The sequence below is a fragment of the Acipenser ruthenus genome, chromosome 2 (genome assembly GCF_902713425.1).
Source record: "Acipenser ruthenus chromosome 2, fAciRut3.2 maternal haplotype, whole genome shotgun sequence".
Taxonomy (NCBI): Eukaryota; Metazoa; Chordata; class Actinopteri; order Acipenseriformes; family Acipenseridae; genus Acipenser; species Acipenser ruthenus.
Genome location: NC_081190.1, coordinates 43,478,905 through 43,623,083, shown reverse-complemented (window position 1 = coordinate 43,623,083; position 144,179 = coordinate 43,478,905). Strand labels below are relative to the sequence as shown.

Genomic DNA, 144,179 nt, shown 5'->3' with positions numbered 1-144,179 from the left:
ATTTACATTCAAATGAGAGAAAGAAAGCCCCTCGGAATCATCACATTCAAACAAGATTCGACAATGTTTCACTAAATGACTGCAGGCTGGACATGGCTTAGGCCCAGTCCGGGGTGATTCACCTCTGCATCTGTCACAGTCACACACCACAAGAGAATCACTTCTCACTTCATGAACCAAGGCTAATTCTGTGCCTCTCACAAGCATTCTGGACCTGTACATGTTTTTATCACGCATCTCCTTCTGCTCGCACAGAGATACCTTAGGGGGTATACCATCCATCCAGAACACAGTAGGAGGCCAGAACTCACTATTGTTCATGTCAGCAGGCACCCAGCATTTGTTTTCCTCCGCATCATCAGTGGACAAACTTAATACAACTGAATCTGACTCAATCGAGGAACCGTGAACTCTAGCCACTGAGACCCTCCATGCGAAGGGATCCAATGTCTTATTACATATAACAGTTGGTTCGGGGTCGCCCGTGACAATGTGAACGAAAAGACACAAATTCGCCAGTTTTCTCATTGGAAATAGGTAAATTTCAAAATATCACTGTCCTGGTCACAAAAGCAAAGTTTGTGGGGAATAATAGCCATTTTCTATACTTTTGAGGCATAAGCAATTAGGAAATAACACTTACTACCCAGGAACAAAAATTGTGTTACATAGTGCTATCGCTGGTAACATCACACAACCCCTTTGTATTAATAAATCCTGCTTGCCTGTGCTGGCATTTCAACTCCACCTCCCATGTATTGCCTAAGCAGCAGCTACCCACACATGTGACACGAGCACCCTGTCACAGTGACCAATATATTTTGTGATCAGTGAATTACCCTAACCAGCCAGTCGAACTACTACTGAACCCCAAAGAGTCCAAACCTATGTACTGTGCGGCAAAATATCCCTGATAATATCTTTATCCTGGTCTCAGAACAATTTTATACAGTTCTTTTAATCCTAATACACATACTGTATGTCATTTAAATCTTCTCGCGCCCAGCTTGGATTGCTTCGCTGTTGAGAACCACTAGGTAAATGTGATGGGTTAGCTACTGCAACACTTCAGATTAGCTCCTCATATATAGTATATTTTGAGTTGATGTGATCACAAGTTTTGGACGATTCTGATCAATGTGCATTAAAGACTGCTAAATGACATGCTTGGTTTCTTCTCACCCAAACTAAGCTGTATTAATAACAGTCAAAGTTGTTATAACAGTGGAAAACACTAGTGGAGGCTTTGAGTACGTTGTTGATGCTCATAACATCGATATATATTGTAACTCCTGAAAGACTTTTGCACAGCAGTGTCTATATAGGGAATTTGGCTCTTTTGAGCAAATTATTATTGTGTGTTTGTTTTTATTTATTTTCAAGAAGCAATAGCAAATAACTTCATACTGTGCTATATTGGAGAGGGACATGTGTACAACACATCTGCAGTGAAATTAGTCCAATGGAATTTTTTTGTATTACTCTAGGTGCAAATCTGCATAAATAGCATATAATGACTATAGGGCTAATGTTGGGCTTACTGTAAGTAAAAAAGAGCTACACTATAATGATCTAATACTTTGATATATGAGAGAGGGGCATGTGTACATCACATCTGCAGTGAAATTAGGGAGGTCCGATGGAAGGTTTGTTTTTATATATATATATATATATACAGTATATATATACACACACACACACACACACACACACACACACACACACACACAGTGGTACACAGTAAGCAGCAAAAATGTCTGTTCTCAATAATTTAAACAACATAGAATCGTCCTTTGACTGTGTTGCAATAACCTATTAGTAAGATTTCTTTCATACTTATTCAATATTATGTTTTTCATTCTTTTTGAAAATGTATGAAAGTGTATTTCATCGCTCGTTGTATTCCAGTGCAGTTCTAAATCTCTCTGAGTGAAGAATTTCACTGCTTGAAACAGAGAAACTATCTATACAAGTTAAGCTATCAGACACTTATTGCGAGATAAGTGTCTGATAGCTTGACCGGCATTTCAAAACTGGCTGATATCTTGACAGCAGTGAAACGTCTGACATTTTCTCATGATTTTAATCTAATAAAGTATATGTTTTAACTTATCAGGCTTAGTGTTGCACCATTTCTTGTTTGGAGTGCTCACAGAAATACAGTAAATATTAGTATTAAGGAATAAATCATTATTTCTTTACCTTTTCTCATCCACACGTTGCTTCTGTGAATAATGGATACGTCTGTTCTTGTACTCGATGCCGAGCATTTTAGAGGGATTGTGGGAAGTTTGCCTATCTGCTGGCTTGTAGACTAAACCGACCAATCGTAGCTCTGTATTTCTTTGTAAAGTTGACAAAGAGAAAATGAAAATTTCCAGGAATAATTATGAGAAGTAATATCGGCAGAATATTGGCCCTGCTTTGGCCGATGCTGATATTTTTTCGAAGGGCAAATATCGGCCGGCCAATATATCGGTCGACCTCTAATAATCTGTGCGATTTATTGGATCAAGAAATTTGCCATAGATGGATCTCAAATACTAATTTTGTCCCCTGCTCTGAATGAGCACCTGTGTATGCAGGAAAGGTTTTAATTCTGTTAATATTCAAGTCATCTCATATGCTGTCATTCGATACCCTGGGAGTACAAACAGCATTTTCATTTGGGCAAAAGTGATATTGCCTATTGCTTTGCCAGTGCAAATATTGGTGATGCGATATTGGGAGACAGTGGGTAAGATCATAATATAATAATGCATTTTATTAGCAAGATGTGTAACTATTTATCAGTTTTCATTATTGCTTACTTAGATGGATAACAAAAGACGTGTTTACTTACATTGGGTTAAAAGAAGCGCTATCTGCTTTTCTTTTTTTTTCTTTTTTATTCCAATCCCCTCTCAATTCCAGTAACAGCTACACCAATTATATTTTCCTCCTCATTGAAGGTCTTTTTCAATGTTCTACTTGCTAGATCTAACCATTTTTTTCTTATTTCAGGTACCATTCCTAGAGCATCTGCTGCATTTGTGATTCTCACTTTTTTTTCTTGTCTTCATTAGTTAAACTTCCAGACAACTTGCCAAATGGATCAGATTTGTGGTAGTCAACCATTTCTATAATTGAATCAGTTTCTTCTTGCAGGTGAAGACCTGAAAAAGCTACTGGCAAACTGCAAGCATGCAGCTAACTACAAGAAATCTAGTAGCCTTCATTGTTGGTGCAGCAAAACAAACACATCAATGCCATAGAGACACTGAATATTCTCCAGTTGAAAAGGTTACTGCCAATTAGACAGCACAGTGTAGCTAAAAAGCCGTGAACAGTGGCAGTGTCTCAGTAACGCGATAAGCTGACTGAAAAAAATTAGAAACTTTCAAAAAATACATATACAGTACACCCTCACTCTTTTGTTTGTTATATCGAGTGGTTTGTTTAGTGAAAGGAAAATCAAAATGAACGATAAACTGTTGGAGTAAGTTGATGAGATGAGATTGTGAATAAAAGTAGAATTACATGTACTTCATCTCAAGTATGCAGTATTCTGCCTTTGCTTTATCCAATTCATTAAAGAATTAAAACGAAATACAAAAAGCGAAAATCCCAAATTGAGCTGAACTTTTATTTAAAATCAATCTGACATGAATCATTTCAAAGTGCAAAAAATCTTAATCCAACATGCAAGAATCGCAAACTGATCTTTTATTCCAAATCAACCCGACATGAAAAGTTTTTGTTGTTTTTTTTTTCTTTAATCCAATTTTGCTTTGCTGCATGGTAGCTGAACAAGCCAAAAACAGAGTGATTTTTGACAACCTATATATACGACAGAGATATGCCTGCATTACTCCTTTTTACAAACTGTCAATATAGTTTCCAGCTTTGTTGCAACATAAAAGTGATTTTTGTTTCGGAGGCATAGTTACACAGCATGCGCTTACATGTAAGACAAAAGAGTTGACTTCACTGTGGAGGTGGCATGCGTACAGACCGGGATGTTGACAGTGTGTGTTTATATTATCTTTTTTATATTTTCTTTTTTTAATTTGGGGTCCAGGGGCCAGGTTCATTATAGCCGAAGGTTCGTCAAAGATATTATATACAAATATATTCGACTCAACACTCTAAACAAGCTACGACTTCAGCTTTCTCTGAAATAACTTGAAACTGACAAAAGTAATTGGCATCCACCATTGTTTATTCCATATTTAATAGAAATCAGACTTTGCTTTTGATTTTTAATTCAACATAATATTGTAAATAATAAAACAAATGAAAATGGCATGGACAAAAATGATGGGACCGCTAACCTAATATTTTGTTGCACAACCTTTAGAGGCAATCACTGCAACCAAACGTTTTCTGTAGCTCTCAATGAGACTTCTGCACCTGTTAACAGGTAGTTTGGCCCACTCTTCCTGAGCAAACTGCTCCAGCTGTCTCAGGTTTGATGGGTGCCTTCTCCAGACTGCAAGTTTCAGCTCTTTCCATAGATGTTCGATAGGATTCAGATCAGGACTCATAGAAGGCTACTTCAGAATAGTCCAATGTTTTGTTCTTATCCATTCTTGGGTGCTTTTAGCTGTGTGTTTTGGGTCATTATCCTGTTGGAGGACCCATGACCTGCGACTGAGACAGAGCTTTCTGACACTGGGCAGTACGTTTCGCTCCAGAATGCCTTGATAGTCTTGAGATTTCATTGTGCCCTGCACAGATTCAAGGCACCCTGTGCCAGGCGCAGCAAAGCAGCCCCAAAACATAACCAAGCCTCCTCCATGTTTCACTGTAGGTATGGTGTTCTTTTCTTTGAAAGCTTCATTTTTTCGTCTGTGAACATAGAGCTGATGTGACTTGCCAAAAAGCTCCAGTTTTGACTCATCTGTCCAAAGGACATTCTCCCAGAAGGATTGTGGCTTGTCAATATGCATTTTAGCAAATTCCAGTCTGCCTTTTTTATGTTTTTCTTTCAAAAGTGGAGTCCTCCTGGGTCTTCTTCCATGGAGCCCACTTTCGCTCAAAAAGCGACGGATGGTGCGATCAGAAACTGACGTACCTTCACCTTGGAGTTCAGCTTGTATCTCTTTGGTAGTTATCCTTGGTTCTTTTTCTACCATTCGCACTATCCTTCTGTTCAATCTGGGGTTGATTTTCCTCTTGCGGCCGCGCCCAGGGAGGTTGGCTACAGTTCCATGGACCTTAAACTTCTTAATAATATTTGCAACTGTTGTCACAGCAACATCAAGCTGCTTGGAGATGGTCTTGAAGCCTTTACCTTTACCATGCTTGTCTATTATTTTCTTTCTGATCTCCTCAGACAACTCTCTCCTTTGCTTTCTCTGGTCCATGTTCAGTGTGGTGCACACAATGATACCAAACAGCACAGTGACTACTTTTCTCCATTTAAATAGGCTGAATGACTGATAACAAGATTGGAGACATGTGTGATACTAATTAAAGAAACTAATTAGTTTGAAATATCACTATAATCCAATTATTTATTATCTTTTCTAAGGGGTACCAACAAATGTGTCCAGGCCATTTTAGAATATCTTTGTAGAATAAGCAATAATTCATCTCTTTTCACAGCTTCTTTGCTTTATTCTATGACATACCAAAGGCATGCAAGTATACATGATAAAATAGCTTTTAATTTCATCACTTTTAAGGAGGAATGAAGCATTATTTCAATGAGCTGTAAGGGTACCAACAAATTTGAGCACATCTGTAGGCACTGTATAGGCACTGTAGAGTCTACACCCCCTTGAACTTTTTTCACATTTTGTTGTGTCAGTGCCTCAGAGTTTCATGCATTTAAATTAGGATTTTTTTCCACTTATCTACACACCATACTCCACACGGTTAAGGGGAAAAAAGTTTTTATTGAGATTTCCATTACATGAGAGTAGATGTTAAAACTTCATGCTGATTTGAACTTGGCTCTCGCCAAGATAAGCACCAACTAAGACGTAGCTTTACAGTAAACTAATGTGATCCATATGTGTCTCCATCCATTTACGTTTCCTTCCATATGATGATGTAGATATCCTTCTGTCTGGTGTTAATGGCTGAAGTGTAATGCTGGCTCCAGGGATCAGCTTATTTTGCCTCCCTGGCGCATCAGCACACACAACGGCTGCAACGCTGGCTCCGGGGATCAACCACAGGTCGGTCTCCCCAGCGCATCAGCATGACAACTGTCTGGATTGAGCTAAGTAGGGTACATCTCTGGGGTCTACAAGTGGGCACCTTCCATGCTCAGTGTTTCGTCGACTAGCCCACGACACCTCAAGAGGGCTCGACGGTGATTCTGGCATCTCAGCATCACCCCCCTCCGTCCCCCACTCAACTCAGCCCAGCTTACTTACCTGTATATCAGCGTTTCTTTCTTTCTATTGTGCTTGAGATCCCCAGCCAGAATCTTTCCGTCTCAACCACAGCCAGTTGCTGCTCCTCTCTGCTGCTTCAGATAAGTTCTTCACTGTGCGACGCAACTCTTGGCCACTGAATCCGACGTCTCTGAGAAACCGGGTTGTAGAGTGTGCCACAAATCCTCGACAACCCACCTCCACTGGGTAAACCCGGACTCTCCATCCTCGCTGTTCCGCTTCAGTGGCTAGTTGAGCATACCGCAGTTTCTTCCTCTCATACGCCTCATCTACAGCATCCTCCCATGGCACTGTTAAAAAATTGAGAAAAAAATTATATATTAAATACAAAACTGAAAGATCATAATTGGATAAGTCTCCACCCCCCTGAGTTAATACTTGGTGGAAGCACCTTTGGCAGCAATTACAGCTGTGAGTCTGTTGGGATAGGTCTCTACCAACTTTGCACACCTAGATTTGGCAATATTTGACCATTCTTCTTTTCAAAACTGTTCAAGCTCTGTCAAGTTCCTTGGGGAGCATTGATGGACAGCAATCTTCAAGTCATGCCACAAATTTTCGATTGGATTTAGGTAGGGGTTCTGACTGGGCCACTCAAGGACATTTACCTTTTTGTTCCTTAGCCACACCAGTGTAGCTTTGGCTGTGTGCTTGGGGTCGTTGTCATGCTGAAAGGTGAACTTCAGTCCCAGTTTCAGCTTTCTTGCAGAGGGCAGCAGGTTTTCCTCAATGACTTCTCTGTACTTTGCTCCATTCATTTTCTCTTCTATCCTGACAAGTGCCCCAGTCCCTGCCGATGAGAAACATCCCCATAACATGATGCTGCCACCACCATGCTTCACAGTAGGGATGGTGTTTTTTGGGTGATATTTTTTGTTTTTTTGTGCTTTTTTTGCATACTTCAAATGGGATTCAAGGTGGGCTTTCTTGAGTAATGGCTTCCTTCTTGCCACCCTGCCAACAGGACAGATTTGTGGAGTACTTGGAATATTGTTGTCACATGCACACTTTGACCAGTCTTGGCCATAAAAGCCTGCAGCTCTTTCAAAGTTGCCATTGGCCTACTGGTAGCCTCTCTGATCAGTCTCCTTCTTGCTCGATCATCCCGTTTGGAGGGATGGCCTGATCTAGGCAGGGTCTTGGTGGTGCCATACACCTTCCACTTCTTAATAATCGTCTTGACTGTGCTCCAAGGGATATTCATTGCTTTGAAATGCACTACCCAGCAGAGGGAACCTACAGGAACTGCTGAATTTATCCTGAAATCATGTGAATCACTACAATTTAACACAGGTGGAGGCCACTTAACTTGGTGTGTGATTTTGAAGGCGATTGGTTACACCTGAGCTAATTTAGGATTGCTATTACAAGGGGGGTGGACACTTATCCATCCAAGCTATTTCAGTTTTTATTTTTAATTAATGTTCTACAAATTTCTAGAATTTTTTTGACATTTTAATTCCAGGCTATAAAGCAACAAAGGGTGAAAATTTTGAAAGGTGGTGTAGACTTTCTATAGGCACTGTATATATATATATATATATTGTGAGATGGCAGAGAGGGGGTTAAAACCTCTCTGCAGAAAAAACATGTGCGGAATGCACATTTGTCTGGTTTAATTGTTTTGTTTAATTGTTTGTGTTAATTGTTTAATTGTTTTATTGATTGAACATTACCTGCACCTGGCTACTATTGAAAATTGGAGCCAGGTGCAGGGTTTAAAAGGAGAGCAGTCAGTCTGCTCTGGGCAGCTGCTGAAGAGGGTAGAAGCCCGACTGTGCTGGTGTGTGGGTACAGCCGTAATTAAAAGAAAAGGTAGTGTGAAGCCTTTGTTTTGTGTGTGCTATTCTGTTTGTTTTTTGTACAGGTAAACAGCTTAGCTGTCCTGTTTAATTTAGGTTCCTGTTTTGTTTTAGTTAGTGCTCAAAGAGAGCTAGGTGTTTGTTTTGTTTATTTTTGTTTTTGTGTTTTATTAAAAAATTGCGCAACCGCGCTTCAAAAAAATCCATTCCTGTGTGTTGGGTCGTGTTTTTAAAGGGGCAACGAACCGCGAAGAGGTTCGATTCTTTCACAATATATATATATATATATATATATTACACACACACATACACATACCCATATTAGCCCAAATATAAGGCAAGTTTTTTTTTAAATGAAAGTAAGATTGGAAAAATACAACTTGCCTTGTCAAGCCAAGGCTGTTGCAAAAGTGTGTATTGAGTACAGTATATAGTAATGAAAATGGATAAAACTAGCTGCAGTGACCATGTGGAAAAGAGTGGATTGAAAAGGGGTCAAGTATCAAAGGGCTTACAAAGAAGTTATGATGCAATTTTTAAGATCAAGGTTGTCAGAAATGCTGATTCATCCAGCAATTATCGTGCTGCTGAAAAATTCGTGTCACCTAAGCCAACACAGGCAGAGACAAAACAACTGCTACTGAACCACCCTTAGAGGAAATAGTTTTGTGCACTGAGGGTTGTCTGTTTCTTAATTTCCTTGCTTACCTGGTGTTTTAAAACTGTGCCTTTAAATGTGGAAATTCTGGTTACATTGAGGGAGGGGAAGTGCTCTGAGTTTTAAATTAGCACTGCGCAGCCGATCAAACACTTGATGCAGCCTAGTCAACATCTCCTTAACACTGCTCCCCAGCACAATGATGTCATCTAAGTACACCAAACATGTCTCCCACTACATGCCAGACAAAACCCGGTCCATTAGATGCTGAAACATCGCCGGCACATTACATAGGCTGAATGGCATTACATTCTATTCGAAGAGACCTTTCCGGCTGCAGAAGGCGGCTGCTTTGCGTGCTCTCAGGGTCAGTTCCACCTGCCAGTACCCCGATGCCAAATCTAAAGTGGAGAACCACTTGGCATTAGACAGTGTATCTAAGGTGTCCTGGATACGTGACAGTGGATATGCATCCTTAATGGTGCGCTTGTTTGGGGCTTGGTAATCAACACACACAGTCAGAATGTTTGATCCTTTTTACGGTAAACTTACCGCAATTTAAGTAGACCCCTACCAATAGGGTATACCTGCAAGACGGACGCACCACGTCTTGTACTACAAGCCTGGTACTGTACTACAAATCTCATACCACAGTAACTCCACCTCTACAGTGACGCAATCGCCAAGCCCCCACACTGATCCCACCCATGGGAAGTCAAGTTGTTGTTTTTTTGCGGAATATACTTTCCTCTGTATTATGACACCAAAAAGTAAAGAGTAATATGCCAATATGCCAATTTGATGTGTTTTACAAATAATGAATACATATAAATAAACAATTTAATTATTACGTTTTTAAAGGCAGAATTAGCTAATGCTCTTACTGTCTGTAATGCTTTACAAAAGGCTCATATATAGATAGATAGTATTTTGTTGCCTGGTCTCCAAGTTTCACATGAACAGACAGAGGGATTGTAACACAGATCGAATGATTCTTGGTGTTAGACCTCCCTCTCGACCTGTGAGGGCACTGTGTAAAAGGAACAGAGTACCCTTAACTAAATGGCACGACAATTTATTCCTTAGGGTAGGTGGAAGTAGGTGGAAAGGGGTGGAGCTACGGTACCCAAACTTAATGACCCAGACAGTAAGCGGCATGGCATCTGAGGATTGGAGGAGCTGATGTGCTTGTTAACCTGAGCGAGGGTATAAATAGGGGACATAGTATAAGTGATCTGTTCCTTTGTAAATGGTTAGAACAAACCTTGAAGGAGTATCCTGTGTTGCTAAAAACATGAGTGTTGTGTTTGTTTGTTATTTTAAACTGCTACTAAAGATCTGGAGCTGTCGCTATTCAGCCAACATCAAACCCGGACACCAACACTTTCCCTTTGTTCAAGGAGAACTGTCTTGAACCACGAGCACTAATATCACTCACTGTTAACTGTGTTTGTGTTTTGTATTTCGTTTGGGTGTAATAGAACTTGGACTTTTGTTATTTGGTTTCGGGTCAAACCCGAGGATTAGAAACGAAGTGATAGACGCCGTTGTATCACTTCCATCATTTATTATTTACAGGTGTTCGCCATAAGGCCCTGGACATTATATAATAAATCAATAAACACCCTTGCACCTGAAAAATCATTGTCTGTTTGTTCTTGTATCCACTCTACACTGCAGGCAACTGTAATCAATCACCACTTTGCCACAGGGATGTTTTCATTAATAGCTGCTCTTTGCCTTGTCAAGCAGTCTTTTTTCTTTTCTTCACCAAACCATTTTCACTGTACCATTTCAGTAAGAATATCTTCCTGTAGACAATCTGGGATCGCTTCAGAAGTGCAGAACTCTACAGATTTTAAGTGGATGCACTGAAAGGATTGTGATTCACTTTGAAATTGGAATGACTGGATGTTCTGGCAATTTTTACTCTCACAGCCAACCCTATGTGTTTTGCCCCATGTTTTTTTTTACATGCAATGGTACACGTGGGCCTTTAAATGACTTGGCCACTGCAAATTTGCCATTAACTGCGTCTATACACTGGGAAGCAAGGTGTGAGGCACTTGTAATATCGCACACAATTTGTTTGTGTTTTCGACTGATGTGTCTTGCAAAGTTTGTCTTTTTTATAGTCAGCTAGTCTTGAAGTCTGACCCTTGTTTAATTCAGATCATTTATAGCTGTTTGCAGTTCAACCTTTGGAATTATTATACATTGACTTCCTAATATTAAGATGATACATAACACGAATATGAAGAGTGAAAATGTAAGTATTATGATATTTAGCAATTTTGTACCAGATAGAAAGTGACTGTCAACATACACACATAAAATTTGAATGTTACTGTAACAGGGGAGATCTGCACTGACTGTCTGGCACATCCGTATTACTGCAGGTAGAGGGCAGCAGTCTCGTGGGATCCGCCTGTCGGTCATGGCGATGACACGGAGAGGTGGGGAAGAGGGTGTGTGTGCTTTCCCTCTCTCTGAGTGGCTGAGGGGCGGGCCTTGGGAGAGTGCTCGGCCCATAAGAACTGGCTTGGTTGTGCACTCGGGTGGCCGTGTTCTGGGAAATACAGTGTCGTTGGCAGAAGAGGCCAGAGTTGAAACAAGGAGCAGGCGAGCCCGGCTGAGGGGACAGCCTTTCATAAAAACTAATTTTCACAGAGCAATATAAATAAATACGTACCCGAGGGGACGTGTGTAGATGTACGGGGAACCCTGGCCAAACCCAGTGTATAGGGACAACTAAGTGTAGGACAGAGACCCGTGCTGACCGGCTTAGCGGCAGTGGGGGCACTGCGTAAGCAGCACTTTTGTTTGTAGTTTCATTACTGTGTTTTATTTTCCCTTTTTCTTTCGCCTTCTGTTTTCATTATTATTTTTGAACACTTGTAGGTCCACGGAATGATATACCTGTGTTGGTAACCCTGTGGTCCTGTTTTACTGTCGGCAGTATACAGACCACGGACAACAGTGCCCTCTGCGGGCTAAAATAAATTTAAAAAAGAAAATAAATAAATCTGGGCACCTGTGCGGTGTTTGCAAATAAAATCTTCTGTCTCCTGTGTCAGTGAATACCCCCACCCTTCCACAGTTACCTCCATGGTAAAAGGCCATTGTCCGCTGGAAGTCCAGAGTAATTCATAGGACAAAAAAATATATATTAGATAATCATAGATACGACAAATGAATACACATTTAATATATGAAAAGTGTATACTTTAAATGATGTAACCAAATTAATAATAATAATATTAATAATAATAAAATAGTTAAATCATTGGTGTAACTTTGGATGCTACATTTAAGTGGAAAATAAAACTATTAGCAAAACAGCAATAATAAAGAAGAAGAAAAAAACAACAGGAACTTAACTTTTACTTAGTTTTATAATTGTTGATTTTGTACTATTCCCCCATCCCTCATCTATTGTCTTGTAATATGAGCTGTACCTATTGTAACTCAGTCAGTCTTTTGTATCTTCAGTGTCTGTCTCAGCAGGTTTGGGGAAGGTGATGGATGCCAAACCTCCCCCTTTCAATCTGCTGCTCACATGAGACAGTAAGATGCCAAAGTTATAAAAAATGTACTGAGTTACAATAGGTACAGCGCATATTACAAGACGACAGTCACTGGACTGACACAGTTCAATACATCGCCTGCACATTCCTGGAATACTGTACAATGAAGGATATATATATATATATATATATATATATATATATATATATATATATATATCACACACAAAGAGCTCCATTCCAAAACGCAATATATCCATTTCAATTGTTTTCGGTAAATTTAACATTTTTGATTGCACAATGTAGCTAAGTCTATGGTGATAGTTGTTGTCCATGTTAGGATTACATGACAGGTAGCTACCGCATTTTATCAAAAAATATTAACGTTACCCTTAATGAGTAAATATATAGCGATAGTTTAAAGTGTGTAGGCCTAAATGGCATTTTTACCATTTTGGAGCGGAGCTCTTCATTATACATAGCGAGCTATAGAAAGAGTTGCAGTCGTAAGTAACCACAGTGTTTACTACACATTACTTATACCATTTGTAAGGGATTTGAAAACATATTCGCTTTATAAAATAACAAAAAAATCTTGTGAATTAAGTATTTCAGCGGACACTAACAAAAATATTGTTTCTAATGTATACAGCTATAAGTTATAGCTACACACACACACACATATATAATTGTGATAGAGCAAGAGGCAGGGTGATAAATAGGAGGTACATGAGGGCAGCTTTGCTGGCAAATTATGCCCTCACGTTACTGGAAGCAAGACGGCCGACCTGGGAAAACTATGATTCCCAGACGGCTGGGAAGTGACATCACCCAGGAAAAGGGGTGGTCCACAGGATTACAGGGAAGGAGAAGTACGGTGTCCATTTTAGGACAGCCTCAGACCTTACCCCTCTTCGTCAATCCTAATACCTCCTCGAGTCAATCCTCACCCCTCCTCAAATTAATCGTCAGACATAAAGCCTCACCCCTCCTCGAGTCAATCGTCAAACCACTTCAAGCCATACTATCCCCTCCCCTTTTTTACAGTTACTGGAATAGCTGGACAGAAGTTTAATTAAGTTTTACTTGCTCGAGAGACCGATGAGCACTAGAACAATTAAAAAAATAAAATAAAAAATACACAAATTAAATAGGCCTATATTAATATACGTACACAAACGTACGTTAATAGGACAGCGTGAGTTAGTGCAGTTCAATGTGTTGTACATTAATTTGAAAATACGTTAAAGAAACTACGTATATTTTTTCACATTTTTTAATTACTTTTAAATATAGGTTGCTTGTGTTTTGCAGTGTTGAAAATCAGACAATGGAAAACCAGAACCGTGTCCTTTAAATGAAAACATACACCAATAACTCTTTCTTCATAATTTTAGTATTATAATTACATTTTATCGTAAAAGGAGTAGTTTGAACTTTGAAAACGTTTTATTTTTAACATTGTATATAATAGGGTGGGTTTATGAATTTAAACAACTAAAATCTAAGATGCGTTGCTAATAATGACCAATCTTGCTATAAATTAAGCAAGTCTTTGAATACAAAAAGAGATTTAACTGTACAAAAATATATATTTTTAAATAAAATGTACTATTTTTTTCTCGCAGCCATCTAGGATTTTCTAAATTGGCATACATGAATACATGTTTGCGTTTTATTTTTCTAACAATAATCTTAATTAGGTATGCTTATGAGATAGTGAAGTCAAAATAAGGAGATAATAAATCATAATAAGGAGATACTCATTCAAAATAATGAGATAGTATGTCGAACTTATAATGTAATTTTAAAATGTTTTTTTTTTTTTATTTGTGCCGGAAATGGGTTTCCATGTATTGGGTTCCACGTTCCGTTTTTAGCGAATTAGTAATTACATATCTTTTTTTTTTCCCAGTGGAATATGGCAGACTACAATGATCAGTATGATCAGCTGAAGAACGGATTAAAAGAAGGTAATATAAACTATATTCAGCATTTCTAGACATTTAATGTTGCACTCATTTTAAGTTATTAGTATTGTCTGCAATTCTGTTGCAAAAGCTAACTCTGTTTTTTAATTAAATTCATAGCACGAGCATTGTGTGGTAGCTAACTTAAGACGACAGTCGACTTGTTTTTTCAGCTCTGCACACTCCTTGCTAACAACAACGTTTTCCATTACAATCCTACATCAGTAATTACATTATTGTAAACTGCACATTTGATTTAATTTGTGATTGTTGTACATATAGGAATACTGACAGACAATGGGTTTGATACACGCGTGAAAGCCCTGTTGAAAAGGACATCGCAGTCGGGCGTCGTCAGTAAATGCCAAGGTAATTATGAGTCATTTCAGTACTCTTATAAATTGTGTTAAAGCTTGAAAAGTAATATCTTAAAGGGGGCTGTATTCCTATCAGTGCAAGTTCTTACTAAAAGGAAGGCCGGGATGATTGGCTGTACTGTATGTAATTAATCCTCCGGACTGTAGATGGCAGTGCAAACAATCCAACGACAATTGTTTTACCACATTGAATAATGGTAAATATATTAAGTTGGCAAATAAACCCTATGTAGCTTCTAAATCACTCCGTTCTATGTGTTTTTATTGGGAAGATGGGTGTTTAATACATTTTTATTTGGGAAGATGGCAAACTATAATAAAAATAAAACTATCCATCAAAGCGCAGACTTGGGATGTAATGCATGTAATTGCAAATTCAGAGGTTGAGAAGATCATGAAAAGGTGTATTTGATTGAGTTGAATAAATAGCAATTGATAGAGGTGTGATTAACATGTCTAACCTTGACAAATACACATGGCAAATTATTTTAAAAACATTAAATACAAACGCAAATACTTGTAGTTCAGAATATTTAAATTACAAAACCAAATGCAGATACTTCAAATTTTGTTTTTAAATGTCTGGCAAGGTGTTAAACTATTACATTTACAATGTATTCCCCCTCTAAATCACAAATATTTTACAGATGCAGCAAGTGTCTTTGCAGAAATGAAAAGGGCACTACACAGCAAAAATCTACCAATAAAAAAGAAACAATATCCTTTAAAAAAGGAAGAAAAAAAAGTACTAAAGGTTAGTGTTAGACCTATGGATTGGAAAGGACGAACAAAAAACCTGGGGGGAAAGTACATCAAGGTCATCATGGAAGAAGAGCCTCCCAGACTTCTGATGCAAGAGACTGATGGGTACAACGACATCATTCTAATGGCTAAAGAAGCCTTGTGGAATAATCCACAAATGAAAGAAGGAACATTCACTCTTTGCCATGCGGATGGTACTCGGTGGCCTATAGAGGATTTTGAAAAGGAACATGCAAGCCTTAGTGAGATTAAGGATGTCTGGAAAAAAAAAAAAACCTTCTACATTGGACGCAGACCCATAGGTAGCTGTACACCTAAACTTTATAATTAACAGAAAATAAGTAATTGTTCTTGTTAATTCTTCTAAATTCATTATACTAAAATGTGCATGTGGTCTCAGTAGTTTGTCCAATTTGTATATTACATATGTGCCTATCTTCGATATACAAACCGAATCCACACCTATACATTCATATGTCGTCAATTGTTATTTCTGTAGAGGCAGAGTGACCAGAGCAGGGAGAGCTATGAGACTGGAGAAATGGTAGGGAAGACAGTAAAGATATTTTGGTACTGTTGTTTATGGGACATGGGTGTCCAATCTTGGTCCCAGAGTAGATTTTATAAGTTTGTTTAAACCAACAATTTATGAATGGGGAAAAAGTTTTCAGTTTGTCAAGCCAATGATAAGATGAATTAGGTAGTAGCGTTAAGTTGGAAAGCAAATCTAAAAACACTGTGGCTCTCCAGGACTGGAGTTGTGCATCCCTGATACAAGACCTGACAGGACTACAGAAAAGTCCATTGTCAGCACTACAAAGCTGTCATCGTAACATTTATGCATTTATTCGAAAATTATCTTCACGCATTGACATTACTATCTACCTTTGTGAATACATTATGATGTGGTGAGCATAATCACGTTAGGATACATTTAATATTTTGGTCCAATATGATTTTTATTCTTTATTCTAGGAAGAAGTTAGCGGTTTGGAACACTCAATTGCAGGTAAAAAAAACAAACAAACAACCCCCCCCCCCCCAACTAAATAATGTACTTTTATGTATTAGTTGAATGTGGTGTGACAGATTTATTTACTGGTATATTGCAGAACAAAAAAGGAACCGCAAAACAGACTATGTGGAAGAGGCAAGTATTGCATTTCTTCAAAACACACATTTTAAGCATTGTATCAAGACAACAATTATTCCATTCCTGAATAGTGCCAGCAGTGGATATTGATCTTTTAGTAATTTACCAGAAACATGAAATTTACATCTTTATTCTCATAATCATGGATATTTTCTTTTACGAACATTTCATTTATAGGTTGTGGATTGTGAAGACGTCCAATTTTAGTAAGACACTTTGTACTACATTGAATATAGTGTGTGTGTCTAATATATATATATATATATATATATATATATATATATATATATATATATATATATATATATATATATGCATTTCTTTTGTCCAAACTTAATTGTTTTAATTTATTATTTCAGAAGGTCTGACGTTTTCTGAAAGTCTCTGTGACGTATGTTTAATGGTAGCAATATATTTGAAATTAAACATGATCTACTAATAAATACATCTTTTTAAAAAAAAATCTTATTAAAACTGAGCTTCATGTAATATATCTTGCATATCTGCATTTCTGAATCTTCCTGTAATATCACATTACGATTTAAGTTTCATCCAGAAAGTGAATCTACTGCAATAGAGTTGTTTAAAAAAAATAAAATGTATGCTACTTCTTTGAAAGCAATAAGACTTGACTATAGAGTAGTCTGTATGTTTGACTTTTTTGTTTCTAGATACCTTTCTCGTATTGTAACATTTAAGTTGTCTTTATTAAACCAGCAGATTGCTCCTGATCGTCCAAAGGGAGCTGAAGCTGCTTCTGCAGTACCCAACCAGATGCTACAGCCTCAACCTTCCAGCGGTGCAACAGAACTGGAAATTAATTCTCGTATGTACAGTAAATCTTCCAGAGATTTTGATTGTATGTATTGTAACATACATCAATTACTTAAACATTAAGTATAATCCATTACCTAAAGTATTCATTTTACCTTTTATTATTTTAGAAGCATAATTGGTGATCAGTTTAAGTAAGATATCTTGTAACTGCAAGCAAATTAACTTTGATCTGAGAAACCGTTCTTGATTTTTGTCTTTCAGTTTACATGCCTAGGCTTCCCTATGTAGGTGAAGAGCACATTAAAGTCTATGAAGACTATGTGATTGGTAGTGGTAACTTTTGAACTGTGTACAGGGGATCCTACCAGGGGACAGTTGCTGCCATTGAAAAAATCCCCATTCAAGGATCTCTGAATGACATAACACATGAGATTCTCATCTGCACGTGAGTATGGCCTCCTATTTCTTTTCTCATAAGGCTTTGTTTAATTATTTTTACCCTGCCTACAGGAGACTGTAGGATGTAGTATTAAGTTATTAGTATTAGTAAACAAAATCGATCAAACCATTTAATGGATTTGATTTAAATTTGGTGGGATGGTTAGTGTGCTAGGGAACAACTGATTAATTTGTGGTGACTATATCTAATGTTGTAGTAATGTCATAGAAACCACTTCCACATGTTAAAGTGTAGGGCAAATTAACTCTTCTGATGGCCCAGTATCTTAAAATTAGACCGTAGATCTAGACCGTTCCATTTTGTATATATGGACTCACCATGAAAGAATCACCACATAGGATATGATCCTAGAAATTTCAAGGTCATGCCAGAAATCAGTGTGGCAGACAAGGAGGTGGGGTCTGCATCTTATGATTCCTATTTTATTTTATTTATTTATTTTACTCTGACAACATGCAAGTTCAACTTTTGTCTGGTGGGTTTAATTTTTCTCTTACAGAAGGCTTTCCCATCCTCACATAGCCAGGGTGATGGCTGTTTCTAAGACTGATAGAGCAATTCTTATTGCAAATGAATACATCCATGAAGCAAGTTTAGAGAAAGTGCTTCATGGAGATGATGCTAATTTCAAGGTATTTTATCATACAGTTCTCAGCAACCCTAATTTTTATCTGACACAATTTATATTAATTTAATCTTGAACTCCCTCTGCATGTTATAGGTACTATACTATAATGCAAGAAAAGTATTCATGATGATTTATTTTTCCCCTTCAGTTGAATGAAGAAGAGCAATGCTACATTGGACTGGAAGTAGCTCTTGCTGTTGAGTACATTCATTCAAAGAATATAATACATCAGGATATCAAATCAGCAAATATTCTGGCAAGTGTTTATTGATTTAATAGCAAATATTAAAAATGTATAATAAAACGTCAGTAGGCACTATCAGTATCACATCTGCTGAAGAAATAATAATGAGAGAGAGATGCGTCCCATTTTGAAATTTTGCCCTGGTAATTGTGTTACATATATAATTTGCGACTACCATTTCATGGTGAGCACCATCTCAAAAGGCTGGACTACTAAAGTGTATTGATTCTGATCAGCATAAAAAGGTGCAATATATTCAATAAATAAACAGTATATGCCTTTAAAATATTGATTATGATTCTCGCTAACTTTATGTGCCTATTTATTTTTTGTATACATGTTTTACCTGTAAAGTTAGACTTAACACATCTTTGCACCTTTTAAATAATGTGTGTGTATTAACCCAGATTATCTAACAGTTCAGTACTAATGTAACCTTAACTCCTGACATGCTGTACATATGTTTTGTAGGTAGAGCAACGTTCAAAGAAGGCACTTCTTACAGACTGGGGGCTTGCTAATGTTCGAGATTCGGTGTCTCTAAGACTTGGAAGCAGAACTGTTGCACAGGTAGCAGGTCATCAGGGTAGAACAGCACTGTACATGGCGACTGAATGCATGATCAGCCTCATGCAGCCAAGCGTGAAATCTGATGTGTGGTCTTTGGGTGCAGTGTTCCTAGAGCTCTTTACTGGCTGTTATCCGTGGAATGTAAACAACTGCAGAGAGCTTAGTAGGCTGCTTTTGACAGAGGCCGTGCCCCATGGCCTATCTAGCCTTAACTCTCCCCAGAAAACAATTGTTCGCCCCTGTCTGAACTACAGTTCTGATCTTCGACCTCCTGTTTCTGAGGTTGTTCAAATCTTTAAGGGTTTAGACATCATCAATTTAGAGCAACGTTATGGTTTTAAGTGGTAATTTGATAACGGCCCCTTTACATTCTGTACTACTATGAAAACAATGGTAACTTACTTTTAGTGGGTTTTTTTTTTTTTATTCATGCTCTCCACTACATAGTTCTTGTCAGAATGTTAACAATGAAGGTTAAAGTTGCAGGTGCGTTACTTAAACAGCTGTAGCAACATGTGGGGAGTGATAACTAAAAACCCTGCTACTTTCTCTTTAATCTACAGGACAATTTAAAAAAAATAGTTTTAAACATTAAGGATTCTTGAGTTGTTTAGAAAATTTGTGTTTTTTGAATAAAACTTTTGCAAATAATTTGAACAGAATTTGAAATGCATAAGGAATATTTAATCAAGCTGTATTTTGTTCTGGAAGTATTTACTTACATCCAACAACATTGTAAAACGCGGAATACAAGTTATGAATCTGTTGAACAAGGGAAATGACTTGTGATGTTTTCTTTATTTAATAGAAATAGTGGGAGCTCACAATCTCAGAGGACATTAATTTATACAGCTGCCGGTCTTACACAGTTGTCTTAAAGCACCTTTCAAAGTCAATACAGAGCGAAGAATTGTAGTTTGTGCAGTAGAGAAAAGTGAACGATTTGTGAAACAAATGGTCTGTTCACGAACTTAATTTATAAAAAAAAAAAAATCAGGTATAAATGGCTTACATTAGCTGGATATAATGCTTAACATTATGTCCATAACACAAATATGTCTAAATGCAGCATTTGCAACAGGCAATGGCTCTTCTTCAGTGCATGTGAATCGATCAGCATACGTGAGAAGGTCATCATCAACATTTAATGGTAGTGTTCCCAATTTCCAAACAATAAAGTTAATGGTAATCTGCAGTAAACACATAAACTTTCTAAGTAAATTGAAGCATTCTTGTTTCCTGCTTATGTTCAAATAACAATCTAGTTAATGACAATGCACTTGTTAGTTACCACTAAACAAATCAATAGCATTATATCATTTTTAAGACCGTTCTAACTTCAACCACAGATTGTTTCTTATTACAACCATAACAATTAATTCAATGTTAAATTATATTCTTTATTGTTTAAAACTACAACAGTATTTACTACATATATACAATGCATCTAAAAAGTACCTGTGGGTGGTGCAATGTACAAGACCTCTGGTTTCCCAAAGGGACCTGCAGTATTATTCTGTTTCCTGATTTTGTGTCGGTTCCATTCCTTTTGTTCTACAGTCAGTTCATTTTGGATCAGAGAAAGGTAGGAAAACTGCAAGCAATGGCTGTTAAAGATAGTTATTAATAAAATATACACTTTAAAATGGCTTCACATACCATTACCTTATATATATATATATATATATATATATATATATATATATATATATATATATATATATATATATATATATATATATATATATATATATATTTATACAGCTGGACAACCTGTACCTGTATTTGATCTAGTCAATAGTGAATATAAACTAAATTACAAATTATGACTCTGAAGCAACAACATGTTGCTAAGAAAAACATTTCTATCTTAATTGTATTTTTTTCTATCTTAATTGTATTTTCCCTTCTATTTGTAATTTTTTTTCTTAAATTTTTATTCTCAAAAAAAAAAAAAACTTGCCTGATTATGAACAGACTTTCCAAATCGAAAGCTGTTTGAACCTGTTAATGAATCTTCATGTCGGTATCTGAATGTCGGTATCTGAATGCCATCTGCATGAGTGCCACTGTGGTGTTCTCCTTCTCCCTCTGTCTGCTCTCATGAGCCTGGGGCAACCTTCAAAACAAGTTAAAGCATTTTAAAAGTTATATAAGAAAGGTATTGCTAAGAACTACAATGTTGGACATATTTAACCCTTATGCTGTATGTTACGCCTTTCAATATTTTTTTCCTTTAATCAAAATAATTTCTATTTTTAACATGTTATTTTGGTGTTTGTTTCTTTTATCATACACTTTTTCATAATTAATGAAAGAACAGCCACACAAATAAGAAGGTTACATTTATCTGTGATCAGCAAATGAGCTTACTGTCTGTCTTTTATGAAGCTATTAGGCCTTAATGTAATACAAACCATTTAGCGCTGAAACTGCATCCAGAAAATATCTTGCAATAAAGTTCTGTTTACGTTTGAGGTTCCTGCTTTAATCCAGATCAGATACCGAGAAAACCTATTTGTATAAAGAGTTAAAAAACATAGGTTACATAAAGATAGATTATAGATAGATGCATGGATGGATACTTACAAAAGATTTTTATCAAAGATTTAAAAAATATAAGTGGTTACTTTAATGTTTAAATAAAGGTAGAGATAGAAAATCAGATAGAGACAACAAAATAAAAAAAAGTTATTTTACAGCATGTGTTTTAAAGCTGATTTTGTTGTACTCATTGTCAAAGCACTTCTGTCTTTGATCTACATGTATATTTATTATTTTCACAGACCCATCAATGCAAATGTGAATCCAGATTCCATAAAACCTTAGTTTATCATTTCCTGCAACATGAATACAAAAAAAATTGATTCAATGTTCTTTTAGCTTCTTTGTTATATACCCTACTTATAATATGATACTCAGTACTTACCATCTATATGCCAGCTGTCATTGGGTCCATGACTAAAGTAATTCCTCCTTTTCTTCCTGCACGACGTCTCACAAGACCGCTACCATCCAGCTCTCTCATGAATTCATGGACATCATCTCTATAAAAATAAGGTTATTTATATACATTATACAGTGCCCTAACTAAATATTAGAGACTCTTTTAAGACAATTGAGACATTATGTGTAAAAAAAACCTAAGAAAAATACCTTATGAAACAAAGGTGTCAAAAGGAAAAATAACAAAAAGATCCCAACGTAAGTATTTATCAGGTATCTTTTAATGTATAGAAAATGATAAATAGCTGTATCAAGGCTGGAGACCCTTTCCGTTCCTTATTCTCCTGTGCATTGCTCGAATACCTTGGCTGGTGACCAATGTTTAAGTTCATTCTGGAATATAGAGTGAAATTACATTATATATCATCATCATCATTATCATCATCATCATCTTCAGCCTTTTTCAATCCGCTGCTGGATGAAGGCCTCCCCAATATCCACACTATATATATACAGTACTGTGCAAAAGTTTTAGGAGGGTGTGAAAAAATACTGTAAAGTAAGAATGCTTTCAAAAATAGACATGTTAATAGTTTATATTTATCAATTAACAAAATGCAAAGTGAGTGAACAGAAGAAAAATCTACATCAAAGCAATATTTGGTGTGACCACCCATTGCCTTCAAAACAGCATCAATTCTTCTAGGTACGCTTGCACACAGTTTTTGAAGGAACTCGGCAGGTAGGTTGGCCCAAACATCTTGGAGAACTAACCACAGTTCTTCTGTGGATTTAGGCAGCCTCAGTTGCTTCTCTCTCTTCATATAATCCCAGACAGACTCGATGATGTTGAGATCAAGGCTCTGTGGGGACCATACCATCACTTCCAGGACTCCTTGTTCTTCTTTACGCTGAAGATAGTTCTAAATGACTTTCGCTGTATGTTTGGGGTCGTTGTCATGCTGCAGAATAAATTTGGGGCCAATCAGATGCCTCCCTGATGGTATTGCATGATGGATAAGTATCTGCCTGTACTTCTCAGCATTGAGGAGACCATTAATTCTGACCAAATCTCCAACTCCATTTGCAGAAATGCAGCCCCAAACTTGCAAGGAACCTCCACCATGCTTCACTGTTGCCTGCAGACACTCCTTCGTGTACTGCTCTCCAGCCCTTCGGCGAACAAACTGCCTTCTGCCTTCAGCCAAATATTTCAAATTTTGACTCATCAGTCCAGAGCACCTGCTGCCATTTTTCTGCACCCCAGTTCCTGTGTTTTCGTGCATAGTTGAGTCGCTTGGCCTTGTTTCCACGTCGGAGGTATGGCTTTTTGGCCGCAAGTCTTCCATGAAGGCCACTTCTGACCAGACTTCTCCGGACAGTAGATGGGTGTACCAGGGTCCCACTGTTTTCTGCCAATTCTGAGCTGATGGCACTGCTGGACATCTTCCGATTGCGAAGGGAAGTAAGCATGATGTGTCTTTCATCTGCTGCAGTAAGTTTCCTTGGCCGACCACTGCGTCTACGGTCCTCAATGTTGCCTGTTTCTTTGTGCTTCTTCAAAAGAGCTTGGACAGCACATCTGGAAACCCCTGTCTGCCTTGAAATTTCTGCCTGGGAGAGACCTTGCTGATGCAGTATAACTACCTTGTGTCTTGTTGCTGTGCTCAGTCTTGCCATGGTGTATGACTTTTGACAGTAAACTGTCTTCAGCAACCTCACCTTGTTAGCTGAGTTTGGCTGTTCCTCACCCAGTTTTATTCCTTCTACACAGCTGTTTCTGTTTCAGTTAATGATTGTGTTTCAACCTACATATTGAATTGATGATCATTAGCACCTGTTTGGTATAATTGTTTAATCATACACCTGACTTTGTGCAAGTGTACCTAGAAGAATTGATGTTGTTTTGAAGGCAAAGGGTGGTCACACCAAATATGGATTTGATTTAGATTTTTCTTCCGTTCACTCACTTTGCATTTAGTTAATTGATAAATATAATCTATTAACATGTCTATTTTTGAAAGCATTCTTACTTTACAGCATTTTTTCACACCTGCCTAAAACTTTTGCACAGTACTGTATACACACACACACACACACATACACATACATTCAATTAAAATAATTTGTTTTGTAAATTACAGTTTAAAGGTTGTTTTTATTACAAAGGGATAGCTAGGAAATCTAATGAATACCTCTATAGCCTGACGTATTGCATGCAGTGGTCTGTGATCACTTCTTCACCTCAATCCCAGTGCTTTAAGAATTCTTCTCAGATGCCTTTCACTTAAAACAGTAAACATAACTTAAGGCTGGCATTAATTACATAGGTGAAACAGAAGAAGATTGTAACTGACATATTAACCTTAGGGCGGAGTGTTGAAATATTAAAGATTACATTTTATTATTTTTTTTTGTTGAAGGTGAATGATTATTGATTAGTTGTAGGTGAAAGTTTGCACTGTAGTATTAACTGTATTTATTTAAAACAAATATACTGTTGTGATAGGGGAGAGATCTGTGCTGACTCTGCTGGCGTGTTCACAGTGCTGCAGGAGGGGGGCGGCAGTCATCCAACAACCGCCTGTCAGTCATGGCCGTGACACGGGGAGGTGGGAGAGTGTGTGTGGACTTTCCCTCTCTCTGAATGGCTGGGGGGCGGGTCTTGGGGAGATTGTTGGCCCTATAAGATAATGCTCTGCTGTTTCCTCAGGTCTGCCTTTTTAGACGCGCTGGATGTGCAGAAAGTGCTGGCCGGGAGCGAGGATCAGCGGAGAGAAAGGATCCTCCGGATAGAGACAAATAAGGAGAGCGGGGAACCTTTGGGCAGAACCCCAAGTATTGAATAGGCAAGCATAGCGAGCCGGGAGAGTAGGACGGAGATCCGGGTTGTGCGGGTAGCGGCGACCGGGATATCGTTGCCAAGGGCAGCACCTTTTTCTTTGTAGGTTTATTACTGTGATTTATTTTCTCTTTTTCTTTGGCCTTTTGTTTTCATTGTTTTGTTTGAAGCACCTGCGAGTGCTACTGCCCGATCACTTCAAAACCTCTTCAAAACTTCAAATACCTCTTCAAAACGAAAATAAAACTGGGCACCTGTGTGGTGACTCCAAATACACCTGTCTGTCTCTGCGTCAGTGAATTACCCACCACCCTTCCACACGTGGTGTCAGAGTGGGATTAACTGGCATTGCCCCAAGCAGTGCACTTACCCAAAGATAATAAAAAAAAACAAAAAAAAAACAAAAAACAATGGATGCCACGCAGTTTGCTGCCCTGATGGACCTCCTGCGCCAGACTCTCACCGCTGCGGTGCAGGGGGCGGCTAGATCAACAGCCCCAGACCCCCGGTTGCAAAGACCTACTAAAATGACGGCCGAGAATCGACCAGAAGCCTACTTGGAGGTGTTTGAGGCCATGGCGACCTCGGCCGGGTGGGCTCCAGAGCCGGGGGGTAGCTGCCTACTGCCTCAGCTCACGGGTGAGGCACAAGCAGCGGCGAGGACGCTGTCCCCGGAGGCCATGATGGATTACCCCACTCTGAAGGCGGTCATCCTTAATCTCGTGGGGGCCACGCCCGAGGGGTATCGGAAAAAATTCCGGGGTGGAACAGTTTGCGGCAGAGGAGCACCCACGAACCATTGCCCACCGCCTGAAAGATTACGCCCTAGGTTGGCTGAACCTGGACGTAAACACCAAAGCCAGGTTGGTGGAGATGGTGGTGGTGGAGCACTTCCTGGAGTGTCTGGCCCCGGGTCCTCGGCTGTGGGTCCAGCGATAGGCACCGGATACTCTGGACCAGGCGGTCGAGTTGGCGGAGCAGTACCAGGCAGCGGAGCCAACGCCCGCGAGACTGCCTGGGAGGAGTGGGGCTACCAGATCGTCCCCTCAACTGGCCCCGGAGAGGGCGAAGGGAGTGGGGGGAAGGGGTTATCAAGGATTTGGTCGGGGGGTGTCGGCGGGGGCTCCCGGCCCGGGAACTGGGGCAGGGTGGGGCTACCCACGGGCTGCTGCAGTGTCGGACCGGGGTCTCGCGCGGACACCTTATCGGCGAGCCACTGTTCTGGCTCCGGTATTTCCACCTGTTGCCGAAGCTTCAGGGAGAGAAACCAGCCCACCGAGGTGTTGGACGTGCAGGGAGGTGGGCCACCTCGCCCGGGACTGTCCCGTGATGGAGTGTGACCTCGGCCGACCAGGTAAGCGCGTTCAATTACCTCAGTCACTTCAGCACACGGCTTTTGTTATTCCTGTGACAGTGGATGGTACAAAAACCCAGGCTCTCCTGGATTCAGGGTGTGGTCAGTCTCTAGTACAGGAGAGCCTAATCTCACCGGGGCACAGACTTATATTGGGACGGGTGCATATTAAATGTATTCATGGGGATGTACGCTCCTATCCTAAGATTAAGGTGAATATGACTATTGGTCAGCAGGTGACGCAGGTGCAGGTTGGATTATGTCCTCGATAACCGGTAGTTCTGGGACGGGACTGTGAGCAGTTTAAAGACTGTTTGACTGCCCTGACAGCCCGTCCTCCTTATTGGCTAAGAAAGAGGAAGTAATTGGAGAGATCTTCCCCTTTCGTGATCCGGAATGGTTTTGTCATAAATTTAAACCCCGTAAAACTAAACGGGAGCGCCGGATCGCTAAGAATGAAGGCTGGCAATGGAGGGGGTCGGAGAAGTTTCAGGTGGGGGCGGTTGGTGAAGAGTCTGGGGGGGAGGCTGCGGAGCCAGCGCAGGGGTCTGGCTCGGCTGCCTCTGCTCAGGATCGACCTGACCCCGAGTTGGAAGCCATGGGAGCTGATTTTTTAGCTCGCTCCTGTGACTTCCGACTTGAGCAAGGGCGTGACGATGTGCTGGGCAGGCTCTTTGACCAAGCAGCGGTGGTTAATGGTCAGGTGGTCGAGCCCAGACGCGCCGCCACGTACCCTCACTTTGAAATTAATCAAGACCTTCTGTACCGTGTTGATAAATTACCTCAGACCGGGGAAGTGCGTCATCAGTTGCTCATTCCTCAGCCCTTTAAGGAAGATCTGTTGCAGCTTGCTCACGCTATTCCCCTGTCTGGTCATTTGGGAAGGGACAAAACTAAAGCGAGGCTCGTGACACGGTTCTATTGGCTGGGGTTGGATGGCGATGTGAAGCGTTTTTGTGAACAGTGTGGAGAATGTCAGAAAGCTAGCCCTAGAGCCGTCCCACGCGCCCCACTGGTGCCATTGCCCCTAGTGGAAACTCCGTTTGAGCGTATTGGAGTAGATATAGTAGGACCATTGGAAAGGAGTGAGGCAGGATACACACACCTATTGGTTATTCTGGATTACGCTACGCGTTATCCAGAGGCCATTCCCCTCCGATCTATGTCCGCTAAATCTGTTGCCAACGAGCTCGTGAAGGTTTTCTCCCGGGTGGGGATCCCCAAAGTAATACTAACCGACCAAGGCACCAACTTTATGTCCCGGCTAATCCGCGGAACGTGTAAGCTTTTGGGGATTAAGACCATTAGGACCTCGGTGTTTCATCCTCAGACAGATGGTCTTGTGGAGCACTTTAATAAGACCCTTAAGAGCATGTTGCGCAGATTTATTAGTAGTGATGTGCGGTATTGGGATCAGCTGATTCCTCCCCTTCTCTTTGCGATCAGAGAGGTACCCCAAGCCTCCACAGGCTTTTCGCCATTCGAGCTGTTGTATGGGCGGAGACCCCGGGGTGTGCTCGATCTGGTCAGAGAGATGTGGGAAGAACAGCAGGATAATTCGACCAATACAGTCCGGTATGTGTTTGACCTGCGCAAAAGTCTTGAGTCTGTGGGAAAATGGGTGCATGACAATTTGCAGCAGGCTCAGCACAGGCAGGAGACACAGTACAACAGAGGAGCCCAATTGCGCACATTTCAGCTGGGGGATAAAGTACTTCTACTATTACCCAGTTCTGAGTCGAAACTTCTGGCTAAGTGGCAAGGACCCTTTGAGGTTACACGCCGGGTTAGGAAGGTGGACTATGAGATCTGCCAGCCGGAGCGACGGAGAGAGAAACATATTTATCATATAAACCTCCTGAAGCCCTGGCTGCAACCGGAGGCGTTGCTAGTGGCGCACGCAGATGACGTCACCGATCTGGGACCTGATCTTTCTGTGCTGGCAAGAAACGGGTCGGTACAGATTGCGGAGAATCTGACGCCAGCACAGAGGTGTCAGGCTCAGGGTCTGGTGGCGGAGTTTCCTGACGTGTTCTCTTCCGTCCCGGGGCAGACTCGAGTAGCCCATCATCACATTAATATTGAGCCGGGGGCGTTAGTTCGCCAGAGGCCGTACCATATACCTGAACGTAAAAGACAGGTAATAAAGGCGGAAATTGAGGAAATGCTAAGACTGGGGGTAATAGAAGAGTCCCAAAGTGACTGGAACAGTCCGGTAGTGTTAGTCGATAAGCCAGACGGGTCAACTCGATTTTGCATTGACTTCAGACGAATCAATGAGAAATCGAAGTTTGACGCTTATCCTATGCCCCGGGTAGATGAATTGCTGGAGCGTCTAGGCACGGCTCATTTTATGACGACACTGGATTTAACGAAGGGGTACTGGCAGATACCCCTGACCCCGGAATCTAAAGAGAGGACGGCGTTTTCGACTCCCTTTGGGTTATACCAATTTAGGACTATGCCCTTTTGGTTGCACGGAGCCTCTGCCACTTTCCAGCGGATGATGGATCGCATTTTACGGCCCCATCAGCAGTACGCTGCTTACATAGATGACGTGGTTATCCACAGTGAGGACTGGCCGAGTCATCTGTGTAAGGTGGCGGCGGTGCTGCAATCCTTGCGGGAGGCGGGGCTCACTGCTAACCCAAAGAAGTGTGCCATTGGGAAGAGTGAGTCGGAGTATTTGGGGTATCGAGTAGGGAGGGGCCAGATCAGACCGCTGGTTGCTAAGGTGAAAGCCTTGGCTGACTGGCCAGTTCCTACAACGAAAACCCAGGTGCGCTCTTTCTTGGGACTAGCGGACTATTATAGAAAGTTCATTCCGAGCTTCGCTACGCTCGCTGCTCTCTTGACAGACCTCACCCGGAAGGCTGCCCCAAATACGGTTCAGTGGACGGAGTTGTGCCAGAGGGCCTTTCTCGCCTTGAAGCGGAGGTTGTGTAGCAAGCCAGTGCTATGCAGCCCGGATTTCGGTAAGAGGTTCACCCTGCACACGGATGCGTCAGAGACAGGTCTCGGGGCAGTGTTGTCTCAGGAGGTCCGGGGAAGCGAGCACCCGGTCCTGTACATCAGCAGGAAGCTCCTTCCCCGCGAGAAAAATTATAGATATGTTTGTGGTTTCAGCTGACAGGACTTGTGGGGGCTCGCATATTCAGCTGATGTCGCACGTGTTGAAGCAAGATGTTTGTATGCGATTAACTAGCTGATGTGTGACAGAAGTCACGTACGCTCAGAACAACCGCCTATATAAGGAGAAGATAGATATAGAAGATTAGAGCTTCTTTGCGATTGCTTGCAGAGCCTGCGTTGCTCTGTTGAAACTCCAGTCTGCAGACTTAATAAAAGATTTTGTTTTACTCCACTTTGTCTGTTCTGTTCTGCAGAGTCTCTGTTATAGGGTCTGGAAATGAAACTTCCACCACAATCTGGCGACGAGGATGGGATGCTGAACTCCGCCCGCTAATCGTTCAGGGAAACAGAGTCAACTATCGACAGGACCTGAAAAATACTAAGGTCAGGACAACTGCGTTCTGGGAACTGACGGAGTCTGCTCTGAATCTGACTGAGGACAGTGGCGAGGCGGATAAAGCAACCTGAACAGACTAAGACCCACAGAGACGGTAGGTGAGACATTCTGTGTTAACATAATCAGTTGCCTGGGGCCTGATTCTTTGTTAATTTTATCAGTTGCCTGGGACCTGATAAAAGGGTCTGGGACCTGTCGTTTAAATAATCAGTTGCTTGGGGCCTGATTTAAACGAACTAATTGTTGATGGGCTGGACCATCAACGATTGAAATAGACAGATTTGGAATCTGTTAAAAGGTCTGGGACCTGCAACCCTATCGTGTGCCGGAAGCACGCCACGTAGCTATTAACACTGAGGTTAAGAAAATGCTAGCGGTGGGTGTGATAGAGGAGTTGTCCAGTGAGTGGTCAAGCCCAATAGTCATGGTGTCAAAGCACGACAGGTCATGGTTTTGAAATGAAAGGTAAATTAAATCTCAAAATTTGATGCATACCCCACGCCCCGGATAGATGAGCTTCTTGAAAAAATAGGAAAGGCCCGGTTCATTATGACACTAGACCTCACAAAAGGATATTGGCAGATACTGTTGGCACCTGAAGCCAAAGAAAAAATGGCTTTCTCTACTCCTGATGGTCTGTATCACTACACCGTCGTGCCCTTTGGTTTGCATGGGGCTCCCATAACATTCCAGAGGCTAATGGACAAAATCCTGAAATCTCATACAACATATGCCGCGGCCTATTTGAATGGTGTAGTGATACAGAGCTCTGATTAGGAAAGCCACCTTCCCAGAGTACAGGCAGTACTGGACTCAATTCGCCAAGTTGGTTTGACGGCGAACCCCGATACATGCACTATTGGGATGCAGGAGGCAAAATACTTGGGGTACATATTAGGTAGAGGACTAATTAAACCCCAAGAGGCTAAAATAGAGGCCATAAAGAAATGGCTGAGGCCTGTGAATAAAAAGCAGATGAAGGCATTTCTGGGGATCGCCGGTTACTATAGGAGGTTTGTGCCTGATTACACAACCATCGCGTTCCCTTTAACAGAAATGACCAGAGGTAGGGGCCAGTGATGGTAAAATGGTCACAGGAAGCAGAATAAGCTTTCAATAAATTAAAATAAGCTCTATGTAGCAGCCCAGTTCTGACAGTTCCTGACTTTAATGGAGAGTTTATTGTTCAGACCGATGCCTCCGAGGTGGGCCTGTGAGCAGTTTTGTCCCAGGAGGTAAACGGAACGGGGAAAACTACGATTCCCATACAGCTGTTGGCAGGGAAGTGACATCACTCAGGAAAAGGGGTGGCATTACTGATACAAAAAAGGGTGGTCCACAGAATTACAGGGAAGGAGGAGACAGCCGAGTGCTGAGACAAAGAGAGAGAGAGAGAGAGAGAGAGAGAGAGAGAGAGAGAGAGAGAGAGAGAGAGAGGAAGTGAGCTTGTATTGTTATTTCTGATTACTGTGTGCTGGCCCTGAGAACCTGATTTTGTGTACTGAACCCTGCCTGTTTTGTCGACCTGCCAAATAAACCTAACCCAGGTTACTTACTTGATTTATCTGAACATTTGTTGTGAAAGAGCTTTATTATACGTTATTCTGTTACAATCATCTGTGTTCACGTTCACCACAGCCAGTGGATTTGTCACTTTTATTTTTTATATATATATATATATATATAAATCATGGATAATTCAACACAAAGGGCAGATTTAACAGATTTAAATGTACCATATTCACCACCCTTGAATTCTCTCTTTGGTCTGAAATGCAACGGTGCTTACTCCAACTGTGCTTGTGTTTTTCCTTCTCAAATCTCATGCCTTTCTTTTTGCGTCACTGTAGAGGTGGAGTACAAGACATGGTGCGTCCGTCTTGCAGGTATACCCATCTCCCTCCAACTGTTACAACTGGTGCCGTGACCATTCTTCTGTTGGCTGGAAGCAGACTATTGTGGCTGTTGCATCACAACATTGGATCTTTGGGACAGTGTTATTGGAGCTGCATTGCTTAATGCGTGAGAGTCACAGATAACTGCATTGATCATTGTTTTGTGTTATTAATTTTTAATTATTAGCAATATTAGAATTTTTACTGTTGGTAATACTGTTATTTTATGAAAAAAAAAATGTTCATTAGTTTTTTTTTTCTGTTTACTGCCTGATATAAAGTGATAGGAATTTAAAAATGAATGATTCAAGACTGCAAGTCAGTGTTGGGAGAGGTAGAGGGGCATTGATGTTCAGCTACTCACCTTTTCTGGGAACTGGTCCAAATGCACACCCCATTACTTCCACCCCACCTCAATTTGCAACTGTTACATTGTTTATTGCGCCACCTGGTGATGCTAACATGTCATTACAACTTCTTACAGACTGTGGTGCGTGAATACAGGTGAGTGCAGTGCACAGCGGATACAAAACAGACAGACAATGATTTCCAGGTGCAAGGGTGTTTATTGATTTAATTAACAATGTCCAGAGCCTAATGGCAAATACCTGTAAATAATAATGTTGGAGTGATACAGCGGCGTGTATCACTCGGTATTTGTAATTCCCTGGGTTTGACCCATAACCAAAAGTCCAGTCTTACACACCAACACTAAACACAAAACACAAACACAGTTCTTCATGATAGTGAATATGTGCAAGTGGTGTAATACAGTTATCCGTGAAATGCAGGGGTGAAAGTGATCCGGGTTTATTAAAAAACAGACGACAGTTAACAAAACACTAACAAACACAAGACAAAACTCACGTTTCACGAAACAGCACACAGACTCCTTGTAGGTTTTCAACACTAACCATTTACCAAGGAATAGATCACGTCAGCTATGACTCCTATTTATATCCTCGCTCATGACCCCTAGGTTAACGAGCACATCCGCTCCTCCAATCCTCAGATGCCACACCATTTACCTTCCTGGGTACCGTAGCTGTGCACCTTTCCTAAATGACCAACTTCCACCTACCCAATGGAATAAATTGTCTTGCCATTTAGTTAAGGGTACTCTGTTCCCGTTACACAGTGCCCTCACAGGTCGAAAGGGAGATCTAACACCAAACACCATTCGATCTCTGTCACACAGACATTGTAAAACAAATTGGTAGTGCAATTGGGGAAAATATTGTTACTTGTTTGGTTTCAAACGCAAGGGGGAGTGCAGTGCACAACACACCTGTTACTGGCGCATGGGGACATAACAATACAGAGAGGGGTGGTGATGATGTAATGGAAAAGTTAAATGTAGTGCTTAAGTCAGACCTTAACCTTTAGCGGTCCATTTATTCAGCATATTTTTTTTCACAGTAAAACAGGTTTAAAAGGCACTGCATATCAACAGGATACTCAGTACTGCATCTCCAGCCCCACCCCACCCCTTGTTTGCTGTATTTTTCACATACTTCTTCATAGTTTATTGATTTAATTAACAGCACATCTCCACTCTGGCACGCACTTGCCGATTCTTCCTGAGCAACATCCGAAGAATCCGACCCTTCCTCACCAACTACGCCACCCAGCTCCTGGTCCAGGCCCTGGTACTCTCCCGCCTAGACTACTGCAACTCCCTCCTGGCTGGCCTCCCTGCGTCCGCCACCCGTCCGCTCCAGCTCATCCAGACCTCCGCTGCTCGCCTGATGTTCTCTCTGCCTTGCTTCTCCCACGCAACTCCACTACTCTGCTCACTCCACTGGCTACCGATCACCGCTCGCATCCAGTTCAAGACTCTTGTACTAGCCTACAGATGCCTTGACCAGACTGCACCCAGCTACCTCCAGACCCTCATCTCTCCCTACACCCCCACTCGACCTCTCTGCTCTGCCTGCACTAGAAGACTAGCTCTACCTCCTCTACGCTCCCCTGCCTCCAGAGCCCGCTCCTCCTCCACCCTCGCTCCGCAGTGGTGGAATGACCTTCCTACAGATGTCAGGACCGCCCAGTCCCTGACCACATTCCGGCGCCTCCTTAAGACACCTCTTCAGACAGCACCTGTAGAACTCCTCTGTTTTTCCCCCTGGACACTTATCACACTTCCTTAAATGCGCTTTACTTGCTCTTATCTGCCCCCTATTTTGCTGCATTTAATCCTGTACTTTAGAGTACTGTAATCTGTCAAGTGTTATTTAATCTGTAGTATTTTGTATTTAATTATATCCTGATGCAACTATCACTGACACTGTTATCTGCTCCATTATTGAATCGTATTTTGTCATACTTGTACTTGCTAGAACCAAAGTCATTTTATTTAGCTTGCTCTTAATTGTATTATTACTTGTACTGTGATTCTTGAAATGTATTTGTTTATGACTGTAAATCGCCCTGGATAATGGCGTCTGCTAAGAAATAAATTAAAGAAATACTGATAAATCATCTCCTCGTTTTATCACCAAACTCCTCAATAATGCGATCCAAGTCATTATTTTATTACTATAACATCTCAAAAAGCTCTGCAAATGTCTGTGATATTCTTTGAGCGCTGGATGCAGAAGCAGCTATCTTGTTTGTTTATGGCCGTGTTATCTCTGTGGTTCCGGGGTTATGTGTATTGCTCAGATCCGCCCCTTTTTTTGCTTTTTTCGGCTTCTATCAGCTCCTATTGGTCTCACTCGGCCATTGAATAGTTTTCTCTGCTTTTTCCGGAGGAAAAACGACTAGAGACCTGTGTTTTACGTCTTTTTGATGATGTCGGACAGGGTCCGACATCGGACCGGAAAGGGTAAATTGTAATGTCGGACTGCAAAGGGTTAAGCAACCACCATAATATAGAGGGGATGGTTCTGATGGTTTTCATGAGTAGGAGGAAATGATGCTGGTGTACATGTGAAAAGGCGCAAGAACAGGCAGATGAGGTAATGAGCAGATTAATGGGTAGGGCGCTTGATGTAGTGAAGGTTGGGCTGCGTAGCAACTCGCACATTGATTTGATTCAAGGCGCTGATCCTTTTTTTATATTTTGAAGCAACACTTTAGCGATGCTACCTATTCGAACATGCCACTTGCTGATTTTTACACTACTTTGCCTAAACATGGTGAGAGTTTATTGATTACTGATTAAGACGTAATTAAGACTGTTGATTACTGATTAAGACTTAATAAAGCCCTTGCGGTAGCTGAGGAATGTTTGAAGCGCCAAGACAGGAAGCTTGACAACCCCACTTTTGAAGTTACTGTCATGTTCATACGGCATTGTCCTGACCCTGAATTAGCAATAACTTTTAAATGTAAATCTCTTCACAAGTGGACAGCCAGGGAAGTACAGGAGAGGTTACAGAGTATCAGAGAGAGAGCGTAAGCTGTTAGATTCTCAGCCTCTTCAACATGCTACAACTACAGTGATTACTCCTAAATGTGAAACATTTAGCTCATTGTCAGAAGTAGAGAGACTTTTGAATCAAATTCAGTTACTCAATTGCCAGTGTCTGCACAGAGCTTGTCAGAACATTCTTTAGATCGTATGACAGGTCTGCTAGAACATATTCTAGATAACAAGCCACAAGAATATGTAGAAATTCCAGTTCACTGTTGTCAGCGACAGTATAACAGCAAAGGCTATGATAAACCCATGACACTATGCAACGTCTGTGGAGATGCAAGTCACACCACTCAATTTCATTGTCGTTCAAACCGCCTATGTTTCCATTGTTATTCTACAGGACACATTAAAGTTAACTGTCCTTTAGCTGCAACTGTGAACTTGCTAGTTGCTTCATCTGGCAATAGCTTTGCTGTGCAGCAGGGAAACTAAGGGGCCCACACAACGAGGGGACAAGTGTAGGGCCAACTGATCAGTCCCCAATTATTGATGACTTAGATTTTGATTCTGTTTATTCTTATTACTGTGATACACTGGAGAAGAATGCAAAGGTTGTTTTGCTGAACACGCAAAAGGTTTTGTCAAATGATAATCTCTTTAATACTACTGTGTTGATTCAGAACGCTATGATTGACAGCAGGTCTATGGCTTGTAAATTGAGTACTCATGTTGTGCCACGTCTTGAGCAGGCAGGTATTTTAGACAGTAATTCTCTCTCTTCCACTGATGTTTTATTAGTTGGCTGTGGGGGTAAGAAGACAAGCCCATTGAGTGTATGTGAGCTGCAGATTGAAGTCTATGGCTGTGGTGTGTTGGTTCCAACTCTAGTAGCTGATGGTCAAGGTGATGATTTGATATTAGGTAGTAATGTTATTAAACACCTGTGAAAAATGTGTTCTGTATTTGTTGTGGTAGCCAAATGTTTGCCTTCGCAGAGAGGAGTCACTGAAGTACTGAACCAAAGGTAAGTTATTTATTACACAGTTCAGTTTGGCAATTGAAAACAATAAATCAAAACAAAAACCTGCCCACTGGACACTAACTAAACTGTTCTTTATCCCTGTCTAGCCCTGCTGGAGCTTGCCTTCACCAGGTGAAAAGAAGTACAACACACGACAAACAGTAGGGGGAGGGTGACTGTGGTAATTATACTTGTCAAGTGAATCTCAGTCCTGAGCTTCTTTGGAGTGTTAAGGACAAGTATGCTTCTCCAGATAAGTATTCTCCAGGGATCCGTACTCGTCTCAGGTGTTTGGTTTTCTCTTTCCACAGGTATTGCCTTGTGCTGTTTCCAGAGTTGGCCACCAGGGTTTCCCACACAGCGGATCCAGAGGACCTGAAGAGGATGCACTCACACACAAGGTAAGTATCACTAACTACTGCACAACAGTATTTATTTTTCCCATTTTCCTTATTGTTATTTTCTTTGATTTCAGGACAGCGCCCACTTGTGGAAGCCCAGCTGTTTATTTCTTAGCAGACGCTAAGAAATAAACAGCTGGGCTTCCACAAGTGGGCGCTGTCCTGAAATCAAAGAAAATAACAATAAGGAAAAAAAATACAACTGTCCAGCAGCCTCTGGTCCTTAGGCACTGCAGCTCTTTGAAATGTTTGTCACAATAAAGTATTGAAATCAACCCCTTGACTTCTGTTCTTTTGTATTTTGGCTGCAGTGTCCCCTTTTAAAAATAGCACAGTCCTTTATAGGGTAGTACACTGTTCTTGCAGCCCTGGGTTTATCACTTTACAACACAGTGACAAATTAAATCCTTCTTCACACATTATTCACAGATTAATTGTGCACAAAATATTAGCAGTAGATTAAACAGGTTATTTCCTCCAAGTATAACCAATTACAAAAGTGCAGTTACTGTGGGTGTAGCTTAAAGGAAAACTAGGCCAGTTTGTTTATCCCAGCGCATGTTCCTTCAGGTCTGAATGCTATCGAGTATTAATAATACAGTCCATGTAATCAAATGGGCTCTTTCCATAAAACACTATATCCTCTGCAGTATTAACGTTGTTTCAGCGAACGCACTTGGTTTAATAAACCAAGTAAACAAAGCACAAGCATAGGTGTACTCACTGTTTGGGTGTAGTGTTTTCACAGCTACTTCAAATCCAGAAGGAGTCCTCAGTTCCTGTATAAGGTAGTTCACAGTTGTATTTTTGTTTCAGCAGTAGCCTCACTCTTTGTCCTGCTGTTCCACACAATATCTGTTTGTTCTGGTAAGTAGGTTCCACACACACAGAATCCTTTGTCTGTACCACAACTTTCTTTGTCATTAAAGATTCACCAGCAAACACTGTCTTCTTTCCACATTGCACTTTTCTCCATACGTTTGGTTTGGTTTGGTTTGCGTGTCTTATCTCTACACCCAACCCCTGTCTAAACTACTGGGCCCTTTTTATACTTATTATTCGACAGTTGAAAGTAGTACAGAGAAGAACCTAACAATTGAAAGTGACTGTAACAGACCTAACAGAGTACTGTGTCAAAGTGGTAAGTAGTGCACAGGTGTACAGGTGATGCAGTGCTCAATACAATGACAAACAACAACGTACTGGTGAAATGATGATGTTTAATTATAATCCAAATGTCACTTGACAACAGCAATAATAAAGGAGGACTGGCAATACACAACAATATGTATTGCTCAGTGAAATAACCACAGGGTTCAATCCCAAAATAATAAACACAGTATAAACACACACAGAACACAAACACGATCACAAGTCCAGAGTGAGTGCTGTACTGCACGTGGTGTAATACAGTTTATTAGTGAACACAAGTGCAGAAGTCCGGGTTGGGTGCTGGCCTTAAGCGACAGCTCCCGGGTTGAGTTAGCCGTCTAACAAGATCAAACAGAAACAGTTAGACTGACAAACAAACAAAACACAATAACACTCACGATTATTAATTATATCCATTTTCCCATGGGTCCTTTCAGTAACCAACCAAAGGAACAGATCGCTGGGCCACTTCCCCTAAATACCCTCAGTCACGTATCCTCCAATCCGTGACTGACACATCGCCTACCGCATTAAGGTGATGACTTCTGGTATCGTGGCCCCGCCTCCTTCCTGGATGGCCGGCTTCCAACTGACCCTGGAATGAACTGCCAAACTATCCATTACGGGGCACTCTGCTTCAGTTATACCGTGCCCTCACAGGTAGGAAGGGAGATTGTTGACTAGGATTAATTCGCTCTCTGTCACAAGTACCCAGTAAGATTGTTTCTGTCAGCTGTCACCTTAGTGGAGAAGCAAGTTAATTGACTTGATAGCTAAATATGAGAACATCTTTTCCAGACACAGATTGGATTGTGGCAAGGCTGTTGGATTCGTCCACCGTATTCATTTAACCAATGAGAAGCCATTTAGGTTACCTTACGATAGACTCTCCCCTGCACATTATGAGAAGTTAAGGGAAGCTTTGGATGAGATGGAGGAGTGAGAAATAATTAGGAAATCCAGTAGTGAGTTTGCATCTACTCTTGTTTTAGTTTGGAAAAAGAATGGTGACCTACGGCTGTGCACAAACTTCTGTTGGCTTAATGCACAAACAGTTAAAGACATTCATCCCCTACGTCATCAGGCAAATGCTCTGGCAGCCTTAGGCAGCAATGCATTCTTTAGTAATATGGACTTAACATCTGGATATTACAATGTTGGTGCATGAAGACGACAGAAAGTACACTGCGGTTACCTCTCCACTAGGGTTGTATGAATATAACAGGTTGCCACAAGGGCTTTGTAACAGCCCCGCTAAATTCATGACAATGATGATGAACATCTTTGGTAATCAGAACTTTCAGTCTCCTTTGCTATTTGGACGATGTGTTGGTAGTTGCGCATGATGAAGAACTCAGCTTACAGCGTTTGGAAATGGTCTTTGATCATCTCAAGGCACACAATTTAAAACTGGCACTGAAGAAATGCCATTTGATGCGAAAATCTGTGAAGTTCTTATTCAGATTGTTAGTGAAAATAGTGTATCACAGAAAATGACCTTATGGAGGTAGGCAGTAGAGTGCCGTCCCAAAGGAAGATTAAGTCTTTCCTCGGAATGGTGATCTATTACCAACAGTTTATTGAAGGATGTTCAAATATTGCCAGACCCTTGTTTGGATTGACTACAGGTATGAAAAAGCCTCGATATGGTAAGGGGAAGAAATGACTGCCAGTTACCAGAAAACTTACTTCAGAAGATTGGACACCAGCATGCACACAAGCATTCTCAGATTTGAAGCAGGCATTGGTAAATAACATTATTTTGGTCCATCCTGATTTTAGTAGGCCTTTCCTGCTCTCTGTTGATGCTTCTAGTAATGGACTCGGGGCTGTGCTCTCGCAAGTACCTGAAGGTGGGGACCGACTGCTTTTGCCAGCAAATCTCTACTCTCTGCTCATCGATTAGAGTTATTAGCTCTTAAATGGGAAGTATGCTCATCGATTAGAGTTATTAGCTCTTAAATGGGAAGTATGTGATAAATTTAGCCATTGGTTGAGGGGTCATTCGTTCACGGTGTTGACTGACAACAACCCCTTAACATACATATTGACCAAGCCAAAACTCGATGCTTGTGAACAGCGGACAGTGCAGACAGTGTGCAAGACATGTTTTGGTGGTCCAATAATCCGGTTGATGTCGACGCAATAAAGTGTTGTCCACCCACAGATAAGAATCTTAACCCTTAGAGTAGTACAAACGTACTGGTACGTTTGCTGCTCTCTGGTCCCCAGGGAGTACGAATGTACCAGTACGTTCTGCAACTTTAATCTTGAATTACTGAGCCTACAAAACCCTTGATCACATATTTTAAAACTAGGTTTCTGTAACACCTTTTATTGGTCTTTTCCGCCCTCTGCCACATATTGACTGAATTACATATAATAAACCCATTCACAAAATGTCAACACTGTTTGTAAACTGGCAGAAATCGCTCAGTGAGAAAGAAGTATTAGTAATAATACTGAATTCAGATTCCGATTTAAATTAAAATACATACAATTCTTCCACTGAATCGGATGTCAGCGAGTGTGTCAGTGAAGACTTAAGCGAAGAATATTTACCATCAACATCAAGTTACAGCGAAGAGGCGGAGCCCTTCTCTGTGCATTGCTCCATGCTTCAAGGAGTATCATACGCTGAAGCATTAAACACTCTCACTCCCTCCGCCCCCACAACCTGTTTACCTGGATATGATTTATTCATCTCTCTCTCTCTCTCTCTCTCTCTCTCTCTCTCTCTCTCTCTCTCTCTCTCTCTCTCCCCCTCTCTCTCTCTGTGTCTGTCGCCCTTTTTTTAGGACGTGTTGTTGTGGTTGTTCCAGCGCGTTGTTTATTGCCTACATGTTATTTTTTAGTCAAAACCTTTCCCTATAACTATATATATATATATATATATATATATATATATATATATATATATATATATATATATATATTAGCTCAAAGAGCCAGCTTCCCAACGTTTCAATATGTTGTACATATCTTTCTCAAGGGAGCCTGTGTTTGAATCAAAACATTGGAGGTATTTATAGGTTTTTGACAGCATGACAACTACTTGTTATTGTTTACATTCAAATCCATGATTTATTCTTGCATGATGTAATGGTGTTCTATATATTGTGACATCATTTTTACTTCTGTGTTTGAATCTGTATTAATCCTAATTAACATTACTTTATATAAACTTATATTTTTATTGTATCATGCAATGCTGGCTCTGAGGATCAGTCTTGATTTGGCCTCCCCAGTACATCAGCATGCACAACTTTTGAATTAATTTTGTTTATTTATTTAAATGTTATATATTTATTGAAGTTAATTAGTTCATTCTTTTCTGTTGAGTCCCGCTGGCATAATCGTGTTGAGTCTATTTATCCATTTGCTTTCTTTTATTCTTCTATATGTTGCATTGTCTAATTTCAGCTGTTCTAATACAACAAACTTTACATCATTTATGTCAGGTCCTTGACTGGTGGAGTTCATTCATTTTTTTTTATTTCTTATTAATGAAAGGTGGTTCTGAATTCTTTTATATAAAGTAGTTCCAGTCTCTGCAACATATTTGATTTCATCACATTTTTCACAGGCTATTCCATAAACAACATTGCTATTTTTACAGTAGGTATTAGTTTTTAGTGGATATGTGGTGTTCTTATGTTTAATTATATTTTTACTTTTGTCCATGTATTTACACACTTTACATCTACTGGTGCACATGTTCGTAGAACCTATTTTGTCAATTATTCTTTTATGTTTACTGTGAACTAAAATATCACCTAAATTAGCTTCTCTTTTGAATGCTACAACTGGGGCCTTAAGAAATACTTTTCTAAATTTTTCTGAATTATGTAGAATCCGCAAGTGTTATTTGTTTTAAATTATTTACAGTAAAAAATATTTGTCTGTATTTTGTCAGTATTCATGACATACATACAAACATATAGCTTTCAGCTTGCTTGTAGGCTGTACTCGTAATAATCAAGCTCATTAAAAAAAAAAAAAAAAAAATCACTCCTGTAGGACCGGCAGTGCATTTTAGAATTCACTACTCAAAGGGTTAAGGGCTTAAATAGACATGAACTACATTTCTGTCACTGATACATCAGGAAGTAACTGCTGGCCTAGACTTGCATAGAAATTGGGATGCCAGTATACAGTTGAGAGCCCTGATATTAATTCAGCTTACTCAGAGTCTATGGCCTTCAGAGCAGAATAAACTTCCTGTCTTTTCTCATCAAGAGTTGCAGGGTAAACAACGTCAGGATGTTGTTTTTAACAGAGTCATGTACTTTGTTGAGAGAAAGCGTAGACCATCTCGGAGAAAGTGCTCCCATGAACCTGTTGAGGTCTTGCGGTTATTGAGACAGTGGGAGAAGTTTGTTTTCAAGATGGGAATACTGTATCATATTTCTAAGAATATATTGTCTAAGAAGAAGACTTTTTTAATATGTGCTACCAGCATACTTGAGAGAAACAGTGCTGAAAGGAGTCCATGATGAAGCTGGTCATCAAGGACAGCAGATAACTTTGTAACTTGTAAGACACAGATTCTTCTGGCACGATCTAGAGAAGGATGTAAAAGAGTATGTGCGCTGCTGCAGAAGGTGTGTTTTCAGCAAGTCCCCAGAGCCTGAAGCTAGAGCCCCATTGGAGAGCCCCTATAACTGGTGTGTATTGACTTTTGGACTGCAGAAGATTCTTCTAACAAATCTATTGATGTACTGGTTCTCACTGATGATTTCAGTAAATTGGCATTTCCATGTCCTAACCAGTCAGCCAAAGCTGTAGCTCAACAACTTTGGAACAATTTGTTTTGTGTGTATGGTTTTCCACAACGCATACATTCAGATCAGGGTGCCATTTTTTAAAGTAACCTAATTGCTGAGCTTTTGAAGGTTGCGGGGGTCAATAAGTCTCACACCACACCATACCACCCTTTGAGAAATGGAGGGTTCAAAAGATTCAACCGCACATTTGGAAATATGATTCGAGCCTTACCGACTAGAGACAAACATAAGTGGCCTCAGATGCTGAAATCTCTGACATTCGTCTACAACTGCACAGTGCATGAAACTACGAGTTATGCTCCATTCCCGCTGATGTTTGTGAGGAATCCCAGACTCCCAGTTGATATGATGTTTGAGGCTGTACTGAAGGTCCAGGATGTTGTGAGCTATGCAGAGTATGTCAGCTCCTTAGTGAAGGATCTGGAGGCTTTGATGAAAGCATAGGAGTCTACAAGCAAACAGCAGAAGACACATAGTTTTATATAATCGTAAGCTGAAAGGTGCACCTGTGACAGTTGGAGATCGAGTGCTATTGGTGAATAAAGAACGTGGAAAAAGAAAAATGCAGACCGTTGGGAGAGTCAAGGGTTCATTGTCACTAAGAAGAACCACTCCATAAACACTTTCATGATAAGAAACTGTTCTACAGGACAGGAGAAGATGGTACATAAAAACGTAATCATGCCTTTGAATTTCCCGCCTATTCTCTCAGATGAGACAGATGAAGCCTCTTGTATGATGGAGAACTCAAGTGATGAAGATTGTGAAACCCGACATGAGAGATCTGAGCCTTTGATCCCAGATGACTTGACCAAAGTCCATACTGTAGAAAGGACGACTGCTTGGGTCACAGAACTTCCTAATGCTGTGGATGGAGATTGTGTGTTGGATGTTCAAGACATTGATAATTCGTATGAACGGATTTCATCAGTAACACAGTTAGACTTCTTGGACACACATGAACATGTAGATCTTGACCAATTAAGTAGTAGCATTCCTAATGACATTTGAGCGGTTGGCTACCACTGCGTTATGGCCTCAGGAGTTCTGGGCTAGCCAGTTAGGGCCCTGTATGATCGGGAGGCCCAGGCAGCCTACCAGGCCAAGATGGACGCCAAAGCTGCCCAATACGACCTGGTAAAGCAGGCCATTCTCCGACACCTGAACAACATGGGGGAAACACACAGGGTGCGCTTCAGGGAATACCAGAGATCGCCAGATACATGCCCCAGGGTAGTCACACAACGATTGTGTGACCACATGGTACACCGACTTAGCCCCGCCCAGAAGTTGGGGATACAGATGGGCGAGGCCATTGTCACCGAGCAGTTCTGCCATGTGGTCAGAGCTGAAACCCAGGCCTGGATACAGCGCCACAATCCTAACACCCTGGAAGCTGCAGTGAAACTGGCAGAGGATTTCAAAGACTCCTTGATCTCCTCAAAGACTGGCCTACTCACTGCTCCCTCACCACGGAACAGCAGAGGACCAGCTCCTCTCCCCGTTCCACCTCTACCCGTGGTCTCAGCTTCCTCTGCCCCTCTTATCTGTTTTATGTGCCAACAACCAGGACACATCACCCAGTTATGCCCATCGGCAATGGAGTGTGATGTGGTGACGTGTTATTTGGCATCCTTGTATTGTTGATGTGGTTATAGGGAAAGTGAAAACCCACGTATTAGTGGACACAGGGTGTAAGCAGACCTTAATTTGAACAGATCTCATGGGGGGGGTGGTGTCGCGGCAGCCACAAGCTCAGGTGGCTATCTCCTGTATCCATAGACACATGGCGACATACCCCGTACTAAAAGTATACTTATCTGTAGAACCGATAAAAAGCAACCTGTTAGTGGGGGTGGCAGAAAGGCTACCACACCCAGTAATTCTGGACTGGCACTGGCCAAACTACACAGAATTGGTGAAATGAACGGCAGCCCCGGTCACACACGTAAATGTGGCAGAAAAAGGGAAAGGGGAACCGATTGGTGAGATTTTCCCCTTTATAACTTTTATTTGTTTTCCCCCACTTTTCGTCCTAGAAAAACAAAATGAGAGAGACGGATCAAAAAATGGGAGGGAGCATCAATGAGATGAGGCTGGGGTCTGGTGGGAGAAAGCTCGAATGGTTGCAAACGCCAAACAAAGGGGGTTGGTACGAAGTGTAACCGAACTGGTGAGGTTACTGGGCCATCAGGGCAGAGGCTACTCCAGCCCCTCTCATATACCAGGAATGTGGGACTGAAGCGTGGACCTAGTGTGGGACCAGAAAAAAACAATTCCACACAGTGCACACTTGGGGGCAGGTCCTGTCTATTGAAGGTAAGGATGTTGAAGACACTGGGCAGCTAGTATATCCACATTTCATTATAAAAAGGCAATTATTATATAGGGTGAACCCTGCTACGGGCACAGGACAGCCTATAACACAATTAATGATTCCCCAGTTTTATCGGCTCGAGGTCATGAGGCTGGCACATGATATCCCTTTTGCTGGGCACCTCGCTGACAAAACAAGGGAACATATTTTGGCTCGATTTTATTGGGTAGGGCTTCACAAGTGTCGAAATTTGTAGACACATGAACAGACTGCCAGAGAGTAGCAGCAGGTCGAGTGCGCCCCGCCCCTTTGGTTCCACTGCCAATTATTTCCACCCCCTTTGAACACATCACAGAGGACATAGTGGGCCCTTTGCTACCTTCTGATTCCAGGTATACGCATATATTAGTGGTGGTCGATTATGCAACTCGATACCCAGGAAGCAGTTCCATTGAGGTCTACTAGTGCATCTGCTATAGCCAAAGAACTAGTGCAGATTACAGCGAGAGTAGGGATTACCAAAGAGATATTGACTGATCATGGAACAAACTTCTTGTCTCAAAGGTTATACAAGTATAAAATACTAAAAATACATCCCATCCGAACCTCTGTTTATCATCCACAGATGGATGGTTTGGTGGAACGTTTTAATCAGACCTTAAAGCAGATGCTGAGACGTTTTGTGATTCAAGAGCAAAAACATTGGGCAATGCTTCTTCCCTACCTCCTTTTTGCAGTGAGAGAGGTGCCGCAGAGTTCGACAGTGTTCTCCCCCTTCGAGCTCTTTACAGCCGACAGCCTCGCGGCATACTCGATCTGGTGAGAGAGGGGTGGGAGGAGCACAAAGGCTTGTCCAAAAATGTAGTGAAGCATGTGCTCCTACTTAGAGATGGATTTGGTCGGTCAATTGGGCAGCAGTGTGGAGTAGTGGTTAGGGCTCTGGACTCTTGACCGGAGGGTTGTGGGTTCAATCCCCAGTGGGGGACACTGCTGTTGTACCCTTGAGCAAGGTACTTTACCTAGATTGCTCCAGTAATAACCCAACTGTATAAATGGGTAATTGTATGTAAAAATAATGTGATATGTGAAATAATGTATAATGTGATATGTTGTAACAATTGTAAGTCGCCCTGGATAAGGGCGTCTGCTAAGAAATAAATAATAAGAATAATAATTGGCACAGGACAATCTAAAATCGGCTGAGCATCCCCAAGGGCAATAAAAATGCACGTATTCAAACTTTTCAGCCAGGAGACAAAGTACTGTTGCTCCAAAACTGTGTGCTAAATGGCAGGGGCCATATGAGGTGATTTGGGCTATAGGAAAGGTAAATTATGCTATTAAGCAGCCCGATCACTGGAATGAATGCAAAATTTATCATGTTAATTTGTTGAAGCCCTGGCAGGCAAGGGCGGCCTTATTTATAGCCCCAGGCGAAGTAGAGGATGATTTAAGGCCCTGTATAGAGTCGCCTAGCAACAGCGACATTCCAATGGGGGAACAGTTACTTCCAGATCAGAAAAGAGTGCTGCGTAAGTTAATTGAGGAGTGCAATGATGTTTTTTTCTGACTTGCCCGGCAGAACTAACCTTGTTGAATATACCATTATCTCTCCTTATTTCCTCCTCCACGTGTCACAGTGTGAGAGAGACCTTACTGGATTCCAGAACATAAGAAAAGTTTACAAAGGAGAGGAGGCCATTCAGACCATCTTGCTCGTTTGGTTGTTAGTAGCTTATTGTTCCCAGAATTTCATCAAGCAGCTTCTTGAAGGATCCCAGGGTGTCAGCTTCAACAACATTACTGGGGAGTTGGTTCCAGACTCCAACAATTCTCTGTGTAAAAAAGTGCCTCCTATTTTATGTTCTGAATGCCCCTTTATCTAATCTCCATTTGTGACCCCTGGTCCTTGTTTCTTTTTTCAGGTTGAAAAAGTCCCTTGGGTCGACATTGTCGATGCCTTTTAGAATTTTGAAAGCTTGAATCAGATCACAGCGTAGTCTTCTTTGTTCAAGATTGAACAGATTCAATTATTTTAGCCTGTCTGCATACGACATGCCTTTAAATCCAGAATAATTCTGGTCTTTGCACTCTTTCTAGAGCAGCAATATCTTTTTTGTAGAGAGGTGACCAGAACTGAACACTTATTCTAGATGAGGTCTTAATAATGCATTGCAAAGTTTTAACATTACTTCCCTTGATTTGAATTCAACACTTTTCACTGTGTATCCATTTTTATAGCTTCCCCACATTGCCTAGATGAAGACATTTCTGAGCCAGCATTATTATTATTATTATTATTATTATTATTATTATTATTAATTAATTTATTTATTTCTTAGCAGGCACCCTTATCCAGGGCGACTTACAATTGTTACAAGTTATCACATTATTTCACATTATACAGATATCACATTATTTTTTACATACAATTACCCATTTATACAGTTGGGTTTTTACTGGAGCAATCTAGGTAAAGTACCTTGCACAAGGGTACAGCAACAGTGTCCCCCACCTGGGATTGAACCCACGACCCTCCGGTCAAGTGTCCAGAGCCTTAACCACTACTCCACACTGCTGCCCTCCATAAACTCCTAGATCTTTTTCATAGAGACCTTCAACTTCAGTATCTCCCATATGGTATTTATAATACACATTTGTATTGCCTGCGTGCAGTACCTTACACTTTTCTCTATTAAATGTCATTTGCCATGTGTCTGCCCAGTTCTGAATGCTGTCTAGATCATTTTGAATGACCTTTGCTGCTGCAATGGTGTTTGCCACTCCTATTTTTGTGTCATCTGCAAATTTAACAAGTTTGCTTACTATACCAGAATCTAAGTCATTAATGTAGACTAGGAAAAGCAGATAACCTAATACTGATCCCTGTGGTACAACACTGGTTACCTCGCTCCATTTTGAGATTTCTCCTCTAATCAGTACTTTCTGTTTTCTACATGTTAACCACTCTCTAATCCATGTGCATGCATTTCCTTGAATCCCTACTATGTTCAGTTTGAGAATGAATCGTTTATGCGGGACTTTGTCAAAAGCTTTCTGGAAATCTAAATAAACCATTTTGTATGCTTTGCAATTATCCATTGTCGATGTTGCATCCTCAAAAAAAACAAGCAGGTTAGTTAGACACGATCTCCCTTTCCTAAAACCATGCTGACTGTCTCCCAGGATACTGTTACCATATACAGTGGGAGGCAGACTGTGGTCGCCCGACATCACGATATAGACGCGGTACGACATCGCAAACATACCACCACTTAAAGCCTCCTTTTTTCTGACAATAATATATAAAAAGATCACTACACCGGTCAACCGCCAGATGGCGCAAGGGTGCAAAATATAAAATGTGCCTCTTTAGTGTGACATCAACTAGCAGGCTAATCTATATGGCAAAGTAACCGATGCATTTTAAAACCTCTGTAAATTAAATTGTAAGAGTTATGCTATTTTATCATGTTCATATTATTATTTTACTGTATTAACCAATAACAGTAGTCATAGTAATATACATGGTATGGTATTTATAAAATGTATTAGTTTCCATTCTTATAATTAAAACAAACTACTTCACAATAGTATCTGCTTTGCGGTGACAAGAACATCATTTTGCACAATATTACTTTCACCTATGGTTAACAACTTGTCCTAATCCAGTTTCCCAGGACTATTTTTTGACATCAGCGGTAACTCAATACTACTAACGGAGGTGGAACAAAAAAATGGCCTGTCGGCATCTGATGCCTTAGGTGTCGCGTCAAATTATTTGTTCCCATCTATATAATAATATAAATAATATAAATAAATAATAATAGATGAACTTCAGTGAGTTACAGGAAAATAATTCCATCTAAGGTTTCTGTGATGTCATAAATTACTAGACCGAAGGTCAAGTAATTTATAAACTGTCACAGAAACCTGAGATGGAATTGTTTTCCTGTAACTCACTGAAGAGGCCCATCTATTATTTTCTATAATACATGTATACCCTTGTGATGCTAATATTAAAGAAGACGAGGTTCAGCAGTACAGTTGTTTTTTTTAAACATAGTGTTTCAGTGCTGTACAGATGTTCTATGTTGTTATCTGTTAGTGCTTGAGCTTTATTTGGATGATTGCCTTTACCTTGGTTCTCTGGGATACAAATGTACCAACTTTACATCATACATCATTATTATTATTTTTTTTTAACATATTCTCATTTTGTTGATGATTAATGAACATTTCTGTACTGCGGGTGTTGTCGAGTGATTGAAAACAAGACATTTTGTGTTTGAATTGAAAGTGATGGTCTTGAGGAGTCGAATGGGTCAAAGTTCAAGTATATTTTCCTCTAGAGGAATTATCACTTTTTGACGTCACTACTGTGGTATTATGCCTTTTTTTCAAATGGCTCAGGATGCAAATATAGCCTTCATCCATGTATTATATATATAATTTAGTTTTTTTTTGTTATGATCCCAAGCTGAAATGCGACGCTATTGGGATCGTTTCAACCCCATCGCTTTGAGGACCATTCATTGACATTCTTAGAAATCTGAAATCTTATTCGGCTTGTGCAGACAATTTACTTTACCCAAAGCCGACCTGAATAAGAACAAGTACCAGAACAAGATCTGACCACCCCTTCCTGTCAAAGTGAGATTAGAATTATTTTCCAGGACAGCCCCAAATGTGTCAAACTATACTTTGGAAATAAAAAATTCAAAAGTAATAAATAAACTCATTGCAGACATATGCTTCTAAATAAAATCATTAAACCATCTGATGTATTTATGTATATATTTCAGAACCACTAAAGTGGGTTAAGTAATGTTTAATTGTTAAGTCAATATTGCAACAAGCATAATATCAAAACCTTCCAAAATCATAAGTATGCTCAAAAAAAGGCGCAGTGCTAAAACAAAATGGTACAGCAAGCAGCGCATATGCATCGAAATGCTGAATACTGTGTTGTTAAACTGAAGACGTTCCCTGAAGAGAAATGAAAGCTAACTTACTCTAAGGAATGTATTGTATTTATTGTATGTTCATCCACAACATTAAAAGCTCAATTATAAATCCTTCTGAAAACTAAAAACAACAGTGTACAATTCTACTCTAATACCATGTTTATATCGGGTGGATGATTTGGTCATTTTATTTAAATGCATATGTCTGCAACATATTTATTACTGCATTAACACGATGTTGAAGTTGGCTTCTTATTCGGCCAGTTTCTTATTCGCATCCCAGCTTCTTATTCGCTAATATGTACAAATGTAACTCAAATTGAATAAGTAACTGGGCCCTGGAGTATTTCAGTGGTTAAAGAAAAGGGCTTGTAACCAGGAGGTTGCCGGTTCAAATCCCACAGCCACTGACTCATTGTGTGACCCTGAGCAAGTCACTTAACCTCCTTGTGCTCCGTCTTTTGGGTGAGACGTAGTTGTAAGTGACTCTGCAGCTGATGCATAGTTCACACACCCCTAGTCTCTGAAAGTCACCTTGGCTAAAGGTGTCTGCTAAATAAACAAATAACAATAAGTATTTATCCCAAAACTGAATGTGGTACAAGAACAGCAAGCAAAAATGGCACACATAGCAATATTGTATTCCCTGTCTAACATGACATTTGCTTTCCTTTGTTATCTTGCCTAATACCCCAGTTTTAAGTTTCGTGCTTTCCCCATTTAATATAGCGCACACAGACCTGAACAGAAAAAAGTCAATTTAACAAACCATTCTGTTGTAAAGTCACCTGTCCATGTTTACTAGTTTATTTTGAAAGCACGTTTTCCTTGTTGAAGTTTTTATTTCTACTTTTCAAAGGTAAGCCCAATGTATATCTGAAGTGCAAAGCAATGTGTAAACTGTATCATTGCTGAACAGCAATCCCTATCCCTAAATAACATTTGAGTTCAGTAGTATATTTACAATTCAATGGACCTTTTCTTGTTCAGGTCTGTGTGAGTATGCTGTATTAAATGTGGAAAGCATGAAACTTAAAAATGGGTTATTAGAAACAGTGGTGTAGTACTATATTTAGAAGTGAGGGGTCGCTATTATCTACCCCCCCACTCCCCCGTTTCAACCCTACCATGCCGCCTGCAGTCCCTGTTTCCCCATACACTCAACAGAACCGCAGTTAAATAAATAAACAAATACTGTATATATTTTCACAACCAGTTTCATACACTAATACACACACTTAAAACACTGTCATTATTAATATTAATCCTATGCATAACACTCCCCTACTCCCCCTTCTCGGATATTGAATGGTTTTGACCAGAATCAGCTCATCTCACTGTCCTATTGCAGCCGCTTAAGAGCAAATGAGACTGAGGTTTTGAAACAGAAGTGCATCCATTTGCAAAAAAAGATGTGTAAGGCCACAGGTACCCTTTATTTGTTTGTTGCAATTGAGTTTTATCTTCTAAATACAGTAAATGTTTTAGCTTACTTTTTCATTATTTATCTCTCAAGGGTTTTGTACAGTTATTGTATGCTTTGCTTATTTGTATGGTGGGTTATACACATGTATATCTCCATATATTAATAGTAGCAAAACATATTCTACACGTGAAGTAGGGAAGCAGTGCTCTCCCTGCCCAAGAGACCCCCCCCCCAGCACTACACCCCTGATTAGAAAGCAAATTCCATGTTAGACATGGAAGAATACACATGTATCACACACAGGGTTTCCACTTCTGGATATTGTGGCAAAGTCGTAGAAGGGTGCTATATAAATTATAGAAGGATAAGGTGCAGAACCTCCAGTCTAGAATAATTTATATAGTGTTGTGGGCATTGTTGTGATTTGTAAAGTTGTGTTGTTAATTTGGTCGACCCACCACTAGTGGCCGTTAGTCTAGGAAAGACAGGCATTAGAGTGGGTTCCTGAAATGTCTGAGCTGGCCTCTGTTGATTGGTTTGGGGAACAGGAAGTTCCACCTCCTGGAGGATCAAAAGGAAGGGGGGAAGTAATCAGGAAGTGTAATTTTTTTCCAACCCGGTGTTGGATACAATAGTTCCCAGCATACAAAACCTCCCAGTATGGTTTCCGGTTCTGACGCTTCCTTTTTACATCAAAACTGAAGGAAAGCTGCGCTTGCGCATTGAAGTGAAAAAGAAAGACTTAATTTCCCAGTGTCCCTCCCTTTCACAGCTGAGCTTGCGCATTAACGGATTCAGGGCTGTGGCGAAAAGCAGCGGTGGCGAAGACAAAGACCTGGAGCGAAGCAGCGGTGATAGCGGGGTGAAATGACAGCTGGTCTCCACTAGGGGGCAGTCAAGACTGCAGTAAGGGTAGACTCAGAGCCGAGTCAAACCTGAGCTGCAACAAGAGGGGCCTGTTGGAGAGTGCAGCCAGCGGCTGATGTTGATTCGCAGGGAAGCACGCAGAGCACAGAGAAGTTTGGTGTAAAACCAATTATTTTTATTTAAGAACAATGATAAACAAAAAGCTAATTGAACCAAATATCAAACAATTTGAAGAAAGAAAAAGTGGAAACCAAAAATAACTATTTATAGTCACCTAATCACAGGTACTGACTTCAATAACTGAGTCCAACCATAGAGATACAAAACTGCTCTCTGATCTACACAAAAGGAAGATCCTGACTGAACCAACTGACAGCCTTTATACCTTTCCAGGCCTACCCCTCCCCCAGAATAAACCATTATGCAGGTGGTTATATAAGAACAAAACAGCAAACAGTTATCAATAATAAATAAAGTATTAAAAAAGAAACAAATCAATGAATATGTATATATACTAAACATTAATCTAACACATGCATTAATACTATGCTTTAAAACAAGCAGAGGGAAACTTAATTAAAATCAGCTATCCCCCCTTTCAATTTCTTCTACAGGTACTGCCCTGCTACAGGAAGTCAGTACCCAGGGAAGTCAATAAAAGCTTCCCTCACCAACATGGCTGGTTCCCCACTTCCTGTCAAGATGGAGGACCATACCACCACACCCAACTCAGGTTGCCTAAACCATTGCATATCAAAAACATGCATATTAAAATAACTGTTGTTCATTTTATCTTAACAATAGTACCGCAATACATTGTTCTGGAAGTGTGCACCCTTCCAAACCAACTGTCTAAACAGTAGTCTTGATTAACCTTTCTTTTGTTTTTCAGGACACTCCCAACCACAGGCCTCCAGTCCTGATACCCCAGGTAAGTGAATTTTGTTTTTATTATTTTCCTTACTAGACCCAAGGTTCAGCAACACAATACACAAACAGTTAAAAAACAATTTGCAGAAAATGTCCAGATACATACTGAGACAAATGTGAGGGTCTCCTCCCTCACAGGGCCGAATCACTGCCGGCACTGAATGAAGCCATGGAGGGGCTGTGGCAAAAGAGCAGCGAAGATCTCAGCCTGGAACAAAAGGTGCAACACCAAATCAACACCAGGTGCCGCCCCCTCACCCCAAGCCGAAAATCGCTACTGACCCTGAGAAGATAGCTGCTGTGCAGCAGTGGCCTGTCCCCTCCACGCTGCTTTGTCAGCTATACCGCAAATAAGAAACCGGGAATAAGTAGCCAATTTCCAGGAAGGTGGTGATGCACCAGACTTGCCTGACCTACCCACCACTTTACTGGACTTACTGGACTCAGCCGATGCACTATCCTTGAACTATTGCACTACTAATATGTCACTGTAGATATAACTTGTTGCAATCCTAACTTGTTGCATCCTATTTCATTTTGTATTTAGAAGTATTATTTGCACTTACTGTAATCTGTACTGTATTTAAGTATTAATCTTGCATTGTAACCCTGTACTGCCCCTGTAACATCTGTAAATCGCCTTGGATAAAGACGTCTGCCAAATAAATAAATAATAATATAAAAATGTGTTGTCATTCAGAATAATAAGATATTGCTGCTGGTGGCTTAGGGGACCAGCCGCCACTTTTGTGTAAAATCTAAAATGTGGTAGGACATTTAGGCTACTTCCGTTAAATATATTTACAATATATTTCATGTTTTATGTTAATGTCTACACACTCCTAGTTTTAAAACAACATCATTACTATTCATTTTAGAAAAACAGGTGGCGTAAACAGGCACATAGCATCCATTGGTATGTCAAATTCGCGCCACAAAGACGTTTCTCATTAGTCAGTTTCCCAAGTTACTCTGTACTCTGGTTTACAGTGCAGCACTAACATGAAACGGAGAAAAAAACAACCAATTACACATTTCTTTCTAAAGAAGCCAACTCTTGGTAAAAATCAATGTTAAGTGAATTTATCATTTACAGTGCCTTGCGAAAGTATTCGGCCCCCTTGAACTTTGCGACCTTTTGCCACATTTCAGGCTTCAAACATAAAGATATGAAACTGTAATTTTTTGTGAAGAATCAACAACAAGTGGGACACAATCATGAAGTGGAACGAAATTTATTGGAAATTTCAAACTTTTTTAACAAATAAAAAACTGAAAAATTGGGCGTGCAAAATTATTCAGCCCCCTTAAGTTAATACTTTGTAGCGCCACCTTTTGCTGCGATTACAGCTGTAAGTCGCTTGGGGTATGTCTCTATCAGTTTTGCACATCGAGAGACTGAAATTTTTGCCCATTCCTCCTTGCAAAACAGCTCGAGCTCAGTGAGGTTGGATGGAGAGCATTTGTGAACAGCAGTTTTCAGTTCTTTCCACAGATTCTCGATTGGATTCAGGTCTGGACTTTGACTTGGCCATTCTAACACCTGGATATGTTTATTTGTGAACCATTCCATTGTAGATTTTGCTTTATGTTTTGGATCATTGTCTTGTTGGAAGACAAATCTCCGTCCCAGTCTCAGGTCTTTTGCAGACTCCATCAGGTTTTCTTCCAGAATGGTCCTGTATTTGGCTCCATCCATCTTCCCATCAATTTTAACCATCTTCCCTGTCCCTGCTGAAGAAAAGCAGGCCCAAACCATGATGCTGCCACCACCATGTTTGACAGTGGGGATGGTGTGTTCAGGGTGATGAGCTGTGTTGCTTTTACGCCAAACATAACGTTTTGCATTGTTGCCAAAAAGTTCGACTTTGGTTTCATCTGACCAGAGCACCTTCTTCCACATGTTTGGTGTGTCTCCCAGGTGGCTTGTGGCAAACTGTAAACGACACTTTTTATGGATATCTTTAAGAAATGGCTTTCTTCTTGCCACTCTTCCATAAAGGCCAGATTTGTGCAGTATACGACTGATTGTTGTCCTATGGACAGAGTCTCCCACCTCAGCTGTAGATCTCTGCAGTTCATCCAGAGTGATCATGGGCCTCTTGGCTGCATCTCTGATCAGTCTTCTCCTTGTATGAGCTGAAAGTTTAGAGGGATGGCCAGGTCTTGGTAGATTTGCAGTGGTCTGATACTCCTTCCATTTCAATATTATCGCTTGCACAGTGCTCCTTGGGATGTTTAAAGCTTGGGAAATCTTTTTGTATCCAAATCCGGCTTTAAACTTCTCCACAACAGTATCTCGGACCTGCCTGGTGTGTTCCTTGTTCTTCATGATGCTCTCTGCGCTTTAAACGGACCTCTGAGACTATCACAGTGCAGGTGCATTTATACGGAGACTTGATTACACACAGGTGGATTCTATTTATCATCATTAGTCATTTAGGTCAACATTGGATCATTCAGAGATCCTCACTGAACTTCTGGAGAGAGTTTGCTGCACTGAAAGTAAAGGGGCTGAATAATTTTGCACGCCCAATTTTTCAGTTTTTTATTTGTTAAAAAAGTTTGAAATATCCAATAAATTTCGTTCCACTTCATGATTGTGTCCCACTTGTTGTTGATTCGTCACAAAAAATTACAGTTTCATATCTTTATGTTTGAAGCCTGAAATGTGGCTGTCACAAAGACGGCCAGAGTGGGTGGCGTCAGACCAGAAGCAGGAAGGAATACAAACACAGAGACTTGGATTTTGGTTAGGCTGAGCGCGTGATCGCGCTCAGCATTTAATAAACAGACAGAAAATAAAAGGTTTGAAACAACAAAAACACTGGACACGGCACTACACGCCAAAAGAAACATATAAACAAAACGGACTAAACACTTAACAAACGGTGCACGGAGACAAACAAACACGGTGAGTACAAACAACTATTATATTTACGATCTTTCTTCACTTTACTTTTACTCCTCTCTCTCTCACCCGTTCTCCTCTTCCGAACACCCAACCCCGACTGAGTGAAACTGTGCATCTATATATACTGTTGTGCTGGGATTCAATTACTAATTAATTACTCACTTGAATCCCAGCACGTGAATTCATTACGTGCAACCCCGTGCCACACATTATACACATTTTATCTGCACGTGAAGTGATGTGCCATCCTCGTGCCTAAATATAGTTATACACTTTAAACACACGTGAAACACAGACCCGTTTATATCCCGTGTACCAATCTATACACCAACATTAACATACGCACGCATATACACAACACAGAACACACAAATGCACACAGGGGCGGGGCACTTTGCCACAGTGGCAAAAGGTCGCAAAGTTCAAGGGGGCCAAATACTTTCGCAAGGCACTGTATATTGTTGTTTTTCCCCTGTGCAATATGATGTTTAGCTGCAATAGTTTTGATAAGTCTTTTTTTTTTTCCCCATGTAGAATGTTTTAATGCCAGCACAGCAAAAATCCAAGAACCTGTTTTTATGATGACATTAAATGTGTAGCTAAACCGGGATAGCTGGCTGTATGGTGTTTTTTTTTCTCGTCACTTTAACTGGATAGTCAGCTCGTCCAAGTATCACCCTACCTGCTATAGCATAGCGTTTTATTATAGCATAGTGGCTGTGTATTTGCATGTATAGCGACCCGGCCTGGGTGCTAGGCAGCACCAGGACTTCTGCAACCGGTTTCCCCCGCCTGAAGTACTGTACTACTTCTATCGTCTATTTATATTGACAAAAGAATATTAGAATTGTGTGAGAAACTGTGTAAACGTTCAAAGGAGAGCTAGCGTTCAGAGGTGGGAACATCACATTATTATTATTATTATTATTATTATTATTATTATTATTATTATTATTATTATTATTATTATTGTTGTTGTTATTTTTGGCGAATACCTTGTCAAAGTACTATAGAGTTGTACACAAACAGCACCAGTCCCAGTGTCAGCACCAGTCCCAGCAGTGTCAGCACCAGTCCCAGCAGTGTCAGCATCAGTCACAGTGTCAGCAGCAGAGTCAGCACCAGTCCCTGTGTCAGCACCAGTCCCTGTGTCAGCACCAGTCCCAGTGTCAGCACCAGTCCCAGCAGTGTCAGCACCAGTCAGTGTCAGTACCAGTCCTCGTGTCAGCACCAGTCCCAGCAGTGTCAGCATCAGTCACAGTGTCAGCACCAGTCCCAGCAGTGTCAGCACCAGTCACAGTGTCAGCACCAGTCCCAGCAGTGTCAGCACCAGTCCCAGCAGTGTCAGCATCAGTCACAGTGTCAGCAGCAGAGTCAGCACCAGTCCCTGTGTCAGCACCAGTCCCTGTGTCAGCACCAGTCCCAGTGTCAGCACCAGTCCCAGCAGTGTCAGCACCAGTCAGTGTCAGTACCAGTCCTCGTGTCAGCACCAGTCCCAGCAGTGTCAGCATCAGTCACAGTGTCAGCACCAGTCCCAGCAGTGTCAGCACCAGTCACAGTGTCAGCACCAGTCCCAGCAGTGTCAGCACCAGTCCCAGCAGTGTCAGCATCAGTCACAGTGTCAGCAGCAGAGTCAGCACCAGTCCCTGTGTCAGCACCAGTCCCTGTGTCAGCACCAGTCCCAGTGTCAGCACCAGTCCCAGCAGTGTCAGCACCAGTCAGTGTCAGTACCAGTCCTCGTGTCAGCACCAGTCCCAGCAGTGTCAGCATCAGTCACAGTGTCAGCACCAGTCCCAGCAGTGTCAGCACCAGTCACAGTGTCAGCACCAGTCCCAGCAGTATCAGCACCAGTCCCTGTGTCAGCACGAGTCCCAGTGTCAGCACCAGTCCCAGCAGTGTCAGCACCAGTCAGTGTCAGTACCAGTCCTCGTGTCAGCACCAGTCCCAGCAGTGTCAGCATCAGTCACAGTGTCAGCACCAGTCCCAGCAGTGTCAGCACCAGTCACAGTGTCAGCACCAGTCCCAGCAGTGTCGGCATCAGTCACAGTGTCAGCACCAGTCCCAGCAGTGTCAGCACCAGTCCCAGCAGTGTCAGCACCAGTCCCATTGTCAGCACCAGTCACAGTGTCAGCACCAGTCCCAGCAGTGTCAGCACCAGTCACGGTGTCAGCACCAGTCCCCGTGTCAGCATCAGTCCCAGCAGTGTCAGCACCAGTCCCAGCAGTGTAAGGCAACTTAAGTAGCAGTGAACCAAATGCAAGTCAATAAAGGTATGAACCCTTCTACTTATTAATATTGATGTTATATTCTTGTCCTTTTAAAATATTTCTGATAGTGTGAATATGGTCATTTTAGGTTGCTGTGGTTTTGCTGGGAGACCATTAGTTTTAATCTTTGAAATAATATGGGTCATCAAATTTTAACATTAACATCATCATCCAAGGGACTTAATATTGCTTTGCAGTTTGCATGAACAGTCTCCAGGCTTTATAAGATGACAACTGTTGCCTTTGTAACATGAACAGGATCTGCAAGAGGTTTGTTCAACTTTTTTTTCTTCTTTTGCCTCAGTAAAAATCTAATCCTAGCTACGCCCCTGGTAAATTTCGAAAAGCCACTGTAACACCATTGCAAAAACTGCTGGTCTGCAAAAAGTTTAACGAGAAGCTCAGACAACCTGGAATTGTGCACGATTGTAAGTCTCGGCGTCCATATGAGAGTTGCACATTAATTGTACTTTTTTTTTTTATTACAATTAATGTGCAACTAATGTGCAAATAAAACAGCAGCTGCTGGGATATTTGCATATAAAAGTCCTTGTTTGCAAAGGTAAGGGGCGCTGCGAGCACACGTCGCAAATGTGTAGAGCCTTATCCTTTCACACAGTACAGTAGTTCATTCATGTTGTAAGTACTCGACTAGCTAGCATTCTGTTCACCGAGCTGTATTGAGCTATCGCTTCCTTTGAATTGGATTTATTCTTCGGGGTTGAGATCATTTGGTGACAGCTAAGTCGGAGTTATTATTTAAAATTCTAGCGACACTTAAGACTAGTTTTAGCAGTGAATTTCGTCGAAGCCTGAGTAAGTATTTTATATATTATTTGTCCACAAACTCTATGACGCGGTCTTTTTTTGTGCAATATTTTCCGCTATTTAATATTGTGATTGTATTTTCCAAAGTCCAACTCCATTTGCTGTGAAACCCGCATAATATATATTTGATGAGTAGGTTATTTATAGTCACATTTACCTTGTGTGCATATTTTATTCTTCAGTACAGATGTATCGGCTATGCGTGCTGTTGGACCTTAGAAATACAGAAAAAAACAAACAAAAAAAAAACATTATTAGGCTAATTTGATAACACAAATAAGTCGTTCAAACACTTTAGTCGACAATGTTGTTACACATTAATTATTATAGCAAATTAATCATATAGAATGATGTGCCCTAATCATAAAATAACTTTGCTGACAATACTGTAGACTGCATTTCAGTCCTGCTAAGAATTCTAGCAACTGCTGGTGACCAGAAGAGTTGGGGATTGAAACAATTATATATTGTCCTATTACTGGGCAGCCAGCGCGCATATGTTTACATCAGATAATTTAGGAGTGTTATATAATGTTTAATGGACCTATTCTTAAAGCAGTTAGTCACAGCTGGTCATTACAGACTTTTTATGACATAGTTTTCTAAAGGGTTCCCCCTTAGAAAACCACACTTCAGTAAGTACAGTAATTGCAATACATTGAAAAACTGAAAAATCATGAAGGAATCGTTTGTATTTAACCCAGGTCTAGTCAAGCCAGACATCTTATTGCTGATTTGAAATATATGATTTCACATTGTGATTTTGTTTGAATGTGGAGCTCTTCTTCTGCTTCTGCACACTGTAATCAAGAAGTCACTGCATTATGGTGTTAAAAACTAAAAACCATGATTACAGCTAAATGGATCAGTGCTGTAGTCGTTCCACTGCTGTGATACCATCAGGGTAGACATACACATTTGAAGGTAGCATAGTCTTGAGTTTCACACAGCAATCTGTCTTGAAAAGCTTGGACATGAACTAACCCCAACCCGAATACAAGCACACACAACCCCTAATAGGGGTTGGCAAAAAATTAGATGTTATTATTATTATTATTATTTATTTCTTAGCAGACGCCCTTATCCAGGGCGACTTACAATTGTTACAAGATATCACATTATACATTATTTCACATTATACAGATAGCACATTATTTTATATACAATTACCCATTTATACAGTTGGGTTTTTACTGGAGCAATCTAGGTAAAGTACCTTGCTCAAGGGTACAACAGCAGTGTCCCCCACTGGGGATTGAACCCACAACCCTCCGGTCAAGAGTCCAGAGCCCTAACCACTACTCCACACTGCTGCCCGTGATAGATGCACCTTCTATTACTCTGTATAACAGGTGTAAGACCAGCATGGAAAGCCAGGACCTGGAGAATCTGCACCGTTTAACTTGTTATGGAGGGATGCATGATCATTTCACCATGATTTTTGTAGAACATTGGGTGTGGATCTCTGCAGTAGTGTCTGTTCTCACAGCCCAGTTGTCACATGTGTATTGCATTGCAAATAAGTCTGACCTTTCTAAGATGCAAATTTCACACACCGTACTATAACAAGATATTGAGAATGCAAATCATTTAATTCTAGCCGGGCTCACCTTGATACACCCACTGCCCCCTCCCCCCCCATCAGCAGTGAAACCCTGTAAGTGTGAAACAAAACTGAAGGCTTTATACTTGTGTGAACAAGATTTCAGTACAATCTGATACAGATGCTAATTCGTTTTTCTACCCTCTCATTGACCTGTTTTACTGTGGCACCACAAAAGACAGAATAGTATCGAAAGTATGTTATCTTGCGCAGTGGAGTATAGTGCACATATTAAACAAGGATGTTAGTTGCATTCTCCATTCATTCTACAGAAGTGTATTTAAACTATAGAAGGGGAATTTTAAGGCAGTTGGCTGGTGAAAAGTTTGTGACTGAGCTCATTTCAATGGCAAGACACATAATGGAAATCTCATTGAGCACGATTACATGCAAGATGAAGTCAATAGTGCACAGTATTATTTATTATTATTTGTTTCTTAGCAGACATCCTTACCCAGGGCGACTTACAGTTGTATACAAAAAAATACATATCAAGAATTACAGTACAATTAAGAGCAAGATACAAAATACAATGACTTCAATCCTAATAAGAGCAAATACAAAACACAGTACAATTTGATATTGGGGCAGTTCAAGAGCAGATAACAGTGTTGATAGTTACATCAGGGTTAGATACGAGTGCAAGTGAAATACAAAATATTACAGATTGCGTTAAGTGCAGGATTAAATACAGTAAATTAGGCAGCAGATAAGTGCAAGTTAAAATGCGTTAAAGGCAGAGTGCTATATTGACCAGAAGGAGAGAGTTGAGTTTTACAGGTGTTGTCTGAAGAGGTGTGTCTTGAGGAGGAATCAGAAGGTGGTCAGGGACTGGGCAGTCCTGACATCCGTATGAAGGTCATTCCACCACTGCGGGGCGATGGTGGAGAAGGAGCAGGCTTTGGAGGCAGGGGAGCGTAGCGGAGGTACAGCTAGTCTTCTAGAGAAGGCAGAGCGGAGAGGTTGGGTGGGGGTGTAGGGAGAGATAAGCCATATTGCTCTTATGTCATGTCTGTTGTTCGAAATCTTCATTGGCTATCGCTACGAATTCTTGTGTTTTTTTTAAGTCAACGGCCGTTACGAGCCGCGAGGTAGAGGTACCTTCAGTTTTTATAATTTCTGTGAGAACAGTAGGGGGCATAGAGGTGAAATAATTAGTAGGCCGATTCAATTGGAGAAGCAGGCAAATAACAGGCAGGGGTTGGGGCTGCTGGAGTGTTTTAGAAAAACTAAACAGTGTATTCACCACATCATTTGTTCTGTGTCTGTAAAGGTATTGGTAGAATGTGTGTTTTTAAGTTAAATATACAGGGAGATCACGTTTCCAGAGTAAAGTTGTCTGTCGGACGCGGAGGTATTTGAATAATTGGTTGTTGTGAGCCATAGTCAGTTTGCATTATCAGTTGTCTTACTTCAGGTATTTAACACCTGCTTAACATCAGGTTAGAATTGTTCCATCTGAAGAAAGACGCAATTATTCTAAAGCAAAATGCTACAATAGTTTAGACATCATATATTACAGCGTTATTTGTACATCTCATGTGTTTTAATATATATGTTTTTACAACATTTATAAATATCAAGAATTGAGTGGATATAAGTAGATACTTTTTCATGAACAAAATGTAGCAGTTACTTTTTTTCATTATTACTGATACTAACAATTATTTTATTTATAAATATTTATTTGGAGAAAATGATCGAGAGTAGTGTCCATTATTGCTTATAAAGATACTGAGAATAAACTATTGCAATTTTACTGTTTGCTTATAATAGTAAGCGGATTCGGTTGTTCTTGCTGTTTGTTAAATAGTGCTTTGATAACAGAATATTCTGTGTATATGTTTTCTGTTTATGTACAGAAATTGATATGCTCATGTAGCAGGGCGGTAGAAAGCCCTGCTGTTTAAATATATTGTTTATTTATTTTTAGAATGGGGTCTCGCCCTCCGCCCCTGTGTTATTTTGTATTTGTATTATGATTTATATATGTATACATGTCTGCGAAGCGCTGTGTGTTTTTGTTATTGTATTGTTTATTTTAAAATGTGTTCTGGCAGAGGCGAGATTGGTGCTCGTCCTCTGCCAAGAATAATTAATAAACTTGTGCAGATTGTGGCCGAGGGGTAATAGAATAATTACTGGCCGGTTAAACCACTCGGCCACGGTATAAAAGCCTGCAGCTCTCTGCACTCGGGGTGGGGGTAGGAGGGCGAGAGTGAGAAATTTTTTTGAAAGGTAATCTAGGAACAGTGAAGGCGATGTGCTAAGCCTGACCTGGATGATCATATTATTTGTGTTCGAGATTTGTTTTGTTTAAATCTTTTATTTTGCTCTGTGAGCACTATTTTACAGATTGTGTTAAGTGCAGGATTAAATATTTATTTTGTGTTTGTCTTAAATAAACAGCGCACACCGCGTCTTTGTGAAGCTGCAGTGCTGCCTCTTTGTTTTTGTTCCTGCTGCTGGCCTGACATCACCACTTAGCCACCCAGTCACACACACAATAGTGTAAACATTGCCACTCTATAGAATTTGATTTCAAGATGGCAAGACAATTAGATGAATCATCATTGTTGGCAGAAATACTGTCATCTGATTCTGTTGAATCTGAATTTTCTGACAGTGATTCATTTATATAATATAGGTGTTCTCAGTATTGTTTATTTAAACAATAATGTTCAGTTCCCAACTATGTGTTGTGTTTGTTTTTTAACAAAAAGCGCCAAATTCATAAAATCAATCCGGTGAAAGAATGTCTAGTACCTGTATTTTGCGCATATTTAAAAAGTTTCAACAAAAAGCTTAGGGAGTGTTGTAGGGTTCTTCAGGTGACAGAATAAAATATTTTATACCTGTATCTCTGTGGCAATGTGAGGCACGGGTATGTGTGTGTGGCGGGGGGGGGGGGGTATTGGGTGGCAGAGAGGGAGTTAAAATCCTCCCTGCACAAACACCTGGGGATGTGGCTGGAGCCAGGAATTGAATAAGTGATTAAGTGATTAATTAAGGCACCAGTCACAGGTGTATAAATAGGGTAATCACAGGTGTTAGAATAGTCAGTGTTGGAGATAATGTTGGTGAAAGTGTTTCGTGGTGCTGTGTCCGTGTACTGTGTTATTTATGTCTCTGTGAGTGTTTTTGTAGACCTTTTGTTTTGGCCCTTGTGCCATTTATTTTTGTTGGTGTGTTTTTTTCTGTGTTCTGTCCACTGTTTTGTTTATTTGATTAAATGTGTGCATTAGCGCTTGAAACCTGCAACTTCTGTGCCTGAGTCCTGGTCTAAACATGCCAGTGACGCTGTCCTGTCAGAATCTCTTTGAAAACCCAAAGTGGAATACATAATAATTTTAAAAATACTTAACGTTAAACAATTTAAATACTATATATATATATATATATATATATATATATATATATATATATATATATATATATATATACACACACACACACACAGTTGCGGCTGGTAGCTAAAAATATTGGTGGGGCACGGATTATTATTATTATTATTATTATTATTATTATTATTATTATTATTATTATTATTATTATTATTAATTAATTCATTTGGCTGGATCCTTTATTCAAGGATTGTCAATCAATAAAATCTAATGTTACATGTATTACATCACACAAAATAGCAAAGTAGCAAGTCTGTCTTGCGTCATCGTATTCCTCAAAAAGGTTTTGATTCTTGTTAGTCGAAAAGCTCCTCTCAGATTCGGAGGTTGTCATTGGAGTTGTTATAATAATTAGGAGAAGTTTAACTGTTTCAGACAAAGTTTTGTGTAGGTTATTTTCACAGATTGATTTTAACAGGGACAGTGCTGTGTTTCCATGGTGTAGCTCAGTGTGTCGATACAGCACTGAATGCTTGGTTTTCAGCTTGGGTTGGTTCAGCATGGGGTAGTGGTTGGTGGCACAATTTAATTCCTCTGTTGGAAATTTGTTTAGAAATGTTGGAACAAATGAGCAATCCACTAGCCTTGCTGCTAAATGGTCACTTTGAGCAAATCGGTGTTCTCTTTGGATGATTATTGTCACAAGCCTCTTTCATTACGCCCCCGATGTTCATTCTCCTTCGTTTTGAAGCAGGTCCGTTTCCTCATTTGCAGTTGCCAGTGAATCGGTGTGTTCCCTAATTTTGTTAGTTAATTTTGAAGTTGTTCATTGCATTATTCACTCCAATTGCATCAATGTCACTTTTCTGTAGGATGTTATACAAAATGTCAACTTCGGGCAAGATTAAGGCTAGGCCTTGGAATTCATTTGCTCATTGTTTCTGCGAGAGCAGAAGTTCTTTTCGGGGATACAGAAAATAATATGGCAAAATCTGACAGATCTGCAAAAACAAACAAAAAACTTTAAGTTCTTCATTGAGCAAAGTTGCTGCAGTATCAAGTTCAGTTGATGAGCATAGCAGTGAACAACATGTGCTTGTGGAAAAACATCTTTCAATAGGGTTTGAGCGATCAGTTTGCCTTGCAATTGCAGTGGCTCCAATAGCTTTAAGGTATTGGATAGACCTCTGCGGATGTGTCGTTAACCTCTATGAATTCTAAACATCTTTCTTTCACCTGATTGTTGGGTAGCAGGTAACGCAGTATTATCACCATCTGTGACTTGCAGGAAACACCTGTTGTCTCGTCTGCCTGTACAGCAACAAAGCTGCTTTGAGAGAGCTCCTTAAAAATATCCTTCCTGTAAACACTAAACATGCAATCTAAAAGTTTGTTTTGAATGGTTTTAGATGTCCCTTTAAATATAGGCTGATTTTCATAGTGGTTTCTTAATCATCTCCATCTCAAATTGTTTCGAAAATACTACGAAAAACACAGGGATTGATGGATTCCGCTGTTTCATCATGACCTCTCAAAGCAAGTTCACATTTTCCACACAATTTGATACATGCTATTATTTTTGACAGCATGTACCTGTTTTCCTCTACTTGTTTATTATGGTGCTCCACAGCATGTAGGTACCTACTGTTAATCTGAGCCGCGATGTTCATCTTTCCCAGTAATTCCAATTTGATGGTGTTTTCCACATATGCACCGCAACCTTCATGTCTTTCTAGTCTTTCCAACATATCTTTCTAGTCTTTGTAGCCCGATTTTGTCCACACAGTATCTCTGCCAAATAAAAGGCAAGGAAAACAAAAAAGTGATTGATTTGGAACACTGGTAGTAAGCCACCTTTTCTTATTGAACCACCCAGTTTTAAAACCTCGATTTTTTTTCTTTGTCCATTTGGGTAATGACAAAATCAGTTGGCTGATAAGGATCTAAACGTTTAATCTCTAACTTTTCCTCAAATGTCAAGGATGAAACATTTTTCTCTAACAAAAATTCAACTGTGTTCATTTTGGATATAGAATGAAAAAATATGTTGTGTGAAGGGTCTCTTATTGTATAAGAGTATAAGAGAGAAAAAATGACACCAAAGTTTGGTGCTTCTTTCATTTGTTTGGTGTGCAAGGTAATCAAACATGCAATCTTCAGGTGTGAAATTTATTGCCCCCCTAATTAACTCAACCCAATTAAAGGGATAATTAGGGTCAGCTGTTTGAGTACTTTGGTTAACAACCAGGCCTGATTTGGGCCAGCTCTGCCCAATATAAATCTGACTAACTTTGGCCCTTACCATCAGAGTGAAGTTGTCACCACACAGGTTCTAGAGCAGGGGTGGGCAAATACCTCCTGCCTTTTGTTCCAACTGTGCTCTAAATTACTTAATTAGACCAATAATTGGTAACAACTGGTCCAATTAAGTAATTTATGGACATGAAACGAGCAGTTCATGCTCGAAAACTGACAAATGTCACTGAGGTATTATTATTATTATTATTATTATTATTTATTTCTTAGCAGACGCCCTTATCCAGGGCGACTTACAATCGTAAGCAAATACATTTCAAGTGTTACAATACAAGTAATACAATAAGAGCAAGAAATACAGTAATTTTTGTTCAAGTGTGACAAACCACAATTCAATAATACAGCAGATAATAGTGATAGTTACATCAGGATATGATTAAATAGTGATAGTTACATCAGGATATGATTAAATACAAAATACTACAGGTTAAACATTTGGCAGATTACAGTATTCTGAAGTACAGGATTAAATGCAGTAAAATAGGGGCTGATAAGAGCAAAATAAAGCACATTTAAATGAAGGGTGATAGTGTTCCAGGATACAAACAGAGGAGTTCTACAGGTGCTGTTTGAAGAGGTGAGTCTTAAGGAGGCGCCGGAATGTGGTCAGGGACTGGGCAGTCCTGACATCTGTAGGAAGGTCATTCCACCACTGCGGAGCAAGGGTGGAGAAGGAGCGGGCTTTGGAGGCAGGGGAGCGTAGCGGAGGTAGAGCCAGTCTTCTAGTGCAGGCGGAGCGGAGGGGTCGAGTGGGGGTGTAGGGAGAGATGAGGGTCTGGAGGTAGCTGGGTGCAGTCTGGTCAAGGCATCTGTAGGCTAGTACAAGAGTCTTGAACTGGATGTGAGCGGTGATCGGGAGCCAGTGGAGTGAGCGGAGTAGTGGAGTAGCGTGGGTGAAGCGAGGCAGAGAGAACACCAGGCGGGCAGCAGAGTTCTGGATGAGCTGGAGCGGACGGGTGGCGGACGCAGGGAGGCCAGCCAGGAGGGAGTTGCAGTAGTCTAGGCGGGAGAGTACCAGGGCCTGGACCAGGAGCTGGGTAGCATAGTTGGTGAGGAAGGGTCGGATTCTTCGTATGTTGCTCAGGAAGAATCGGCAAGTGCGTGCCAGAGTGGAGATGTGCTGGGAATAAGAGAGGCAGGGGTCCAGGGTGACTCCAAGGTTCTTAGCGGAGGAAGAGGGAGAGAGTGTGGTAGATTCCAGGTAAAGCAGTTCTGCATCGAGGAGTGGGCCAAAATTCCTCCACGGAGCTGTGAGCGACTTATCAATAACTACAGGAAGCGTTTGGTTGCAGTTATTGCTGCTAAAGGTGGCGTAACCAGTTATTGAGTCTAAGGGGGCGATTACTTTTTCACAAGGGGGCATTGGGTGTTGCATAACTTTCTTTAATAAATAAATGAAATATGTGTCAAATTTTTGTGTTCTTTGTTCACTCAGGGTCCCTTTTATCTAATATTAGGTTTTGGTTTGAAGATCTGATAACATTCAGTGTCAAAAATATGCAAAAACGCAGAAAATCAGACAGGGGGCAAATACTTTTTCACAGCACTGTATATATATATATATATATATATATATATATATATATATATATATATATATATATATACACTGTATATATGTGTGTGTGTGACTGGTTCACACCACTGTCAGTCCCACCCCTTTTCAAAGGAACGCCTCTCCCCTGAACACCGATTCTGTGAGTTAAGAGAAAATGTATTACAAAACATACTACAAAAGAAGGATGCTCCAAACACTAAAATGGTGATTCAAACGTCACTGTCACTGTTTTCTGGCTTTCTGAAATTCAAACAAATTCAGCGTGATGAAAACAAATATGACAGATAGGATATAAAGTGGATTATGCAGCAGTCGCAAACCAGACAGAAACTGAGAAAAACTTTGATAACTATGTAGTATGAACTTCAGAAACTTCAGATTTTCTGTTATTTATTTGTTATTTATTTATTTACTTATGCTGTATCAGCTATATTTAAACAAAATATACACTGCTGTGCAAAAGTCTTAGATGTGTTGCATTTTTCTACTCTGATGCAGTATGAGCATCAACAATTTACTCAAAGCCTCCCCTTGTGTTTTCTACTATTATGGCAACCTTGACTTAGATAAAGAAGGAAAAACATTGAGTGAAATAGCTCACATCAAATCAACAGTACAAAGGTCACTCTTTAAATCAGGACTTAAAGGATGTGTTACTGTAAGAATACCTTCAGTTAAGAAAAATATGCTAAAATATGCACAAGAACACAGAAATTGGACTATGGAACAATGGTCAAAGGTGCTTTGGACTGTTGATGGAAGGACAACGACACCTGTGCCTTCTGACAGTTCTGTTGTCAATTCAACGCTTGTCTTCTTTCTATTCCTTAAGGATATTATCTTCAAGTATTGCTCATCCTTGTTAGACAGCTTTTGGGGTCTTCCAGTACTGGGTTTGTCAATTACAGATGATGTTTCTGTGTACTTGTTAATTGTGCTTTGGATACCACACCTTGAAAATCGAGTGATGCGAGCTATTTACCTCAATGTTTTTCCTTCTTTATGCAAGTCCAGGTTGTTATAATAGTAGAAAACACTAGTGGAGGCTTTGAGTAAATTGTTGATGCTCATAATGCATCAGAGTAGAAAAATGCAACATGTCTGAGACTTCTGCACAGCAGTGTATAAGTCAATATTTATTTACGTATGCTGTATCAGCTATATGTAAACAAAATATATAAAGTCGTATTTACTATCCAACCTTACCTCACTTATTTTCTTGGCTTTGCTGCAGACTCAGCCATAGTGGAAAATTAAATCCCCCTCAGGAAGGCTATTAAATACGTCTTTGGGCATTATAGCCCCGTCAGTAACAGCAGTCTTCCCTCATGCCAATAATTTTCTACTATAGCCCTCCTCTCCAGTCCATATTTACTATATATAATGATTTCCATTACATGAGAGTAGATGTTAAAACTTCATGCTGATTTTAACTCGGCTCTCGCCAAGATAAGCATCAACTAAGACATAGCTTTACATTAAACTAATGTGATCCATCTGTGTCTCCATCCATTTGTGTTTCCTTCCATCTGATGATGCAGATGTCCTGGTTGATATCCTGCCTTGTGTTGATGGCTGGAGTGTAAAGCCAGGGATCAGCTTATTTTGCCTCCCCAGCTCATCAGCATGACAACCATCTGGATTGAGCTAAGTAGGGTTCATCTCTGGGGTCTTCAAGTGGGCACCTTCCATCTTATGTGTTTCGTCGACTAGCCGACGACACCTCAAGAGGGCTCGACGGTGATTCTGGCGTCCCAGCATCATCCCCCTCTGTCCCCCACTCAGCTTAGCCCAGCTTACTTACCCGTACATCAGCGTTGCTTTCTTTCTATTGTGCTTGAGATCCCCTGCCAGAATCTTTCCGTCTCAACCACAGCCAGTTGCTGCTCCTTTATGCTGCTTCAGATAAGTTCTTCACTGTGCGACGCAACTCATGGCCACTGAACCCGACATCTCTGAGAAACTGGGTTGTAGAGTGTGCCACAAATCCTCAAAAACCCACTTCCACTGGGTAAAGCCGGACTCTCCATCCACGCTGTTCCGCTTCAACAGCTAGTTGAGCATACCGAAGTTTCTTCCTCTCATATGCCTCATCCACAGCATCCTCCCATGGCACTGTTAACTTTACCAGATGAACAAGGCGTGCTGATCCAGATCACAAGACAATATCTGGTCGAAGGTTAGTGGTGGCAGTCTCAGGTGGAAAAATAAGCCGTTGACCAACATCTGCCAGCATTTTCCAGTCTCTAGCAGCTTCCAGTTGTCCTGGGCGAGGCTTGGTTTTAACACCTTTTCTTGACAGTTACTCTCCTGGGCGGAGGAATGTTGTCTTTTGTGTGTAATGTTTTGATGGAACTGGTGGCATCTTATTGGTCATGTTACGCTTGGCTTCCAATGCTAAGGCCAAACATCGTAGCACCTGATCATGGTGCCAAGTAAACCGTATATATAAAATGTTACACTCATAGTCAGCATTCCGGCAATCACGACAAAAATAACCATTTTGCGATTTGAGCATTTACAAATTATCAAAAAACAAAATGAAACGTTATTTCGGTCTTTGAGCAAATTATTTTGATCAAATTATGAAATAGAAAATATCAAACAAGCAAAGAACGAAACACAAAAGAAGAGACAACTTCTTTGGTCTTTGAGTAAAGCGATTTAATAAAATTGTGACATGTAAGATTCCAAAAAAGCAAAGAACGAAGCATAAAGACAGCTTCTTCGGTCTTCGGTCTGCTGGAGGATCTCTGAAGCACCTTTAAATTTTAAATTTCATTTCTAATTTGGACGAGGTACCCAAAGAAAACATTATCTTCATACAGCAGCAGAAGCTGATTCTGGGGCTATGCAAGGCTTCATTTTGTCAAACAAAGAAGTGCTTCTGTGTGCGTAAGGGCGTTCAGTGCAATACGAAATGCCACAGCAGCAAGCCTTGCAAAAATAAACACAGTGACTTGTAGGTTTCTAAATCTAAATTGTGATATTTTTTTTAAAATGAGCTCTCATTATGGTTTCTTTATATGTATCTAATTTGATTAAACTACTTTAATTTTACCTGACTGTTAGTAACAATCAAAACAGTGTTTTTAAATGAGACTTTTAACCCAGTGGAGCTGTCAATTTGGTTTCTTTCATCATGTCAAATAAAAACCTTTAAGAAGGGTTTCTTGCTGCCAAAAAGCAGTCTCCGTCTTTATTTCACAGGCTGTTTTAAAAAAGTGGTAGTTCACCCATTCCTATGATTTATGAGAATATTAAACATTTAGAAGCATACTTTTCTTATTTTCTTTTTTCTTTCACTTAAAAATGTTAAAAATGTGATTAGAAAAACATGGATTGACATTTGATTTTGCAATTTAAATACTGTGTGTACAGTAGTCTTATAATATGATGTGGCAGGGCAGGGCCCTGCCTGTAAATAATATTGTTGTGCGGTGATTTGGTGGTGGTTGGCAGGGATGGGGTTAATTTCCTATCCCTCCCTGTGAGAATGTGGCTGGAGCTAATTGAGTAATTGATAATTAGGCTCCAGCCATATGATATAAAAAAGGGGAAATTCCTTTGTTTGGTGGAGGTGTTTTGGGTGAGTGTTTGTTTGTGCTGTGGTTAGTTTTGAAAAAGAACTGTAGTGAAAGCTAATGCTCAGCCTACATGTTTGTATTTTGTTTAAACCTTTTGTTTTGGTTCTTGCGCCAGTTATTTTGTAATTGTTTTACTGTGAAAGTTTTGTTTTTGTTTAACTGTTTTATTTTGTCTCTGGTGGCAGTGTTTTGTTCAACTTTTTGATTTCCTTTTGTTTATTAAACAGCGCAGAAGCGCTTTAACTAGTTTCCTTGCCTCTGAGTCTCTTTGCCTGCCAATAACATCTGGGCCCGCAACGCTACCCTGTCACATATGAATAAAACAATCAATTGTTAATTGTGTTTGTTTTTTCCTCTAAAGCGGAATTTTCTAAATAACAAGACAAGAACATTACGAACGCTATTTTAAACTCGCTTGAAGTTTAATGTTTGGGGTCACTATCCTCCTAAATTGCTTACCACAACCCCCTTGCAAATGAGGCCATGGTCTCAATGGGTTAACTTCCTGCATAAATAATAAATACATAAATAATGAATCAGTGATGTGTATCTTATAAATATCATTTACTGATTTTATGTTCATTCAATAAAAAAATAAAACATTGTATTAAGAAGTGTGTATTTCACTTGATGCCCATTTTTTAATTAATTGCTATTCACAGATTAAGCAGCATCTTCAAAATCTGTTCAGGAACTGTGCATTTGCTCAAAGCACATTTTGCAATTTGATTATATAATTTTACTCAAAGACCGAAGCTTCGTTTTTTGTTTGTTTGGTGTTTTCCATTTCACAATTTGAGCAAAATTATTTGCTCAAAGATCGAAATAACCTCAAATCGCAAAATGGTTATTTTTATCAGGGATTGACCAAATGCTGACTATGAGTGTAATATATATATATACAGACGTGCTCAAATTTGTTGGTACCCTTACAGCTCATTGAAATAATGCTTCATTCCTCCTGAAAAGTGATGAAATTAAAAGCTATTTTATCATGTATACTTGCATGCCTTTGGTATGTCATAGAATAAAGCAAAGAAGCTGTGAAAAGAGATGAATTATTGCTTATTCTACAAAGATATTCTAAAATGGCCTGGACACATTTGTTGGTACCCCTTAGAAAAGATAATAAATAATTGGATTATAGTGATATTTCAAACTAATTAGTTTCTTTAATTAGTATCACACATGTCTCCAATCTTGTAATCCGTCATTCAGCCTATTTAAATGGAGAAAAGTAGTCACTGTGCTGTTTGGTATCATTGTGTGCACCACACTGAACATGGACCAGAGAAAGCAAAAGAGAGAGTTGTCTGAGGAGATCAGAAAGAAAATAATAGACAAGCATGGTAAAGGTAAAGGCTACAAGACCATCTCCAAGCAGCTTGATGTTCCTGTGACAACAGTTGCAAATATTATTAAGAAGTTTAAGGTCCATGGAACTGTAGCCAACCTCCCTGGGCGCGGCCGCAAGAGGAAAATCGACCCCAGATTGAACAGAAGGATAGTGCGAATGGTAGAAAAAGAATCAAGGATAACTGCCAAAGAGGTACAAGCTGAACTCCAAGGTGAAGGTACGTCAGTTTCTGATCACGCCATCCGTCGCTTTTTGAGCGAAAGTGGGCTCCATGGAAGAAGACCCAGGAGGACTCCACTTTTGAAAGAAAAACATAAAAAAGCCAGACTGGAATTTGCTAAAATGCATATTGACAAGCCACAATCCTTCTGGGAGAATGTCCTTTGGACAGATGAGTCAAAACTGGAGCTTTTTGGCAAGTCACATCAGCTCTATGTTCACAGACGAAAAAATGAAGCTTTCAAAGAAAAGAACACCATACCTACAGTGAAACATGGAGGAGGCTCGGTTATGTTTTGGGGCTGCTTTGCTGCGCCTGGCACAGGGTGCCTTGAATCTGTGCAGGACACAATGAAATCTCAAGACTATCAAGGCATTCTGGAGCGAAACGTACTGCCCAGTGTCAGAAAGCTCTGTCTCAGTCGCAGGTCATGGGTCCTCCAACAGGATAATGACCCAAAACACACAGCTAAAAGCACCCAAGAATGGATAAGAACAAAACATTGGACTATTCTGAAGTGGCCTTCTATGAGTCCTGATCTGAATCCTATCGAACATCTATGGAAAGAGCTGAAACTTGCAGTCTGGAGAAGGCACCCATCAAACCTGAGACAGCTGGAGCAGTTTGCTCAGGAAGAGTGGGCCAAACTACCTGTTAACAGGTGCAGAAGTCTCATTGAGAGCTACAGAAAACGTTTGGTTGCAGTGATTGCCTCTAAAGGTTATGCAACAAAATATTAGGTTAGCGGTCCCATCATTTTTGTCCATGCCATTTTCATTTGTTTTATTATTTACAATATTATGTTGAATAAAAAATCAAAAGCAAAGTCTGATTTCTATTAAATATGGAATAAACAATGGTGGATGCCAATTACTTTTGTCAGTTTCAAGTTATTTCAGAGAAAATTGTGCATTCTTCGTTTTTTGTGGAGGGGTACCAACAAATTTGAGCACGTCTGTATGTATATATATATATATATATATATATATATATATATATATATATATACAGAGTCAACCCTCTTTATACCGCCAGGTAAGGGCCATGGGCAAAAACGGGCAATAACCGAGGGTGGTGTTATAGTGAAGGTCTAAAAAAAAAAAAACACACACACAACCTTCTCTGTTTGCAATAGATTCACTTTTTACAAAACTGATGCTTTAGTTTAAGTCAGCCTTCATTTGTGCAAAACTTGCACGTAAACAAACACACCTCTTACCGTACTTTTTTTTTTTAACATTTTCTATGGTTTATAAAAGTCACTTATTTTAGACTGCATCAATTTGTTTTCATGTCTCCAATTGTCCTTCGATTAACAGTATATGCCTCACTTAGGCGAGAAAACATTTGCAATGTCTTGCTGACTTGCTTTGTTATTTTCAGATGCATACATGCAGATTTTTTTCTTTTGCTCTGATGTTAAATGTAGGGTCGACTCGCCTTTTTGTACTTTCTGTTTTGCTTTGGGAGCGGGAGTGTTGATGACATTGGTATTAACGTTAAGTTAACAATTGATTAGGAAAGCGAGTCAAAGGTTAACTGCATAACTTTGTTGTTTTACTTGGCCATGATTATTTTGCTGGCGCTACAATGAGGGAAACTACAATGCTTATATTTACATATGCTTGGCTTAGGAAGTTAGCGGGTGGCAGACAGCGGGGTGGCAATATAACGGGTACAAATAACACTGTTTTTATACTGCAACTCCCACCTAGCTGGCCTCCCTGCGTCCACCACCTTCCAGACTTCCTATGATTGCTCCAAAAGCATCATTACCAGACACTGGTTCTCTTCCCACCTCTCCACTCTTGTCACCAGAGCAGGTCTTTTTCCCCAGTTCCACGCCACACACTCCTTTAGCCAGAGCCTGCATCAGCCATCACCTGATCAAGACCATGGGGTGTTGGTCCTCTTCAGCATTCAACTACATCCGATCACTGCCATCCGATATCACTACACCACATCAGTCTATAGTTAGCATGCCCGGAGGTGTGGGCGCCCGCCAGGACAACTAGAGGTTTTTCTCCTAACAGAGGGTTTTTTTTTCCCTCTCCGCCGAGCGGATGGCCATCACATAGCTAGTTCCCTTAACCATTTAATTGTTTACTTAAGGCTGTCTCGATTGGAGTCCGGCCCGTCCTTTTCTCTATCTCTCCCCTGCACTAGAGGCCGAGCCTCGAATCCTAAATATAGTGTTGAAAAAAAAGATATATACGTTTTTATGGTTTTTTTAAAAAAAAAACTGGTTCTTTTTTATTAAGCCGAAGAGATAATTTTTTTTTTTAACTTTCCTCTCAGCTCATGTCATTAGTCCTGCTATCAGCCTAGTTGCCCTTCTCTGTACCTTCTCGAGTGCACTTATGTATTTTTTTGTAGCGAGGTATAATGGCATCAATTACCAACTTTCACTTTTTGTTCTCATGAATGCGGCAAGTTCTAACACAGTGCAATGCACTTTTGAAAGCTTTGAAGTCATTCAACCTCAACTATGTCTGTTAAGGATATGGCTTGTGCTACGAGGAAAACAATTGTGTCCATGAGAACTGAAGATTTCTTCTTGCAGTTGTGGATCTACGTAAATGACATATGCACTAAGAATAGCTATCAAGGTCCGCAGGTGACAAGGCAAAGATATATCCGTGCAAAGTCTGGTGGACATCCTGTAAATGAAACCGAACAAGTTCATGATGTTTACCGAAGAGAAGTTCTGTTTGCAGTACTGGATAAAACTGCTGATGAAATTAAAGAAAGGTTTAAGGAAAACAACACAGAGGCCCTGACTGCGCTTAACAGCATCCTAACACCTGCTAAAAGCATCAAGGAGTCTCATTTGGATTTGATTTGCAAAAACTGCAGCATTTGTAGGGCAGCAGTGTGGCGTAGTGGTTAGGGCTCTGGACTCTTGACCGGAGGGTTGTGGGTTCAATCCCTGGTATGGGACACTGCTGCTGTACCCTTGAGCAAGGTACTTTACCTAAATTGCTCCAGTAAAAACCCAACTGTATAAATGGGTAATTGTATGTAAAAATAATGTGATATCTTGTAACAATTGTAAGTCGCCCTGGATAAGGGCGTCTGCTAAGAAATAAATAATAATAATAATAATAATAATAATTTGTAAGGAGGAATTGAGAGCAGAGTTGTCTGTATTCAATAAAATGCTTGAAAAGAAAGAAAGTTCCATGGATAACTTTGAACACCGACTGGCATTTTTTAAGGAACAGCTTGGGTAGCACGGACAGCCTCTTTCGACTTTTCCTCACAATACCCATGAGTAGTGCAGCATGTGAACAAAACTTTTCCTGTCTTCGTCGACTAAAAAACTAAATGTGAAACACAATCGGACAGGAAAGACTTTCTGGATTAGCCGTGTTAAATATAGAACGGGACATTCCAATTGATTTGGACCGAGTGATCGATAACTTTGATTTTCTTGGTAATGTGAGCGGACGTTGTCTTCCTCTTCATTAAGGTAAGAAAAAAGATATATATTTTCAATAGTGATAATATATTTAAATAATTAATGTATTTAGGGTTTCATAATTTGGCCCGAGTATGACTTCACAAACAGCATACTGTAACTTTGTATCCCACAATTAGTCTATATCTTCTTTGATGTAAACTACTGTAAAGAGGGTTGTGAACATGTGGGTTGCAGTGCGTAGTGAAAGGGTGATGCAGGTGCTCCAGACAAGGACAAACACAAAATTCATGGTTCAAGTTCCTTTTATTTCTCGACCAAAGTTTTAAATAATAAAGCTGGCTCTACCCAGCAATGGGTATTGCCAGCACAAAACCGGGCTCAAATAATACAGCTGGCTCTACCCAGTAATGGGTATTGCCAGTGCAAAAACAAGGGGTTGCACAGACACAACACAAACACAGACACGTCTCCAGACAGTGTGTGCTCTTAGTGCAGGTGCGGTGCTGGAAACGGTGATGCTGGTTAAGTGCAGGTGCGGTGAAGTCCGGGTGAACAAGGCTGGCACAAGGCTGCAGCTCCCAGATCCGTGCTTAATTATTCTGGCAATGACAAAACACACACGGTTGCAAAACAAAAACACTTAACTCTCGCTCCAAACAGTCCTCGTTTCCTCCCATCAACCACAACCAAGGAACCAATTATGGCGCCACGTTCCCCTAAAGTACCCTCAGCCCCGCCCCCTCCGATAGCTAGTTCAATCACGTCTCCTCCAATTCATGAATGAAACTTTGCTTACCGTACTAGGGCGGGGACTCCTGGTACCGTGACGCCATCCCTTTCCTGAATGGCTTCCGACTGCCCCCGGAATGAACTGACCAACCATTCAGTATGGGGCACGCAATTTCTGCTGTACAGTGCTCTCACAGGTCGAGAGGGAGATTGTTGATTCAGATTCATTTGCTCTTTGTCACAAAGGTATAGTACTGTTTTCATTTTTTTTTATTTGGGCAGTACACACAAGAGATATTTACAATAATTAAGTCATTTTTTTGGCCAAAATCCCAAATCCCGCTCATGTATCCAAATATATGAATAACAAACTAATTAAACTAACCTCCTAAGATAAAGAAACACCTCCCCAAAACCTGAAGAAAAAAATGTAGCGGAAAATGTAAATATATTCTTATCCTCAAACAAAAAACAAACAAAATAGGTCTGACCTACATTTGAACTCGGATCTGGTGTTGTATTCCTGAGAGCTACGCATTATACATGTAGGCAGTGTGGAGTAGTGGTTAGGGCTCTGGACTGTTGATCGAAGGGTCCTGGGTACCCTTGAGCAATGTAAAAACCCAACTGTATAAATGGATACCAGAATGTGTATATAAAATAAATAATTGTAGCTTGCTTTGGAAAAAAGCGTTGGCCAAATAAATCATAATTATTTTTATAGTGAGTACTGTTGTGTATAAATGTAGCTTAAAATGAACAAAAATACACCTAAAGTTTGCATAACGTGCCATTAACAAAATTCCCTGGAAACTTAAAATAAAAAATATATTAATGAAGGGCTGTAATGCAGCAAAAAGCTCAACAATTAAACAAAAAGGAAGTGAAAAGGTTACCGTACCATGCTGAAAAGAGTTATCTTTGTGAACTCCAATAAACCAACTTAATCTTTGCCTAAATAAAGTTTTGAGTCAACATAAATAGATTTTTTTGTCTGTTGCATCTTGCATCCCAGATATAATAGATTTAGTTACATTGTTTACTGTCAGGAGTTTAAGGATTATTTAATTGTGCTGCAGATTCCCCAGATGATGAGCTTGTAATATCTCTTCAGCCAAAGAAGCAGGCACAGTAATTTGAGTACCATAACCATAATGAAAAACAGTAATGTAGCATGAGTTTTGTACTAAAGCAGGGTCAGCTGTTGAAAGGAAAACAGTTTATTTCTCAAACTGACCATTTTAAGAAATGTGAAAGCAGAACACACAGAAATACCTGGGACTTAAAGTCCTTAGGAAGTGTACTGCTGAGAAAAAAATAAATAAATGTACTGCAGCTTACTTGATTGCAGTAAAAAAAACAAATGCCATTCACTAAATTTAACTCTCAGATTGTGCTACTGAAAATATCTAAAATATATGACAATGTGCTTGCTGTGGTGTGTTTAATATTGTAAATGTAGCAGAACAAACTCAAAACTGCAATTTAAACTTGTTTTTACTGAAAAATAAACAGTAACATGTAATCATAAGAGCTGTCTGTGTTACAGTATATGCTGTCAGGACTTGACTAATGCTGAGCATGGAAGCTGCAGCATGCTATTTCCCATATTACAACTGTACACAATTAAAGGTGTGGTTACCAATTCCATACACAACACTTGCAAAATATTTTAAATATAAATATGCTATACATTGCAGTCATCAGCTGCATAGATTAACCGTTCAGCAGAATGAGGCAACAAACAAGTGAGTACAGACACATGGGGTAGGTCTCGGTTTTACAACAGCTGTTTAGTACATACTTACTGGTACACCTGGTGGTCGCTGCTGGAAACACTAGTACTTGAGATGAAAAGGTTTGAAACCACCGGTCTATAGCATCCACCCCAATTCCATGTGCCCAGTACACCACCAAAGAATAAGATACCCTGGCATAAGTATACATTTTTTGAAGCTGCACAAAATAAAGATTTTAGAAATGGGTAACACAACATTGTCCTTCAGTGGTTTGTTACCCATAATTCTTCTGGAGCCCAAGGTAATGTTGTTGCATGACATAAAATAAGTGATTTTTACTACCTTTGATTACGTTACCTCAGGTACTGGTACAGCATGTGTCACGGTGGTTTGTTCTGGGGTTTATTTAGTCCTTCCAGTAATCATGTACTGCGTGGTACCTTTCAAAACACTCCTCCAAACAGAGGCCTTTCTCAGAGGGACAGCATAGTACTTTATATCCCTCCATATGGCCCTTGCAGGAACATACACAGCACTTTTTTGTGGCTTGGCTTTTCTCCCAGACTGTGGCAGCATTCAAATAAAATTATGTTCACTCAGCCTTGCCATGGTTTCCAATCTTTCAGTCTCTGGTATTTCTTGTGTATCAAACACAAGGCTGGAGATCACAGAGGTCTGAAAGTCCAGAAATGTGAGCCGATTCTCTGGTGTCATACTTAGGTACACTACATAGGCATTTGTGGCAGAGTGGTTTGCAGTGTACAGGGGTAGAGGTGATGCAGTGCTCAAGACAACGACAAGCAACAAAGTACTGGTGAAATGATGGTTTAATTATAATCCAAAGTCTGATGACACCTGTAAAGAAATGGAGGTCTGTCAATACACAGCAATGTAAACAACGGGTTGCAGTCCCGAAATAATAGACACAGTTAAACACACACACACAAAGCACAGACACGGTCACAAGTCCAAAGTGAGTGCTGTAGTGCTCGTGGTGAAATACAGTTTTAATCCATGAATAATGGTGCAGTGATGTCAGGGTTTGTGCTGGCCTTGTGCGACAGCTCCGGATCGTGTTCACCTTATGAAGCCCTACCCAATAAAATCGAGCAAATATACGTTCCCTCGTTTTATCAGCTCCGAGATGCCCCGCATAAGGGATAGCATGCATCTCATGACCTCAAGCCGACAAGATGGAGGAACCATCAATTGTGTTACAAGCTGTCCTGTGCCTGTGGCAAGGTTTGCCCTATACAATAATTGCCCCTTAATAATAAAGTGTGGAAATACTAGCGCCCCAGCGCCTTCAACATCCTTACCTTCAATAGACCGGACCTGTCCCCAAGTGTGCACTAGTGAGGGGTCGTTGCTTTGGCCCCACACTATGTCCTCGCTTGAGTCCCACATGTCCAGTATATTGAGAGGGGCTGGAGTAGCCTCTGCCCTGGATGGCCCAGTAACCTCACCCTCTCAGTCACACTGCGTACCAACTCCCTTTGATTGGTGTTTGCTACCATCAGAGCATTCTCCCACCAGACCCCAGCCTCGTCTCATTGATGTTCCCTCCCATTATTTGATCCGTCTATCTTAGTTTTTCTTGGATGAAATAGAGGGGAAAACATTTTAGCATGGAAGGGAAAAACATCACCAATCATTTCCCTGTTTTCTTTTTCTGCCACGTTTACATGTGTGGTTGAGACTGCCCTTAATTTTACCAATTCTTTATAGTTTGGCCAGTCTCAGCCCAGAATAACTGGGTGTGGTAGCCTTTCCGCCACTCCTACTAATAGGTGACGTTTTATCGGTCCACACCGATAAGTATGCTTTTAATGTGGGGTATGCCGCCGTGTCTCCATGGATACAAGAGATAGCCACCTGACCTTGTAGCTGCCATGACACACTGCCCAAGAGAGCTGCCCGAATTAAGGTCTGCTCACACCCTGTGTCCAATAATGCATGGGTTTTCACATTCCCTAAAACCACATTAACAATACAAGTCCCCTCCCGACCATTTCCCCTTCGCTCACCCACTCCTGATGCCAAAAGACACGCTGCCACGTCACATGGGCATAACCAGGCACTGTGTCCGGGCTGTTGGCACCTAAAACAGACAGGAGGGGCAGAGGGAGCAGCTGGTATGGCAACAGGGCAGGGTCAGCAAATCTACCCCTGGGAGCCAACCTTGGCAAGGTTACCCATTCGGGTCGGCGGTCTTGGAAGTCTCGATCCAGGTCTGGGAGGTGGTGGTAGTGGGGCGTGTCTCTGGCGACTGCTGGTACTCCCTGAACCATACCCGGTGTGTTTCCCCCGTAATGTTCAGGTGGCGGAGAATGGCTTGCTTCACTAGGTCGTACTGGGTGGCTTCGTTGTTCGGCATGGCCTGGTAGGCTGCCTGGGCTTCCCCAATCAGGCAGGACCCAAGCTGGCTGGCCCAGAACTCCTTTGGCCATGCCGCGGTGGTAGCCAGTTGCTCAAAAGCGACCAACTACGCCTCCAGATCATCCTCCGCCGTCATTTTCTGTGCCTGCACCTTTGAGGCTGTCATCACGAGTCACATTGGTGCATGGGGCAACATCGCGATACCGACCCTCTCAAATAGAGCCGTGTACCTCTCCTCTCTCCTTCTTTCCTCGACCTCCCGTCTGCCATCCAGCGCCTCTAGCAGCGCCGATAGTGTAGCGTGATCCATCCCGTTTTCTGACACCACGTGAGGTGATACAGTGCTCAAGACAATGACAAACAACAAAGTACTGGTGAAATGGTGGTTTATTTATAATCCAAAGTCTGATGACAACAGTAAAGAAATGGAGGGCTGGCAATACACACAAAACACAGAAACCAAAGTGTGCTGTAGTGCTCGTGGTGAAATACAATTTTAATCCGTGAACAATGGTGCAGTGTTGTCCGGGTTTGTGCTGGCCTCAAGCGACAGCTCCGGATTGTGTTAGCCGTCTAATAAATAATACTGTAGTATAAATCAAAGTCTTATTTTGTGTGTTTTTATTTATTTATTTTAACCAAATATAGAACAGGAAAAAATCTGATCAAATAATTATAAAAACGTTTTTAAATGGACCAGGAGGGAAAAAAAATCAGTCAATAATTACAATCAAATTGTAGAGAGAAAATAGAATTCCTGAAACATTTTCAGAGGGGATGGGGAGAGGTGAAAAAAAAACTCAATAAATACTAAATCAATAAAATAAATACTCGTCTTTTCAAAAAAAAAATACAAATGTTTTTCAAATGTAGATATTCCTGTAGCTGCTATGCAAACTCCCCCCTTACTCCAAAGATAGAATTGTCTTGTTGTCTCAAACTGACGGTTTGTCTGCACGAGCCTCTATGTTTCTGTACACAACACGTCAATACTCGAGAGAGTCGAAGGAGAGGCTGTCAGACAGTCACTGTCTCGTTCACGCAGAAATTACCACAGAAATAAAAGAAATGAGACAATGAGAATTTGTTAAATTTGAAAAATATAATGTTCTTTATGATGCCAGTGTCAGTAGTTATAAAGACAATACAAAGAAAGACGCCATATGGTAAGAAATAACAGAACAATGGAAATTGATGGTATTTCTATCTCTTTATTTCACCTTAATTTTGTGGTTTGTCACACTTGAGAATTATTGTATTTCTTGTTCTTATTGTATGACTTATATTGTAACACTTGAATGTATTTGCTTGCAATTGTAAGTCGCCCTGGATAAGGGCGTCTGCTAAGAAATAAATAATAATAATAATAATAATTTTGGTCAAAGTGACAGGGAGCGGCACACACTGGTTTCGTATTTCTGTAAAATGACGCTTCTTTGTTTTAATAATGTTGACCAATAATAATAATCACATTCACACACTAACTGAAGATTTTATTAAAACTGAAAATCAATACAAAAAGTATATTAAACTCATTTTCTCAGTATTTACAAAGAAATATGTGTAGATGTATTATTTTTGAATGATTTACATGTTAAACCAGATCACATATAAACTGTTAAATGTCATTTTTTTTAGTGTGTGGTGTACCCAGACTATTTCTTTGTTGTATTTATTTTATTTCATCTCCACAAAAGGAGCAAAAGCAGACAGTATTTTCTTTTCATGACCAGCTACAGTTGTGTTTTTCTTTATGTACTCGTGCTGTATTCGTGTTTTTTGCTTCGCTCCCAGTGTGCATAGCCCTTAAGTCTTGGTCAGTGGCATAGCTGTCAGCCTCGTGCAAAAATATTGATCCATCACTGGATGTATCACAGCACTAGCCAGTGCCAGCATTCAACCAGGCCCATTGAAGATATTTTATCTGTGTAACATAATGCTTTAAATAAGGACATTCCTGGTAAGTCCAGCAGCACTGAGCGAACGTACCAGGCATGTCCAATAGCAGTCAAGGGGATGCATTTACCACTGTAATTGGGATGCTTTAGCTCAGGGGTGTCAAACATACGGCCCTCTGAGCAATGTCATCCGTGCATCAGCACATCAACATCTGGAGCAAATGACTGGGCTGAGAATATCTTGAGTTTAAAGTTAAGGTGTGTGTCAGTTAGTTGAGAACGAAATTTAGATTTGTTGATATTCATACAGAGAAAGCTTGCTGCTTCTCAGGACAAACTATTTCAGTGGCTTTTAGCAGCATTTCTTCAAAAACTGTCCATCAGAAAATGGTTTTGAAGAAACAGCTATTTCGTGAGCAATCATATAGCTTGCCTTAACAGCAGAATCACTTATGTTACAAACATTAGTAAACATTGATTGCTGCTTTTTCAATGACTGTGCTAATTATTATAAGTATTTCGCTTCATGTAACTTTCCTGCTTTTCATATTCCTTGCCATGGTTTGGTTCATAGTGTCTTTTAATGTTGTATCATTTCACAACAGCCACATGTTGCTTACAAATTAAGCATGTTGGCTTTCCATTCATGTCCACAATGAAATTAGAAATTCTCCATTTCTCTTGAAACACACGGCACTCTTGGTCCACCTTTCTCTTCTTGGATAAAGACATGATGACACTTGTCAAAACAGAACTTACAAATCAGAACTAAAAGCCTTTTACTGGTATCACTGGTGTCATAACTTGAACCAGCTGACACACTGCTATATCACCCACGTGGTCGCCGATTGACAGCAATCACAGCAACATGACAATTTGTGTTGCTTATGTAAATTAACTCGTTGGAGGCATGTTTGCACACGTGTTCTATGAGGTTAAAAAAAGTTTCTAAAGTAGTAGTGAGTAGTTGTTTCTTGATGTGACTTAGATGCAAAGAAATGCATCCTTTTCTTCAGATATTAGTTTGGTTTAGTCCATTTATGCAGGGAATCATTTTCCCATTACAGAGCAAGCAGATTCCGGAAACAGAAAGAACGCTCAAGCAAAATAGTACAGAGCACACTTTCATATGCAAACTGCACGGAACAAAACTTAAGTTCAAAACAAAACAGAACAGAACAAAATAATATAATGCAATGCTGTAGGTTTGATCCTCCAGGACTCCTCGATCGACAAGTTTCCAATAGTCTGAAAGAGAAAAGTGAGCTGAGCTGAGTGCACCTTGATTAAGTAGCCATTGACCTCAGTCCCCCTCTTTGTGGAGGGTCTCGTGTACATGTTGTAAAGAAAACTGGTTCTGGCTCACACTGCCTAAAATGGTGTTATCTTGGTGTGTTATCTCTTGAGTGCATCGGTTCCTCCAGCAATGTGCGATTGTGTTTATTCCAGCAGTCAGACGGTCGCCGTCAGTGCAATTAAATGCAATCTTGCAATCTCGCATTTACCAGATAATCTCCTTTTAAAACTAACAGAGTGTACAAACCTTTTAAAACTAACAGAGTGTACAAACCTGTAAAAACCTTAAACTGAATTCAAACTTCTTTCCATGTTATCCAACAGAGGTGACCATCTCTAATGGTGATAGTTTATATATTCTGAGGTCGGGAGGTGCTTGGGGGATTTGCACCGGGAGAAGGAAGCTGCAATGATCCAATGATCATGTGTATATTCGAGGCTGGAGTTGGGTGAGCTGCCCAAGGAATGGGGAGTTAGTTTCGGGATAGTAGATCCCACTCAGTATAGCAGACAGGTGTGTAAGCGGGACCTCCATTTGTTAGCCGAGTAGTGCGAGCCTTCTTAACGGTACCTTTAGTTTTTGTACAGTGTTTATTTTGCCTTTTGTACTCTGGGCGTTATGTCCCACGTGAGCTGGTAGCATCACCTGGGGTTCCTGTATGTTCATCTGTACTCTATGTAAATAAACCTGTGGGGCGTTTCAATCCCAACCTTCCAGTCTCGGTCTCCTGTCAGTCACGCAGCGATCATGCATCCACATCATTCAGTCAGTCATGCATTGTAGCGAGTCCCCTGTTACACGACTATATACTTTTCTCAATATCACTCTCCTAAAACGACACCAGTTGTATAGGTTATGACAAACTTCCTAATTACTTCCTCTTAAGTAAAGTTCATAAATCGTGTTTGTATACAAGTGAAAACTTACTAGGAATTTATTTAAAACAATGGAATTTATTAAACATACAGACACGCAATGTGTTCAGAAAATCAATCAAAACAACAATAATAACATTCAAGTGATTAGTCAAAGCAACTTCTATAGAATTAACTGAAATAGATTTGTGGAGTACCACAGGGATCAGTATTATGTCCTCAGCTCTTCCTAATCTAGATTAATGACTTGGATTCTAGTATAGTAAGCAAATTTGTTAAATTTGCTGAACTAGGCAGACACATGGCAAATGACATTTAATACAGAAAAGTGTAAGGTACTGCACGCAGGCAATAAAAATGTCCATTATAAATGGGAGATATGAAAAAGATCTAGGAGTTTATGTTGACTCAGAAATGTTTTCATCTAGACATGTGGGGAAGCTATAAAAAGGTCAACAAAATGCTCGGATATATAGTGAAAAGTGTTGAATTTAAATCAAGGGAAGTAATGTTAAAACTTTACAATGCATTAGTAAGACCTCATCTAGAATATTGTGTTCAGTTCTGGTCACCTCGCAACAAAAAGGATATTGCTGCTGTAGAAAGAGTTCAAAGAAGAGTGACCAGAATAATGGAATCTGTTCAGTCTTGAACAAAGAAGACTACGTGGCGATCTGATTCAGGCATTCAAAATTCTAAAAGGTATTGACAGTGTCGACCCAGGGGACTTTTTCGACCTGAAAAAAGAAACAAGGACCATTAGATTAGATTAGATTAGATAAAGGGGCATTCAGAACAGAAAATAGGAGGCACATTTTTACACAGCGAATTGTGGGAGTCTGAAACCAACTCCCCCTTAATGTTGTTGAAGATGACACCCTGGGATCCTTCAAGAAGCTGCTTGAAGAGATTCTGGGATCAATAAGCTACTAACAACCAAACGAGCAAGATGGGCCGAATGGCCTCCTCTCGTTTGTAACCTTTCTTATATTCTTATGTTCTAAAAACACTCTTTCATAGTTTAATATACACAAAACAAACAAGAAATACACATTTAGTTGCAGTTCTTTAAAGGTAATGCTCCATTACTGAAATATCTGATTCCGTATCTAAGATATTCTCCACTAGAATGTGCCAAAGTAGCTTCTATATTATTAATTATAAGACATTCTCTAAAATGACTTTCACAATGAATACCACAAGTTACCAAAATTACAATAGGATCTCTTTCATAGGCTTCTAAGGGCAAATCTAATTGTTCTGGATGTATTCAGATTATTATTATTATTATTTGTTTATTTAGCAGACGCTTTTATCCAAGGCGACTTACAGAGACTAGGGTGTGTGAACTATGCACCAGCTGCAGAGTCACTTACAATCACATCTCACCCGAAAGACGGAGCACAAGGATGTGAAGTGACTTGCTCAGGGTCACACAGTGAGTCAGTGGCTGAGGTGGGATTTGAACCGGGGACCTCCTGGTTACAAACCCTTTTCTTTAACCACTGGACCACACAGCCTCCTATAAGATTAACAAAATAAGTATGGTACAGTAATAATAGCTTGGAAGCCATTCTTTAAGACAAGGCACAGTGGTACAACTAAACAACTTGGACCTTTGAGAGGCCAGCAAGTTTGGGTGGCTACCAAAAGGTCTTCCTTTGAGGTGTTAAGGTTTACTGCTTATCCCATGCTGTTAAGATTCTGAGTAAATGACCTTGATTAATTGTTGAAAAATCAGTGTCTCCAAATAAGCCAATATGACCAACACTTCCCTCACTAAGATGGCAGCTTCCAAGTGCGATAGATATCACCTTCCAGAGAATCTTGGTAAGGGAGACCCTCCGCTGGCTCAACGCCCCCTACTGTCGGGAGGTCGAATTACAGACCGGACACCGGCAAGGGCCTCCTTGTGCAGAAAGCAGTGTGCCCAAGTAGCACATGGTGCTACAGCTTGTACAACTTGCATTCTTTTCACATCACTAGAGTGCTTACTGGTCATTGTGGTTGCTCCATCAGTGCACACACCGATGCAGTTGCCCCAGTTTATCCCCAGAGAATGCATAAAATCATCCAAAAGTTTAAAGATATCCTCTGCCTTGGTTGTAGGTTAGCTCTTCACAAAACAAGAAGTCTTCAACTTTATTTCAAACATAGCGTACATAAACAATCAAATGAGACATGTTGGCAATGTCAGTAGACTCGTCCAGTCGGATAGTAAAATCATTTCCACTTAGCTGGTCAATACACTGTTAAGCGATACACCATTTTAAAGTAATTGGAAATAGGAGTTTTTTAAAGTTCCTTTGCATTTTCTTCTCCATACATTTCTGTTACTATGTCCAAAACACATGACATAATCAGTTCTTCGGGAATTGTGTGGGGTTCCTTGGCCTTTGCAGTTCACTGAGTCACCCAAGTATGACGAAAGCACAAGTTTATTATCCACTGTAGCATTTTTGATCATCAGCAATTTGCTACTAGATAATTCTCTCGCCTTCCATTCAAAAAAATAACAAGGCTTTTCTTTGTGTTCTCTGTTATGGGTGATCAAGTGCCGCTGTTATTTTGACAGTTTCAGGCACTTGATAGATTGCAGTTGTGAACAAATTGCACACTGTGGATGTGGTGTATCCTCTGTGCCAGGACAGATAAAGCCAAACTAAATGTTGTTGACATATTTTCATGTTTTTGCAGCCCTTGGATTTGATGCAGTAGTCCACAGCTTCTTAGCAGCTGTTTCCACCCTTTCTACAACATTTTGTACATCGTGTGAATCTGTTACTGTTAGATCATTTTGTTGTTGTCAGTCTTCACTAGGTTCTGACTTAGTAGATAGTCGAATAGAAATCTGTGAAATTTTTCACTGTGCGATGCTTTCAGCCAGCCTTTCTCTGGTTAAGGCTACTTCCATAATTTTTTTTTTAAATGCGAATTTAGAAATCTGAAACATAAGCGAAAGGAAAAGCTACAAGTGCCAGAATATGTAGCTATTACTATTTTGCATTAATTAAGATGTCAGCAAGGAGCACTGAATATACAGAAAATAAATACAACTAAACAGAATATTGATGTCCATATAAATATTCCAATTATATTTATGTCTGTATGTGATTAATGAGTAATGTAGTAATACCCGTTCCCTGCCGAGGACCCCTAACTAGCTCGCAGAGGACCCCTACTGGGCCGGGGCCCCCCAGTTGAGAAATGCTGGACTAGATGTTCGATGTTTGTTATTTCCACTGATATATTCAAGGTCTGAAAAGGATGTGGTTACTGTATTTATAATTGCATTTATAAGTACTGATTAGAGGAGAAACCTCAAAATGGAGCGAGGTAACCAGTGGTGTACCACAGGGATCAGTATTAGGTCCTCTGCTATTCCTAATCTACATTAATGATTTAGATTCTGGTATAGTAAGCAAACTTGTTAAATTTGCAGACAACACAAAAATAGGAGGAATGGCAAACACTGTTGCAGCAGCAAAGGTCATTCAAAATGATCTAGACAGCATTCAGAACTGGACAGACACATGGCAAATGACATTTAATACAGAAAAGTGTAAAGTATTGCATGCAGGCAAAAAAAATGTGCATCATAAATATCATATGGGAGATCATGAAATTGAAGAAGGGAACTATGAAAAAGACCTAGGAGTTTATGTTCATCTAGACAATGTGGGGAAGCTATAAAAAGGCCAACAAGATGCTCGGATATATTGTGAGAAGTGTTGAATTTAAATCAAGGGAAGTAATGTTAAAACTTTACAATGCATTAGTAAGACCTCACCTAGAATATTGTGTTCAGTTCTGGTCACCTCGTTACAAAAAGGATATTGCTGCTCTAGAAAGAGTGCAAAGAAGAGCAACCAGAATTATCCCGGGTTTAATAGGCATGTCGTATGCAGACAGGCTAAAAGAATTGAATCTATTCAGTCTTGAACAAAGAAGACTATTTTGATTCAAACATTCAAAATCCTAAAAGGTATAGACAATGTCGACCCAGGGGACTTCTTTGACCTGAAAAAAGAAACAAGGACCAGGGGTCACAAATGGAGATTAGATAAAGGGGCATTCAAAACAGAAAATAGGAGGCACTTTTTTACACAGAGAATTGTGAGGGTCTGGAACCAACTCCTCAGTAATGTTGTTAAAGCTGACACCCTGGGATCCTTCAAGAAGCTGCTTGATGAGATTCTGGGATCAATAAGCTACTAACAACCAAACGAGCAAGATGGGCTGAATGGCCTCCTCTCGTTTGTAAACTTTCTTATGTTCTTATGTTCTTCTAATTGCACTAAGCTGGAAAGGATGCAAGGGAGGGGAGACGCCTCTTTTCCTTTTGTTGTAAATACACAAACAAGGCTTCTGGTTTCATTAGGGACAATGCATATTTGATTACGAGATTTACGAGACTTCACTTGCTTCTGCAGCCTGCTTGTAAATTATATTTGCTTGAATTTTCATTTCATTTGCCTAGTATATTGTCTGTAAAGTAGCTTGCTGTAGATTGTCTGTGATGGAGCTTAGCTGTCCTAGGGCTTAGACTTCAATATTCAAAGAAACACTGCTTGATATGTAGTCTTTATTCTGATAAAAAATACTCATGTTACTTGAAAGGATACATATTAAAACTGGTTTATAATGCAACAAAGTTTATCAACATAAACAAAAGGATGAGCTATTAACAATGATGAGCTGCATTCATATCGTTCCTCTCTTAGTATATTCACATCAGGATAATCTAAATTAGAAAATGATTCAGTACAATTTCAGTTAAGATTTATTCAGAACTTAAAAACACTCAATCAAAAATAAAAACCAAACTTAGAAGAAACTAAATACTTGAGACTTTCCACAAAATCAACTCTTGATAACCAAGTTAGGGCTGGTTTTACATTAACCAGAGCACCATAAAATGGTAGTATTATTTTTGAATAATAATACCTTCTTAAGAACACTAACACTAACGTTTGGTTGTTAGTAGCTTATTGTTCCCAGAATCTCATCAAGCAGCTTCTTGAAGGATCCCAGGGTGTCAGCTTCAACAACATTGCTGGAGAGTTGGTTCCAGACCCTCACAATTCTCTGTGTAAAAAAGTGCCTCCTATCTTCTGTTCTGAATGCCCCTTTATCTAATCTCCATTGTGACCCCTGGTCCTTGTTTCTTTTTACAGGTCAAAAAAGTCCCCTGGGTCGACATTGTCTATACCTTTTAGGATTTTGAATGTTTGAATCAAAATAGTCTTCTTTGTTCAAGACTGAATAGATTCAATTCTTTTAGCCTGTCTGCATACAACATGCCTTTTAAACCCGGGATAATTCTGGTTGCTCTTCTTTGCACTTTCTAGAGCAGCAATATCCTTTTTGTAACGAGGTGACCAGAACTGAACACAATATTCTAGATGAGGTCTTACTAATGCATTGTAAAATTACTTCCCTTGATTTAAATTCAACACTTTTCACAATATATCCGAGCATCTTGTTGGCCTTTTTTATAGCTTTCCCACATTGTCTAGACGAAGACATTTCTGAGTCAACATAAACTCCTCGGTCTTTTTCATAGATTCCTTCTTCAATTTCAGTATCTCCCATATGATATTTATAATGCACATTTTTATTGCCTGCATGCAGTACATTACACTTTTCTCTAGTAATTTGCCATGTGTCTGCCTAGTTCTGAATGCTGTCTAGATTATTTTGAATAACCTTTGCTGCTGCAACAGTGTTTGCCATTCCTCCTTGTCAACTTGACACCCTGCTCACTGGTTGAATAAAGTACTGAATTTATTTGTTATTAAACATGCAAATGCTGACTTTAAGTGCTATACACAGATGTACTTCCTTTTACTCTTAACCTAATATTGTTTGTATTCTTCAGACATATTTGCGCTCTTTAATGCGAAATATTCTATTTACAAGGAAATTAATCCACAAATTCAAAAACACTCAATAATACTGTTTTATTCTACAGTCAAACTCATCAGTAACTAAAGTAGAGAAATGTTTGTCTGTTTGATTCAGTTTGTTTACAGCTTGGCCGATTATGACTTGGTCATTTGTAAGCTCATCCTGTCTCATTTCTTTTTATCACACGTCATCCTCACTGACCACCCCTTTTAGGCAGAAGCTATTTTGTCTTAAACGTGTCTTTGAATACTAATGTACACCAAATATTCATTTACATTTACCATGAATAATAAGTTCTGTTTTTATTTGAAGTGTCCTATTCAATTGATCGTATTATAGTTAATGTAATTTGGCATAGTTAACACTGCGAGAACATTGATAAAAAACACCACCCCCTTTACACCAATTTATCTCCTTCATCTGCAAAAGACAATTTAAGAGCCGTACAAGCAATAAAAACGCAATACACCACTTAGCACTGTACTAGACGAGTATTCAAAGTGCAATTAATTTTTTATCATGCTGCCAGGTAAACAAACCAGTACTAATCATAATGTATATCTTATTTGTGTCATCTTCCTAAAGTAAAAATAAGATAGTATGCCTAGATTTCTTTTTTTACATCGACAGATGCATACACACTGTAACCCATAGCAATACAAATACAGAAATGTGAAAACCTACAGAAACGAATAGTGCAGTCCTTTATGCAAACAGAGACCACAACTAGAATTGAAACCTCATTTGCCATGGAAATTTGTGTAAACATATTTATTGTGAGCTAAATTTAAGTTTAAATGTAAGTTACCTGATCTGGTGCACTCTAAGGTTTCACATGTAAATAATTAAGCTAATATTAAAACTTGGAATGCTTTAAATTGCTATATAGCGAGAGTCATCTTTCCTTCCCTAAAATTCAATTTTGTAAACCATCAACCAACAGTATATGTTTGTTTAGCATGGGTACCAGCTCATATAGGACAGGTGAGGAATAAGAGAGTGGACCTGGAAGCTACAAAGCGCTAGCAAATGAGGAAGTTCAAAAACAGAAATCAGAAATGGTCATTATTATCAGAGAGAGAATGTTTAAGAAATGGCAAATCAATATTTATAGCAGAAGGGGCGAAACATTAATCAGAAGAATCAGAATAGGACATTGTGGACTGAACCTTTGCCTGTTCAGAGTGGGGAGATGTATACCATGTTTCCATGGACCACTTAACTTGAGTATGTGCTCGAGTTGCCCCCCCACCCCCCGTTTCCATGTTTTTAAATTACTCGAGTTGACTCCCAATTCGGGCAGGAGCCCAAATTCTCTGGTCTGACTTCACTCCTCGGGCTGGCCTGAATTCTAAATGTCAATCAAAAACGTTGCAGGGCAGGAACATAACTATACATCCAGGTTTGTGAACGCCATTTTTACTGAAAACATAAATACAAGTATAAGGTTTTTCGTTGTCAGATGCAATAATATATATTAGGGCTGCTCCGATTAATCAACTAAAGAGTTGATTGCAGATTATTTTTTTACAATTTAATTGTGCAGAATTTTATTTTTGTATATAAAATAAAATCAACCAATAGAAGATCTGCATTTTCTCCATGGCAGCCCAATCATAAGTCAGCGGAGGCGGGACATAAACAGTTGAAGATCTTAGTAGGTTTAACCAATGGGAGAGTCAAAGATCTGTCCCTTGTTATGCAGGTATCCAATCATAAGTGAGCAGAGGTGCGACATAAAAATTATGTAAGAAGAGTTGAATTTCACGCGATATTGCTTATTATAGAGACCGTTAATTATAGAATTATAACGGGGCATTGTGACAGGACGGCTGCAGGGGTGATGTCAGACCAGGAATTAAACACAAACAATGCAATTGCGGGGTGAATGAGACGCAATGGCGCTCACCATTTATTAAATAATAATGCACTTTTAAACAAAATACAAAAGAAATGGTGCAATGGCCAAAATAAACAAAACACTAAGAAAAACACACTAATAAGTATCACGCTGGTGCGAACCATCGTGAATATATAGCAATTGTTATTTATTTATTTATTTTTACCGTACTCTCGCTCACAACACACGACTCCCAACTCTCAACTCGCATACAGTGCATCCGTTCCCCTTAAATACACCGTGAACTATAATTACACAATTACCCCGAAGCTCCCATCCGCACATAAACAATAAACAGACACTTACTGTAACACAAAACAAGCATGCATTCCTACAGAGATGAATTAACATACATTCATTCTTGTGTGAACACAATCTCCCAAACATAAACATACCCTGGGGAACGGGTTGTTCCATTCACCCTTTACAATAACAAACAACTAACAACATGCACACACACTATACAACACAGATTACAATAATAACACCCATCAATCACAACAATATATACAATAATTAAGGATACAACTTTGTCACGGAGGTCACAGAAAACTGAAATGAAAATCGTGAATTTGAACAAAAGTCCCTGAAATCTTGGAAATGGATGTAAAAACACATTTGGTTGGGACTTCCGGTCAAACGCTAGATGGAGTAGACACGTGTGACGCTCGCTCCCACAAAATTATAATATAACTTACCAAAGCCATTTTTTTATATATATTTTCACTGTACCGTTTTTGGTAACAGTGGCAAAGTGGTTGCTGATTATGAACAGGTGCAGAGGTGATGCAGTGCAGGAATAAACAGACAGAGATTTGTAATCTGGTATGGAAAAATAGTTGTTTTATTTTTGTTATAATCCAGGTCTGGTGACCAAATAATAAACTCTGGTTATACACAGCGATGCGTAAAACACGGAGAACAGTAACAGGGATTGCAGCCCTAAACAATAAACACAGTATCTCTCCCACAATATACAACCACAGTCTGTCACGTTTTCACTTTTCACGTTCTCTTTTATTATATTATTTGCTCTGCACACACTCTTAACTCAGGGGAGACGTTGAGGAGGACAGAGATGTTTAAAACTCCTAGTGGTGTATGTTCGAGCACTGGACGAGCGGTGTGTCCTTAAAACCTTTTTATTTAATCAAGAAAATCACTCAGACTCATTTATTCAAAGTTTTACGAATCAGAGCAACATCAGTGCTCCTTCGTTTTATTAAAATGCCTTTAATATTGGTTTAGTAGTTTGCGCATACTACCAAAACCCGAAAACATGTAACAATAATTAGCAATCCTAAGTTTATTACAAGCTTCAGCATTTAATATTTCAATAACATAATACAATTATATGTATTCAGTGCAGCCCTCAGGCTGGTTAAGCACAAAGCCTACAAGCACCCACTGCTATGTTTTAGCACATTCAATATAACACCCTCAATACCAAAACATAGTTTCAAAACCTCATAGCAATACAACCAATAAATGTGAGATACAATAATACCATTAATATGCTTACCTCCTATTATAAGGAAGAGTAGCGTGAACAAAAGAGAAGGACTGTTCTTTGGAGATCTGCAAAGGATGGACCACAAAGCTCATATACCAATAAATCAACACTGGCCCATGATCTCACCCACTCATCCTTGCCCCCTCCTTTATCCGAAGAATTCAGGTAAAGCAGAGTTCACAAAATCCTTGCTGTTTTGATTCACTACTTAATATGTGTGTATAAAAAGAAGTGGTGTTTTAAATATATGCAACACCAATATAGGAAAAGTGGTGTTTTTGAATATATGCAACACCAATATAGGAAAAGTGGTGTTTTTGAATATATGCAACACCAACAGTTTATAATATAGCAGTTTATAGTTTATAATGGTTATAATTGATTATATAGACTTGGCTTTCAGAAATATATTCCTTCATGTCATCTCACTCAAATTAGTTTCCTTCTTTCCTTACTGGTGTACATTTAGCCGGTATTATAGGGAACTTTTATTCTATATCCCTTCTAGTATAGAGTTTTTCCTTCAATGAAAAACCCAACTATTTTACTAAGCTGTAAAGTTGTAATGCCTTTCTCTCCTATGGGCCCCAATTGCCTGAACTCAATTGACACTTAGATGACCCTGTATTTTTCAGCTATATTCATACTGGCTAAATCCAGTTCGTTAAAGACATCTCCTCCCTTGCCAAGTTTGGTATTGATGGATGTTTCTATAAGTCTATACCTATATCTCATATGCCTCCTTTTGCCCTTCGACTAGTTATTTTAGGTGTTAAGACCATCCATTCTAACTCCCCACATGTGCAGTCAGGCCTTTGGTACTATAATCCTTCTGATAAGAAAATTCCGGCTTCCTCCCACCAAAAAGGCCTTCCAGCAGTTAATATTAATCTCTCCAAGGGCAGGCTGATAGAGAGTTCAAGAAGACGGTCACATAGTTTATTCTTCTAAAACCTACCTTCTGCTTTTTATTCTTCATTATTTATTCAATCCTTTTGTATGTTCTACTACAACTTTTCTTTATGCTGCATCTTTTAACTTCAAAGTCAAACTAATACATTACTTCTTATAGCATATGGCTGCTAACCTTATTACTGTCTGCTAGCAGCAATATATCAGCAATATTATAATAAGATTTTATTCAATTTTTCTGCTCTCTATTCGCGGTGTATCTTCTAACAATGCTTATTTCTCTTAAGTTAGAGTCTGTTTTTACTCTAGGTTGTTCTTACTCACCTACTTATTTTAAAACTGAATTACAAGCAGAAACCTATTTAAAGCGAGGTCTTTTAATCCTTTACTTAAAAATACCCCCAACTCCTTTTCCCTTTATATTCAAAAAGTTATAATTCTTGAATGCAAGCACACAGTAATTCTTTTCATTGAATTAGGACCCAGTTTTTTAACCATGCTCATCTTGGTAGAAAAGAGCTTCAGGTATACTATCATATTAAGCAAAGTGAATCATATGATCTTATACATAAAAATTGTTCATAGTATCTTATACTAACAGTAATTATCACTACCTATGATTATATGTTACCACAACAATCTATACCATTTAGAACAAGCATGTTAACATGTATTTAGTAATATAGCATTATTCTGTTATTCAGACTAGAAAGTTTCAGTAGAAATTCCAGCACCCTATTCTGGAGCCATGCCCATCTTGATAAGAGATGGTTTACAGCTGCCTGGGTTAGAGTGTCAGGCAGTCCCTGCTCCAGTTAAAGGGTCATACAGAGGGAGCATTCCTACAGCAATGGTTATAAGCTAAAACTATTAAATATTACAAATACAAACTAAAACTACTAAACATTACAAATGAGTATAGTACATGCATTTCATTAATATATTTAAATCATCCAATCCATGTCCAAGGCTTCAGCTCGTTCCCAGCAGGACTCCATTTCTGTTCTGGGTTCTTCCCGAGTGGGCTCAGCGAAGACCACCACAGGCCCGTTTATCCAGCGTTTGGCATCACAGGTGTGGGTCGCCATGGTCTTGACTTTGTACCTACAAGACACTTGTACACGCTTAATAGGGACACCTTCCTCACATTCTAATTTACCTAGATGTGCCCATTTTACTAGGTGGCCGCTCTCACAATCCATACACTCAACTCTTTTTACATCTCTGGGATTTACATTCAAATGAGAGAAAGAAAGCCCCTCGGAATCATCACATTCAAACAAGATTCGACAATGTTTCACTAAATGACTGCAGGCTGGACATGGCTTAGGCCCAGTCCGGGGTGATTCACCTCTGCATCTGTCACAGTCACACACAACAAGAGAATCACTTCTCACTTCATGAACCAAGGCTAATTCTGTGCCTCTCACAAGCATTCTGGACCTGTACATGTTTTTATCATGCATCTCCTTCTGCTCGCACAGAGATACCTTAACCCTTTGCGGTCCATTGTCGGACTGGGTCCGACATTGCAATTATTCCTCACAGGTCCTTTGTCGGACTGGGTCCGACATCATTATAGCAACGCAATAAACGGGTGTTTAGTCGTTTTTTCTCCGGAAAAAGCCGAGAAAACCATTCAATTGCCGAGTGGTAGCGACAGGAGCCGAGACAAGTCGAAAAAAAAAAAAAAAAAAAAAAAAAAGGCGTATTTCATGAATAGTCATACATGGTATCAGGTATCAGATAATGGGCGTCCATAATAAACAAGCTGGCTAAGTGCGTCAGCGCACTGAGACTATCATGGACATTTGCAGAGCTTTTTTCAGATGTTATAGTAATAAAATAATGACTTTGATCGCATTATTGAGGAGTTTGGTGATAAAACGAGTGATCTGGAGATGATCGATCGGTATGTACGACTATTATTATTATTATTATTTATTTCTTACACAGCTGAACGCTATAGCAAACAAAAGGCTGGGGAGGGGCTGGAGATGCCTAGTGTGTGCTTTGTTGATATGCAGGGCCATTTAAACCCGTTTGACTGTGAAAAAAAATACTTTTAAACAGCGCGTATAAAATTAACTGCGCGTGTGAAAATTAATTATTCCTGGCGTGCCTGACGCGCGATTAATAAATGGACCGCAAAGGGTTAAGGGGTATACCATCCATCCAGAACACAGTAGGAGGCCAGAACTCACTATTGTTCATGTCAGCAGGCACCCAGCATTTGTTTTCCTCTGCATCATCAGTGGACAAACTTAATACAACTGAATCTGACTCAATCGAGGAACCGTGAACTCTAGCCACTGAGACCCTCCATGCGAAGGGATCCAATGTCTTATTACATATAACAGTTGGTTCGAGGTCACCCGTGACAAGTCACCAGTCCTGGGTGTGTGCTGTAGTGCTCATGGTGGGTGATACAGTTTAAAGAGTGACAAATAGTGCAGTGCTGTTCCGGGTTCAGTGCTGTCTCTTAGCGACAGCTCCGGAACGTGTTAGCTGTCTATAAACACACAAGTAACAATTATAGACAAGACAAACAAAACAAACACTCACGATACTCTTAATACACAGTGCACGGGTCCTTCTGGGTCTGTTTCGAAACCAAAAGCAAAGGAAAAGATTTACAATTCTCCGGCCCCTTTATGCGATCATGCGTGACCCCTTCGTAAACGATTGCAGCTGACTCTATTGCCTGCAGCTGCTACCTCGTTTACCTTCCGGGTCAATACGTTCCTGCAACGGAGTCTCGCCTTCTTCCAGGCTGACCGACTTCCCGACCCAGGAAATGAACTGTCAAGCCAACCCGTCCAAAGCCTTTCCCTTTTGCTACTTAGCGCCCTCACAGGTCGAGAGGGAGATTTACAACCAGAACTCTTAATATTTCTGTCACAGTAATGTATTTGTACATCAGCCATACAGTAGTGTGGGATGAGAGATTCTTTAGCTTTGGATTCTGCAACCAAGGGGCCTGCTGATCCTGCTGATCCTGCCGAGCCTGCGCTGGTTTCTATGTGTGCCGTGGTCTCCGTGCTAGAAAAGCTCCGCGCAGCCCTTACCGCTGATCTTACTGCAGAGTTTCAGAACCTGTTTGCCTCTTTTAAAACATCTCTTGATGCCCTCCAGACCACAGTTACTTCACATGGACACCGCATTGATAGCCTCGAGCATTCAGCTGACAACACTGGGGATCAGGTTCATGAGTTGGAGGCCTCCTGTGCTAGACTTGTTGCTGACAACAGGGCGATCAGGGAGAAGTTATCTGATCTGGAAAATCGCAGTAGGCGTCAGAATCTCCGAATCATCGGTCTGCCAGAGGGGGCTGAGGGCATGCACCCTACTAAGTTTATGTCTGATTTCTTTATGGAGCTACTTGGGGGTGAGGTACTGGGATCGGCTCCGGAGGTGGATCGGGCCCATCGCTCTCTAGCAGCGAAGCTGGCTCCTCACTTAAGGCCCAAACCCGTGATCGTCCACTTCCATCGTTATCAGACCAAGGAGCTTGTCCACTGGGTGGCAAGGGAGCGGGGAACCCTCACCATTCGGGAGCAAAAGATCTTTATTTTTCCAGACCTTAGCTCAGATGTCGCCAGAAGCTGTGCAGCTTTTAAGGACATAAAGACAAGGCTATACAAACAGGGTATTAAGTTCAGCTTACTCTATCCAGCCAGGCTTCATATTGTCTTTAAGGGTCGGAATTTGATCTTCACTTCAGTACAGGAGGCTGAAGCCTTAAAAGTGACATTCTCCCTTGCCTGGATGCCAGCAACACCCCCAGAGAGGAGGAATTGCATCTGTAAATTACATCTTGAATTGCTTTAATCAGAAAACATTGCAGCTTAAAGTCTAACAGCTGCGTGTCTTTTTCTAATAACGAGCGGAAACTTTTTATATATATTAATATATTAAATGATTACTTTTCACAGGTTTTTACAAAGGAGGACACAGACAATATGCCCCACATGTTGACCTGTTCCTATCCAGTTTTAAATAACTAGCATAACAGAGGCAGATGTGTTAAAGGGACCAGGAGCTCTTAAATAAACAAATCCCCTGGGCCGGATGAGATCCTCCCAATAGTACTCAAAGAAATGAAAGAAGTTATTAACAAACTGCTAACCAAGATCATGGAACACTCGACACAGGAGTTGTACCGACAGACTGGAAAATTGCAAACGTAATACAGATCCACAAAAAGGGAGACAAAACCGAACCAGGTAACTACAGACCAGTAAGCCTGACTTCTATTATATGTAAACTTATGGAAACTATAATAAGATCTAAAATGGAAAATTACCTATATGGTAACAGTATCCTGGGAGACAGTCAGCACGGTTTTAGGAAAGGGAGATCGTGTCTAACTAACCTGCTTGACTTTTTGGAGGATGCAACATTGACAATGGACAATTGCAAAGCATACAACATGGTTTATTTAGATTTCCAGAAAGCTTTTGACAAAGTCCTGCATAAAAGATTAATTCTCAAACTGAACACAGTTGGGATTCAAGGAAATGCATGCACATGGATTAGGGAGTGGTTAACATGTAGAAAACAGAAAGTACTGATTGGAGTGAGGTAACCAGTGGTGTACCACAGGGATCAGTAGTAGGTCCTCTGCTATTCCTAATCTACATTAATGATTTAGATTCTGCTATAGTAAGCAAACTTGTTAAATTTGCAGACAACACAAAAATAGGAGGAGTGGCAAACACTGTTGCAGCAGCAAAGGTCATTCAAAATGATCTAGACAGCATTCAGAACTGGACAGACACATGGCAAATTACATTTAATACAGAAAAGTGTAAAGTATTGCATGCAGGCAAAAAAAATGTGCATTATAAATATCATATGGGAGATAATGAAATTGAAGAAGGGAACTATGAAAAAGACCTAGGAGTTTATGTTCATCTAAACAATGTGGGGAAGCTATAAAAAAGGCCAACAAGATGCTCGGATATATTGTGAGAAGTGTTGAATTTAAATCAAGGGAAGTAATGTTAAAACTTTACAATGCATTAGTAAGACCTCACCTAGAATATTGTGTTCAGTTCTGGTCACCTCGTTACAAAAAGGATATTGCTGCTCTAGAAAGAGTGCAAAGAAGAGCAACCAGAATTATCCCAGGTTTAAAAGGCATGTCGTATGCAGACAGGCTAAAAGAATTGAATCTATTCAGTCTTGAACAAAGAAGACTACGCGGCAATCTGATTCAAACATTCAAAATCCTAAAAGGTATAGACAATGTCGACCCAGGGGACTTTTTTGACCTGAAAAAAGAAACAAGGACCAGGGGTCACAAATGGAGATTAGATAAAGGAGCATTCAGAACAGAAGATAGGAGGCACTTTTTTACACAGAGAATTGTGAGGGTCTGGAACCAACTCCCCAGCAATGTTGTTGAAGCTGACACCCTGGGATCCTTCAAGAAGCTGCTTGATGAGATTCTGGGATCAATAAGCTACTAACAACCAAACAAGCAAGATGGGCTGAATGGCCTCCTCTCGTTTGTAAACTTTCTTATGTTCTTAAGTTAAACACAGCTAAGTAGCGATATATTATGATCAGTTTGTGTAGACTATGCTGAACTGGTCAACCGTGTTTTAATTAAGCCCTGGTTTCAGTGGCTAACATACAGATTGTCTGGCTGTGTTATTAACCCTCTTTTTTATATATATACTGTACAGATAACTATTTGGTCAATGAACATAGTTAAGTAGGTCTATGGATATATATTTTTAGAAAATGGTTAGGTGAACTGAGATAATATAATGTACCTTACTTATTTCTATATCGTTATTAGTTATACAGATTGTCTATCTTGAGTCATTTTAGTCATTTTTAGATGCTAAATACCCCCTTTTATTATTGTTTTGTTTATACTGTATACTTGTGTATGTTTGTATGAGCGCATATATATACATATATATATATATATATATATATATCTTTTTCTTTTCTCATGGGCACAGGGTATCAAATTATTTGCACAGACTTGAGAGACTTTCAGTATTTTTTATGCTAATTAGTTATTTTCAGTTTAAAAATATTACACTGTAAATAGGTTGAGTTGGATTGCTTAATACTGACTGTCATACCGGTTTTGCTAGTGTGAAATATATATATATTTTTTTACAATATGCTAGCTGGATTGGCTCCTATGGTCGCTACTGTCTTTGCTTACTTGCATTTTTAAGTCTCTTTTTTTAAATATTTATTTATTATTTTCCTCCAAATTGTAATCTTTTTTTGAAAATGGGGTGGGTTAAATTCATTTTTTTTGCCTTTCTCTTTTTTTGTCTCGGGTCTCAGACAACTGCACTATTTATGTAACCATTTGATCTAAAGTTGATAATGGATTTCTCTTACCTTGTCTTATTTTGTACAGCCTATAGTTTGATCTTGTATTTTTACTGTCATTATGATGTGTGCTAATAGAGGAAGTGCTTTCAGTTTTGTAAGTTGGAATGTAAAAAGGCTAAATCACCCAGTGAAACGAAATAAGGTTCTAGCACATCTCCAGCATTTAAATGCTGGAATTGCATTCTTGCAGGAGACCCATTTTCGAATGTCAGATCACTTCCGCATGTGCAGGGATTGGGTGGGGCAGCTCTGCCATTCAGCATTTCATGCCAAGGCCAGAGGTGCTGCAATTTTAGTACATAAGAACATATCATTTGTTGCTTCTGAAGTTATTGCTGATAAGAACAGTCGTGATGATGATGTTGTAGGCAGACTTGCTAATACTCCCATGATTTTGGTCAATGTTTCTGCTCCAAACTGGGATGACAGGGATTTTATTACACATTTTTTAAATACACATCACTTACTTTTGGGTTGTGACTTTAACTGTTGCTTAAATCTTACGTTAGATCGCTCATCCTCGAAATCTACCTTACTTTCTAAAACTGCTGTATCCTTTCAAAATCTAATTCAAAATCCTCCATCGCACCCACATGTCCAAAACTAAATTGGCAAAGATTTATCCTAATATTATTCCTACATCTGATAAATGTAAGCAAGCTCCAGCCTCATTGATCCATATGTTTTGGACCTGTCCCAGGCTAGCCGCATTTTGGAACTTTGCCTTTGAGACCTTCTCTCAAATTTGTAATTTGCCCATTGACCCAATACCACTTATAGCTATATCTGGCGTTGCACCTGATGGGCTACCTTTGTCCAAACTCCAATCCAGCACCCTGGCTTTCGCATCTCTTTTGGCCCGCCACCTTATTTTGATGAATTGGAGGCAAGCTGCCCCACCCTTCTCATGTTCATTGGATTAGAGACATCATGCAATTCCTCAAACTTGAAAGAATCAGATTTACTCTTAAGGGATCTAGTATTAAATTCTATACTGCATGGCAGCCCTTTCTCTCATATTTTGACACCTTACAACTTACAGCCCCCGCTCCCTAACTCCTATTATTGTTTACTGCACTTTCTCGCAATAGTCTGAGACCCAACTCTTTCCCTTTATTTATTTATTTATTTATTTATTTATTTTTTCTTTCCTCTCTCTATAGGGTCCTGTATTTAATGCAGGTACTTTTGTTCATTTACTGTATGCTGTACACTTGTAGGTAATGCTAACAAGACTATTTAGCCTATACATTTTTTTTTTTTTACTGTAAATGCAGTATTGTCAATTACTTTTTTTCTCATTGTTTCTGTATTATATGTTATCTTATTTTGTCTTTTTTGAAGAATTGAAATAATAATAAAAAAACACATTTGGTTAATGCACTGAAAATGCAAATATGCAAGTATTTGTAAATTGTTTGGTTGTGTATGCACACAGCATTTACATGTAGCTATGTAGGTCAGCGAATGACATTTGTATTTTGTAGCTGAGCGAGCATATAAATGAACAGATCGTATTTTTACTGTAAACTCACGGTTGTGATCTTCACATACATACAGCGCTTGCTAATTAATTTTTTTAAACACAAAAGTGGGCTTGCATCTTTTATTGCATCTATAATATTAATTAATACTTACATTTTATTTCTTGAAACTTTTTTCATACAATGCAGTGTACCCAAGTAGTCTGTTGAAAATAAATACTCACTTTCTCTAAAACTAAACATTGCTAAGCAAAATACTTCAGACTGCCGCTGAACATCTTTTTTTTAATTTCCTGCAAAGTGTAGATAAAACGAGAGGTACCTGATTTGTAGTCTTTTTTCTGATCTTAGTGATGCCCCGGTTCTTGGACACAGTGCCTGCCTCTGTGATTTTACTTTTCAACTCCCTGTTTTTTGTTTTTTTTATTAGTTTTTATTTTTAAAGGGGCTGTGCTCCGTAGGCTACGCAGAAACAACCAATTTAAACATATCGTTCTTATTATTGCACATATATATATGGCAGCAGTGTGGAGTAGTGGTTAGGGCTCTGGACTCTTGACCGGAGGGTTGTGGGTTCAATCCCCGATGTAGGACGCTGCTGCTGTACCCTTGAGCAAGGTACTTTACCTAGATTGCTCCAGTAAAAACCCAACTGTATAAATGGGTAATTGTATGTAAAAAAAATAATGTGATATCTGTATAATGTGAAATAATGTAATATCTTGTAATATCTGCTAAAAAAATTAATACATATATATATATATATATATATATATATATATATACACACCATTTAATTTTGAACATGGTAATAAAAACAATTATTTGACATGCTGATTTTGTATATATAAGTACATTACGCCAGACGCGCACAGAGAAATAGGAACACAGTTTATTTCAGACACCGTCTGCTTCGCTATGCGGCCGGTGTGGAAACCTGCAGTATAGTATTTAAAAAAAAAAAAGGACCTTAACTAAGTAACATATAAACTTGCCAGCAGTTAAAATCAATAGTCTTTATATTGTTAGTTTTGGTGTACTATTTAAAAGCTGTTGAGTATGTTGATGTAGCTAAACCTACATTGCTTGGTGGCCTTTCCTTTGACCTTTCTGTGAATTTTTTTTTCTGCAATTCACCCACGAAATGTACTAAAAATCACTGTGCCAAAATCGTATCCTTAGCAATAATAACAAATATTTATAAGGGGCCGGGGCAACCCTTTTACGCCAAACATAACGTTTTGCATTGTTGCCAAAAAGTTCGATTTTGGTTTCATATACTGCAATAATAAGGTTAATCCAAGAAATTGATAAATATAATTGGATCTGATTGGGGCAAAGTAATTCAACATTAAGTGCAGTAATCCTGTGAGTAGCATGAATGAGCCTTGTGCTTTTTCAGCTTTCAATGCCATAAGAAATCAACAGAAGACATTTCAACTCTGCTAGCCCCACCTACTCTGTATGTCTATATACAGGTAGCATAGGTGGGACTGGCAGAGTGGAAAGGAATTTAAATGACATTTTAAGCTACTTACTCTTCGTCACTAGTATAAACAACCCTTGACAATGGCTGGTTTATTCCTCATACACTTCTATTCGGTGAACAGTTACTAACGATTGACCAGCGCTAGAAAAAAATAAACCATTATTGTTGCAACATAAAACAAAATATTTTACAGTAATCCACTGTAATGTATGATTTTGCTGTTTCAATGACTGGCTTTTGCAAATATCTTGAAAATCCTGTCGATGATATGAAGCACTAATTCAATCAAACCACAGAAAATGTGTCTGGTCTTTCCCTGTTATTATTATTATTATTATTATTATTATTATTATTTATTAGCAGACGCCCTTATCCAGGGCGACTTACAGTCGTAAACAAAAATACATTTCTATTTGGTGTATAACAGTTACAGCCTGGGGATATAATTTCTTACCTTGAGGTTGATCCAGAGTCCTCCATCAGCAGGCTCCAATTGATCCAGAATTCAATCACTCCTGACCTTCATGGACTTGCCCCACAATGCCCTACTGCCTCCCTGTGTTCCTGTTTGTTGGCTCCAGTCGTTGGATTCAAATTCCATACAGTACATCACAGGGAACCACAGCTTTCATTCCTGAGAGATCAATCACCTATGATAAGATGAGTTATTAAAAGTAGGGGGCGGGGCTTTCCTCTCATTATAAGGTTTCAGACAGTGAGAACAGTATTCACAGAGAAGAGATCGTCCAGCATACGGGTGAGTTCCTGTGCTTTAATATAAATGTGTATTCCTCAGAATTTGTATGATTAAACAAGTAGCAAGCATTGGGGGATTTTGGTGTGTTTGACTATACTATTAGAAGTGCATCACTTTTTGTTCAACATGATAAAAATATGCAGTATGTACAAAGGCATCTACCATAATTAAACATATATTCTATTTACACTTACGGTAAGGCATGTTGCAGTGGCTCAGATAGAATATTATGGGAGCCAATGGGGACAAAACCATTTATAATTATAGATTAGTAAAGACTTAATACTTTAATGGGTAGGCATCTGTGTTTCATTACGTACAGATATGCAGCTTTACAGTTTGATGATTCTCTTACAAAAGGCGCTGTAAAATAGGAGATATAATGCTAGGATATTGTGACTTTTTGGGAGGGCACTGAAATTTCAGTTTCCATGAATCACAGTTTTATTGAAATAGAAAAGGGTCTGAAATAATATGGGAGCATGGCAACAACATGTATTTGTCACCCTATTTAGAAACATATATTTAGATATATACAAATTATTTTATAACAGGCACCTCTAACATCTTTGAACAGAGTTTTTTTTTTTTTTTTTTCGTAAAGAGTCTATTATTATTCATCATTAACCCCAAAAGGTTATATTTTCATGTCCATGTGCTGGTTGTCAGAGAGCAGAAGCCTTTGTTAACCTTTGTTTTGCATGGATTCACCATAATTAAAGGTTAAAGAAAAGGGCTTGTAACCAGGAGGTCCCCGGTTCAAATCCCACCTCAGCCACTGACTCATTGTGTGACCCTGAGCAAGTCACTTAACCTCCTTGTGCTCCGTCTTTCGGGTGAGACGTAGTTGTAAGTGACTCTGCAGCTGATGCATAGTTCACACACCCTAGTCTCTGTAAGTCACCTTGGATAAAGGCGTCTGCTAAATAAACAAATAATAATAATTGTATACAAAACAGTTTGGTTACAGTCAAAAGCAAGTTAACATTAAATATTGTAACTAAAAGTTAAACATTAATGAGGTGTTTACAGACATTGGCTGAAAGTAATCTTGGACTACATAATGATTAGTGCTAATTGGAGTCTGTGAAACCTAAGTAGAGTTATTTCTATGAAGTTAGGGACTCTCTTGCTCTGTTTAGTCCCCTTTTTCTCAATATTTTCTTGAAAATAGTTTGTGAATGCTTATGTACCATATATAAAAAGTGTAAAAGATCTAGAATACATAATCAGGTTTTTAAAATGAGGGCTAGGTAGAGAGTTACAATGCATGGACTAGTTGACCAGGAAAGGTAGTAACATGTATAAGACTAGGGTTCTGATTTTCAGAACTTGGAGAGTGGATCTTGAGTAAATATACCACAAATATACCACAATTCTGCCCAGTAACATTTCGTTTCCATTAGATGGTGTAAAAGGTGTGTTGGAAAGGGACAGACTTTTTTGTTTGTTCTTACCTACAGAAAGATCTGCCAATATCTAGTCTGCATGGTTTAAGAAATATTTAGGATTTAACCTCTGATTAGATATATGAAATTTAACTTAGCTAGCTCCACCCAAGATGATACAGTAGAAGCAGGATGAGGATTTCCTGCTAGCCCATAGTTGGCTTCTTAATGGAGACAAACAAGATTACATACTAAGCCATGTATACAAGAGACAAGACCTTCTACTTATGTGTATTACTGATTATGTAAGCCTTCTCCAATAAGAATCCCTCAGAATAGAAACATATACAGTACTGGTCTATTGATCCCACATGCTCTGGGTATATTGAACACTCTATATAGCATTAATAACATGCTTTTATTTTTATTTGATCAAATTCAGGTGAAAGTCTTAATGGCACAGGTATTTGCATTTAGGGATTCAATGCTGCCAATGCACATAACATTTGAGGGTGATTATTAGCATGCTGTCTTACATTCTTCAGGATAATAAAGTTCCATGATGCAGATTTTAGTAGAAAGCCATATTAGGACATGCCATATGTATTATGGGTATTATCTGGAAGCATTTTTATTATTGTTTATTTTATTATTATTATTTTTAGATTTTGACATATTCTCTTTGTTTATCTTCTCTAAATCATAAATCATAGTTTAAGGGTTGTTTTACTGTACTTTCCCCAAAAAAATAATCGGGATAGTGCCATGCCATGATTCATATTTTAATATATTTTAATAAAAATAGGATAATATTTGTATTATTTTTGTGACACATTTCTTCTTTTTTTTTAGACTTGAATCTTCCTAAATCTTGCTGTAGCCATATTGCCATTACTGAAGAAAATTATCTAAAGAGCTAACATACATTCATTGCAAGATGTTGATGAGGAGGTTAACCATGCAAAGGAAAAGTGGGAAAATGGTTTTGATTGGAATCTTCATTTTAACCACCATCTGCTTGATTAATATTCAAACAAAAGAGAATGTTGAACAGTACAACAGGCTGGAGCTCACGCAGGAGGATGACAATAAAATCAACTGCACAAGAATTATTGAGGGCAATGCTGATGAGATTGAGCAGGCTAAGCTTCAGGTGATCACAGTTAATTATAAAAACAAACACAGACCGAAAACTGATCAATATTATATTGATCTTACCAGAAACTGTGGGAACTTCACAAAGGTCCGCAAGTACTTAACATTTCCTCTCAGTGAAGAAGAAAAAGAATTTCCCATTGCATATTCATTAGTTGTTCACCACAAAATTGATACATTTGAAAGGCTTTTAAGGTCCATATACGCACCTCATAATTTTTACTGTGTCCACGTTGACAGAAAATCCCCAGAATCCTTCTTGGCTGCTGTGAGAGGAATTGCAGCTTGCTTTGGGAATGTTTTTGTTGCCAGTCAGCTAGAAAGTGTTGTTTATGCAAGCTGGAGCCGGGTACAGGCAGATATCAACTGCATGAAAGACCTTCAGAGAAGGAGTTCGACGTGGAAGTACTTTATCAACCTCTGCGGCCTGGATTTCCCTATAAAAACCAACCTGGAAATAGTTAAAATACTGAAGGGGCTGAATGGGAGGAACAGCCTGGAAACTGAAACAATGCCATCTCATAAAGAGGCAAGATGGAAGAAACATTATGAAGTTGCTGATGGCTCAATAAATAAAAAAAACATTGACAAGGCTCCTCCACCAATTGAAACTCCAGTGTTTGCAGGTGGGGCCTACATAGTGGTTAGCAGGAACTTTATTGAACACATATTGGAAGACCAGAAAATACTTAAATTTATGGACTGGGCTTATGACACCTATAGTCCTGATGAGTTCTTATGGGCAACGCTGCAAAGAACTCCTGGTGTCCCTGGCTTTATTCCAGTCAATTCAAAGTATGATGTCACCGACATGAACTCTGTGTCAAGGTTTGTTAAATGGAGCTATCATGAAGGAAGCATGTCCAAAGGAGCCATGTACCCACCATGCACTGGTGTGCATGTAAGATCAGTATGTGTGTATGGAGCAGGGGATTTGAACCATATGCTGAAACAACATCATTTATTTGCCAATAAATTTGATACAGATGTGGACCCCATTGCCATTCAGTGCTTGGAAGAACATTTAAGACATACAGCTATTGTTGAAGCTACTAAACGTTAAAAAAGTCATCTCATTAGGGCTGATTTTCAAAGCTTTTTACTCCAAAGTATAAATTAGTCATTTTTTTCTAAAGGTTAAAAAAACATTCAAGTTACAAAATAAGGAATAAACTTAATTCAGTTGCCTTAAATTAAATACCTGCTGCGTTTATTTCTATTTTTTTTAAAAAACTTTTAACAGGTGTTTTTTCTGCTTTGAGTAAATTGAACAATTTACTCTTTGGTGTTAAAATGCTTTGGCAATCTGCCACATTGTGTTTTAAGAGTTATTACCCTTATTTAAAATCGACTATCATGTTTTAATAACCTTTGCTGATCACGCAAATGCATATCCCTAGACTAACATACTAACATATATGTCATGGGACATTGATAGAAGGCTTTAATAAACCCTGTGGACACAAAAACAGAATACCTTTGACAAATGGAATGTAGAATTATAATTTAATTCTAGCGTGGGCTCCTAATAGAGAAAATTGCACCACCACTGAGCTCTACATAAAGGCTTAACTACAGTGATCAGATCAGGTTTATCAATTTTAGGAGGCAGTTTTAAACAGCACCTTGATATGGAGGGCAGGATTTTCAAAAAACAGTGTTACTGTATTGAACTCGTGGTATAGTAACGAAAGCTTTAGTAGCAAGTGATTTTAAAATGAAATGTGTTAATTAAATCAATCCATTAATGCTTTGAATTTGAGTTGATGAGGTAGTTTATGAACGCATTTCTTGTTAAAAAACTTGCAGGCCATGTACATCACTTCCTGTCTCAACGACTAAATAAGGGGAACTCGTTAATCAAAATGCATGTTAACGAGAAAAAATTAATGGCAGCATAATTCGCTGTTATGGAAACTACTAGCATACAGCAAGACAGCTCTCACCTGCGAGCAGCAGCCAAATGGAAATGAAATAAAAATAAAAAAAATATGGGAATATCTATTTTGTGTATAATTTGTAAAGTTCATTTAAAATTGTGCATTTTGTTATGCAGAATGTACATTTATTTAGATAAATTCACATATGCAATTCTGATTTACGATCATCTGGCGTGGGTAAAAATCAGACGGCACAGATTAAAAAAAAACATTTTTATTTATTTTTTGGATGGGGCGGGGGCGGGGAGGTAAGCCATCTATCTATTGGATGGAATTTATTTTATGTTAACATCTACTTTTGTATGTATTTTAGTATGTATGATTGTAGGCTAGAAATAAATACGTTTGAAGTGTCATTTGTGTTTGTAGTTAGTTATTATACATTTGTTAAGCTTGTAAAATTATGATAGAACTCCCTAACCCAATACACAATTTGTTTATAGTTAATTGTTTGGTGAATTCCTCTAATCATGCATTTTCTCTGGTACTGTTTGCTCGCCTCCGCAATAAATAAACTCAACATGAATAGAAGTAGCATCGAACACTTACAGTAACAAAAGGAGATGTTATAATATGTGCATACAGATGTGTGAAGTTGAGTGTACACTGTACATACAGTGCGGGGGAGTCTGATAAAATACTTTAGGTAAAATCCATGTCAATGATCTCCGTGGAAAGCAAGCCCCATATTGCACTTTTTAACTATTAGACAAAATGTTTACAGAATACTTAACAACTGCTATTAGGACCATGCTGCATGATTTGTTTATTATTAATAGCGTTATAATTAAACAATAACAAATCATGTTTTTATTTACAATGAAGGGAAAACATGTTTTTGCTGACTTTATAAGCTTTTGGGCGACACAGTATAGGTTACCTTCATTGTAAATAAAAAATGTGATTTGGCATAATTTAATGATGACGCTATTCATAATAAATTAATCATGATTATAACAGCAGTATTCTGTAAATATTTTGTCTAATGGTTCAAAAGTACAGTGTGCGGCTGTTAGGTCTTGTTTTAAAAAAATATCGGCAAGGACATTATATACAAACCAGTGGAAAGTGTGTATATGTAGGTAGGTATGTGTGTGTGTTTAATAGAGATAGAATACATGCATGTCTGTGTGTGTTCTGGTAATTAAGTGAATACATCTCATTCATAACCACAAGTATATAAAAGTCTAAAATATTTCCATAACTACAAATATTGAATTATCTAGGTAGTCTCTGTATTGCCAGTGTCACAGCCGCAGTCTGTTAAATTTCTGTTTCAAGGTGAGTTATAGTCGTTTGTTAATTAAAACCCTCCTTTTCCAAGTGCAAATTAACGCCTGATAAATGATGACAGTTAACACGGATTTGCTTTTAAATTCCCAAACAAACAAAAGAAATAGTAGCAAAAAGCACAGCACATTAAAATATTAACATTATTTCGTAAATCAGCAGTTTCGGAAATCACGTTAGCATGATTCTTTGATAACTAGATAGGCATAACGACCTCTTGAAAATGCCAAAATGAATGGTACATACCGATTTCTTGATTAACACTGGAGTTATCATTTACAACTTTTTGAAAATCCTGCCCAGATAATCTTAATTTATGTACAGGTATTCTTGCTGTTTTGATTCACTTTCTATCATTGACTATTTTTGTCAGAATATCCTCTGTAGCCTTTTCTATTTTAGTCATCACCCCCGTGGCCTCAAATTAGTCCACGGTATCAGGTCTAAGCTCCAAGTACAGCTGGTACACTGGCTGACAGCATATCACTTGGTTATTGTTTGGTTATTGACAGGAAATAAGCCAGTGAAGGGGTAAGGACAATTTCATCGTCCAGGTGAAATGACCCTAAAAATGCACAAGAGTCTAAAAGCATGGCTTGCAAACTGAGATTTCTTAGTAGTACCTTATAGTATGTTTTAAACTAAAAATACATATTTGTAACATTCTACAACTTCATTCTGTAAGTCTTGCTGCAAGTTGATGTTAAACCCCGTATTTGTCTTTTTGAACAAATTCGTGGAACCAACACGTTTTTATGTTTTCATTGTTCTAAAACAAATCTTGCTCAATGAGTTAGGTTTAAGAGATTTTACTTCAACTCTATAGGTGGTCGCTCAAGCTTGATGTTGTCGGTAGCCATAATACGGGAGTCCACTGGCATGTATTCCCAGCAATGCAAGTTCTTAGACATTTTGGGCTACAAACATGACTTTGCCCTTGTTTGGTACCCATGATAGATGCTACTTAAAGCAAGTGTACAATTCATTGTATCTTATTGTTAAGGGACAGAAAAGTCTAGGCTTAAAGCAATCAGCTATCCGATAATCAAAAAAATATATATATCTTTCTGTGCTTTGCAAAGGGCTTTGTTATTTATTTATTTATTTATTTATTTATTTATTTGTTTGTTTGTTTATTTATTGCAAAGGGCTGTATTTTTTAAATTTGTAATAGCTTCAGTATTTTTTTATAACCTTGCTTAAAACAACTAAACTATAATATATGGTTTAGTTGTTTTTATACGATATATGATTTTAAAACAACTAAATCATAATATAATTTTATGAGTCAAATGGCAATGAAGTTGAATAAATGGTGTCACATGAAAAAATAAGTGCAGAGTGAATGTGCTGTAGACTATATTTGTAAATCAAATCTATTGTTTTTAATAGGTAGGGTTCTGCCCATTCAGTAGCTACTATGCATACCGAACCCTACAGAGTTCAATCCTGTCTCTCTCTCTCTCTCCATTTTTTTTTTTATTTCTTTAGAAATGCAATTTTAAGACGGGCAATGCATGCTATTGAATTGCGTATTTTCTAATGTACACTAACTTTTATAAATAAAATCAAAGAGAATTAATACTTTACTTATCAAAATCTGATTTTTAATGAAACACCGAAAGTTCAGTTATCAACCAATCAATTAATCAACCCCCTTTAAACCGTCTATGTCAAATGGGAAGACATTTGCATTTTGGGTAAGTATGAAATATGACTAGTGGCCTGTTATTGCTTTTCTCACAGAATATACAGGTTCAGCTTTTCTGTTGGTGCTTTATGTCTGGCTGCTTACATTTCAAGACACTGGTTGATTCCTGCTCATAAATTACACAAGAAAGATTGGCACATAGTTGCCTTAATAGATTTCACCAGAAAAAAGAGCCTGGTGTGTATATTGGCATATTCCTTGTAATACCAAGTAGTGATTCTTTAATAAACTGTGACAGTATTTTAAATGAATATCAATTAAATCACCCAATCAAGCACTACAAAGTACTTTGATGAGCATGTTCATGCACCTTGAAGTCAGGATTTTAGAATAAAATATGTTTGTATTCTTGTTACAGTTATTGAAGAATTTTTTGAGTTGTCCTTTTCATATGATGTAATCAATGGTATGCTATGCTGTTTATCAAGCCAAAATACATTTATCATTTCACTTCTCTTTTGTAATTTCTATACCGTGTGAATAAAGTTTATTTAAATGTTGCCTATTTTTAAGACAGGATATATAATCTATTCAGGGATTTTCAGATACCAACATATTTCGTGAACAATGAGTATGAGTGGGATTAACTAATATGCCTCACACCACAGTCATTGGTTATTACTTACAATGTACACATTTGATATACTATGGCCTTAGTACGGTATAAAATAGAACATAAAAAAGTCTCATTCCATTTATATCTAAATTAAAATTATGAAGCAGGCTTAATATCTTTATTTTCAAGATATGTCAACATTTATAAAAACGTAACTTTTAACAATGTAACAGTAGGAAATTATACCTGCACATCTTGGTGGTTCACTTTTTATTATTATTATTATTTATTTCTTAGCAGACGCCCTTATCCAGGGCGACTTACAATTGTTACAAGATATCACATTATTTTTACATACAATTACATTATTACAATTCACTCACAGGCTCAGCCTCATCCTCACTTGCAGACGCTTCTCCAGCTTCTTCGATTTGTTCTTGTTGGAATAAATATATACATTTATGATAATAACAAAATTAAAAACAGCATTTGATTGTCTGATGATACCTTAGTATTGTCTCCACATTAACACATTACTGCCATTTTAGGGGTGCATTCATTGTTATAATAGGTATATTCCTTTTAACACCACAATGATATGTTTTACTTTTAAGTCAGTTAACTTTATCAGCCTCCCATTTTGTAGGTGTCTTATTCACCCCTGAACCCCCTTATCAACCCCACTGAACCCTAACTATACCTTGTGGATCAATTTCAATGTCGTTCAGTTTCATGCCTTTGAACTCCGACAACCTTCCCGTCTCCATAGCCATTAAGATCTTACTGATCTTAGCCAGCTGCAAGGTGCCTTCTGGCAGGTGATAGTACTGTCGATGCACTCTAATATCATGGCCAAGAAAGTCTGCTAGTTGGTCTAACTCCGTTTCACACAAGTTAAGAACTTTGGATAATGTAGCAATGTGTTTTCGAAGTTTTGTTGATGACAGGGTGGCAGGATTTTTGGGAGCTTACTATACGCAACGCGCGGAGAGTCACTTCCTCTTTTGCCCTTCAGGCCGTGAAGGCCTCCAGAGCGACCTCGCGGCTTGATGGTTATTTTCTCTTTCAGGGAACCGGGGTTGCATCCGCAACCTATCGTTCCCTTTCAAGTCGAAAATAACCATCAAGGTATGGGAACAGTGTACCCAAGCCGTCGCGAGGGAGGATTCTCGGCAGTAGGACAGACTTACGTCATCTACACATATGCGGAGCTGCGCCTCAGCGTCTATGCTCGCAATGACACCTGTCCTAAGGTGGAATAGTCACACCATATTGTCAACCACTCTACACGTCCGCAACCTGAGGCGTCATAGAGTGTAACACAGATGCTCCAAATGACGGAGCAGAGGATTCCAGTACATTTAACCGGTAGAACCTCGTAAATGTATGCGGTGTAACCCAACTGGCTGCAGCGCAAATGTCAGACATCGGCACCCCTCTAAAGAGGGCCCAGGATGTTGCCATACCCCTAGTGGAATGTGCCTTCAACTGCCCTGGTGGCGGAAGGCCCATAGAATCATATGCTAACTGAATAGCATCCACTATCCAATGAGAAAGGCGTTGCTTAGACAACGGCTGACCCAAAGTTTTAGAACCATGGCATATGAACAGCTGTTCTGTTTGCCTCACAGTCTTTATGCGGTCAATATAACACCTCAATGCCCGCACAGGGCAGAGCATGTGTAACCGCTCTTCCTCTGGGGAAGAAAAAGGAGGAGGATGGAACGTCATCAACTCGACTGGTTGGTTCATGTGAAACGGGGATATGACCTTGGGTAAAAAGGCCGGATTTGGACGCATGGAGACCTTAGAACCGTCTCCTGCGAAACGAGTGCATGATGAATGCACCGAAAGTGCATGTAACTCGCCCACGCGTTTTGCTGATACCACTGATAGCAAAAACGCAGTCTTAATAGACACGAACTTCATATCCACACTGTGGAGAGGCTCGAACGGTGCCTTGGTAAGGGCTTCTAGCACCACATCAAGGCTCCATGACGGTAAAATGGTCGACCTTGGAGGCCGCAAGCATCTTGCTCCCTTTAGGAACTGAGATGCCAGAAAATGGCAACCAGGTGATAACCCGTCAATGCGTACATGGCAAGCCGAAATAGCGGCCAAATACACTTTAAGTGTAGAGGGAGACTTCCCCTCATCTAGCAGCTTCTGCAGAAACTGTAATATCACTGCCATAGGGCAGGAGACCGGGTCATGGCCCTCAGCCAGACACCAACTCTGAAACAATTGCCACTTATACACATATTGCGACCGAGTAGAGGGCGCTCTCGCACTCTGAATGGTGGATATAATCGCTGTCGAAAGCCCTAAGGCTGACAGGCGCTCCCGTTCAGGGGCCAAGCCCATAACTGCATGAGTTTGGGGTTTGGGTGCCATAGCCCTCCTTGGGCTTGGGACAACAGGTCCGCTCGCAGAGGGAGCTCCCTCGGGCGACCGTGCAACAACTGCACCAGACTCGGGAACCATATCCTCCGAGGCCACCGAGGAGCGATCAGAATCACTGTCGCTTGCTCTACCCTGACCTTCTCCAAGAAGGCGGGGAGCATCGGAATCGGTGGAAATGCGTACAGGAGCCCTGGCGGCCATTCGTGAGCCAGTGCATCGACTCCTAGGGGGCTGTCGAGGTCCTTCACTGAGAACCACTTGCGCTGTGCCGAACCAGTCCCAAATGCGCTCTACCACCCGAGGGTGAAGACGCCATTCGCCTGCAAGAGGACCTCCTCTGGACAGGAGATCCGCTGCGTAATTGACTCTGCCCGGTAGGTGAACCGCACGCAGAGAGGCTAAACGCGGTTGTGCCCAAAGCAACAGCCGTGTTACCATCCGGTGAAGACCGGGGGACCGCAAGCCGCCCTGGCGGTTGATATATGCCACTACCGTGGTGTTGTCTGACCGCACTAACACGTGCTTGCCTAGAAGCACTGGCAAGAAGTGCCGAAGGGCGAGGTCCACCGCTCTGAGTTCCAGAGCATTGATGTGGGCCGACCTCCAGGGTCCTGACCACACTCCGTGAGTCCCTGACCCGTTCCAGACTGCTCCCCAACCCTGGTTGGAAGCGTCGGTCGTAATAACCTCCCTTCGGAAGATGGGACCCAAGCGTACGCCCTGGCGGATGTTCGACGGAACTTTCCACCAGCGCAGTGCTTCCCAGCAGGTTCGGGATACCCTCAACCTGCGGTGTTTGTCTCTCCACGGATGCAACGCGAAGACATTGAACCAGGCCTGCAGAGGTCTCTGGTGTAGTAAGCCCAAAGGAAGGGCTTGCGAGGCGGCAGCCATCAACCCCAGCATGCGCTGACACAGCTCCATGCTGACTGTTTCTCTCAACCTGAATAGGGAGAGACACCGCTCCAGCGAGGCAACTCTTTGTGTCGACAGGGTCGCTTCCATGGACACAGAGTCCAGATGCAGACCCAAGAATTCGGTCTGTTGGCTCGGCACGAGGCGGCTTTTTTCTGAATTGACCTTCAGACCTAGCCGGTGAAGATGATTTGTAACCATCACTGTGTGCTGTGCCAACTGCTCCTTTGACTGCGCGCAGACGAGCCAGTCGTCCAGATAGTTCAGCAGTCGGACGCCTTGAGCCCGCAAGGGGGCTAAAATGGCATCCATACACTTCGAAAAGGTTTGAGGAGCTAGAGACAGGCCGAATGGCAGGACACAAAACTCGTAGACCCTGCTCTGAAATGCGAATCGTAGGTACTTCCTGTGACCCGGACAGATGGGAACGTGAAAGTATGCATCTGTGAGGTCTACGGTGGTAAACCAGTCGCCCTGCCGGACAGACTGGAAAATGTGCCTGTGCGTAAGCATCTTGAACGACAACACCCGTAGGTATTTGTTCAGTAGTCGCAGATCTAAAATAGGGCGGAGCCCGTCGTCGTTTTTTGGCACTAGGAAGTACTTGGAGTAGAACCCCTGGTCGGTCAGAGCAGGGCCTACTAGTTGAATGGCACGCTTCTTGAGCAATGCCTGTATTTCTGCATTTAGAGCTGAGGACTGAACCAAGTCCTTCACTGCAGTTACCACCACTCCCCTGAAGGGGGGGGGGGGGGGGGGGGGTTAACCGGAATTGAAGGGTGTACCCAGTGAGTATAGTTTTGCGCACCCAGATGTCGTTGGTGCATTGTTGCCAGAACAAGGGCTGTGGAACAGTGTAGGGGTGGGTTAACGGCTGCCGGGGTTTCTCAGGGCTGCTTAGGCTGCGCTCGCTCACGAGGGGCCTGGCCAGAACCACGAGGACGCGGTCTGCTACCTCCTCTAGGGCGCCACCCTCCGCGCTGCGGTATTGCAAACGCGGGTTGGCTGCGTGCTGAAACCCCCAAAGGGGCGGTTTTATTGCCCTGTGGGTGCGCTTGCTGCTGCGGCGGTGCCCTACGCCACTGGCGCTCCTGTGGCCGCCTTGGCTGGAAGGGTTTGCTTGGCCACATCTTTGCCAACTGCTGCGACACCTCACGCGCCTTGACAGAGCGTTGCAGCATCTCCTCCACCGCTGGGCCAAACGTATGCCCCGGGGATATAGGAGCATCTAGCAATGGGGCCTTATCAGGCTCCTGTACCCTGGCCTGCGAGACCCAGAGCTGCCTCCTTGCCACCACAAGGGAAGCAATGCTCCTGCCCTGTGCTCGCGCATTCAGCTGAGCCAGCTTAACCAAAAGCTGCGCAACTGCACCCAGCTCGGTCCTAAGTCCAACAGATGGGGACTCAGGCAGATCACGAATCAGCGCCGCCTGGTAGACCGTCAGGAGGCTGGCCACGTTAGACAGCCTAACTGCCTCTGTAGCCGCGGCATAACCCTTTTTCAGGTGGGCCTCCGTAATCCTACACTGCCTGTTAGGGCAGGAGGGGTCCTTAGCCAGCCCCGATAATGTCGGCGCCTTTACTAGCGCGGCGAACGCAGCGCCCACTGGCGGAAAGGACGCTAACCCAGCTTCGCTCGCCCCGTGCATGGTGAAAGCCGAAGCCTTGCGAGAAGTTGCAGGGGCGAAGGCCGGGGCTCCCCAGGTGGACTGCACCTCCTTAATAAAATCCGGGAATGCCGGGAGCATCCTGGACTGAAGGGGCGGAGCCGATGGCAACTCAAATAGAGAGCGTCGTGTTGGCTCTAACGCAGGCCAGTCCACGCCTAAGTGACGGGCTGCCCTCTCCACCACTGACCAGATAGGGTCATTAGTATCCAGCACTTCAGGGTCATCCTGCCCAGAGTGCTGTGATGCCACCTCAGGCTCTGTGTCTTCAAAGAGCGGGTCTGCGTCAGATGCGTCCCTTGAGACAGCATCGGCGTCCCACTCTGCTTCCTGGGGTTGGCCGTGAGGCACTGGTGGAGGAACCATCGGCTGACTAGTGATGGGTCCGGTTACTAGCTCTGGGGCCCAAGGCGCCACATTCGCTAGGGTCATAAGGAGGGATTGCTGTCCCATCATGAGCTCCATGAACTGTGACATCTTGGAGGTGAGCTCAGTCACTCCAGATGTGTCCTGGTAACGCCTACCCCTTCGAGGGGAGCGAGAGTGCCTTCTCCAGCGAGGCGATCGAGATCTGGATCGAGACTCCCGACGGGGGCGCGCCCCGCGAGAGGAGGGACTGCGGGAACGTTCCCGAGCACGCCTGACTGGAGACCTCTGACCAGCTGTAAGCTGGGAGGATGGGCTCCGAGGGAGCCGAGACGTCGCCGGCGGCGTCACGACAGATGACGGTGGGGCCGAGACGGTGTGGGACGAGCCCGAGGATGGGGAACGACCTCCAACCGCCTTCCTAGCTCTCTGGCGAAGGGTGCGCGTCTGAAAACCCGCACATAGCTGGCAGTATGCCCTATCTGCCAGGGCAGATGCGGCATGGTCCGGCCCCAAGCATGCGACGCAGTCCTCATGTGGGTCGCTGGCAGGCAACTTGGCCTGGCAGGTCACGCAACGGTGGAACCCAGACATGGTGGAACGCCGAAGCGTCTAGCACTGACGTCGAGCACTTAAGTGCGTGCGTCGAGCACTGCCGCGTCAAACGCCGAGGTGCGTGCGTCGAACACCGAAGCGTCGGACACCAAGCGTCGAAGCGCCGAAGCGTCGAGTGTCGAGCACTGAGCCCCAAGTGCAGAAGCACTAAGCACCACACGCAGAAGCGCTGCACAAAGCGCCGAAGCGCTGCACCAAGCGCACAAGCGCTGACACCAAAAGCGCCGGAGCGCGAGCGCCGGAGCGCGAGTACCGAACGTGGAACGCTAGCACAGACGCCTACGCGTCAGCTGACCCGCCAAGCGGAGACGCTAAGTGCTGGTACGGTGTCTGATGCTGTGCAATACCTACCTGATGGTGCTGGGGATTTTGCACGTTGGTGGTTGTCTTCCTCTGTATAGTGAAAGGGAAAAAAGTTTTTTTTTTTTTTTTTTTTGTTGGACACTGTAGAATAAGTAAGAGGGTGTAGTACAATACCACGTGGCGGGAACGCGCCGCGGTGGGGAAGGAACACTGCAGAGCAGACTACACGCACACGCACGGTCTAGCCTAAGCTAGACCGAGGATGCAAATATGCACGTGGGCCAAGGCCAACGCAACACACGTCCGAACAAAAATAATAAACACAATATATATATATAACAATATATATACACACAATAATATACAAAAAACCCAAACACAATAAATAATAAGAAACAGAGGAAAGATGGAGAGACCACGAAGAAACGCGATGCAAAGCAAAGCGAAAAGGAGTATATAAAGTAAACAATATATATCCTTACAAATAATAATAATAATAATAATAATAACAATAATAATCACTGAAATAAACTCAGAGAAGGGGATAATAAACCAGCTTCTCAAGCCTAAGCTTATGGAGTACAATCAGTGTACAGCTCTAAGTCCTACCGCTACTGAGGCTGAAGGCAAAAGAGGAAGTGACTCTCCGCGCGTTGCGTATAGTAAGCTCCCAGGGGGGCGGGCTTACACGGCAGCTTGCGCGGAGGCCTATCGGCAGCTTTGACATAAAGCTCAGCCAATCCCTACTGCCTGACGCCAATGTCCCATACCTTGATGGTTATTTTCGACTTGAAAGGGAACTTGAAATATCCAACTCTTTTGGCTGCTTTCACAAACCCTTATCAGCACAAATCTTAAGACTACCTTACCTGAGTTAACATTAGGTAGTCCTAGATTAGTGCTAATTGAGGCCTGTGCAGCCATCAATTTAAGAGTTACAAATAATTCAAATGCTCTGATTAGACACATTATTCATTCAATTAAGGGTTCAATTCAGTAATTTAAAGATCAGTTGGAACAATAATCAGCAAACACTGGGTCTTCAGGACCAAGATTGGGAAACACTGTTTTATGTAACTTGCTTCCTATATTGGTACATACCTGTTAATTATTATGAACTACGTGATTACTGTGTTTATGTTGTTATTATATAAACTGCTTTCCTTGTATGTCACCTTGGATAAAGGCCTCTGCCAAATTCATGTTAATAAATTAACATTTGTTGTATGGGAAAGTATTTGAAGTCCATTTAGCATTTGTCACATATTTGCATTTGTATTTAGTTTGGTAGTAAATGTATCACATTTGCATTTGTATTAAGCAAATTCGCAAGAACATTGACATTGCCACTGGTCTCATCAATGGGGCAATGAGAAAGCTTCATGCTGTTTCCTACTATCTGGAAAACACAAGTATGCTCAAAACCATAACCATCAAATTTAACAATGGAACCATCGGCTCAGAGGGATTTATTGTCCTAAGTTGATAAGCTTGAAGGAGACTAACACGCACAAGGGACACAAGGTAAAATATCTTGTGCATTTCATTCACTAAGCCATCATTAATATTCAGGAACAGCAAAAGCCTCAATCTTCTAAGAGAACACTTGCAGTTACACATCCATTCAGAAGCTTGAGCAACCTGAATTTCACCTCATGCTATGCAAATGCAACATTGCAGTGCCTTCTTCACTTGCAATCTCTGAAGGATTCATTAAAACACAGTCAAGAAGAGGCTATCAGGAGCTTTGTTCACAAATATGATCACTTGCCATCTACTGTATCTCTAACGAACCTTTCAATAGAGGTGAGCAGCAAGATGTTGCAGTTTCTCACCAAATTGTCTGAAATTTGTCCTGAAGTATCTCTCATGGTTTCAGTCACAATAAGTCATGACATTCTATGTACTAGATGTAACTACTGCTCATCAAACTGAGAGGTGTTGCATGTTTATCCTCTATATATACCTGCTGGTACAGATTCCATGTGTTTGGAAGAACTCATTTCTAGAAATGACAAATGGGCAATGATTCCTGGTAGCAAATGTAGGCAATGCAAAACTTCTCCAATCGTGAAACGTGAACTTATTCAATCGGCAGGAAGAATGATTGCAGTCCATCTTATGCTTTGGGAAACCAAACCAGACGGGACCGTTACAAAGTGACACAATGCTAAGTTTACTGCTGTGCAGAAGAGCACAATTACTGTGGACAACAGGAATTACCAATTAGCTACCATTATCATACACCAGGGACAGGGTGTTGATTCAGGACACTGTGTCTGTTCTTGCAGTGGGTGGTACTGGAAAATGGGTGTATGCAAATGACACACTCATTGAAGTCAAACCATGGCCAAGAAATGCAAAGAACAAGTATATGGCCTTTTATGAAGAGATCTAATACTTTACAAATGCCTTACATTAGCTTAACTTCATAACACCACTATATCAAGGATAATAATGTTTTTTTCCCAGCATTAAAATGTGTTAGATACTACCCTTTAGCACTGTACCTTTTTAACCATTCATAACATTATAGTTTTGTATCTACGTAAATATCAATATATTAATACATACCAAAATTGTTTTCACCACTGATGGATGTACATTTGCAAATGAAAGAATATAATGCTTACACTTTCAACTGTCCAAAAGTCCCTTCTACCATGAATCTACTTTCAAATCTTTTCTCATTTCTCTTATATTACTCTACTTATTACTCTCTTGTCTTGTCTGTCTACCATACACATTCTTGAATATCTTTCCCTCGCTTTATTCATTCTTTGACGAAGTAAAAAAGTGATATCTATAACAAAAACAATGTAAAATGTCAATGTAAAAAAACAAGTTAGAAAAAGGCAACAGCCGTTTAAAGTGGTGATATCAAACACAAAAGCCCAAGTTAGGAGAAGCAACTGGGACAACCTTGTCAAGCATCAAGCAAATAGGCACAATTGGAAAGGTGCTGGGGCCCAACATTCACACAATTGTTGCTTCTAACTTGGCTTCTTTTTTTCATCGCTCCGCTTTACATTGAAATGCTCTTCTATGACACAGATTACTTCCTATTTTATCCTTCTTCATGAGTAATACAATATAACCAGCTTCCTTTCATTGCTTTAATTCATTATATTTCTATACTTATTCTAAACAGTCTAGAAAGGGTGGAAAGGTGATCGTAATACATTATATTACTTAGTTTAAATTGTAAACTGTACCATACAGCTTAATTGGCTGTTGCCCAATGCCCCTGGTTGCTAAAAGTGCTTCTCCTATCATTGTTAGAGCCAACAAGAAATAAAAGATTTCAATTTGCCAATGAATATTTGTGTTCTGTCTACTGCATGTGTTTTCTACTGAAATATAATGAGCATTAGCTACACTTTGATCATGTAAATTAAGCACATTATCTATGGAGGTGACATTGGTACCTAGTTTCTCTATTTTTCTTCCGTCGTGTTATAATTCCCCTGGTAAAAAATGAAAAGGTGGTACTGCCTCCCAGCTGAGGGAGATATTTATTTTCCTTCATTTCAGTGCATTCAAACTTTGGCTTTTTATTTTCAGGAACTTTGAGGGGGAGCCCCCCTGTCAAAGAGTCTACATACCATATTCTGAAGAACGTGGTTAACAAGTGATTGCATTACGCCCCAGATAGGGCGGGTGTAAGAGTTAGATAGCCACGAGAGATGACAAGTTAAAGAAGAACCCCTCACCCCTTGTTTTTACACAATCTGTTTTAACAAGATAATTTGTAAACCAAGAAAAAATCCTTAAAGAGAAATTATTCTTTGCAAAGAAAATGCTTGACATCTGGGTAAAGTATTTGTTTGTGTTTATATATATATATCTCAAAGAGCCAGCTGCCCTATATATACTGTATATTGGATACATGAGTGTTTGTAGACAAAATGTACCCATACAAAATGTAAAATATGTGCTCACACACCCCAAACTATGCTTGTGTTGCATATAAATACCAATCCTGTAACGTGTAAGCGCAATACAAGTGAACAGTTTTACAGTATGTGGCTAAGTACCTGTTTGTAAATATTTTAAATGTTTTGTAAGCAATGTTTTCTGATGACTAAATTGGATTTTTTTTTTAATTAACATGTTTATTGTTTTTTAAAGATTTCAGTTAGGATAACTGAATTACTAGCATCATGTTTTTCAATACTACACAGTAGTTGGTTGTAGAACATTGACACAAAAGCATTTCTAAAAGGACAATAATGTGAACACCATGAGGTCGTTTGGCCACTTTGGCATCTTAAAACACCACATTTTCTTAGCTTACCATCACAAACTGGACATTCTTAAAAACACCCAACCCAGCTAATGAGGGGCCCAACTAGCATATTTAAAGTTTAGCTATTTTCATTGTGGCTAAAATAACAAATTTATTTTGATTTGGCTTTTTTTCATTTCAAAATGTCGTCGTCACTAGTATCTTAACTAGTTGTAACAAACTCTTGAGCTTGTCAAAAATGATATACTACATGAACAGCAAACATGTATTTATTTTTTTCTTCATTTAAGCGCTTTGTAAATGTTTTCATCTTTGACTAAATTAATTGTAAAATTAAAGAATATAACACATACACAAACACACACACACACACACACACACACACACACACACACACACACAGAGCAAACTTTTTTTCTTAATTTTCATTTGGCTTTCATTTCCAGGAACAAAACTGTGAAGTGTAAGGGCAACAAAAGTGAATAGTTTTACAGTGTGTGCCCCAAGTAGGCCTACCTGCTGTCAATATTTTCTGATGAATAAAATGTGTTTATTGTTTTTTAATTTCAGTTAGCATAACTGAATTACTAGAGCCACATTTTCTCCAGTAGTTCATTGCAGAACATTGACAAAAAAAGTGTTTCTGAAAGGACAGTCATGTGAATGTACTCAAAAATAATCCTAGACAGATTTCGCCACCAGATTCCCACACTATAAAGCACTTTAATGGTAACACTCAAATGGTTTTCAAATGGTGTCATCGGAATCTTTTTCAGTTCAGAAAAGCCTTGATCTCTGTGTATTTTCTTAGCCCCCTTGAACAATTCCCAGTAACGACATCCACAGTCTTGTACAACCTGAAAACACTGCCTGCAAAACAAAGCCTAGTTGTTTAAGTCAATCAACACAGCTCGTTGCAGTGCTTTTCATATTTCAGTACTACTAAATGCATGTGTGCACCGCCATCCATATTCAAAACAACCGTCAGGACTAAACGTAGTCTGTCTTAGCCAGCAGCTCTGTGTGACAGATAAATGACATTCTACGGGCCCTGTGCTAAGAACGGCCCAACAATTGTTTATCACAATTGCACTGGCGATTCTCTTGTGAAATTGGCTGGACAACCTCTAAATATCAACAGCAGGTTGGAGGCTTTGAAATGCGCTGTCCACTTCTTTAGCTGTCATGCTTGTCAAAGGGCCAGCCCCTGCATCCTTAGACAGCGCAGCTATACACATTAAAATATAACCTAAAACCATCGTTGAAGTTTGAATACCGGCACATCTCTAGTTCATTTTGCCATTGCGACTCAGTCAGCAACCACTGTTCTGTTTCTCTTAAAAAATGTTCCCCCTATTTGGTTTATGCATCGTGTAAGCGTACTGGTCTGTTAACCAAATCTGTTAACCAATTTGACACTTATTTTCTTTATATTGACACCCCGCTATTCTGAGCACTTTTTAACAGGCTATATTTGGAATTGTTTTTCGTGCAGTTTTCTATAAATACAGACGTGCTCAAATTTGTTGGTACCCTTACAGCTCATTGAAATAATGCTTCGTTCCTCCTGAAAAGTGATGAAATTAAAAGCTATTTTATCATGTATACTTGCATGCCTTTGGTATGTCACAGAATAAAGAAAAGAAGCTGTGAAAAGAGATGAATTATTGCTTATTCTATAAAGATATTCTAAAATGGCCTGGACACATTTGTTGGTACCCCTTAGAAAAGATAATAAATAATTGGATTATAGTGATATTTCAAACTAATTAGTTTCTTTAATTAGTATCACACATGTCTCCAATCTTGTTATCAGTCATTCAGCCTATTTAAATGGAGAAAAGTAGTCACTGTGCTGTTTGGTATCATTGTGTGCACCACACTGAACATGGACCAGAGAAAGCAAAGGAGAGAGTTGTCTGAGGAGATCAGAAAGAAAATAATAGACAAGCATGGTAGAGGTAAAGGCTACAAGACCATCTCCAAGCAGCTTGATGTTCCTGTGACAACAGTTGCAAATATTATTAAGAAGTTTAAGGTCCATGGAACTGTAGCCAACCTCCCTGGGCGTGGCCGCAAGAGGAAAATCGACCCCAGAGTGAACAGAAGGATAGTGTGAATGGTAGAAAAAGAACCAAGGATAACTGCCAAAGAGATACAAGCTGAACTCCAAGGTGAAGGTACGTCAGTTTCTGATCGCACCATCCGTCGCTTTTTGAGCGAAAGTGGGCTCCATGGAAGAAGACCCAGGAGGACTCCACTTTTGACAGAAAAACATAAAAAAGCCAGACTGGAATTTGCTAAAATGCATATTGACAAGCCACAATCCTTCTGGGAGAATGTCCTTTGGACAGATGAGTCAAAACTGGAGCTTTTTGGCAAGTCACATCAGCTCTATGTTCACAGACGAAAAAATTAAGCTTTCAAAGAAAAGAACACCATACCTACAGTGAAACATGGAGGAGGCTCGGTTATGTTTTGGGGCTGCTTTGCTGCGCCTGGCACAGGGTGCCTTGAATCTGTGCAGGACACAATGAAATCTCAAGACTATCAAGGCATTCTGGAGCGAAACGTACTGCCCAGTGTCAGAAAGCTCTGTCTCAGTCGCAGGTCATGGGTCCTCCAACAGGATAATGACCCAAAACACACAGCTAAAAGCACCCAAGAATGGATAAGAACAAAACATTGGACTATTCTGAAGTGGCCTTCTATGAGCCCTGATCTGAATCCTATCGCACATCTATGGAAAGAGTTGAAACTTGCAGTCTGGAGAAGGCACCCATCAAACCTGAGACAGCTGGAGCAGTTTGTTCAGGAAGAGTGGGCCAAACTACCTGTTAACAGGTGCAGAAGTCTCATTGAGAGCTACAGAAAATGTTTGATTGCAGTGATTGCCTCTAAAGGTGGTGCAACAAAATATTAGGTTAGCGGTCCCATCATTTTTGTCCATGCCATTTTCATTTGTTTTCTTATTTACTTTCTAATATTATGTTGAATAAAAAATCAAAAGCAAAGTCTGATTTCTATTAAATATGGAATAAACAATAGTGGATGCCAATTACTTTTGTCAAGTTATTTCAGAGAAAATTATGCATTCTTCGTTTTTTGTGGAGGGGTACCAACAAATTTGAGCACGTCTGTACATAACAATCCTATGTATGGAAAATACTTTTTAAACGGGAGTGACATACTGTGTAACGAGAAGTGTTCTATACATTAGCCAACTCCCTTAGCACACTGGTGGAACTGCCAGCCACACTCGCAATTCTCTCTCAGTTTGAAAAGGTTTGTCGCGTTTTATTTTAAAACTGTTTTTTTTTTTCTTCAGTTTAAGTAAATACATTGTAACAAGTCTAACATAGCGACAGCTGATAGCCAAGGTTTGTATTCTTTTTTTTATTGGACATTTTAATGTTTTAAACTCAAGACACTTGGTATGGACATTTCAGAATCCGTCCGTGCTGTTTTACACATGCTTGTACATCCAGCTGTGTAAAATAAATAATGCAGTAAGGTTTTTAAAATGTTAACTTAACAATGTACACAGGGTCTTACATTGTTATTATTTTGTGTGTTTATTTATTTATTTACTTACTTATTTATTTGTGTTGGGTTAAGTATGTACATTTTTTAACAGGTTGTTCCTTATTTTAAATATTTTGTCTTTTTTCAACAGACACTCTTCTCTGTTTAAAGCCATCCTGTGTCAGGGCAATGTAGATCTGGACATGTAGCCTCTACACGTGTTAACAATTCACATTTCTCCCCTTTTAAATTGTTTTTCATTTTAAGTAACTGCATTGCAACCTTGTTTTTACCATTTATTGCAAAGATTCGCCATTGGTTCTGGACCGTTTCTTATCTTCAAACAAACGTACCAGCAACACCCTTAGCACACGACCAGTGATGCTGCTAGCCATTGCTGGGGCTCCCCCAGTTTCTTATCTTCGAGCGACCCCCATTAGCTGTATGCGGGGTACAGTTTAGTTTACAGCAGTGTTCTCTTTCCCTCAGACACAGACAAACGCAGTCACAATTAAGGTTTGTAGCATTATATTTAAAACATGTTTTTTCTTTAAGCAAATACATTGTAAGAAGTCTAGCATCGTCGCAGCAGCAGCTAGTCAAGGTTTGTATTCTTTTGTATTGGTTTTTTAAATGTTTTAAACTCAAGGCACTTTGTAGCGCATTTCAGAAGAGCCGTGTGTTTTAAGTGCTTTGGTCTCAAGCTGTGTAAAATAAGGTTTTAAAAAATGCTAACTTAGCCGTGTATACAGGTTCTCACATTTGATTTTGTTTTATTTATTTATTTATTTATTTATTTACTTACTTATTTATATATATGGTGGTCAATAAGTGTTTTAAACAGTTCAGCATGTTTTTAGTCTTTTTTTCAACAGACACACTTCTCTGTTCTCTACCGGTATTAACAGTTCACATTTCTCTGCTTTCAAATTGTTTTTTCATTTTTAAGTACACACATTGTAACCTTGTTTTTAACATTTTACTGCTCTGTTTATTTTCAAAACTTACTTTATCTTTCAACACTATATATTTTTTGTTTTACCCATTTTATTTTTCAACACTATACCCTTTTTTACTGCTTATTTTATTTTCTAAAATAAAGAATATAACAAACTGTATATCCCTGTTTTCAAACTTATTTATATTTTTCTAAAGTCTGTTTTATTTTGTTTTTCCACATTTTTACCGACCCATTTATTTTTCTGAAATAAAGTATATAACAAACTGTACTCCCCTGTTTTCAAACTTATTTTTAGATTTCTAAAGTCTGTTTTATTTTGTTTTTCCCCATTTTTACCGACCTGTTTATTTTTCTGAAATAAAAAATATAACAAACTATATACCCGTTTTCAAACTTATTTTAGTTTTCTAAAAAGTCTGTTTTATTCACTGAAATAACACGTATAACAAAACAATGTATTCCCCTTGTTTTTCCCCATTTCACTCTTAAATACATTTCAATAAAAAAATAATACCCCAAAGCTTTGTTTAATTCACCATTTTAACGTGATAAACTACAATCATGGAACACGGTTTCCAAAAGTGCATTAAAAACTACATACACGTGACAGGATGGGAGGTGGGATTTCCATATTTGCATTAAAACTACAAAACGTCACAAGACGGGAGGGTGGGACTTCCGGAATTGCTTAAAGACTACAGACACTTGACCGGAACTGGGAGGCGGGACTTCTGGTCGATTCTGATTGGCTAAGGAGACATGTCAAAACCAAATGCTGCATTCTCATTGGTTAAAAATTAACATGGTGATGGTGCATATAGCGTTTACTACTACTCATGCTCGACCCGGTGTAATGTGGGTCAGGTACGTGATCTCACACTGTCTTTGAAGAAGCATGGTCGACCTGGGTGACAGAAGCAAATACACAACACACATATCAATGCCCCAGAAGCAGCTTGTTATGAATGCTCACATCCAAGCTTCTCTGGATTGAATCATCGGCCCAAATGTTGAATACAGAAAATGTTTCTTCATCCCTGGCTCATGATGTGTCTCTATTAACAAAAATATGGCTAAACAGAATAAACAGAAATGTTCCTTGTGGAAGTAAAACCTTTATGCAGGCATGGCTGTTTGTTATTTCTATATGATCGACTGCATTGTCCTTTTATGTCAGTTTTATTTTTTTTAAAGGCTACAGGCTATTAAATTGTGACTGAGTACCTTCACTGTAAACACCACAGTGTTCATACCCATCGAATGTGTTGGGTGCATAATTCTCAGTTATAGGGTTGATCTGTATGAAGAATGGACTAATATTATCATTAGAAATAATAACTTGAGATATTATAATTACGACAATCTGTTTTTAATAAAATAAATGCATTTAATAATAAGTACATCCAAACACAATGGATACAAAATTAGCATTTTATACCGCCTATATTATTTTAATACATTTTCACATAATGATTAACAAAAGTATATAATTAGTGCTGCTAGAATCCATAGGCCTATGTGTTTTTATTATTGATAAGCAGGATGGGTGTTTGTGCATCAGTACCTGCATCAAGCCCTGCCAGTTTTCGCTTGCAGCTTTAAACTTGGGCAAGCACTTACATTGTGAAACAGTGGATTTCCAGAATATGCAAACTGGGTATTCAAATCACTAAAATACAGATTTCCCTAATACAAATACTGAATTCCTTAGGAGCCAAACTTTAGTATTTATTGTAGTATGACACACTTCTTCTGTAGAGCCTGTATTTTAATTTGGTTATTTAATAAATGTTGTTGCAACAGATTCCTTAGTAATTTCTGATTGAGGTATGTTAAAGTTGTGTTTATCACGCTATAACTGCAAACTCCATGGGAGTTACCTCCTGCCAAGATACCAGTACAATAGGTGTTTTTTGTGCACTTGATATTATAATTATACGAGGGGGTTTCCAGAACAACCACAAAGGGGAACACAAAGAACAAACAATATATTACAACATGATATGGCAGCCCAAGCACGAGTAAAGAAGCATTAATTTGTATTTGCTGTTTAACTAGTTGCTAATATCACAGCAACAATGGCATTTGCTTTAATAATGCTCTAATGTTGCTGGGTGCCAAACAATAATTACCTGTGTATGATTCCCTAAGTTTCATATATAGGCAATAGGGTAAGCTTTAAACATTGACATTTTGAACTTACTAATGAGTTCAAAGCCCTACGTGGTTCAATTCCTATCTCTTTATAAAGGTGCTTTTTTTTTTTTTTTTACTTGTTGTCTTATATTGTTGTCTTTTAAGAACACACAAAATAATACCTGCAAAAGCCTGTAAATCATGCAGGTCTGCTTTGGAGGAAGATTGCAGGTGAGATATCTAAATTAGTCTGGGTGGGCTATTAAGAAATATAATGCAGATATACAGTAGGTATTGGCAAATTACACAAAACATGTGCGTGAGTATAACACACTCATAATTATAACCCATAAACGTGTTAAAAAAAACAAAACAGTTTAAGCCTGCCTACCTCTGCTCTGGATTGTGTAAAAGCGATTCTGGCTTTAGGCTTGTGAGATCAGAGGACGCTCACATGCCCACAGAAAGTCTTTGCTGTGTCGGGACTAGCTGCTGTGTGGAGAAAAAATATAATTGGACTTTCCAAATTGGGGGTTGTGACAGGATGGAGGTGTGGTGACGTCAGGCCAGAAAAACAAAGGCATTACTGCAGTTCAAAAAAGACGCAGCACTGTTTATTTTAAACAACAATTCAAAATAAATATTTTAACAAAAAGACTTGCTCACAGAGCACAAAAGAAAAGGTGTACAATAAAGCAAATCACAAAATAATTCTAACGGTCCTGCTGGGCACTAACCTTCATGGTTCCTTTTCTTTTGCTTCGTTTTTAAATAAATCTCACTCACTCACTCACTCACTCACTCGGAGTGCAGAGAGCTGCAGGTTTATATATCGTGGCCGAGGGGTTTAACTGCCTAGTAATTCTTCTATTACCCCTCGGCCACAATCTGCACGAGTTTATTAATTACTCCTGGCAGAGGACGAGCACTAACCTCGCCTCTGCCAGAACACGTTTTAAATAAAACAATAAACCATAAATAAACAATAACGAACGGAGTGGGAAACCCTGTTCTAAAAATAAATAAACAAATAAATGTACAGGGCTTTCTACCCGCCCTGCTACAGGGGTAAAATAAATAAAAAATAATAATTGGTCACTCTAAATTTAAAAAACAAAAAACAAACAAAAAAAAACATTTTAACATCCATTTTGAAGTATTGAGAGGAACAGTAGTTCCTCGTATAAGTTAGAAAAACTTTGTTTGAAACTACTGAGTCTCTACACAGCTCCAACAGTTTTGCTGTTTTGACCAAACTAAATCACTTAGAATTACCATCTGTACCAGTACCAAAATTCTGAAACTTTCTTACATCAAATGTGAAAAAAACGTAAATACCTCTTATACACAATGAGATATAAGTCGTCAAACTAAAATTATTATTCTTCTTTTTCTTCTTCCTCTTCTGTTTACTTTTTAAGCGTGTGTAGCGACTTTTCAAACAGAAAAGCTAAATAAGTGGACATCTACCAATCATGTGATTCCACATGTTGGTCAACGTCCGAATAAACCAGGGCATGCAAGCAGTTTGATATCCACTCAATTTGTATTAACGTATTTATGTTTTAAAACAGCACATATCGCACAAAAAAATAAAATAATAATAATTTTAAAAAAATTACCATGGTTTGAACTTGCAACATGATATCCTTAATGAGCACACGGTCTTAGCACGCTGCGCCACTGGGTTGTTGCTGAAATGGGTGAAGGTGCTGCTCGATTCTAGTTTCCTGTTTGTTTGGTAGATACCATAGAATTATACACAAGAGTGGCATGTAGCTTCCTTGTCTAAATCTCTGATCTCTGATCAATTATAGTTCCTCGTTTAATTAAAAATAAATAAAGGAATAATTTATTTTGTAGAAGTAAATAAATGATTTAAACAAATGCACAGAGGAATAAATACATTTAGAAATAAATATTTTTAAATAAATAAATGTAGAAATGAATACATGTGTATATAATAAATGTATAAATTAATTAATTAATTAATAGCAAGCTAGAAAAATACGTCATATTAATTGATTTGGCTGATGCGTTTATCCACAGCAATTGACATTTATATACCTATATAAAAAGTACAAGTTTCATATATATATATATATATATATTGAGAGGAACGGTAGTTCTTTGTACGTTAGAAAAACTTCAGAAACAGTCGGAAACTGTCAATATGTAGTTATACAACGAGACAGTAGTGCCCCATCGTTTGAAGTATCTGTGGAGTAAGCGGTTAGAGCACTGTGCTCTTGACTGGGGGGTTGTGAGTTCAATCACAGGTGGGGGACACATTGCTATCTAGATTGGTCCAGTAAAAAACCCCAGCTGTATAAACAGATATTTGTGCATCACAATTGTAAGTTGGCCTGGATAAGTGTGTCTACTAATAATAATAATATGTGTGTCTGGTTGGTACTTGGATGAGAGATTGCCTGGCAATACCAGGTACTTAAAACTTTTCTTTGAAGTTTTACTTGTTTACAATAACAAATAGTAGATTAAACAGTAAAAATGAGCTGATTTACTTTTGATTTATTGATGCCAGCTCGCTGTGCTCGTCTTAAATAATTCCCACCTCGCTTTGCTTGCCTTACAAAAGATTCCCGGGTCGCTGGGCTCGCCAGCTACTCACTACTATTCTCTCCAAGCAGAACTTTTCATCTCTGATTCCATTACAGTACACCATGCGGGTGCGGCCTGCTGCTCTTTCACTTTTCTATAAGGCACATGCATGAGACGCACTGTTATGACTGATTTTATTAATCGCTATATTTATTTCACGCCTCTACCTGCATTGATCATTAATACATTTTAAAAACACAAAACTTCAAAGTCACAGCATGCATTATATTCGGGCCGGGACATTTCAATTTGATGATAATAAGCAGAGTGTGACATTAACAGAAGTGACATTAAAAATGACTGTATTATGGCTATATATGTCTTCTTTTCATACATTTACACTATAAAACCACAGACGTGTGAAACATTTGTATGTAAATGCAATGTGTGTATAGTAAAAAAATAAATAAAATATAAGTGCTCTATTCCTAAACAGCAGTGTTTATACGTCATTAGGTGTAACACTGGTGTTTAGTCATTTGGAACTCTAAATAATTGTTAAACGTTATTTGTTTAATCTGTGCCATTTTTAGTTTATTGTTTAGATTTTAAAAACCAGCCCTGTTATAAACGTGTATGAATGTTTAAAAAGTGTTACAAATCATAAACACGTCCAAGAGTTTATAAAATAAACACCACACGGTGTTTAAATCCTAAACACATTTAAAATCATAAACCCAGTGACGTGTTTTAAAAGTGTGACAAATAAGTGTTTTACAGTGTAGCTTTTATACTTTTTGTTCTATTATTTCACAAACACAACATTTTACCCAAATGTATGAAGGTCAGACACCTGGTTTTGCATTTGAACTATTTGCATTTGACTTGGTATTTGTATATTCTGAAATATAAAAATTTTAATTTGAATTTAAAATCATGGGAAAGCTTCAAAAATATTTCAATTTCAAATGCATTTAAATACATTTCAATAATAATTCTAATAATAAAGTAGAGAGACTTTTCAGTATTGCTGATAAAGTTGATCAACCTGAAAGATGCAAACTGAAGGACAATTTTGAGAACTTCATGTTTATTAAACAAGTAAAAAGAATAACTGTGCAATGAACATATATAAATATATACATATATCTCATCATTTATGTCAGTTTATCACAAACATGATCCTGTGGGCCCACTGTGTCTGCTGTTTGTGTTCCAACTGAGTTCTCAATTGATCCCACAATTGAACTAACAATTAGTGACTTAATGCAATGTCAGAAATAACTTGAAATATCTAACTTTTTTGGCTGCTTTCACAAACCCTGATCAGCACAAATCTTGGACTACCTTACCCGAGTTAACATTAGGTAGTCCTAGATTAGTGCTAATTGAGGCCTGTGCAGCCAGCAATTTAAGAGTTACAAAAATTCAAATGCTCTGATTAGACACATTATTCATTCAATTGAGGGTTCAATTCAGTAATTTAAAGATCAGTTGGAACAATAATCAGCAAACACTGGGTCTTCAGGACCAAGATTGGGAAACACTGTTTTATGTAACTTGCTTCCTATATTGGTACATACCTGTTAATTATTATGAACTACGTGATTACTGTGTTTATGTTGTTATTATATAAACAGTTTTCCTTGTATGTCACCTTGGATAAAGGCCTCTGCCAAATTCATGTTAATAAATTAACATTTGTTATATGGGAAAGTATTTGAAGTCCATTTAGCATTTGTCACATATTTGCATTTGTATTTAGTTTGGTAGTAAATGTATCACATTTGCATTTGTATTAAGCAAATTGTTGTAGATGTGACTTTTCAGCTGATAAGGGAATGGTCACAATGCCCTTGAAGTTGTACAAAGAGCATTTCAGTGTAAACAGGAGCAATGAAAAAAAGAAGCCAAGTTAGAAGCAACAATTGTGTGAATGTTGGGCCCCAGCACCTTTCCAATTGTGCCTATTTGCTTGATGCTTGACAGTGTTGCCCCAATTGCTTCTCCTAACTTGGGCTTCTGTGTTTGATATCACCACTTTAACAGCTGCTGCGTTTTTCTAACTTGTTTTTTTTTACATTGACAATGTTTTTGTTATAGATATTATTATACTATCGCACTGTTAAACTTTCTTCAAGGAATAGGTAAAACATTACAACAATTTAAAGTTAATAAGGGGCGGGTGCGAACCCAGGACCTCTCGCACTAAAGCATAGCGCCGATACCACTGTAAAAAAGAGCCGGCTCCCTTGTATGGAGCATATGTCGGGCTTGTGTCTTTGTGTGTGGTTATGTCACCTACCAGCCCTGCTGCTGCCTTCGCCTGTGCACGCTACAATATATATATATATTACACATAACGTATAAACAAATGATTGTACACCTTATGTTTTTTTTTTTTACATCGTCACAAAACTATATACAACTATCACTCTGTTTAAAAACGGTAGTGACATCTACTGTCAGCTCTACAATGAATCAATGGATTCTACCACCATGCATGAGCTTAGAGCTTAGAGTTATATATAACAATTGATACAGAATATGCAACTTACTTCAAACACATTGTATTTTCATTGTACCTTATTTGTACAGTACCATATTACATTCTTAACTAATATAAAACTGGTATCTAACGTGTAGGTTAGTGATCATATAAATCGTGCACAGCAAATCCTCTGGTACTTGACTTAAGAATTAACTTTAAAGTATTAAAGAATCTTTACCAATGTGTTATGAAAATGCTTAAATGGCACACAACCCCACTCTAATTTCAGTGCCTGGGCACCGATGAAGCAATCTCTTTTCCTTGTTGTGTCAAGGCAATAACAAGGCGTGCGGAAATCAAATATTTTTTTCTGCGCCTTCAAGCAGTGTTGCCAAATTTCTCACCAAATCTAGTGACTTTAAGGGCTGATTTGGCGAGATTTGTTGCCAAAAGCAACTAGCTACAAATCTAACGTTTTTCAGGACAGTCATCGGAGAATTTCAGAGATATAAAATCGGTAAAATGTTTTGATTATCCTGTATTAGCAACGTCCTTTTATAAGAATCATTGTCAGGGTAATGAAATGAAATCCAATAATGACCCGCCCCATTTGAATACGCAAGGAACTTCAATGCATCCTTTGCTTAGCAACGGGCCCAACAACCACTGTTCCCCTGTTCCCAGGGGAGACCAGATTTCGCACCGGCATGATCACCCCACCCCCCCAGCGTTCCCATACTTCCAGATTTAGGATTACACCACTGCTCATGATATGGTTCTGTAACATCAGCAATCAGTTTTGCAGAACAAGAAGCAGTGATCTAAGATGTTGAATATTTTACGACTAAAGAAATCTGAAGTATAAAATGTAATTGTGTACCGGCCCTGGTCCCGAGCACACACCTCAGGGCTTCTGCAAAGCCATAACAAGTGCCACCAGGTTTGTAACCGGGATCGGTGTTTAATTATTATGAAGGAACTGAAACCGCCAATAAGTGTTTAATCACGATCAGGGATGAATACTAATCAAGGATTAACTTTGGGAGTTTAAATCCCCACAAAGTACAGCAAGGTGTATGAGCGGGATCTCCTGTGTAGGGGAGTAAGAACATAAGAACATAAGAAAGTTTACAAACGAGGGGAGACCATTCGGCCCATCTTGCTCGTTTGGTTATTAGTAGCTTATTGATCCCAGAATCTCATCAAGCAGCTTCTTGAAGGATCCCAGGGTGTCAGCTTCGACAACATTACTGGGGAGTTGGTTCCAGACCCTCACAATTCTCTGTGTAAAAAAGTGCCTCATAATTTCTGTTCTGAATGCCCCTTTATCTAATCTCCATTTGTGACCCCCATTTTTCAGGTCAAAAAAGTCCCCTGGGTCGACATTGTCTATACCTTTTAGAATTTTGAATGCTTGAATCAGATCACCGCATAGTCTTCTTTGTTCAAGACTGAATAGATTCAATTATTTTATTCTGTCTGCATACAGCATGCTTTTTAAACCCGGGATAATTCTGGTTGCTCTTCTTTGCACTCTTTCTAGAGCAGCAATATCCTTTTTGTAATAAGGTGACCAGAACTGAACACAACATTCTAGATGAGGTCTTACTAATGCATTGTAAAGTGTTAACATTACTTCCCTTGATTTAAATTCAACAATTTTAACAATATATCCGAGCATCTTGTTGGCCTTTTTTATAGCTTCCCCACATTGTCTAGATGAAGACATTTCTGAGTCATCATAAACGCCTAGGTCTTTTTCATATATTCCTTCTTCAATTTCAGTATCTCCCATATGATATTTATAATGCACATTTTTTATTGCCTGCATGCAATACTTTACACTTTTCTCTATTAAATGTCATTTGCCATGTGTCTGCCCAGTTCTGAATGCTGTCTAGATCATTCTGAATGACCTTTGCTGCTGCAACAGTGTTTGCCACTCCTCCTATTTTTGTGTCATCTGCAAATTTAACGAGTTTGCTTACTATACCAGAATCTAAATCATTAATATAGATTAGGAATAGCAGAGGACCTAATACTGATCCCTGTGGTACACCACTGGTTACCTCGCTCCATTTTGAGGTTTCTCCTCTAATCAGTACTTTCTGTTTTCTACCTGTTAACCACTCCCTAATCCATGTGCATGCATTTCCTTGAATCCCTACTGCGTTCAGTTTGAGAATTAATCTTTTATGCAGGACTTTGTCAAAAGCTTTCTGTAAATCTAAATAAACCATGTTGTATGCTTTGCAATTGTCCATTGTCAATGTTGCATCCTCCAAAAAGTCAAGCAGGTTAGTTAGACACGATCTCCCTTTCCTAAAACCACGCTGACTGTCTCCCAGGATATTGTTACCATATAGGTAATTTTCCATTTTGGATCTTATTATAGTTTCCATAAGTTTACATATAATAGAAGTCAGGCTTATTGGTCTGTAGTTACCTGGTTCGGTTTTGTCTCCCTTTTTGTGGATCGGTATTACGTTTGCTATTTTCCAGTCTGTCGGTAGAACCCCTGTGTCAAGAGACTGTTGCATGATCTTGGTTAGCGGTTTGTAAATAACTTCTTTCATTTCTTTGAGTACTATTGGGAGGATCTCATCCGGCCCAGGGGATTTGTTTATTTTAAGAGCTCCTAGTCCCTTAAACACTTCTGCCTCTGTTATGCTAAAGTTATTTAAAACTGAATAGGAACAGGTCAACATGTGGGGCATGTTGTCCGTGTCCTCCTTTGTAAAAAGCTGTGAAAAGTAATCATTTAATATATTTGCTATTTTTTTTCTTCATCCATGATTTTGCCATTTGTGTCTCTTAGACATTTAACCTCCTCTTTGAATGATAGAATGGCCTTTCTAACTTCCTTTTTGACTTGTGTTTGCAGTTCCAAGTACTCTTTCTGTGTACTTTGTTTTTGGTCCCTTTTAAATGCTCTGTAAAGTGCCTTTTGTCGCTGAATATTTTTTTTAATTGATCTATTAAGCCATTTTGGCCATTTTGTTTTAGATTTAGATGTGGGGTTTTAAAAAATATTTCAAATGACACCATGTTGTGGTCTGAGTTTGCCAATGGCTCTCTGACCTCCGTTTTAGTTATTCTGTCTTCATTATTTGAAACGACTAAATCAAGGCATGCCTCCCCTCTAGACGGTGCCTTGACAAATTGTGTTAGGAAGCAGTCATTTGTCATTTCCACCATTTCAATTTTGTCCGTCGTGCCCCCCATCGGGTTTTCCCATTTTATATGGAGGAAGTTGAAATCCCCCATTAATATGGCTTCTCCTTTTCTACACGCATTTCGAATGTCATTGTATAACAGATTATTTTGCTCAGCGTCTGAATTTGGCAGTCTATAGCATGCTCCTATTATTATGCCCTTTGAATTTGTGTCCATTATTCTGACCCATATTGATTCTGCATTGTTTTCTTTGTCCTGATTTAACACCTGGGCTTGAAGACTATTTCTTATGTATAGCGCTACCCCTCCGCCTCTTCTGTCCTGCCTGTCTTTCCTATATAGTGTGAACCCACTAATATTATATTCGTCTCCATCACTCTCAGACAACCAAGTTTCTGTAACACCTATCACATTGTAGTTACTTGTTAGTGCAGTAGCTTCAAGTTTTAACATTTTGTTTCTGAGACTTCTAGCATTAAGATAAATACATTTAATAGCTGTCTTACCTGAGTTGTTGCCCTTGTTTTGATGTGGTCTCCCTTCTGTTTTTTTGTTTTCTCCGCCCTTCCTTTCTACTTTAAATGCTTCTGGACCTCCTCAAGGATCCTTTCTCCAAGTAGATTGGTTCCCTTTCTGTTTAAGTGCAGTCCGTCCCACCTATATAGATAGTCCTTGTTGTAGAATGTGCTCCAATGTTCAAGAAAGGTGAAACCTTCCTGTGTGCACCACGATTTCAGCCGTGCATTTTGATTTTGTATTTCCAGCTGCCCATATGGTCCTTTGCAAGGTCCCGGCAGTATCCCAGAAAATACCACAGTTTTGGTCTTGTCTTTTAATTTCCTTCCTAGCTCTCTGAATTTGTTTTGCAGGGATCTTGGCCTGTCTCTTCCAATGTTGTTTGTACCGATGTGGACGACTACTACCGGGTCGTCTCCTGTTCGTTCTAGGAGCCTGTCCACATTCTCAGTGATGTGCTTGACAGAGGCTCCTGGAAGGCATCACACTGTTGTAGTAAGGGGGTCCAAACTGCAAACTGAACTTGCTGTGTTTCTCAATATGGAGTCCCCAACAATCATGACCTGCCTTCTTTTTGCTGCCTGGCCAACACTGTTTATAGGGTCCTGGATGTTGTTTCTTTCATTCTCTTGATGTTGGTTTTGGTCATCCAAATGTTGAAGTGGCTCAAATTTGTTCGATGTCTGGATTTCTGGTGGATGTGTTTGACGAAGTTTCTTTTTTTCCCTGCTTCTGCCTATCTGAACCCAGCTGTTTCGACTCTCTTCCATCTCCCTGGTGGCTTTCAGTCTGCTAGGGGTGCAGACTTCCATGAATTGTGGGTGTGTCAGCTCCTCAAGCTCCTCCAGCTTCTTTTCTAGCAGGCTTAATCGCTGAAGCAAGTCCTGGATCGTGCGGCACTTTACACAAACTTGGTTGAGCTCTGTTTGGTTTTCTCGGATTTCCCACATCATGCAGTTGTCACAGATTACTGGCTTGAAGACCATTTTTTTGGAAGTTTAGTTTAGCTTCTGCAGCTGTCAACCTGCTTTCATTCTGCTTCTAACTGCGTTGTACTTGTCCACCACTGTACTTCTCCCACGATGTCGCTTCCACACGCTGTCGCTGGGAAGCCTGGCTGCCTTTTGTTTGTTTGTACTGCGGGCTCCGCCCCTCCCCCGTGTCTCAGAACGCCGCGGAATTTGAATCAGCTGCTCCGAGTTTCAGGTTGTTATCAGAAAAATACACGCAGCAGTAAGGCTTTAAGCTGCAATGTTTTCTGATTAAAGCAACTCCAGATTTAATTTAAAGATGTAATTCCTCCTTTCTGCTTCTAACTGCGTTGTACTTGTCCACCACTGTACTTCTCCCACGATGTCGCTTCCACACGCTCCGATGTCGCTTCCACACAATTCAAACGGGATTCAAGGTGGGTTTTCTTGAGTAATGGCTTCCTTCTTGCCACCCTACCATACAGGCCAGATTTGTGGAGTGCTTGGGATATTGTTGTCACCATGCACACTTTGATCAATCTTGGCCATAAAAGCCTGTAGCTCTTGCAAAGTTGCCATTGGCCTCTTGGTAGCCTCTTTGATCAGTCTCCTTCTTGCTCGGTCATCCAGTTTGGAGAGTCTTCTTAATAATCGTATTGACCGTGCTCCAAGGGATATTCAAGGCCTTTGATATTTTTTTATACCCATCCTCTGATCTGTGCCTTTCAACAACTTTGTCCTGGAGTTCTTTTGAAAGCGCCTTGGTGCTCATGGTTGAGTCTTTGAAATGCACTACCCAGCAGAGGGAACCTACAATGTCTTGGTGTAGACTTTCTATAGGCACTGTAGGTCCTGGAGTACCTCAACTTGCTGACCCACTATGTCCCTGCCCGCAAGCTGAGGTCCTCCGACTCTGGCCTGCTTGTTATCCCCAAGTAAAAGTGCACTACACTTGGAGAACGTTTAGCTTCATGGTTCTGACTCTTTGGAACTCTCTCCCAGCTTTGGTGCGTGATGATCTCATTGTCGCTCACTTTCAATCAACTCTCAAGACCCACCTGTTCTCTCTTGCTTTCCATGCTCTTTAAGTCTGACATCTGCTATTAGCTGCTGTGTTGCTGCTACTATTTCATGTATTATGCTACTATCATGTATTATGCACTTTTTTAAAAACTGTATAGCATGTAGTATGCATTTCTCTGTATTTAAAGTATTATGGATTTTCTTGTTTTTACTGCATCTTGTAAAGCACTTTGTGATGGTGGTCCACTATGAAAGGCACTATATACAATAAAAATCGACTGAAAAAATTGATTGATTGAATGGTACGGCACACTGTTTATCAAGCGAAAACGACCAGGAACCCCCCTTTGTTCGTACCACTTTTTATCAGGCACTTCATGAAAGATAAATGAGGTGCTTGACAAAATAGTGCATTAAGGGAAGATGACTTAACGTTTTAACTTGCTAAAAGTCGTTGATATACCTTGCTTACCTCCCCTTCATCAATAGACTACCAGTTCCAAAAATAGCTCTTAGCAAACTGAGGATGCATTCTTTTACCTCTTCTGGAAGAGCAGTAGAGTCTGCTTCATCACTCCATTGTCCTCTACTGCTTCCAGTAGAGCTGTTCTACCGGCTTTCAGTCTTGAAGAGAGTTTAAGTACAGTAGGGCAGTAATGTCCTATCTAGCAAAGACTACACAACTTTTGCTGAAGATTAACTTTTTAGGTCAAATTAAAATCAGTAATGGTTTAATTACATGTAACTGTCTGTAATTTTTACATTTTTGTTATAAATATCTTTGAAATATAAACAAATTACTATATAGCACCGCAAGTTCCTGTGTATTGGTTATATGGACACTTGAAGTACCTAAACAGACCCTTCACTTCTAATATTCCTTCATACACAGATGTTCACCATTCTACAACCCCATAATAATACCTAATTCACTTCAGTACTGTAACTGCTGTAGGCTTCCAAATTAACAATTTGACAAATAACATTCAAACAACCTCTACAATTTCTAGCAAAAAAGTTGCCTACTAAAGAAGTAATGGAAACATGTTACTTGATGTCTGGAAAACATAGACATTGAATCACAAAATGTTTGGAACAGTCCCAACAGCCCTGGAAAGTATGACATCTTTCTCTTGCACTGCCAATTGTGATGTAATTTAATTAGTCATTTCAACTGATTCACTTAACAGCCAGGCATGTCTTAATATAAAAAGTTTAAGAAATGCCATTGGGATACCAATACAATAGTACTATGCTAAAGAAACCAGTATAACTGTTAGCTGTAACAGTAGCATTACCATAACAGCAGCACAATAGATTTGAATCAAAACATTCAAAGTTATCCTGGCACTGATACGAGGTACCATGGTAAAGCAATTAGCGTGTAATAATTGGGATAACATTATTCACATTATTCAGTATTTTGTATTTGTATAGAATAATAACACTGCTGCAAATCCCAGGTAACATGGACCACAAGACATAGATACAATCGGACAAACTTATATTGTACTTTTAAAATGTGCATTTACTGCATGCCTGCCTGTCTTTTTAAGAATGTACAGTAATATGCCAAGGTGCAGAAAAGCACAAACCAGAGTTATAATGGCATCTTGACAGGGAAGGGGAAGCAATTAGACATAATTTCTTAATGCCCGTGACCAAGCATGCACATTCAGATTTTGTAAAATATAGTTTTAACTTCTCTCAGCTGAAATACCATTAAACACAAAAAAACATTTGTGTTTAATATTGTCACAGATGGCCTGAGCGGTGACATCAGAACCAGGAAATGATGGAACACACTGAGACTTGGATTTGGTTGCACTCAGCATTTATTAAATTAAATTATTAAATTTCATTTATTACATGAAAAAACAGACTTCTGAATGAACAAACAGACTTAGAAACAAAACGGCACAAGGGCCAAAACAAAACATGGAACAAACATTAACAAGTATAATGAAATCTAGACAGCAGTTGTTTAGTTTCAGACTCACGTCTTACGTTCCGCCTCTAACACTCTCCTCTGTGCAGCTAGACTGCAGCTCTTGTATAGTTGTGACTGAGGGACTAACTGGCTAACAATGAACTTATTATTCTTCGGTCACATTTTGCATGGGTTTACCAAGGATGCGTGACTGTCAGCTAATTAAACACTCAGTAGCTAATCAGTCACGCATTCCCACAAGGTAATTTTTAAAACAAAACCACACACTCGCTCGTCCTGCATTTTAAATTATACATAATAATACACAATAATCATATGGGCTTTCCACCAGTCATCTATATAATAATAATAATAATAATAATAATAATAATAATAATAATAATAATAATAATAATAATAATATACACATATTACACATAAACATCCAATATTTTTTTCACTGGATGGCTGATTTTAACATATTTATATGTAATGGAAAGTAGATCCCTCCATTTAGATTGTAGTCTTCTCTGTATAGGAGGCAG

At 39.7% G+C, this 144,179-nt stretch overlaps 1 protein-coding gene and 2 long non-coding RNA genes across 4 annotated transcripts; 2 read left to right on the top strand and 1 right to left on the bottom strand.

Moving 5' to 3' along the window:
- The first annotated feature begins 52,808 nt into the window (after positions 1-52,808).
- Positions 52,809-53,597, top strand: LOC131705128 (uncharacterized). The gene is made up of 3 exons (XR_009310205.1): positions 52,809-52,918; positions 53,078-53,116; positions 53,254-53,597. It is a non-coding gene; the product is annotated as an uncharacterized LOC131705128 (long non-coding RNA).
- A 5,342-nt stretch (positions 53,598-58,939) lies between these two features.
- On the top strand, positions 58,940-113,807 carry LOC117408409 (beta-1,3-galactosyl-O-glycosyl-glycoprotein beta-1,6-N-acetylglucosaminyltransferase-like). 2 transcript variants are annotated; one of them, XM_034013371.3, is made up of 2 exons: positions 58,940-59,112; positions 108,025-113,807. In XM_034013371.3, exon 2 carries the CDS (start codon positions 108,110-108,112, stop codon positions 109,388-109,390), a length of 1,281 nt encoding a protein of 426 aa, XP_033869262.1. In that variant the 5' UTR covers positions 58,940-59,112; positions 108,025-108,109; the 3' UTR covers positions 109,391-113,807. The 2 variants fall into 2 exon arrangements, with proteins under 2 accessions (XP_033869262.1, XP_058852241.1); XM_058996258.1 differs by lacking the exon at positions 58,940-59,112 and adding an exon at positions 105,649-105,784.
- LOC131699470 (uncharacterized) lies at positions 85,514-108,596 on the bottom strand. Its single transcript, XR_009308165.1, has 3 exons — positions 108,537-108,596; positions 105,482-105,677; positions 85,514-86,187 (listed from the first exon to the last, which is right to left on the bottom strand). It is a non-coding gene; the product is annotated as an uncharacterized LOC131699470 (long non-coding RNA).
- Positions 113,808-144,179: the final 30,372 nt, after the last annotated feature.

Bases quoted from the DNA above. Each gene is read 5' to 3' on its own strand.
- LOC117408409 (XM_034013371.3), top strand. From the start codon at position 108,110: ATGTTGATGAGGAGGTTAACCATGCAAAGGAAAAGTGGGAAAATGGTT.